This window comes from Zalophus californianus, chromosome 8, assembly GCF_009762305.2.
Source record: "Zalophus californianus isolate mZalCal1 chromosome 8, mZalCal1.pri.v2, whole genome shotgun sequence".
Taxonomy (NCBI): Eukaryota; Metazoa; Chordata; class Mammalia; order Carnivora; family Otariidae; genus Zalophus; species Zalophus californianus.
The window spans coordinates 24,967,195-25,110,864 of NC_045602.1; the positions used below are offsets into that span (position 1 = coordinate 24,967,195).

The 143,670-nt window shown below is 48.2% G+C and overlaps 1 protein-coding gene across 1 annotated transcript; it reads left to right on the forward strand.

Moving 5' to 3' along the window:
- The first annotated feature begins 38,774 nt into the window (after positions 1–38,774).
- On the forward strand, positions 38,775–64,675 carry LBH (LBH regulator of WNT signaling pathway). Its single transcript, XM_027620737.2, has 3 exons — positions 38,775–39,009; positions 41,603–41,705; positions 62,141–64,675. Exons 1-3 carry the CDS (start codon positions 38,984–38,986, stop codon positions 62,327–62,329), a joined length of 318 nt encoding a protein of 105 aa, XP_027476538.1. The 5' UTR covers positions 38,775–38,983; the 3' UTR covers positions 62,330–64,675.
- The last annotated feature ends 78,995 nt before the right edge of the window (positions 64,676–143,670 follow it).

Genomic DNA, 143,670 nt, shown 5'->3' on the forward strand with positions numbered 1-143,670 from the left:
TGTCAATGTCACCCCGAAATGAAAGTGCCTGGATGGTGGCAGAACCCCCTGCTGAGGTGAAAGGGTCAGTAATTCCAGGGCTGTGGGCTGGACGGCAAAAAGGGACCCAGAGATGAGGAAGGGGAAATGTTACAGTGGCCCCTTTCTTGAAGGCGGTGAAACCGGAGGGAAAGAGCGAGGCAGCTGTGGCCGGAGGGGGTTGTCCCCGCTCTTCCCCGCATCTTCCCCGCCTCCTTATCATTGATGGAGCTGTTGTGCTAAGCACTTCACATGCGTTTCTTAATCTTCCACTTAGAGTCTGAAGATGAACCCACTCTTAGGAGCTGTGCGATCCCGAACCTCTGTTCCCAATTGTGAAATGGGGACATTAGCACCTGCCCCAGACCACCTTCCTTCCTTTTTGATTTAATTTTTATTTTATTTTCCATAGAAAGCAGAATAACTTATTCCAAAGGAAGGCAGAGATAAGAAATTCATCCTGGGCGCCTGGGTGGCTCAGATGGTTAAGCGTCTGCCTTCGGCTCAGGTCATGATCCCAGGGTCCTGGGATCGAGTCCCGCATCGGGCTCCCTGCTCCTTGGGAGCCTGCTTCTCCCTCTGCTTCTCTCTCCCTCTGTCTCTCTCATGAATAAATGAATAAAATCTTAAAAAAAAAAAAAAAAGAAATTCATCCTGAAAAAAATACTTTGGCGTAATTCTGTTGGGACAGACCTTCCCTCTGTGAACACGCCCTCCTGTTGACTGGCCCGCTGGAGGCTTAGTGTCTTGTGACAGTTTTTATTTATTTATTTTTAAAGATTTTATTTATTTATTTGACAGAGAGAGACACAGCAAGAGAGGGAACACAAGCAGGGGAGTGTGAGAGGGGAAAAGCAGGTTTCCTGTGGAGCAGGGAGGCCGATGAGGGGCTCTGTCCCAGGACCCTGGGACCATGACCTGAGCTGATTAACAACTGAGCCACCCAGGCGCCCCCTGTGACGGTTTTTAAACACTTCGCCGATTCCCATGTTGGGAGTAGGCAGGAGCCACCTTCAAATCCACAGATTTCAAGGCGAGAGTAACGTTATTTCTCAGAATAACACCTTCTATCTCAGAAGATTGCATACGCTTTTTGTGGAGTTGGCAGAATTTAGGTTAAGTAGGCACATAATTCATCAGAGTGTTAAAAAGGTGGCAGGAAAAAAATACCACACTGTGGACTAAGGTATTCAAATGTGGCGTGAATATTTAAGGCAGCTGGTCCCAGTGACTGAGGGCACTGCCAAGTGCAGGCTCCTCCTGGGGCAGCCCTCTGTGACTCCTGACACTTCTCCTCACCAGCTCCTGTCGCCCCCTTGCGGTCGATCGTACCTCTTGCGTGGCCTTCGGGGGAGAATTTAAAGAACTTAATGAGAACTTAAAGACCCACCATTTTGTATTTCCCTGATGCTGAGTGATGTTGAGCGTTTGTTTCATGTCTCTGTTGGCCCTTTGTAGGTCTTCTTGGGGAAATGTCTGTTCATGTCTTCTGCCACAATGAGAGGCCACCTCACACCAGTCAGAATGACTAAAATTAACAAGTCAGGAAACAACAGATGTTGGCGGGGATGCGGAGAAAGGGGAGCCCTCCTACACTGTTGGTGGGAATGCAAGCTGGTGCAGCCGCTCTAGAAAACGGTATGGAGGTTCCTCAAAAAGTTAAAAATAGAGCTTCCTGCGGCCCAGCAATTGTACTATTAGGTATTTATCCAAAGGATACAAACATAGTGAACCGAAGGGGCACGTGCACCCCAATGTTTATAGCTGCAATGTCTACAATAGCCAAACTGTGGAAAGAGCCCAGATGTCCATCGACAGATGAATGGATAAAGCAAATGTGGTATATGTATGCAATGGAATATTTCCCAGCCATCAAAAAGAATGAAATCTTGCCATTTGCAATGACGTGGATTGAACTAGAGGGTATTATGCTAAGCTAAATAAGTCAATCAGAGAAAGACAAATACCATATGATTTCACATGTATGTGGAATTTAAGAAACAGGGCAGAGAATCATAGGGAAAGAGAGGAAAAAATGAAAGAAGATGAAACCAGAGAGGGAGATAAACCATAAGAGATTCTTAATCTTAGGAAACAGAATGAGGGTTGCTGGAGGGGAGGGAGTTAAGAGGAAGGGATAATTGGGTGATGGGCATTAAGGAGGACAATTCATGTAATGGGCACTGGACACATGCAACTGATAAACAGCTGGACACTTGATGTAAGGGGCACATGCAACTGATGAACCATTAAATCTACCCCTGAAACTAAAACACAAAGACCCACCATCTCAACATCTGCTCTGTGCCTGCCATTACACTAGAGCTCTAACACCTCATCTCACTGAACACACGGCTCCCACCAACTACACATGAGAGATTCAATTTTCCCATTTCACAGACAAGGAAACTGAGGATCAGAGAGTTTAGGTCCCTGAACTAGGACTCAAAGCCAGGCCCGTGGGTGCACTTTTAGGATCAATGGCCACAGTACAACAGGCTCTCAGACCGTTGGTCCCCTGCCCCTAAGCTCACAGGCCTACTCTAAGAACCAATGACTGGGTATTTCTAAACAACAAAATGAAAGCAGGACTTTGTAAATGTAGGCAGCTTAAAAATGTACCTCTATTTTTTAAGTTGATGTTTTAAAACTAAGAAAACATCACAAGTTTTACGTTCTCGTGTATAGTCTTGTTTAGACTAGGATGACAAAAAATGTTCAACAAAACCATTGCTACAATTCCCCCAAATCGTTTATTTACAAGCATCCTCAAATTTGTTTTTATGGTACTGATGCAGTTTTGAATGTCAGATGACAGTCTGCAGAAAATCAAAATAGAGTTTGTTGGGAAGAAAAAAAAACAACTAAACATCAATAGGACATCATTTCACCCACATGGGAGGTATTCAATAAAAAATACAAAGAATGCTTTTCTGGTTCTGGTGGTGGTCACCTGTGGCCTGTGTTCTCCGTCTGCCCTGCGTCCCCCCAGTGCTGCCTCCTCTGTGCACATCTGCACCGGTTCCTGGTTTCATTTCTTCAGTTCCCTCTCCGGTGGGTATTGATGCTGTTCAGTTGTGCCTTCCAGAAGCTGGGGATGAAGGACCCTAGGTTGGAGGAGAGGGCTGCAGGTGAGGTCCCTTGGCCAGGGCCAGCTTCATGCACATGTGAGCCTGCGCCGTCACACAGGCCCCCATGGCTCCTAAGGGAGCCCCTGCTCTGGGATTCGATGCTCTTGCAGTTGCTGCCCTGAAATTCTTAGCCGTTTTGTCTTTTGGACAGTGGAGCTTCATCTCCTTCTCTGAGCCCCGGGGCTCTAGTCCCTACGTGGCCTGCCCCTCCCACCCCTGGCCCCCAGCCACTGCTGTCCTCTGCCCAGGGTGGCTCCTAGGTCACTTGGCATGGACTCGAGGGTCTAAGTACAGGCATGAGGAGGGTCAGGGTGGGGCCACATCTCATGGCACCTCAGGGTGGGGGTCAGCAGCTATCCCCCTTCAGGGCTGGCTTTGGTGGCTTGGCCAGAACCTTCTGCCTCCCCTTGCTGGAGGTACAAGGTACAAGGTACAATACTCTGCATTCTTGTGCAGAGCCCGGAATCCCTGAGTGTCATGCGGCCTCTGATTGGAGATGGGAGCCAGCAGACTGTGGGAAAGGGAGCATGACTTCCCTGACCCAACAGACGCCCTGCAGTTTTATTTGGCATGGAGCCCACAAATGATGTAGCAGGCTTTCCCCCTGGCTACTTCTTCCTGTCCTTCAGTGAGCACCAGGGTCCCCAGGTTGCGTGTCATTCCTTCCCTGCCTCCCGGATGCCCCTCCCACTGTCCTCCTTTGCCACCTCCGGTCTCTTCAGAGCTCTATTTAGATGCCCCTTGGGCCGGCCCCACACTAGCCCCTGCTGGTGCCCCCTTCCTGTCTCTGCCTTCTGCACTGAATGTGCCTGGGCCACCATCTGGCTTTTGAGCTTGTACTCCTGACCTCTCTGGGCCTCAGTTGCTTCTTTATAATGGGGGCAGAAAGGGTTGGCGAGCTCTTTTACCTCCACCTTCCAGTCTCTAGTTGCACATGTGTGCGTCACCCCCCAGAGAGAGGATGGGGCCTGGAGTTCCTCTCATTTGTGCTCAGCGCGTCCATCACCAGCATTTTTTTTTTAAAGATTTTTATTTATTTGACAGAAAGAGAGACAGAGAGAGAGGGAACACAAGCAGAAGGAGTAGGAGAGGGAGAAGCAGGCTTCCCGCTGAGCAGGGAGCCCGATGCGGGGCTCGATCCCAGGACCCTGGGATCATGACCTGAGCCGAAGGCAGACGCTTAACGACTGAGCCACTCAGGCGCCCCATCGCCAGCATTTGATACCCGCGCATGGAATTGGATTGTGGAAGTCTGCAAAACACCCGATTTCTTAGCTCTTTCGCACTCCTGCAGGGGGATCTCTTCAGCTGTGTGGCCCCGTGCAGCCTCGCGCTTTCATATCCATTGTGAGTCTCCCAGTTCTTCCCACTGTTCCCAGTGGACTGAGGCCATCACAGTGGAAAGCCTGGCTCAACCCAGAAGTGGCCTTTCCTGGCCATGTGTCCAGTAGAGGTCATTGCTCTCCCAACATGGGGGCCCCATGTGAGCTCCCCCATGCACTGGGAGCCTCCTACTCAAGTAGGGTGCACATTCGACTTTTCTCCCCAGTGCAAGTCAGCTGCTCTTGCCCTAGGAGGTCAGCTGCAGCCACTTGGCCAGACACTGCAGGGGACGAGAGTATGAAGCCAGGTGGCCAGTCTGGAGGTTCAGCCTTCAGATGTCAGCCCCGTTCCAGGGGGAGCAGCATGGGCCCTGATGCTGGGAAAAAAGTAAGAGATAAGCACCTCCTCCAAAGAGTGTGGATGCCAGAGACAGCTCAGGTTTGAACACATATGGTAGGGAAAGGAAGACCAACTCTACTCCCTTGCGTTTCTCAAACTTTAGAGTGCAGGGGAACCTCTTAGGGAGATTCTTTGTCATCTGCCTCCCCAAACCTCACTCTCCAGCAAGTACAACTCAGCAGATCTGGGGTGGGGCCCTGGAATCTGGATTTGTAACAAGCACCTCTGCTGGCTCTGCTGTCCCCACCCACAGAGAGCGATTCCCCTGATCCCTGAGGAGAAGCCACCAGACTCCAACTGTCCAGGCCACGGCCAGTGATCGGTGGGCCATCCACACACTGACCCGTGAGTGGTGAAGCTTGATCAAGCAACTGAGGCGAAATACCAGACAGAAAAGAAACTTGCCAGTTGGAGTAGGCCCTAAGCTAGTAGGTCATGTGGATCCAGGGCTGGGGGAGCCAGGTTGGGCCATGTTAGGATGTTAAACAGAGGAGGCAAATGGACCAGATGGCGCAAGAGAGGCAAAGACGCTGAGAAAGAGAGAGTGCGGGAGAAGGGGGAAGAGGGGAAAGGGGGAGGAGGGAGAGGGAGCAGGGAGAGAGGGGGAAGGAGGGAGGGAGAGGGAGGAGAGGAATTGAGCCAGGGAGGGAGGGAGGGAGAGTGTTTTCTCTCCACCTCTGGCACTGCCTTCCTCCCCCGCCCCCACCTGCCCCCCTCTGAGACCTGAGGCCTCAGCCACATTTCCATGGGTTTCCGCGCCCTCTGTTCCTGGGGTGACTCAGTTTTGCTGCCAGAGGGCTGTCACGCACAGGGCAGGCACTGACCCACTGCAGGCAGGAGCAGGCCTGACTCCCTGGGAGTGGTGGGGAGCACCTGCCTTCCCCAGCTTGTGGGGGGAGGGCGGAGAGAGGAGGAGAGGGGAGGGGGCCCTGGGCCCTGGTGCCTCCCTGGGAGGTGTAGCAAGGTGCATTCCTAGTCCACATTTCCTCAGGTAGCTATCAGGAAAGGGATTACTGAATCTGAAGGTATGGATTTGTTCCAGGTTTTTGTTTTTTTTTTAAGATTATTTATTTATTTATTTATTTATTTGAGAGAGAGAGTGAGAGAGAGAGAAAGCACATGAGATGGGGGGAGGTCAGGGGGAGAAGCAGACTCCCTGCCAAGCAGGGAGCCCGATGCGGGACTCGATCCAGGGACTCCAGGATCATGACCTGAGCCGAAGGCAGTCGCTTAACCAACTGAGCCACCCAGGCGCCCCGTGTTTCAGGTTTTCTTGCCTGTTGCCCCCCTATTATCCCGAAACCCCGATGGAGCACCTGCTCTGCGGGGAGGCACCAGGCCAGTGAAGGTCCCAGCTGGAGAGACTGCAGGTGATGGGAGTCAAGCAGGTGTGCAAGATACTGGGAATGCCTCTCGGCAGGGCCCAGCTGGCTCTCTGGAGGTTCTGTTTTCTTCAAAGAAAGCAGATCCCAGCTCGAGCTCTAACAATTCCAAGTGTTGTATCAATGCTAGTCAGGGGTTCCAGTTGCCAAGGCAGCTGACCTTTGAACAACATGGGTTTGAACAGCATGGGTCCACTTGCACGTGGATTTTTTTTTCAATAAATACAGTATGGTACCGCAAATGTTATTTTCTCTTCCTTATGATTTTCTTTTCTTTTTTTTTTTAAAGATTTTATTTATTTGTTTGACAGAGAGAGATAAAGCGAAAGAGGGAACACAAACAGGGGCAGATGGAGAGGGAGAAGCAGGCTTCTTGCCGAGCAGGGAATCCGATGCGGGGCTCGATCCCAGGACCCTGGGCTCATGACCTGAGCCGAAGGCAGACTCTTAATGACTGAGCCACCCAGGTGCCCCCTTCCTTATGATTTTCTTAATAGCATTTTCTTAACTGACTGTTCCCAATAAGGCTTCTAGTCAACAGTAGGCTATCAGCAGTTCAGTTTTTAGGGAATCAAAAATTATATGTGGATTTTCAACTGCGCAGGAAGTCAGCAGCCCTAACCCCGTGTTGTTCCAGGGTCAACGGAAATTGAAACGGTTCTTGGTTTTCTGAAACAGGATGAAGATTTATTGGAGGGCGTGGTCAGATGCATAATGGTATTGGAAGATGTCCAGGTCCTATTTCCTGGAGCCAGTGAATATGTCACCTTATGTGGAAAAATGGGCTTTGCAGATGTGAGTAAATTAAGGATCTTGAGATGGGGAGATTATCCTGGATTATCCGGGTGGGTCTGATGTAACCACAAGGGTCCTTCGAGGAGGGAAGCAGGTCAGAGTCAGAGAAAGAGATGTGACGTTGGAAGGGAAGGTCAGAAAGAGATTTGAAGGTGCTCTGCTGCTGGCTTTGAAGATAGATGAAGGGGCCATGAGTCAAGGAATGCAGGAGAAGGCCTTGTCTAGAAGCTGGGAAAGACAAGGAAATGGGTTCTCCCCAGAGCCTCCAGAAGGAACCAGTCTAGCCAACACCCTGAGTTGATCTCTGTTAGACTTTTTTTTTTTTTAAGATTTTATTTATTTATTTGACAGAGAGAGAGACACAGTGAGAGAGGGAACACAAGCAGGGGGAGTGGGAGGGAGAAACAGGCTTCCCGCGGAGCAGGGAGCCCGATGTGGGGCATGGTCCCAGGACCCTGGTACCATGACCTGAGCCGAAGGCAGACGCTTAACGACTGAGCCATCCAGGCACCCCGATCCCTGTTAGACTTGTTTTAGACTTCTGACCTCCAGAGTGTTGTAAGATGGTCAGTTTGTGTTGTTTGAAGTCCCGACATTTGTGGTAAGTGGTTACAAAAGTGATAGGAAACCAACCCAGCAAGGAAGACGGCCACTCAGAGAACAGGAGGGCAGGCCAGGCCCAGCGACTCGGCACTGGCCACTAGCTTTGTGGGCATCACCACCCGGGACACGTCCTGCTGCTGCCACCTCCTACCTCGTTTCACACCTTCGTCTTCCCACCTATGATTCGGGTGGCAGCATTGACCTGGGGGGAGCGACCACCCCCGACTCAGGAGCCCCTTCCCCAGCTGCCAGGGCTGAGTGTGGAGAGTCCGACCTCCCTCAGCGTCCAGTCTCCAAGGTGCAGGGGTCCGTGCCTGCTAGCTATCTCAGGAGCACCCCCCCCCCCCGCCCAGAGGAAAGTGTTCAGATGACAGCTAGCCAGAATGACAAATTACCACCAGAGCGGCTTTGGGCCACTCAGCACACTTCTCTGGGCCTTTGTGTTTTAAGATGGAGAGTTACCATTTCTCTAAGTTCCCTTCCAGTCCTTGCACTGAATAAATATTTATTAATTGGTGAGGCAGGGGGTGGCCAGGGGTGGAATGGAACCTTTTGTTTATTGCCATGAGATTCTGCACGTGGTCCTGGCACAGGGCGCCCGCCTGCTTGCACCGGCCCCAGCCACAGCAGGCATAGAATTCATACACTCCTGGTTTGCACAAACCTGGGTCTTTCCCTGTGTGAACCCAAGCAAAGTTGGATTCCTATGTCAAGACTGGGATGGAGAAAAGGGAGCCTGTAGCTCTCTGTGGACCACAGAAAGTCCTGGATGCTAGTCCCCTCCAGCTTAGCTAAGAGCAGCACATTCGACAGCCATAGAGGCGGCAGGACAAGGGACACACCACACCTGTACTCCTCTGCCCCAGCAGCTTTGGGAAACGTGGGGAAAGGACACCCCGAGCACTGTACCCCTGGCGGAAAGCCATCCTGAGCATCAAGAATGTAGCGTGGGGCGCCTGGGTGGCTCAGTTGGTTAAGTGACTGCCTTCGGCTCAGGTCATGATCCTGGAGTCCCTGGATCGAGTCCCGCATCGGGCTCCTTGCTCAGCAGGGAGTCTGCTTCTTCCTCTGACCCTCTTCCCTCTCATGCTCTCTATCTCTCATTCTCTCTCTCTCAAATAAATAAATAAAATCTTTAAAAAAAAAAAAGAATGTAGCGTGGTTCCCCACTCTGTTCTCGGGCAGGGATGCAGCTGGAGGCCCAAACCCCACCATGTGCCCAAGAACACAGGACTGATTTATTTTTTTTTTAAATATTTATTTATTTGAGAGAGCGCGAGAGAGCACGAGAGGGGGAAGGGCCAGAGGGAGAAGCAGGCTCCCCCATTGAGCAGGGAGCCCCATGTGGGGCTGGATCCCTGGGACTCCTGGATCATGACCTGAGCCAAAGGCAGACGCTTAATGACTGAGCCACCCAGGCGCCCCAGGGCTGATCTAAACATATCCAAAAAAGAGTGAAAGGTAAAAAGAACCTCCGTTATCTGTCACCCAAATTCAACAATCATCAGAAATGTTCCACCCCTGCTTCATTTATCCCTTTTTCCTTTTTTTCTCTTTGCCAAAATATTTTAACACAAATCCCCAGCACTGTGTCATTTTGGAATGTATCTCAAAAATGAGAAATTTTCCTACAGAACTCCGATGTCACTGTCACACCTACCAAAATGAGCTGTAATTCCCTGATGATCCAATATCTAGTGTCTAACTCAGATTTCCCCATTTATCTAAAAGGTATCTCCTCAAAGATGGTTTATTCTAATCAGGATGTAGCCTACACCTTGCACTGGATATTCTTTTTTTTTTCTTTTTAAAGATTTTATTTATTTGAGAAAGAGAGAATGAGAGACAGAGAACACGAGAGGGAAGAGGGTCAGAGGGAGAAGCAGACTCTCTGCTGAGCAGGGAGCCCGATGCGGAACTCGATCCCTGGACTCCAGGATCATGACCTGAGCCGAAGGCAGTCGCTTAACCGACTGAGCCACCCAGGCACCCTGGATATTCTGTCTTTTATTTCTCTTATAACCTAGCAATCCATTCTCCCCTCTTCTTCACTCCTATTTTTTCTCCATGCTATTGACTTTCTGCAGAAATTGGGCCAATATCAATCTATCCCATAGAATAGATAACCCCGGGTGTTGAAGACTGAAAGATGGGGGGGGGGGGCACGCTGTTATAGAAGAAGTTCAGCCTTTGTAGCGTGTCTAGGTATCAACACCTGGACCTGGCATTTGTGTGTCTTTGAGCCCCTCACTATATCCAGTGGGTCTGATCAGAGAGGCAGAACCTCTATGAGTGATATGAAATAAAGGTATTTGGGGGGATTATATCTTGTGCAATTGTGGATGCTGGTTGAGCAGTCTACATAAAGTGGTTATTCCTGCATCAGGTGTTGGGCCTGCAGTCCCTAGGGCTGGCAGGTGGGAAGGGAAGATTGACCTGGAGTGGGGGGAAAACGACAAACCAGAACCCACAGAGACAGGTGGGGACCTTGGAGAGAAACTGGAGCTCGCATTTGCCTTGCTTCCTTTCAGTGACGCAGGTGACATGCAGAATTGGTTGGTGGCCCACTGAGCCGCACACACAGCTGGCTCGGATTTGGAGAAGCAGAAGACAGCCTGGCGGGAGCAGGAGTGTGGGGCCTCAGCTGTGCCCCCCACTGAGGAGGGGAGCCAGGCGCCAGGCAGCCTGCACAGGGGGGACACTGAGAGAGCAAGGAGGGCCTTTTATACAAACAGATTTCCCTCCCGAGAAAACATTTTTAAATTCTGACAAGAAAACGTGAAAAATATAGAAAAGATTACATAAGGAAGCAAGTAAATAAAACCATAATTAAATAATCCATAAATAGGTACTATGCATATTTAGGGTTTGGTCTTTTTTCTCATATATTACACACACACATATATAAGCATCCACATTATATATAGTTTCACAGTTGTTAATTTTTTATACAGTTATGAATCCCACTTTTTTCTATTCACGTGATTCTTGTATATTCCCAGTCATCAAAATTCTTGGGAACATTACCTTTATTGGGTATCATTGTCCCCCCATAAAGCTGAACCATAATTTTTTAACCACATCCTTGCTGTTGAACATTTATGCTACTTTCATTGAACATTTATGCTACTTTGCTGAACATTATGTAATCTTAAGGAGCAATGTCCGGAACATTTGTGTGGCCCTGTGTTCGTATCCCTGAATATGTCCTCAGGAGGATGGAATTCCTGGTTAAAGAGCACCAACATTTAAAGTTTTATCCACAAACAAACCATGACTTGAACATCTAGAAAAAAAAAAAAAAGCCAGAGAAAGAAAACATTTCTTTTCCACTCTCAACCTGCAAGCCAGGAATGCATCCAATTTTGCTTATTTGGCTGGTACTGGGTCAGAAATGAATAGTTGCTCAGTAATACCCAGCTCCGCTTCTTAAGTAATTAAGGCACAACCCCAAGGCAGCGATGAGCACGCAGCTCAGGGCCTCTCCAGACCAAATTGCTCCCAGCACAGCCACTGTTGTAAACCTGGCTCCCCAACACCCTCCCCATAGGAGCCCTCCAGGGGGAATCCATGTTCCTGAGGCCCGTGCATGTGAGGCTTGCTCTTGGCCCAAATCCAGAACAAGGAAAGGGAAACTGCATCTGAGTCAAGGTGAGCCTGTCTGGTGGGAGGTCCCCGGCTATGGGAAGGAAGGGCATGCACAGCCGTGAGCCGAGTGTGGTGCTGAAGGAGAACAAATGTTTGTTCACGGGTACCTTGTCCTATAGAACAGATTACCCTGAGTATCAACAATTAAAAGAGGAGGGGCCCACTGGGAGAGTGTGGGGTGGGGGCCCTGCTGGGGATGCCCGTCTAGCTATGGCTCACAGGGATTTCTGGGAGAGCAACTAATCCCCTCGCTCCTCCAACCCTCCATATCTGGCCCCAGCCCAGTGTGCTGGCTGCTTTGTTACTCTGGAACACTCCGGCTCTTCCCTCAGAGAAACAACTTGACAAGAACACCAGAAAGAAGGCTTGAGATTCTATATCACTTTCTAGATAGACCTGGTCCCCAGACAGAGGAAGGACAAGGCACTGGCTCAGAGCTGGGGACGAGGAGGAGGTAACTGGCCTGTTACCTGTACAGAGTGTCCTATATCCAGGGGCTATGTCATCCACTCCTTCTGGAAGGTCTCCAGTGAGCAGAGGAGCTGCCAGGGACCTGCCCTGCGGGTGCCTGCGCCTTGGCAGATCTGCCCCAAGTTCCCCCTGGGAGCTTGGCTGACCGTTCCCACTGCCCCAGCACGGGCAGCCCTGAGGTTGCCTTTAAAGGCTCTGGATGGAGCCCAGCCACCTCAGATGGGACCACAGAGGACCAGCCATGCACCCGAGAGCTCCTTCCTGGCCCGCCTGGGAAACATCTCATTTTCTATTTGCAGAATCACAGATGTTGACTTTTTATCTCTTCCTCTCTCCCTCTGGGCCTCAGATCAGTGATGATAGCTATTTCCTTTCTTTTTTCTGTTCCCTATAGACAGAAAAACCCAGGAGGGCTCAGAAAGGTTGTTCAAATATTGGAAGAGTTACATACTGGCTACTGGGGCGAGTAAGAAAAGATCAAGCCTCTCCATGTGAGGCCGGGGGCGGTCTTCAGAAGACGGGAAGTGGGCACCCTTCAAGGCAGTGCTTCTTAACCTTTGGTGTGTTTGTCAATCTCCCAGGAATCTTGCGATGATGCAGATTCAGATCAGTAGTTCTAGGGACCAGCAGATGAGGTCCATGCTGCTGGTTCAGGACTATACTTAGAGAAACAGGTGTCAAGGGGCTTCCTGCTCCTACCTTGCTCTAGTCCTGAAGTGCCGTGATCAGCAGATCCTCTCTGCCAACTTCATGCAGCTGGGTGTGCGCAGGTAAGGCGCTGGCCACGCAAGCTGCTCTTAGCAGATACTTCAATATAACCAAAACCCACATTTAGATTTATATCGCTTCTACCCCATTTAAACATAAGGGCATTCAGATATACACAGATTTCCAAGGAAGGTGTCTGTGGACCAGGATCTGCCCCAACAGGTCATACAGAGACTCTTACTGGAAGGTGGGGGTCTTCTTTCTCTTACTCTATTCCATCCCTAGCCTTATTTGTCCCCCTTTAAAAAATACTCAGCTCAAGCACTATATTATATGGCATCTTTTGCCATTCCACGAGTGGGCAAGTCTCTGAATACCCGATGAAAATTACCTTTTTCCCTTTTATATTTCCTAGCTCCTTTTTAAAAATTTTAAGTTCCATATATTTTGTGTACATGGGCTCTACTTTAAGAAAATGCATTACAAGATAACTCAAACATAATACAATGGATAATTATCATGCATTAGAAAGTGATTCTCAGCTTTATAAAAGGATTCACTGCATCCTGCCTTCAGGAAATGAGTTCTCTCTGGGCATTTAAACTTTGAAAATCTTGCTATCAAGATTCCAATTTAATTGGTCCAAGTAGGGACTAGGGCACTAATATTTTTTTTTTAAACCTCCCAAGGTAATTTTAATGCACGTCCAGGTTTGAGGGCTACTAGACTGAATGATATCAGGTTTCTAACTTCAAATGACTCAGATGACTTGCTGGCCATTTAAATGCAACAGGCATTTCTGTGCACCTGCTGTATACCAGGCACTCTGTGAGGCTCCAGAGACATGAGGAAATCAGTCCCAGGTCCTACCCTGAAGGCACCGACTATCTAGCAGGGGAGATAAAACATGCAGAATTGATTTCATCTAGAGGCCCCACAAGTAGCAAAACAGGGAAACGTTGCTGTAAACACCAATAGAAGGAGAGGCAAGAGTGGGGGGACCTGGTCCTCCATGGTCATTCCTTTCCCTCCCCCTTCCTCCCGGAAGGTCTGAACTCAGGTTCCATAAGAACGCGGGGAACTGTGTAGCCTTCCGGACTGGGTGACTTCTTATGGTTCCCATAAGGGGCCAAGGCTGAGAATGAGATGATTTTCAGCATCTCCTCCGCCAGACTGTCGAATGATGGCCGCGCCGTCTTCTCCATTGTCCTCTTACTCGTTTTCTGGACGCTTCTCCAACCTCCAGCTTTGGGTGCTCTTCTTCCCAGATGGCTTCAACTCGTCCCCTCCCTGCTCTCCATCCCTCACCCCATCCAGGCTTGCCTGTCCCCAGATTACCTGTCAGCGATGGCAGTCCCGTGCTGTGGGCGCCAAGGTATGGACTCCACACGGAGCTATGAATGGCCAAGAGACCCACTCAGGAACTCCTGCTTTGTAAGGCAGGAGTCTATTACTCCAAAAGCCACTCCATAGCGGGGAAATCCAGAACCAGATATTTTAATAAAGGCAAAACCAGGTAGCCCCCAATTTAATTCACCAAAGGAGAAAGCAAATGGATTTTTGGCAGAACACCGCACAGGCCCCAGGCCTGCCCTTTGACCTCACTTCTGGGCCTCAGCACGTGTAGTCAAGGATGGGTCCCACAGTACCTGCTCCCAGGCAGAGCTGCTCAAAGAGGAAATGGACTGCTTTGTGAGGGGCGAGTGTTGCTCTGGAAACCTTTTCCCAGGGGATATGAGGTGAGGTTTTGGAACAGGAGTATTTGAGCAATGCTTGGGGTGTTGGCGACTTCTAACGAGCCTTGCAGGGAACCTCTGAAACCTGCTTTGTGGCCTGCCTTTCACTGCCTTCCAATTCTACGGTTCTTTGAATTACTTGACTTGAGTTCAGTGCAAGTACAGGGGCGGCAACAGTTCTGCAGAGCCCGGAGGATGAGCCGATAGAACCTGGGACTTTCCTCGAGCCCCGCTCCAGGACCCTCAGGTATGTCCCACCGCTCAACCCTCACAGCCCCTCCCATGTGTAGACAGCATTCCCACTTTACAATTAAGGAAACTGAGGCTGAAAGATTTGCCCAATACCCCACAGAAGACAAGTGGTTTGAGTCCAGGTTTCCTGACTTTCCATCTGAGGCTCATAGTATGATATCATGATGTGTAATCTGTTCAGACACAGTAAAAACTGAAAAATTCCCCGGAGTATTTACCTTTAAGAAAGAAAATGAGCTCAATGAAGTGGATTTGGTGGAATTTAGCAATGGGTTAGCTGCCAGGGCAATGCTCATGAGTCACCAGGAGGCGGCAGAAGCCTGCCATTCTCGAGGCTTCATTCTTTTAAAGCCCAGGTTGGCCTCAGAAGTAAGTAGAGTAAGACGTTATCATGGGGAGAGAACGCAGAGGAAACGCGGGGCTGCTGGAAAGGCCAGTTCCAGGCAGCGTGCACCTGAGAGCCAGGGGCATGGAAAGAAAAGCCCTCCCCTCTGTGGCCTGCCTCCAGAAGGTGGGAGGGTGCCCCCAGAAGGCCTACAGCAGCACAGGATTTGAATACAAACGATCTAAAACTTGGGTCATCCGTCTGCCATGTCATCTTTCCCGTGCCCTCCCTCCTCTCTCTGCCTGCTCCCACATCAAGGAAAAGTAGATCCTAACAACCTCTTCACAGGACTATTGGAATGGTTGGGTAAAAGCACTTTGCAAACTATAACGTGCCTTGCAAGTTGCACACAGGTTAGTTGAGGTGAGTTCGCAGTCAGCTCCCCTAAAATCGTCTCTCACTAGCATGTGAGCTGGTGACATGGTGACCCTGTGGACGCCTGTGCTGGGGAGCTGGGGGAGGGGGCGCCAGCTGGCCCTGAGGGGATGAGCAGAGGGAGAGGGGGATGCCACTGCCTCCAGTCTCTGGTAGGGGTCGCCCTACCAGAGCTTCGGACACTCCAGCCCAGTGTGGTGTGCCTCCGGTGGGCTCTCTGCCCCCTGGGGTCCTTTGTCCTCAGGGGAAAGCCCTGAACCTCCCTGGGCAGCAGCTGAGAAGCATGAGGGTCAACGATGTGACCCAGCTCCCTCTGCCCCAGGGACCATGGGCAGAGTCCCCTCCAGGCCACACAGCTCAGAACTGAAAGGCAAGAGGGAGACCACAGAGCCCAAAGCCTTCTGGCTGCTCACCGGAACCGGCAGTCATCACAGGAACAACCCTTCATGCTTCTGCCCAGGGGCGCAACTTCAGGTCACATTCATGGTTTTATTTATCAGGCTAACAATCCTGAGAGGCAGGTAGGACAGATTTGCCTTTAACCCCATTTTTTAAGATGAAGAAATGTTGCCAGCTTAACTGATTTGTCCAAAATCATACAGTGGTTAAAAAACAAACTCAGAATCTGGTCTTAGGGCCCTAGAGACACCACCGGGCCCTAATGTTTCCACCAACAGACATCTCGCATCCCTCTCCATCTGATCTTTCTTTCTTTTTAAATTTCTGGTATAGAAATGTCAGGTCATCATTCTCAACTTACGATGTGTCACCATTATCAAGCTGTGCAAAGACCCTCTCTGGCTGGTTTAATTTCTTCCATTTTGTCTTCGCATCGTTCCCAATTTGCATTCCCACTCCTCCACACTCCTTCTTAGCCCCCAAATCGGCACTCCCTCCAATTTGGTTGGTTGGGTGATTAGTTCGTTCGTTCATTCATTCATTCATTCATTCATTTGGAAGCTAGAGCCAGATACATTTCTGACCACTACTATGTTTGTGATGCTTTCAACAAGTGTTTCTTTTTTGGTATTGTTCTTTTCAACCCATGAACCCTAACCTCTGGTCCTTCTTCTGCTATATTCCTAGTGATTTATAAGCGTTCCCCACTCCTGCCATCCTGAAATATATAACTTGTTACTTTACCTATTTCATTTGCTTTATTCTTACTGCTTCTGATTTGTTTTATATTACTCTGGATCTTAATTCTCGCCTTGGAGGTGTTTCCTGGCTCATTTTGTATGATTTGCTTATTTACTGTACATGCTTTTGACTCCTGCGTCCAATGCAGTGATGGTGATGTTCAGAATCAGTCACTTTAGGTCAGTCCTCAGTCATCACCTAAAAGTCCAAGTTAACTCCTTATAACACTGACAGTAAATCATTGACACTCTTGCTTTGGCCCTCTTGTCTTGATCCTCTATACAAGTTTTACATATTCTAATAGTTGAATAATAGACCAGTGATGTCCAATGGAACAATCCATAAAATGGAAATGTTCTGTATTTTTGTGCCGTTCAATATGGTAGCCGCTGGTGACATGTGGCTATTAAGAGTTGCAATGTGGCTTGTGTGACAGAGGAGCTAAATTTTATATTTAATTAATTTAAAATAAAATTGAAATATACTCATGTGGCTAGTGGTTGCCAACTGGACAGTGCAGATCTACTGTATTTCTACCCACGATGTGGTGCCCAGACCAGCAGCATTGCCATCCCTCGGGAGCATGTTAGAAGCATGTGCAGAATACCAGGCACATCTAGTTCTACTGAATTAGATCTGCATTTTAAGAAGCTCTCCAGGTGGGGGCGCCTGGGTGGCTCAGTCGTTAAGCGTCTGCCTTCGGCTCGGGTGGTGATCCCCGGGGTCCTGGGACGGAGCCCCGTATCGGGCTCCCTGCTCAGCAGGAAGCCTGCTTCTCCCTCTCCCGCTCCCCCTGCTTGTGTTCTCTCTCTCGCTGTGTCTCTCTGTCAAATAAATAAAATCTTTAAAAAAAAAAAAAGATCTCCAGGTGATTTCTATGCACACTCAAGTCCCCCCCCACCCAATTTATTGAGATATAATGGACATAATAACATTGTGTAAGTTTAAGTTGTACAGGAGTATTGATTTGATACACTTATATATTGTAAAATGATTACCACCATAGTGTTAGCTAACAGCTCCCTCATATCGCATAATTACCATCTCTTTTTTTTGTGGGGAAAACATTTAAATTTTACTCTCTTAGCAACTTCCAAGTATATAATACAGAATTATTAACTATAATCACCATGCTGCAGATTCCCCGGGACTGACTTACTCATCTTGTGACTGGAAGTTTATACTCTTTTACCAACATTTACCCATTTCCCCCACCCTCCAGCCCCTGGTAAACACCATTAGTCTATTTCCATGAGTTAGCTTTTGTAGATTTTGCATATAAGTGGTATCATACAGTGTTTGTCCTTCTCTCTCTGACTTGTTTCACTTAGCATAAGGTGCTCAAGTTCCATCTGTGTTGTCACAAATGGCAGGATGTCCTTCTTTCTCATTGCTAAATAATATTCCGTGTGTGTGTGTGTGTGTGTGTGTGTGTGTGTGTGTATACATATATATACCACATCTTCTTTATCCAGGTGCCCCCAAATTGTACACTTTAAAAATATTTTCTATTTTAACATACTTTCCGTTGCTGATGTAGTGGAAAGATATCATCTTTATAATATTATCTTTATTCAGCAAACTGGCTGAGCTTTCGTATTACTACTAATAATTTGTTGATTATGTTCTGTTTTCAGTGTGGTCAGTCATAGTTCTCTCTCCTTCCTCTAGCTCTTCTTTCTTCTGATTATATTGCTGTGGCTAAGCCTCCAGTACTGGGCTAGTCCACAGCAGTGAGAGCAGGCACCTGGGCTGGCAGGGATGCATTTAAACTTTCTCCATACACCGTATTTGCTATAGATACTCAATAAATAGTCTTCATCAAGTTGAGAAAATATACATTTACTCTAGTTTTGTGAGATATATTTTTTTAATTCAAAGGTCAGTCCTCAGTCATCAAAAAGAGGTGTTCATCAAATGCTTGAAATGCATGAAATTTTTCTCCTTTAGCTCATTAATGGTAAAAACTACCTTAAATTTTTTTTTATTAAAGATTTTATTTGTTTACTTGACAGAGAGAGAGAGAGAACAAGAGCAGGAACACAAGCAGGTGGAGTGGGAGAGGGAGAAGCAGGCTTCCCGCCGAGCAGGGAGCCCCATGTGGGGCTCGATCCCAGGACCCTGGGCTCATGACAGGAGCCGAAGGCAGACGCCTAACGACTGAGCCACCCGGGCGCCCCTACCTTAATAGTATTTTTTCCTCAAATTAAAGTTTCCCATATTCTAGGATAAACCTTAGTTGGTCATAACTCTTTAAATACATGGTGGGATACAGTTAACGAATATTTTATTTATAATTTTCATATCTAGATTCAAATATGAAATAGCATGATCGTTTTTTTGTTTGTTTTTACAAAACTTATCTGACTTTGTAATAAAGGCTACACCAATCTTATAACAAAGGAGAAACCGATTTCTAGTTTCTAGAACAATTTATATATCTCATGTGATTATCTCCTCCTTAGAAGTGGGTGGAACTTTTCTGTAAAACCATCTGAGCCTAGGGCTTTTCAGGAAGAGGGAGGTCTTTGATTGTGTTGTAATTCTTAACTGGGTCCTTGCAACTCAGTGCGCTATTTATTCTTATTCTAATTTTGGAAATCACATTTTGCCAAAATCATATCAATTTTATTGTCTCCTAATTACAATTCTTCATACTATTGTTAGTCTTAAAACTTTCTGTTGTGTTTGTGGTTTCTTTCAGTGTTTATTACTTGTTTATCTTCTCTTTCTTTCCCCCATTAATTTTGTCATGTATTTGTATATTTTATAATCTTTTCAAAAACACCAGCTAGTTTAATGTCTTGTTGCTCCAGTCTACTTCTCTGATTTTTGACCTTAGCTATATGTTTTCTTCCCTTCCTTCCTTCCTTTTCTCCTCCTCCTCCATCTTCCTCTTTTTCCTGTTCTTCTTCCTCTTCTTCCTTCCCCCGCCCCCCTCCCCCCCCCCCCCCCCCCCCCCCCCCCCCCCCCCCGCCTCCACTTCTCCTCCTCCTCTTCTTCTTCTTCTTCAGGTTTGTTCTGGAGCCTTTATCTAGCTTCCTTCCTGCACTAAAAAATTAGCTCCAAGAATGTTTCAAAAAGGGGTTTTTGGTTAAGCTATCTGAAGCCTCATATACCTGATATTATTTTTATTTCATTCACATTTAAATAGTATTTTAGCTGGATATAAAATTCTAGATTTGAATTATTTTTCCATCAACACTTTAAAATATTACTTCATTGTCTGTGTCCAGTTCTGTTATTGGGGTTTCATGTCATGCTGATTCTTTTTCCTTTTTCCTTATTTCTTTTTACAGATTTATTAATTCACTTGGGGGGGGGTTGGGAGGAGCAGAGGGGTAGGGAGAGAGAGTCCCAAGCAGACTCTGCACAGAGTGCGGAGCCTGACTCGTGGCTCTGTCCCACCACCCTGAGATCACAACCTGAGCCGAAGCCAAGAGTCAGGTGCTTGGGCTCCTGGGTGGCTCAGTTGGTTAAGCGACTGCCTTCAGCTCAGGTCATGATCCTGGAGTCCAGGGATCAAGTCCTGCATTGGGCTCCCTACTCAGCAGGGAGTCTGCTTCTCCCTCTGACCCTCTTCCCTCTCGTGCTCTCTATCTCTCATTCTCTCTCTCTCAAATAAATAAATAAAATCTTTAAAAAAAAAAAAGAGTCGGGTGCTTAACCAACTGAACCACCCAGGTACCCCAATTCTTTTTCTTTTTTAATTGATCTACTTTTTCTTTATAGATGTTTTGAGAATTTTCTCTGTGTCATTAAGGTTCTTAAATTTCACTACAACATATCCAGCTGTGAGTTCCTTTTTTATTTATCTTGTTTAACACTCTGTCCTTTCAATCTGAAGTTTTATATTTTCTTTATTTCTAAGAAAGTCTCAGTCATTATACCTTCAAATATATCCTCTCTCCATAACTTATTTTCCCATTCTGGCTCCAGAGTCTGATCCTAATCACTGCACTACCCTCCCTCTCTGAAGAGTCAACATTTTTTGCCCTTTTCTGTTTAGGTACTGCCTGCCCCCACCACACGGTGGGAGGCAATGATAGGGTCCGATTTTCTGTCTGTAATCCTAGTGCATCAGTGCCCACTGTGTGTTAAATGAATGAATGAACGAATGAATGAATGAACTAAGAGAATGGAGGAGTGGGAGAGGCCGTAGAGCCAGAGCATGAGGTGCCCTGGGGCCAGGGCAGCAATCAAGATTCATGACAATACCGCGTGCCCACACCCAGATGCATGACCTCTAAAGGGGGACAGCCCGTTTGTCAGATCCCTCCCTGTGGGAATGCACTTGGGGCAGCCAGCCTGGCCCAGCCATGCTCTTAGATAACGACTGCCATATCCACAGCCAATTCTGGCCTCGAGCTCTATTCTGACAGTGGTGGGGATCCCGAGGTGAAATTGGCCTGACTTTTTCCTGTCCAGCTTGGGACCTATGGCAAGTTGTCCTGCTCTTTGACCCTCAGTTTTCTCTTCTATAACTTGGAGATAATGACATTGTCTTGTCCAGCTTGTAAGGGTGTGAAGAGCAACAAAAGAGGTGTTTATTTTTTTTATTTTTTTATTTTATTTTTTTTTAAAGATTTTTATTTATTTAATAGAGAGAGAGAGAGACAGAGAGAGAGGGAACACGAGCAGGGGGAGTGGGAGAGGGAGAAGCAGGCCTCCCGCCGAGCAGGGAGCCCGATGCGGGGCTCGATCCCAGGACCCTGGGATCATGACCTGAGCCGAAGGCAGTCGCTTAACCAACTGAGCCACCCAGGCGCCCCTTATTTTTATTTTTTAAAAGAGATGTTTAAATGCTCTGTAAGTATGAAGAGCTGCACATAACAAGGTGACACATCACGATGCACCCAAGAACCTCTAGCCCTTGGGTCTGAGTTGTGAAGGCAGAGTCCCCCTTTGTGATGTGGAGTCCTTGATTTAAATCCTGCTTCCTTAGAGGTGGTCAAGACTCCCCACAGGTCTGTGGCTCTCCAGATCACTGGGAAGAAGCTTCTGGGGGCCAGAGCCAGCTTCCTTTCAGATGGAGCAGCAACTCTAGGCTGGTGGTTCTGCCCACTCTTCGCTCTCCCCTCTCACATGCTCAACCACCACTTTGTACTGTATTTCTCCACTCCATCCCCCACGTCCTCCCCTCCTTTGGTTTCATTGAGTTCCCATTCTGGTCTCCCCTGCTTGTGAGAGAGCCCCATACTCTGAGCATTACCCTTCCCCTCTGCCTAGCAGAACTTCCTTCACTGCGTTTGTACCTTATGACCCTGCTCTCAGCTAGGCCTATGCTGAGGAATTCAGTCTAAGGGTCTCCTAGCTGATATGGGTTTACTCCTCATGAGCTCTCTCTCTCTATATATATATAGAAGAAATATATATATATAGAAAATATACTTTCAATAGGGCACCTAAAGTCTTAACCCAAAGAGGGTAACAGTGGTGGGAAATGTCAGGTCCCCTGGAGCCTGGTGGCAAGGAGGGGGAAGGACATCTTCCAAACCCCTCAAATAGCCCACATAGGCAGTAATGTATAATCTTGACAAATACTCCCTTGGTTTCCAAGGCACAGACATTTTTCTGGCTAGGACTCTCTCTCCTGTACCTAGGCTATCAGCTTTTAGAAAACACCCTTTCACTTTTGGCTTCTCTTAATGGCCACTCTGAGCAAACTTTGAACCTTTATCGATTCATGTGATTTTCTACCATTTCCTCTTTCTTATTTTTTAACTAGGTTTGATATTCTTTCAATATTCCTGCCTTTCTGGTCTTTCATAAAAGTCTTCCTTTTGTATAGCTTTATTTGAAGAGACTTCAAGTATGAGGTGGGAAATTGGATTGGATTATCTTGGGCACCACCCAACCCTAAACTCATTGATTCTGTGAAATTTACGACATAGTTAACACTAAACTAGCACCACCGGAGGGTCACTAATGATTAAAACTTCAATTATGTGGATAGTGTCCATGTGCTTACTGAGAAGATACAATGCTAACCAGCAACTTCTTTGTTCTGTGTTAGGATTAATGAGTTACTCTGACATTGTCTAGTTTGAACATTCAAACTAGTCATACTTCCAATGTGCTCTGGAAATCCTATCTTAGTAATGATAATAACAGATAACACACAGTACACCAGGCACTGTCCCAAGTACTTTCAATACATTAACTTATTTCTCATAATATTACGAGATAATTAATATTTTTACCCCTACATTACAGAAGGGAGAACTGAGGCACAGAGACACTAAGTAATTTGCCCAAGATCTGAGTCAGTAAATGATAGAGCGAGGATTCAAACTTAGCAGTCTGGCCTCTTAACTACTACCCATGCTACCTCCTGAAGCTCAGAAAAGATTATTGTGCACCCCCTCATATGTAATTATGCTGTCGTATCTCCTCCCAGGAGACTAAGAGAGCCCCTCCTCGGGGCACCTGGGTGGCTCAGTCGTTGGGCGTCTGCCTTCGGCTCAGGTCATGATCCGGGAGTCCTGGGATGGAGCCCCGCATCGGGCTCCCTGCTCGGCGGGAAGCCTGCTTCTCCCTCTCCCACTCCCCCTGCTTGTGTTCCCTCTCTCGCTGTATTTCTCTCTGTCAAGTAAATAAATAAAATCTTAAAAAAAAAAAAAAAAGAACCGCTCCTCTACCCTCTTATCATTATAATGTGTGTCTGGGTTTTACCTGTTGCACGCTGAAAAGAAGAATTAGGAGACCTTTGAAAGAGGTGAGTACGGAAGTGATACCGAAGCTACAATAAGAAACAGGAAGTAAGCAATGTTTGAGTCAAGGTCAGAAGGGTTGGAGAGGGGAGCAGAGGAGGAAATGAGGGTCTGTTGAAGGCTGCAAAATCATAAGCACATGCCATACAAAAGAATATGAATGGGAACACTCAAAATCATAAAGTTGTCAAATTCATCAATAGAATTTTATTTGAAGCCTAACAGGGTGTTTTGTTTGGAACTAGACAATCTGATTTGGAAGAAATTGATTTCTCAAAATGGATTTGGAAGAGCAAAGGGCCAAGAATAACTGAGAAGCAATTTTGAAAAAGTAGAACGTGGAAGAACTTGCCCTACCAGATCAAGATTTATTATCAAAATATTTCGCAATGAAGACAACAGAGTTTGGGCAAAAGGATAAACCTTGGAACAGAACAGAAAGCCTAACCACGGGCCCACCCGTGTTTGGAAATAATACCAAGCAGAGATGATATTACAAATGCATGGGGAGAGGGTGGTCTATTTAATAAATGAGTCCTAGGAATGACTTTTATCCATATGGAAAATACAAAATTAGATTTCTCCCTTAGATCAACCCTCTGTAGATTAAAGAACTAAAAACAAAAAGCAAAACTTTAAAGCACAGAGTGAAAATACAGAAAAATTCTTCATGACCTTAAGATCATGAACAATTTCTCTTTAACAAAGCAAACAAACAAAAAAGAAAACATAAAAAATCGATAATTTTGACTTCATAAAAATTAACTTCTTCATAACAAAAGGCCATTATAACAAAGTGAAAAACAAGCCGTCGCCTGAGAGAAGGCACTTGCAATGAGTGTAACAAGTAAAGAAATCTCTTAAATTAATTAGAAAAAAGATAAACAGCACTTGGGAAGAAATGGGCAAAGAATATAAACTATCAATTTGTAGAGGAGGAACCCCAGAAGGTAGGTAGAAATTCAAAAAGATGCTTGCTTCCCCTATTAAGCAAAGAAATACAAATCAAAACAGCAGTAAAATAATCATTCACATCTACCAGATCAGCAAAAATTTAAGTCAGCCAATGCCAAGTGTTGACAGAGCTGTTTCACGGAAATTCACTCCCTCCTAGTGGGACCGTAAAATTGGCAATAACAAGTAAAGTCGTAGGTGGTCATGTCCAGAAGTTCTACTCCTAGGCATCTAGTCTTGTATGTGGCACAAGAAGACATGTATTAAGATGTTTGCTGTAGCTTGGACACCACCTAAATGTCCATCAAGAAAATGGATAACTAAATAGGATTATAGTTACACAATGGAGTACACAGTACAGCATGGGCCCGCATAGATAAAAATCTCACAATTGTAATGCTAAGGGAGAAATGAACAGTGCAGAAGATTCTGATACTGTATATATACACGTATGTAGCTTAAAAGCTGGCAGGGCGTAATAAGTAATACTTTATAATGCTTATGGATACATACAAAATGCAATAAAAATAGTAACAAAATACAAAAACATGCATGAGGATGACTGACATCGAATTCAAAACGGTGCTTAGCCCTGGGAAGTGAAGGAGGAGATGGGCTGGAGAGGAGTACAGAGGGGAACTCCACTGTATCTCTCGTATTTATTTTCTTTGCAGTAGAAAGACCTGAAGCAAATAAGGCAATATGCTAATATTTGCTAAAGCTGATGTGGCCATCATTAAGGCTGACCACCGAATATATCTGGCTCTCTGCCTTCCAGGCCCATGGTAGGATTGCCTTTCCCATTCACTCTGAAGTTAGGGGTGGCCTAGAGAATTACTGTGGCCAGTGAACTGGAGTGGAAGTAACTTCTGTTTCTGGCCTCATGAACCAGTGCACAAAAGTTTTGGCCAACATGGCCGCGCAGAGTCAAACCTTCTCTCTTCTCCAGTCCCTGAGCAGATGCCATGTCTCCAGGCAGCCCGTGGAGGACAGGTGATTGGGTAAGCTTTATTGCTCTCAGCCTTTGAGATTTGGGGATGTTTGTTAGCACAGCACAACCAAGTCTTTCCTGACGGATACAGCTGGGAAGTTGGTCCACAGGGGTTCCCTGTATCATTAGTCTCTGATTTTATCTACATATTGAAAAATTACAAATAAAATTTTAAAAGTTCTTAATTTGGACTGGATTAATCCTATTAATCACATTATCTTTACTGGTCTGTGCAAGGTCCTGCTCTTTTATTAATTCTTATTTTATTTATTCTTATTTTCTTAATTCTTATTTTATTAATTTTTTTTTCTTAATGAGACGGAAGCAACGTTGATCTGCAGGAGATCTTGCTGAGGGGAATGAGTGATGGGCTCGCCCTCCCAGCCCGAGTCCAGCTTCCCTCCAGTGCTGTATGCTAGCCTGCAGCATCTCTCAGTGCCTTGCGGGCACCAGAAACCCACTTAGAAAGTCTCAGCTCTTCTCCAGAGAAGTGTAAACAAGAACTGATGAATGCAGCGGCGCCCCCAACTGTTGCTGACCCTTTGTATGGCTTTTAGAAAACTGGTTTGCTCTTTGTTCCCAGTTCTCTGATGTGTCTGAAAGCAGCAGACTTGCCCCCAGGGGGTCCCTTTCCTGGCTCCTTCCACCTCTGCAAGAAATGCTAGGGAGAACTCTCTCACCCACCTCTTGGCTTCCAGGTTCCTTTCCAGGGCTGCCTGCAAAACCTGCAGGGAGTAAAAACCCCAGAGAGAGGTGAGGGGAGGGGGCAGAGTGCTGGGGAGAAGGAAGAGAGAGACGCGTGCTCCTGGCCAGTTCTGTCCCTCGCTGCGCAAGCGGTGCCTGGAAGTCACCTGAAATGCAATGCCTTTGAGAAGTTCCGTGGAAAGAATGATATCATGGCCAACCACTCCCTGCCCCCTCCCCAACCTTTTTTCCAGTGGGAGTGAGAAGTAAATAGACTGACACATTTTCCAGTCAGGGAGCAGTTCTGGAGAGCAAGTTTATCTTGGCACGGGCGCTCAGGTGGGGCTGTGAGAAACCTTATCTGTGCTTGCCCAGTAAACAAGGAGCCCTCATGTCCCCGGAGCCTTGGCCACCACACAGCTGACCACAGGAGGCAGGTGAGCGGGACGAGCAGCATGCTGGCCAGAGCCACTGCAGAGCCAGACTGGCCCCGGGTCGGGGGGGAGGGAGGAAGGGGGGGCAGACCGTGGTAGGTAAATATTGCCTCGATTTGATTGACGGACTCATTACTGACTCTGTCGGCTGCCAAGAGAAATGCCATCAAATCCACCAGATTCAAAGGAAGAACTGATGTCCCCGAATTTGACGATTCTCAACTGTAATGCGCATTTGGTGACCTGGGGATCTCCTTAGAAATTGCATTTCCATCAAGCTGCGGGGGGCCTGCCCTTAGTGCTGGCCCACAGTCCACACTTAGTTCACAAAGTCTTCATGTTCAGATGACTGTGTGCCTTTTGCACACAGTCGAAATAGTAACCATTTAAGGAGCTCTGTCTTGACTCTGTGACAGGTGCTGTACAGGTGTTTTCTGTCATCTACCTCTTATTCTCTACCCCAGCTCTGCAAGGTGGGGGTTATTATTCCTGCCCCCTCCTTGATGGGCAAGGAAATAGAGGCTAAGAGAGGTTAATTCATGCAATGTACGTGTCATTGCCAAGAGATTTCATTACTACCTTCCCTCCCATTCCCAGTGATCTGAAATAACCCAAAGACAGAGGATAATAAACACCCTGCATTCGGGCGGGGTGACTCTGCTTGTGGCGATTCTCCCTCTTGATCTCTGAGAATAATTCCTTTTGTACAGAATCATCAGGGCCAAGCAGAGGAATTCAGGAACGCTAGAATGAATATGGGGCCCAGTAAGTCCTGGCCTTGATGGAGACAGCTCTTCAGAAAGGTCTCGTTTTCGATCCCTCTGGCGCTGATGTGTTCACCCACAGGACATGCCATTTGAGAATCTTCATACCTGGAGCACATGCTTTGATGCGTCAGCTTGGAAAGAATGCCTCTTAGGGCCATTCAGAAGAAAAAAATGCCCCAGCTTTTGGAAACACCAAAGTGCAGGCAATTATAACTGGACTGACTGACCTGGAGATATTTAAATACTTCGAAGAACTGTGATGTGCTCTTGCAAAACCCAGACTGCCTCCAGCTATGAACTTGCATCATGTCCGGATCTTAAGGAGCAAGGCAGCCCCCCCCCACAGGGCGCAGCGGGAGCAATGAGAGACCCCCTGCGGACCCGTGGAAGACCGGAGTTTGGGTGGCCCCTCAACAAGTCGGGCTCCCCACGGGACACCATCAGCATTTGAACCTCACCCAGAGTGGTTCAGAGATGGAACCGAGATTTGCACTGCAGGGTGGGGAAGGCCAGGTTCAGGCCCTCCTGGAGAGCTATCCCAGCTCCACCCTGCAAAGTTCTTACCCAGAAGAAAACACTCAGAGCAGCAAGTCCCAAGACACAGTGGAGGCCTCCAAAGAAGTCATAATTAATATTGTTGTTTACATATAACATCATTCTAGGAAGCACTTGAGGGAATTTACAGACACCATGTAAAATAGAGCAAAGTTAAAAAAAAAATACAAGAGAATGTGAGGGAAAGGGAAATCAAGGTTTGAAAAGAGGATGAAGCCTAATGGGGGTAATACTTTCTCATATACCATAAGGTCCCGTATGCTTGGGCTAAGCTATCTTCAAATCAAGCCCTGACTCCACTAACCTAAACCCACCCAGCACTCACGATGTACAAAAAAGAAGCGATAGCTTCAGAGATGCACATCCAGTCCATTCCTGGCGCTGAGGCTCCCCATGGGGGAGAATCAGAAGACACAGTGGAAAGTCATGAAGATCGTCCTCAACACTATTTCTACGGGCACTGCTCTGGGGACCTGAAGGGCTGATTTCTAAGGCCCTCTGGGCCCCTCCTCTCTGGAAATCTGAGCGCAGTCTTTTCCCCAGGCCTGGTGTCGTCTTCACTCAGTGCTTTGGGGAGTGAGCCCCTCGTGCTCCCAGCAAACCTGCAGACATTGATGGACAAGTTGGGGTCACAACATGCAGCCCATCCACAGGCTGGGAGCAATGGTCTTCCTGCCGAGAGCCACTGGGCACAAAGCAGTCTCCTTTCTTGGGACAAGCACAGGCCAAGGAGCCAGAGGACCAAACCAAGTGCTGGTCCTGAGTTCACCACTCACTGACCGTCGGAGCTGAGGAAAGGCAACTCCCCTCTCAGCACCTTAGTTCTGTCAGCTGCAAAATGGAGGACATGGGCTAGCATCCCATCTGTCCCCTCCCTGAGGATTCTCCGAGCTGCAACCCTCTGCAATGCATGGCAGAGCGAAGAGAGGCCATAAAGCCGAGTCGCAAGCTTTGGGGTCTGTGGTAGAGATAGAAATGCGCCACCCGGATCCCCTGTCAGAGGAGGACCCGCTGCCCAGCTGTGGAAGTGGGGTCAGCAGATGGCCTCCAGCTGTCAGCTGCTTTACGGTTGGCACCAGCCAGAGAGCCACCTCTCCCAAGACCATGTCCTTCCCCAGGACAGCCCACACTGCAGACTGAGCAGTGCAGGGGAAGGCAGACCCCGGAATTTTGTCCCAACACAGGCCACTCCCACAGGTAACGTTTCCTCCACGGCTCCCCGTAGAACTGGCCAAGATTTGTGGAGGCTGCCTCTCCGTGAGACTTCCTTCTGGGCCCCCTCCTGCTTCTTCTCCTGCTTTCCCTGGGTGTTGGTCCCAAACCCTGTCTCCACATGTGCCCCTGAAGAACCCATCTTGCAACAGCATCCAGGCACCCAGGGCACCCAGAATGGCCAGACACCTGAACTTCGGAACAGAAGCCTTGGCCACCGCGTACCCAAGAGTGAAAGAAGCAACCGGTGTGGTCGCTAGGACAGCACGTGTAGCCATAGCTACAGGTCGGGGCGTCCTCCAGTGGGAGCCCCGCCCCCTAAAAGGCAGGACCCGCTTCCCCCCAGACCAGCCCCTTCTGCACTTTGCAGGTGGTGCCAGTTTTGCAGTCCCTCAGGCTCAAGAAATCCAAGGCTTCGCCAGTTCCCTTTCTCTTCTGCTCCCACATCCAAGCAAGGACTGAGTTCAGCAGGCTCGACCTCTGCACCGCCTCCCGCCACCTGCCCCTCCCCTGAGCGCCGCCTCCCGCTTGGGCCACGGAAGCAGCCCCCTGCAGACCTCCCTCTGCAGTTCACCCCTCCTTCCCGACTGCCAGATGGCCATTCCGGGTGCAGGCTCCTTTCCCTGTGATGCGCCCCTCTGCTCACCGTCATTGCTCTGTAGGAGGAAGAGATGCCGGAATCACACCAGTCCCTCACACCTGTTTCCCCCTAAGTCACAGGGAGGTGTTCGTTGCTGCTTGTGACAAATCCCCAAACACAAACAAAGGTGGCAAAACAATGTGAATTGGATGAGAAGTTTCTGTTTCTACATGGGTTCAGATCAGCATTATTTCCTTACCTTGGACCCGGAAGGCAGAGCCCTCGTTCAGCGGCTGAGATGCGCGTGTGCTTGTGCGGACCCGTAGAGCCCCAAGAACAGAAGAGCTGGGTGATTTGCTGGCACTCGGTACCAGGGTCTTGAGAAATACTCTGTAATACAAATAGCTTTAAAATACCCACATCCTGGCGTGTGGACGGACAGGCTGTGCGTGTAGGAGACTGCATGTGCCCGCGAAGTCAGGTGTAACCTCCCCGGGCTGCCACGGGAAAGCGTGGCTCGCACACCTGTGTGCTTCTAGCGAGGATGTCGGCAGGTGCGAGGGCCAGTGCAAATACTCCAAGAAAGTGCTGGAAAGAGGGAGAGACAGGATATCAACTATTAGATGTGGCATCCTTCTCTTCTAAGAGAACTGGGTTGGCCTTGCTTTCTCAGAAACCCAAGAGAAGGTTGCTGCCCTTGCTATGTTTTCCTATTAACAAGCAACAAAACGTTGCTTGTAATCAAACGTGTAATTAAACGTGCCTAGTAATCAACGCAAGTTTCACTTTCTCTTCTTTTTACTATTCATTTTCAAGCAGATCCGATGGAGGATGATTTAATACCTCACTTTTCTGCCAAGGCAGCTGAGTGCTTGCCACTCTTGCATCCTTCCTGTGCAGTGAGCTGAGGCTGGGGAACATCAAGCCCATTTTACAGATGAGTAGAGTGAGGCCAAGTAAAAAGACCTGTTCATTCTCTTTTTGAGAATCTCAGACAACATCATAATCTGGAGTGTAATTCATTGGTCTTTATATTTTCTTCTTTTTGATCAACTGAGCCACCCAGGTGCCCCTTGTATTTTCTTCTTTTTAAATTGAGAAATTCGTAAGCGTTGTGGAAGATTACGTCCTGCAGAAGATGGCGATAAAATGAGAATGACCCTGGGGAGTGTGTGTGAAGGGGACCCTGTCTGGGGTGGGAGCTCTCATTGGTGCACTCTCCAACCACTCCAAAATTCAAAAGAGCAGGTGGCTAGAGCAAGGAACGCCCCCCAACCTCCAGAAAGACTCAAGCGCACATAATGCTAGCTTTTTTCATTAGTAACATCAGGGGCATTAAAGCATAAAGCTAGACAGCAGCCTCAGGAGAATCTCCTTCCACCTTTCTGGTTTTTGTTTCCTAAGAGGAGGCCTGGAGGAAGAGGTAGGAGATGTAGACAGGGGCCCACTCAGAGGGCAGGTGGGGAGTGCAGGGCAAGGTTCTGCGGTGCTGCAGGCTTCAGAAGCACCCAGCTGCCCCAGGACGGTGCTCCCGCCTGAAGCCATACTGTACCACTCCTTGGGCTCACTAGGCTTAGAAGCCCTCCGTGGGGGCCTTGGCTGCCCTGAGGGCCTCATTAAGCACATGAAAAGGCATATGGCCTTTCTTGCTATCATGGCTTGTCATCGGCTTCTCTTAGACTGGTGCAGGACCTCTCTCCTGGGGCACACCTGGGCTTGGGGGCCTGGCCTGGGCCTGGGCAGGTGCACCGGGTGCCTGGGGCCCATTCCGAGGATTCCCCTTCAGTCCGAAGCTCTGTACCTTCTTAGTGAAAAGGGTCTGCCAAGACCCTTTCCCCCGCTCCCATTGACCAGTGGATTTAATAATCCACTCGAGTGCTGTTGCCAGATTACAGCTGGGGGCCAGGATTCCAATCAGATCCCTCCAGAAGGCAAGCCCACTGGTTGCAGCCACCCCCACCCTTCCAAGGGGTTCACTTCTTGCTCTGTCTTACCATGGCATGGTTTCCCCTCAGACTTCTGCCACCAACCATCATCAGTCTCTGTGACCACAGAGCTCTCTCTTCTCACCCACTTACCCTGCCTGAAATGCCTATTGTTGGACGGAGCCCGCGGATGTACCGCGAGCATGTCTTTCTCACCACAGTGTGAATTTCTGCATCAAATCAAGTGTGCCTGCCTAGCAGCTGCCTGGGGATTAGGGAGCTGAAGGATGGACACTCGCAGGGAAATGAAAAGCATGGTTTTGGAGCTTGCAAGGCTGTGATGAAGGGAGCATGGGTTTCTTGAGATCAGTGGGCAGGTCAGAGAGAGGTGTGAAACGAGAGAGAGTGGAAAGGGGAAGTCTCAGAAGACACAGTTCACATCAACTCAATTTGACCTACTTAACACTTCTGCTTGGGTGCCACCTAACTGGAAAAGAAATGCTGATATTCACTCAAATGATGTAGAAGTGAGGGAAACTGGATGGGTTTGGCCAATAGAAGTGACTGCCTTTTTTCTCCTGCTAGAAATTCTGTGCACAATCCATTCTGTGGAGTACAAGGACCTTTACTAACAAATAGGCATTCCATCCAGCTTGCAAACTTGGAGTTGCGGGGGGCTCCAGTGCTCCCTCCCAAGATACAGATTCTTCTGCTCACTCCTCGTTTCCAGCACACCCCTGGCACTTTCTCAGCCCTGAGCCTTTACTTTTGCTGTTCTTGTAGTAAGGATTGCCCTTCTCTGGCTTCTACCCATCCTTCGAGGCCAGCTTAATGGCATCCTTTCTCTTTAGCTTTTCTTGATACATTCATTCGTTCATTCATTCCTTCAACAAATGTTTTTTGAGTGCCTACTATGTGCAAGCACTCTTCTAGGTGATGAAGTCCAGCAGTAAACAAAACAGACTCTGTCCTTACCTTTATGGAGCATATATTCTGGTAGTCAGCACCCCTCTCCCCAAGACAAGAGTAATCACACCACCCCCCATGGTCACATGTCTTTACTGCAGTGGTCATCATATGGTCTTAGAAGGGACTGGTGTCTGGTCCTCCCAATCTCCTTAGTGAAGGACCCCATGCCAAGCCCCAGAGGCAGCCCTTGATTTCTTTATACAAGGAACTCAGGAGAGCAAATCTGGTAGGAAAGGCAGAGGCGAGGGGTCTTTTTTCTTTCTTTTTTTTTTTTTTTAACATATTTTAGTTATTTACTTGTCAGAGAGCATAAGCAGGGGGAGCAGCAGGCAGAGGGAGAAGCAGACTCCCCGCTGAGCAAGGAGCCAGATGTGGGGCTCTGTCCCAGGACCCTGGGATCATGACCTGAGCCGAAGGCAGATGCTTAACTGACGGAGCCACCCGGGAGTCCCAGAGGCGAGGGGGTCTCATATGCAAACTCATATGCAAAACTTGTATGCATAGCATGTGTGCTATTTTTACTCAGCCTTAGGATTGTGTAAGGGATCACTAAAGCAATTTAGGGAATTTATCCTAAAGTTTTGTTGGCCCGGTAGACACACTGTTATCTCTTGGAGTATGTTTATTTGGGATGGCTTTGGGGGGTGATGGATTTAGGAGAGCTAAAGTTCCCCTCAAGCGATTCCTTGGAGCCACCCCAATCTGGCCCATAGTTGGTGCCTAGGACCTGGTGGAATTGTTGCTGAAAGGGCAGGAAAGTGTAATATGGACCCAGCCATCTGATCCCAAGGCTGGGCACTGTGTGGGTGTGAAGGACACTTGGGACTCCAGTGAGCTGGTGTGAGCTCGGATTACGGTTGGCAGAGGCCGTCTGAAGGAGCTGCTCCCTGGTGCATAATTCACTGCTCACTCCTCCTCCGAGGAGTCCTGGGGATGAAGCCAGGAGGGACGCAGCTGCCCCTGGAGGAAGCAGGGTGACATCCTATATACTTGAAAAGAAAACTGAAAGTGCCTTTCTTTACAAGAAACTATTGTGTTTTCCTCTTTTTTCATAACCCACAGGTATGACAGAGTTCCTCTGGTCCAGAGCTGTGGGTGAAATAGGGGGGAGTGGGGGGAGGCGGGGGCCGAGAGGTATGAAGGGAATTTGGATTGTTCCGTGGTGCGTGTTCTTTGTCTAATTCAGGGAAGGTGTCAGCCTGCTGGAGCCCACCCCGAGGAGCCCCGTGCTATATGATACGAGTCCTGGTGATAGGAACCTCTCTTCTGGCTGTTAAAGTGCATTCCTGTGTAGATGTGGAAAGAGAGAAAGCATGCTGGAGCCGAGCTAGGATAGGAATGTGAGTATTTCCTTAATTGGACACGAGAGCCTTGAACTGGTTCCAGTTTTGGTGTTTTCTTTCAAGAGCCTGGATCCTAAGGATTCCATAGAGTTTTCGTTCTCTAAAAATCCCTTTGGTTCAAAGGCCCCTTGGTAGAAATAAAGAAAAAGCCAGGGCTGAATCTCTTTGATATTTGGGAAGGCAAGGGTTTGTGGGCTGCCAGGTCCCAGGCTTCTTTTGGGGGTGAGTGGGTTCTGGGTGTGAAGAAGGAGGCCCCTCCTAAGATGGCACAGGGCAAGAGTACCCACAGGCTTTATGTCGGGCCTCAGAGCCTGGATGATAGGATGCAAAGTGCTTTCCCCTTGAGCATTTATAGAAGCAATTTCTCTTAGCCTTATTAGAGTTCCGAGAGCTCAAAAGATTCCTATTGCCCGCTTTACTGCTTTAGGAGTCTGGGACACAGAGAAGCCATGCCTGAGAACTTACAGCAAAGTAAGTCAAAGGCTAGAGGATTTTGTCTGGTGGGTTTGGTGGTTTCATGTGAGGACTAGTCCCCTGACAGCTGACGTGGGAAAGCATGCCCACACTCAGGTCGGGCGTTCATCGTGTGTCCAGCACCCAGCTGGACACTTGCTGAGAGGCACCAAAGACTGGAGGAACTTGTAGGGGGTGAGGGGTGATGGGGGGATGCTGGAACCACAGCAGGACCCACTGGGCAGAGCTTCACTACTTGCCTCTCATGACTGCTCCCCCCCTCCCCCCAGTGCTGGAAACTTCAGTCAAGGGACTCCAGGGGAAAATGGGGCAGTCCTTGCCTGAAATGAGTGAAAAACCAAAGCAGATGCAAGCAACTCTGCTGAACCCCATCTTTTCCCCCAAAACACCTTAAAAACAAGCCCTGCGTCTGCTCAGTGCTTTCCAGCTTACCAAGTGTTTTCATAACACGATCTCATTTCATCCTCACATCAACCCACACACATTCTTGCCTTTCAGATTTTTTATGTACTCAAATGAGTTTCACTGAAAAACTTGGCTAAAAACTCCCCTTCTTCTACTCAGTTTTTTTTTTTAAACCCCAAGCCTTTGACTGATATCTTTAAGAAGCTCCCAGATTCCCAGGATGGGAAATTTATTTATTCTGCCAGCCCTACCCCACCAGATGGACTCTAGTAGTCCTGATCTTTGCTATTAGAACTAACATTTTTTTATAGATTTTTTAAAAATGTTTTATTTATTTATTCATGAGAGTCAGAGAGAGAGAGAGAGAGGCAGAGGCAGAGGGAGAAGAAGGCTCCCCGCCTAGCAGGGAGCCCGATGCGGGACTCGATCCCAGGACCCTGGGATCATGACGCGAGCTGAGGCAGACGCTCAACCATCTGAGCCACCCAGGTGCCCCTGGAACTAACATTTTTAAAAAAGATTTATTTATTTGAGAGAGAGAGAGAGTGAGCAGGGAGAGGGGAGGAGGGAGAGGGAGAGAAGCAGACTCCCTGCTGAGCATGGAGCCCGGTAGTGGTGATGATGATGATGATGACAACGAGGACGGTGACAACACGGGGGTGGGGTGGGGTGGGGTGGGGTGGGGGGGTCTGGGGTGGAGTGGGGGGTGGGGCTCAATCTCACAACCCTGAGATCATGACTTGAGCCGAATCAAGAGTTGGGTGCTTAACCGACTGAGCCACCCAGGTGCTCCCGGAACTAACATTTTATATTCAATTTGTAGCTTATCTGTTAAAACAAATAAAGCCACAAAGGCCAGAATAAGTGTAGTATCATGGGGAAAACATAGACTTTAGAACCAACAAGGCCCAGAGTCAAATTCTGGTTCAGCCAGAACTGTGTGGCCATGGCCCAGTTACTTGACCTGTCAGAGCCTCTCTTTCTTCATCTGACAAATGGGATAATAGTGCCTATGTCTTAAAGTTGTCGTGAGGCGTAAACATGCTAGCAGACACAAGTGCACCTTAGCCAACATCTACTTTGTGAAGTCCCTTAGAGCTGAACAAAGCACCAGCTTCATCACTACGAGGCAGATTAAAAGCAATACTGTCTTTGCAAGGCAGGAGGGAGATAAATCATGGAAATACATTGCTAAAGGAATTTAGATGGAGACTTTTTTACTCAATGAGTAATTAGCTACATGGCCTGCATACCTGCACAATGATGCCATGGGTAAGTCAGTACCTTTATTCTTTTTTTAATTCTTATTTTTAGGTGCGAGGGAGAAGGAGCTGGGAAACTGGATTTAGGCAATGTTGGAAAGCAAGGCAGTTCCGATTACACTTTGATTTTTATTGAAGCAGAATTGCAAATGGACTCTTGAGTCCCTGAAGACAAAGGTGGCAGAGGGAGGGAGTGCAGAGGCCTGTTTAGTTCACTGAGCGGCACATAGTAGATGCTCAGGAAATGCCAGTGGTGGGCTGACAGGGTTGGGAGAGTCCAGATCGTGTGTTTGACTTCTGCTGCTGACTTCTTGGCAGAGGCATAGTGTTGTAGTGGAAAGAACATTTGCCCAGTGGTCTGAAGGCCTGCGTTCAGGTTCCATCTACACCATTTAATAGCCTTGGACATGCCATTTAATCTCTTAGGTGTCTTCTCACCTGTAAACTGAGGAGCCTGGACTCGGTGATTTGGAAGGTCTCTTTCAGCCCTAAGATTCTGGGCCTCCATGTTAACTTTATTCACTGGTGTTTCTGTTTCTTTATTTGAAGGCAGTAGGGATAGAAACCTATCTTATAGGATATTGGTAAGCCGTGGTCAGTCTGCATGTTCAGATACCCTGTGTCTTTACAGATATGATCAGAGCAATGTAGCAGAGTAGCTGTGTGATCTTCGGCAAGTGCCCTAATTTCAGACTCGGTTTGCACACTCTAGACTAGGGACTGTATATTGTGCTATGGTAATCTTATTACGTTCTTTTGAAAGCTGAGATCATGAAAATGCTTTAAAAAATGGCAGGGCACTACATAAAGTATTATGATTGAGAAATGGTGTAGTTGTTATAGTGACACCAAAGTTTAGCCCCATGCCTCCCATATTTTCATATGAATGAATGTGTCACCATGGTTTCCGAGGGGAAACAGAAAGTGTAGATTTGGAGTTCTAACCCAACGCTTGCTTTCCACTCCAACTGACTGACAAGAGGTAAGTTTCACTTAAAATGGGCATTAATATGAAGTTTCCTCAAGAACAGGCATCAGGGAGTTACCTCAAGGTTCTCCAATGGGGGAGATTTTTCAGGAGGCCGGACATCTGCTGGTGGAGACCTTCCATCCCACCCTCTTCAAAATGAGGCCATTTTGACACTTGAAGGGTGTGTGTGTTGCAGGGGGCCGGGGGTAGCTTTCTGAGTCTAAAAGGTTTCACAAGCGATAATCACAAATATGTAATGCTGGGCTGTTGGTATGTAAAAATGGTGAGTCAGTCTTTCATCCCAGGCCTTGCCAGGGATTGCTACTGGGGAGAAATGGCAGAGGACATGAGTCCTGCTCTCCCAGGGCCGACCTCAGTCGCAGGATGGAAATCAGCTCTCCAAACACTGGCTTCTCCTTTGACTATGTAGATGACAACATGTCCCACCCAGTCTTTGAGAAGCTTCTCCACCCTATGCAAAAGGCACAAACAGCCCCCTCTGTTAGCAGTAATCCCATACTGGAGCATCTCCCCTTAGGACCTATCCACAGAAGCATCGACCTCCATCAGTGCACTATCTCCAGAGGAGGAGCATGGAGGTGGTACTTGGCAGCATGAATCAATTTCTGATTTATCTTATGGGGTGGGGTGGGGGTGAGCAGAAGCTCCTGAATTTCTCAGGTTGGAAGGAACAACTGGGAGGGGGAGGCAGGGAGTGAGGGGTTGTCTTGAAGCTGTGTTTTCATAGGAAGTACACTATTACTCAGGTCGTATATATGAATGACCCAAAATAGCAAAGTTGTTTTTACTTAATTCCCATGGTTATTTTTATTTGGGTTAGCTTGGGAGGGCTGATGAAAATTATGAGGTCCTCCTCATGGTCCTGCCACTGTTAAGCCCTCACCATTAATCCTATTATCTTTCACCTGAGATAAGCTTATGTATTTCCACTTCTAAATGTATATATGGATTCAATACATTCACTACCGTGGAAAGAGCTGACTGACTTCAAAGCACATTTAATTTTGCCAAGTTTTTGAAAGCTCCCCCTTCCTCTTCTGCACACACACACTTCCTCAATCCGCAGTACACATATAGATCAGGGTTATAAAGCCATTTTACAGGAGTTTGTGAAGCAGAGGTGTGAAGCAACGCGCTCCAGCCACAGAGGGGCAGACTCCCGTCCTGGCTCTGGGGGCTGAGAAGCCTGACCACCTGGGCAGACCCCTGGAGTTGTAATTCCTGGGCAGTGTGGGAGGGGTTTGGCCGAAGCTCTTTGTTTCTTCCCGTTGCAGCAGATCCGGAGCCAAGGCTAGTGTGGTGTGCTTGTGCGGTGCCCACCCGCACCCCCTGCCCCGCGCCGCCGTTGTGTAGGTGTCCAGTGGAAAAACCCTACGACGACACCACATCCTTTCTCACACAAATAAAATCCTCCACGGATCTGCGGGCTGCAGACCAGCCCCTTGCAAGCTAACGCGAATCCCCATGGGCACTGGGTCTCCCCAGCTTCGCGCCCCCTCCCTGCTTTCCACCGCCTCTTTTTTTTAGTGATGCTCCCATTTCCACGCAGCTTGCCGGAGATGGAAGGGACGCGCCTCGGGCGCAGCGATCGAGGTGTCACGGGCGAGGCCTAGTTTGGGGGATGAACGCTGAGAGGAGTCCCGAGTTATGGGGTTGGGAACTGCGAGAAGGTGCAGAGGAGGGCGCCGGCGCCAGGCATCCAGGGTCGAGCGATGGCGCCCTCCTACCGCGCAGCACGGCAGCCGAGCGGTCACGTCCGGAGCGGGTCCAGCGCCCTCCTCAAGCCCACGATCCCCCGCCCCGAGTGCCCAGGGGTGTGTGCAAGAAGGGGGCCGCGGACACGGGCGGGTTTGTTGTCAGGAAGAGGCGTTGACATTGAACTGGTGCGTGCGTGTGTGCGCGCGCGCGCGTGTCCACGCGCGTGTCTGCGTGTGTGAGTCTTCGGGAGGAAGCCCGGCTGGAAGCAAACCACAGCCTTCGGGGAGCTGAGCCGAGCGCGCCCCCGAGCCGCCGCCCGCAGGAGCTGCGAGCGCTGAAGCCATTCATGATTTTGGTGACGTTATTCCAGGAGTGGGCGAGAGGGGGGCGGGGCCTCCCGCGGACGAGCCCCGCCCCCGCCCCTATAAATACAGCTTCCCGGGCTCTTTGTGGGGCCGCGGGCTCGGTGGGGAACCGAGAGCTCCGTGTGCTCTGCCGACGCAGCTGGCAGCGGGGCTGTCTCCGGAAGGCGGACCGGCGAACGCCTAGTGCCCGCACTCCGCCGCCTGCCGCGCCAGTCTGCGCCCCTGACATCCTTATTCGGGACGCGGTGGCCGTTTTTAAATCACAAGGGCGTGGGTCAGCCTCCCCTCGGACTTCATGTCTGTGTATTTCCCCATTCACTGGTGAGTATCCTGCGCCCTCGGCGGGCAACCGTATCGCGGCCATGGCTGCGGGGCCCGGGCGCCCGCTCCTGCGGGCTCGGGTGCGAGGGCAGCAGGCTGCGCGGGCGCCGACACTCACCCGCCGCCCCAGCCCGTGCCGGAGTCAACGTCAAGGTTGCAAAGGTGGGGGTGGGGGCTGGTGGTGCCGAGAGCATCCAGACAAAGGGAGTGAACTCGAAGCCCTCACTTAAGTGACGGCTGGGAGGGTGTGTATGTGCTGGTGGTGGGGTGGGGGGAGAACCAGGGATCAAGCCTGAATCCCGCTAATAGAACCCCCAATGCGGAGGGCTGCAGGAGGCACGCGCCCCGGCTGGCGCAGGGGGCTCCTGCTCTGCCCCGGCCCCTCCCCTTTTTCTTTTTGTTTGCATGCAAGTCTCGGCGTCGAGGCCGGCGGCAGCGGGGCTGAGCTGGTGCAGCGGCAGCTTTTGCAGAGCTTCGAGGGGTGGGGAAAAACGCTCTCCCCACACGGAACCCGATGAAAGCCACAAGCAGCAGCACAAACACACGCTGCGCCCTCTCGATCTCATTCCTCCTCAAAACCCGATGCGCCTTTGTGGGGGCCCGGGCTGGGGCCGGGGAGCCGCTCTCACCCGCGGGGCTGGAAGAAGCCGGGGCCGGGCCGGGGGGCGGAGGACGTTCGCACGGACCCGGGACCTGGGCCGGGAGGGATGCGCCGCGGGCGCCGCGCTGGTTGCGGAGCGAGGCCCCCGGCTGCGCCGGCTGCCGCTTCCTTCCTGCGCCCGGGAAGAGGAGGAGCGGCCGCGGGGGAGCATTGACGGCGCGGGAGGGCGCCCTCAGGTGCGGGCGCGGCGGGCCGGACCCGCGGGTTCCAACTGCGCGCTGTCTTGCTCAGCCCACGAACCGGGAAGTTCCTGCTTCTCGCTTCAACTTTTGAGGCCCGCGCCGCAGCCCGGAGCGAGGAGCGAGCGCCCCTACACCAGGCGAAGAGCCTGGCGAGAGCCCCGTGGGCCCGTTTCTTTGGGGGTCGGCGGCAGCCTTTACAGGACCCGGGATGAATCCTCCTTTGGAGTCCCCTCCCCCCTCCCTTCCTGACCCTAACTCTTGCCCGGAAGCCCAGCATCTTCTGTCTCTCCTCCCCCACCCAGGCTCTGTTTAGAGAAATGAACTCTCAGAACAAAGTAAAAATTCCCCCACCCGTGAGGCTTGCGTACCACCTCCTTAGGGGCGCCGCTCGCCTCCCACCTCCCTGGTGTGTGAGCAGCCAGGTGCCATGTGGGTGAGACTTCGAAGGTTGCTGGAGGCTTTGTGCCCCTGGCCACTCAAAACTTGCCAAGGTGGGTGTTAGGGCCCATCAGGGTTATTATCCCCTGAGAAATTAAGGGAAATAAAATAATTGGGAATTATTTTATAGTTGATTAGCAGGTCATAGCTTGCAACGGTTTTTCCACCCCAGAGATGAGCCATTTAGCGTTAAGTGTGGTATATGCATTATTAGCATCATGGTAAGAAACAGGGCACCTGTGGCTCAGAGAGGTTATATTACTTGTTCCAGATCACACAGCTCTTGAGTGGCAGAGCCTGGACCAGACCTAATGCTTCTGTTTCCAAATCCAATGCTGTTTCTACTCTGTGTAGTAATGATGAAATGAAGAAGAATCTAAGGAAACCCCTGTTTCCTTAGATGTAGTCCCTTTAAAGCCTTGCCGACATTTCTTTCTTTCTTTTGTAACTGTGTAAAGGCATGATGATGAAAATATTGGGTGTTGTGTAGGGAGTGCACTGACTGGTATGTACTATTTGGCATTATGCACTCGGGACCCTGTATGTGCCCGTGGTTTGAGTGAGGATAATGGAACGTTTGTATCCTGCTTACAGAGTACAAAGCACTTTCACATGTCAGCCATTGGTGGGCCAGCTTGGCCCCTCTGGAAATTTCCTTTGCAATCAGAGTCCGGGCATCCTTAAGGCTTTTAATCCAGGGGATGTTTTTCAAGCTGTGAGCTTGCAGCTGCTGTGTAGAGAAGGGGGTTGGATGGCAGATGTGAAGCCTGCAGAAAGCTGGCCCCTTGGGGCTTTAAGTGGGACATTTTGCAAAAAGGAACACCAGAGAGAGAGGAAGAGAGAGAGGAATTTGGGAAGGCGGCATTATTGGACTTGGTTTCCCTGAGGTTGACTCGTTATCATTATGTAATAATAATATGCAGTTCCCCTAGAGATGGGTTGAATTGGTTTTAATATAGGCAGATGGACTCAGCTACCTACTGTTTGGGTTTTTTTCTAGTTCTGTCACTATCACAAAGAAAATCCAGAGTGCTCTGTGCCAGTGGGGACTTGTACAGGAGAGGAGGAAAGAGAGGTTTGCCAGAGCGGTTTTCAGGCATTTTCAGGGCTTTGTTGGCTGAGGCTGAGGGCCCTGATGCCCTGGGCTTATAAGGCACTTCCTCAGGGTGTGAGCTTGTTTTTCTATGAGTTCTGTTTTGAACACCTCTCATCCTGCCTCCAGACAGTCCCCTGATCTAAAAGCAGAAAGCACCAAGGATAGGAATGTGAAAGTGCGTGTGTTTGTTGACTTTTGGTCTGGGTTTCTTGGCAGCCCCGACTATTTGCGATCTGCCGAGATGACTGAAGTGATGATGAACACCCCATCCATGGAGGAGATTGGCCTCAACCCCCGAAAGGATGGCCTGTCCTATCAGGTGAGTTCCGTCCTGGGTTCCTTCTGGCTCTTCGGAGCCTAGTGACTTTTTTTGGGGTTGGAGGCAGATGTGGTTCTGCATCCCAGTGCCACTTGGAACAGCTATGTGACCTTGGGAAAGTCCCCTCATGCCAGTAAGCCTCAGTTTCTTCATCTGTAAAATGGGGCAACAATAGTCCTTACCTCAGAGGATTGTGGTAAAGATTCAACTTGATGAGATGCTGGGTAGAAGGCATTCATGGTGCCCGGGACACAGTAAGGGTTCAGTAGGCATGAGCCGATGTCATTCCTTAGTCATCCCGGCTGCTGTGGACTTGCACATTCGCAGCAACAAGGGGGAGATGTGATTTGTGCCGTCAGTTCAGACCAGCACTTGCCTTCATGGCCGTGCCTTGGCTGGAGAAACATCACCGTGAAGGGTAGCTTATGGGGAAAGGTGATCTGGTGGAGGAACATCTGTGTCAAATGCTGCCTTCTTCCTCAGGTGGATGGTCGACCCACTGAGGCCACCAGAGTTAATGTTCAAAGTACTTAGAATTGAGGAGACCTTTCCCCAAAGGCAAGCTATCAGATTTCTGGCGTCTAGATTAGAGATCATCCTGCATGATGGATGCTAAATACATGAAGACCTCAAGTGTGACCTTCAGATTCCTAACACAGTGCTCTGCACTCTGCTATGCACTCACCTGCTGCCCCCATCGGGCTACACAGCAGCTTGATATCTCTGGGGGTGTGAACTGGAGAGTTCCGAGGTTATTACTGTGGGAGAGGAAGGAGTCTATTTTTCAGGGAAGACCTTGGAGCTGGGGAAATTGTGTACAAACGGTGTGTGGCCTGGGGAAGACGAATGGGGTGTGGTGGGCCCATTCAGCAGATACGAACTGAATGTCTGCTGTGAGCCATGCGCTTTACAAATGTTACTCATTTACTCTTGACCATAGCTCTGAGGTGGGAGTTCTTGCTCTGTTTCACAGACAAAGAAACAGGCTCAGACTGTAGTAGACCCAAATTCCAAAGCCTTGCTCTTCTGATATGTCATGGGTCTGTACCTGGAGCGGGTTCTTGCTTAGAATCTAGACTTGCTCTGGCTAGTCATTCTGTAGAATCATTCCAGGGCATTTATTTTGTAAAGGAAGAAACAAATAGGGAGCTGCGGGCATGTGATGGGGAAGGGGTTGATCAAAGAGCCGAGATGAAAGCTGAGTTCATGTAAGGTAACTTGGTAGGTGACAGCAGAGTCACCTCAGACTGGGAGGCTCAAGAAGGCCCCTCTGTTCGGTGTCAGGGTCTGGCCAAGCCCCTTTAGCTGGCTGGAAAGAAGTATTCATGTAGCCTAAGGAGATGAAGGAAATGAGGGGGATACCCTTTCCTGGTTGGTTTTCTACGCTCCACCCCCAGAGTGGGTCTGAGAGAGACCATCGAAGGCCCCACAGCCTGTGGGAGGGTAGAAGTTTCCTGGCCCCACAGCAAGGGTGTTTTTGGATACCAGTTTCCAAGCCACTGAATCAGACTGAATCTCTTTGTGGTTACAGGTGAGATTTTCTCTCAGTTCTGGGGCGTTCCATCACAGAACCCTTCCAAACACAGTTGTTAGTGCATCTTGTGTGTGCTTTTTACATTCTTTTGAACATGTCCCAGGATCAAGGGGCCACATCCTATAGGGCTGTTTTCTCCATCTTCGGGCCACCCTGCCCGAGTGAGGGCCAGGACAGGTGAAGGGGGCGGAAGGGGCTGCAGCGTGGGGGGAGGAAGGCTGACTTGGGGTTGCAGTGGCCGGTGGAAAATCAGATCGCCTCTGGGCTCCCAAGATGTCATGATGCCGCCTGATGAAAGAGCCCTAACTTTCTCCTAGTAGTGCTGGCCTGGGAGCCCAGTTTCCACGGCCCCTCAGGAAATCTGTTCCTGCTGCTCGGGTGGGGGCTACTGTCCACTTCCAAAATATCTTACCTAGAACTTCAAAGCACTCTTGTCACCAGATTTCAGAAAGGTCCTCTGGTTGCCTGACGAAGAGAAAGGGGAGAGCATCATTTTTCCTGGGCACTTGGCTGTGTGCACTTGCTGCGGTGGGCACTCTGCAGAGGGCCCAGGGCTCCCATGGGAAAGCAACATGGGCATAATACCTGGAATACAGGCAGTCTGGGGCAGCGACACAAAGCCATGGTCAGTCCAGGTACGGATGGCCACAAGAAGGCTTGGCCGGTCAGACTGGGGCTGGGCCCTGAGAGAATATTAGGACTGGGAGAGAGCACCTCCATCTCTAATCTAATTTTGTTACACACCCAGATACCCCCCTGGCTTGCCCCCATTTATACCAGCTGCTGGGCTCTGCAGCCAGCTGATCTGACAATTGTCATATGACCAATATCCTCTGGGCCCACTCAGAGCTAGTGTCATGCAATTAAACACATTCCCACCAGAGCTCTGGGGACTGGCCGGGACGGCACTGGCCGAAGCCCATCCGCTGTGCATGCTCGGGCTGGGCTCAAATCTGGGGTGGGACATCTCAGAACTCGGTTCTTGGCATCCTTCCTGAGGGTAATAATAGTACATGGCTTTTACCAGGCCCTGCTTTTCCAAGGAACTGAAAGTGGGAAGGAGACATCAATCCCGACTTGGCAGATGAAATAGAATCTCAGTCTTGTGATTTGACCTTGAGACAAGGTCGTAAAATAGATAGGCACGCTGAACTTAGTCAATCATTCCCCCACCTTCCAGACCTACCCAAGAATGAAGCTTTCCTAATTTCTCTGCCCCAGATGTGACCTTTCTTCTTTCAACACCTGTGCATTTGTGCTCTGAAGTGATGCTGCCCTGCGCTTTGAGGATATGGGTCCTGCCCAAGTCTCTGAGGGCAGAGGATGCCTTCTTTCCCTCTTTGTGCCCATCAGCCTCCCCAGCCCAAGATGCATGCTGGCTCTAGGCCTTTCCAGAACAGGTGCCAAGTGAATGGTGATTGTTTCGGTGAGGTTGAGTCTCCTGATCCAAAAGCTGGCCATCTTCACTTCTACTTTAGGGTTTTTGAAGGGTCTCCTCTGCTCAGGCCTACCAAGGCTTTGGATAAATATCTTTATCCCCTGGAAAATTCAGGTAAGCCCTACCTTTCATGCTTAGGAGTTAGTGTCGTTTTGTGAGCATCTATAAAAATCAACAGAGCCAGTGCCTTGTTTCATCTTAACATTTATTCAGAGAGTCAGCTCGATATGGGAACTCCTTGTTTGCACACGCACTTGGCATGAATTATGGCACCTTGCTGGGTGGGTGAGTAAACGGTTACCCGAAAGTCTGAATACATTCTGGGCAGGCTGCGGGGAACGGCCGGTTCACTGGGGCTGAGTGAGCCATGAGGATATTTAGGTCCCTGATGACTTCGGCTGCCTCCCCTTACTGCATTCGTGGGCCTCCCACGGTGCCCCCACCTGTGGCACTGGACAGCTGCCACCTACACCTTCTTACTTCAACTCAAGGAAGCAGGTCGGCAGCCGCCTTGCGGGGCCCTTCATTGGCTGCAGGGGCTCTAAGTATGTAGCATTTTGGAATGCCTCTCTGATGGGGTCTTCTTTCATGCTGCAGCTGACCCGGCCTGGGTCCTGCATGGGGAAGGGTCCTTCGCCTTTGTCTGTAGACACTGGCCTTGCCCTGACCCAAGGGCTCTTGGCATTCTGGCCTTGCTACCTGCCTTGCCCCCAGCACGGCCTGGGGAGCCTTCTGCAATCTTACCACCCTCGCTAAGTTCTAGATAGAGGTATGGCTCCTTGGTTTTCATTCAAAATTGCCCCTTCTCAAGCATCGGGACCAAGATCTGATAGCTCTGTCCTCCCCAAGTCTCTTTAAATTCCTCTCTGATCAGCTTGCGTGTCTCTGACTGGCTGCCCCTTGAATTCCCTATGCTGTGCTTGGTCACAGACTCCTACCACCTGACATCCATCCCCAGTCCGACAGGCAGCGTGCTCCCCTCAGGGAAGCCAGGGAGGATGCACTATAAACCAGAAGGAGCTCACTCTTCACACACCACAGTCTTCTGTGTCCTGTGCCTTCCCTTTGATCCACAGAGCTCAGGACTTCCCTGCATCCTCCCCTTCGTTTCCTAATACCGGAGGGAGGGAGAGCCTGGCTTTTGCACCCTAGGGAGGAGGGAGAGTTGAGGAGGGGGTGCTGACCTCTTGCCACAGTTCTGTCATTTGCTTCTTGTAGTCTGAAAGCCTGAGTGGTAGCTCGGCATTCAGGACGGAGGTAAAGCACTAGGCTGGCTGAGAGCTCGCTCGCCTCTCCCTGGACGGGGATCTCTCAGGCTCCTCTGTCTACCAGGCCCAACAGCAGCAGACTCTCTCCACCCGCCTCCTGCTGCTTCCCTTTATCAGAAGCAGCAAATCCTGTCTCAGTGAACAGGCTCAGGTTAATCTCTAAGTCAGGCAGCGGTTCAGAAACCCTCTGTGTGGAGCCTTTCTTTAGGAAGACCCCCTGAGCCTGGCTCCGCTGTGTGTTCCCACCTGTCCAAATGCACGTATTGAAGTAAATACCTGATGGGTGGAGCTTCCCCTGGTTCAAGCTCCTCATCATCCCTGCCTCCATCCCCCACAAGCCTTGCTCAGGGGGCCGTTACAGGTGGAACCCATCCACCGCCTCTGTCTCTTCCTCCTCGTGGTAACCCCCAGTTGTGGTACCCCACATGTTCTCAAGAGTTTTGGAGGCCCTGCTGCATGGCCTCACGGAAGTCCCATGGTCCCTAGGAAATCATCTTTCACAACACCAGACTTAAAAAGCCTCAGTTGTCCCTGGAGGGAAATAAAGCTAAAATTGCAGAGCATTTGGCAGGACACGTCCAGCTATGGACACGACATGTTACTGGAATCACAGCAAGTTTTCTTTCCCCTCTCCCCACCCCCTCCACTCCGCTCCCTCCTTGGTACAACTCATGATAATGTGAGGCAAAACAGGCAGTTCGGGCCGCCTGGGGCCAAGGCCCAAGCAGCACCTCGTTTCTGGGTGGGTTTGTGTGACACACACTGCCTCTTTTTGAATCAGTGCCTACCTTGTTCAGATCAGCTCTACTTTGTATGAGGGAGCTGGCACCTTCCTTCTTAGGCCCAAAGCCTTGACACAAACATCGTGTTCACTGTTTTGGAATGCCCCCGGGGGTGAGGGCCTGCAGAAGGCTGGAATCATCCCCCCGGGTCCCCCCTCCCCTCCCCCCAGCACACACACTGTGGTCACAGCAGTGAGTCTGTCACACGGCCAGGGAGAAAACAAGCTTTCTTCACTCTCCTGGCCACCGTGTTGCACGCTAGAACCGAGCAGCCCAGCCTTCTCTCAAAGGGCCTGTGTGAGGCCTGACGCCTCTCCACGGGTGGTGTGTTCCTCACTGCCCTGAGCCAGGGGCTGTGTCTTAGGCTGCTCTCTGTCCCTGCGGTGCAGGCCCCCGCGGCCTGCACAGAGCGGCGCAAGGAGCCTGGGGTGATCCATTGGCCCCTTCCCCTCTCCCTTTCCTGCACGGAGAACTATCCCTCTGCCGTGGCCATCCCACAGCAGAGATTTTTATAGGATCAGCATCTTCTTGACATCAGCCCAGTCTTCCAAGTTGAATAGAAAGGAGGATTGTACCATTGGGGAAAGGGTTGAGTTTGGGTGGTGAATCTTGTGACTGGAGCCAAGAGCTATTCCTGGGTGTCTAGTGAATGTCCTGAAATGATCTTTCAGGTCCAAGTCCTGAAATAATCCTCGGAGGATATGAAAACAGACCCTCATTCACATGGGGCTCAGAGTTGTCAGGCCTTCACTCCTTTCCAGTCCAGAGGTGCTGGACCACCTCTGCTACCTCTGGCCTCACCACCTGCCCTTCTCTTGTCCCTGAGCCCACCTCAGGAGGATTCTTGATCAGATCCTGTGTCTGCTGCTTCATTTGTCGGCTGGGGGAGGCCCCTTATTGCACAGACCTGTCTTAGAAAAAAATTAAAATTTGCCAGAAGTTTCTCCAGACTATGGTGCAGCTAGCATTTTGAATTGAAGGGAAGTTTAGGAGCTCCTTTGGCCCCCTGACTGCTAGAATTAGCTGCCCTGCACTGTCAGAAGCTCCTTTTTGAGGTAAACTGTAGAGAAGAGGTACCCAAGCATTTAGCTGAGGCAGCATTGACTACTTGCTTCTCAGCCACACATTTTACTGGAGCCAGTGGGAAGGAAGGTTCTGGATCTCTCACCCGAAGTAGAATTGGCCTGAGTGCAAAGGGCCTTCACAAATCTCAGTTCAGAGGTGGTTGGCTTCTAGGTCTGACCTTATCCTAACTTGAATCTGAAGGTGGTTCCCAGACAGAATTAATAGTACACCTTGAACTTACCTCCTGCCTTTACTTTGTAGAACACTCGTCCACCCTGGATCTGAGAAGCATCCTTGGCTTTCTCTCCAATTCCTGAATGTGTTTTTCCAGACACAGCCCTGTGTACAAGCTCTAATGTAGTAGGTCACTATTAGCCCAAGGCGTGTGGGCAGCACTGAGCTCAGCCACTGATCTCTGTGGACAGAGCCCGAGGTGCCTGCTAAGACTCATATACACACACACACTTGCAGACACTCCCATGAACACCCACACACGCATGCACGTGCACACACGTACACACACACACTCACTTATGACCAAAGGGCAGCCGGTGGAATGTTAATAAGGGTTGTCTTAGATTGAGTGTTGAGATGATAGGAAACTTTTCTCTTCCTTTCCGCCCCCTCCAGTAATTTCATTTTTTCGCTGATAAAGTATGTATTTTATTGTTCTCATGCTTACTTCTCAAATTTTAAACGTAACCTCTGCCCATGATGGAATTTTAATTTTCTTTAACCTTTCTGTTTTCTAAATCACCATGATCTCGCCATGCCCACGTCACAGCTGTTCACGTTTTAGCATCTTTTCCTTTCTTTTCCAGCGTGCTTAATGTTTTCACATAGCCAAAATCACAGAGCTGTGTTCTGCTTCTTTTTACTTACCAGTGTGTAAAGTCATCGGCATCGCATCATGACAACTTACTTTAAAAATGCTTCAAAGCCAGCATTTTTAATAAGTGTACAATGTTAGATCCTAAAGTGATGACATGATTCTTTTTACCGTTCCCCAGTTGTTGAAAACTTTTAGATGATTATCCATTTTTCCTCTTCTAAATAATGTGATAATTTATATGTCAATCTTTATATATAATATATATAATCTTTTTATATCAATCTTTGTCCATAGTTGATACAATTTCCTCAGAGTCGAATCGTAGGACAGAGTTTCTAAGTCAAAAGTTAAGTGTGTGAGTTTGTGTGTCTGTGTGTGTGGGGGGCGTGGGTGGGTGTTATAACGATAAAGGTAATACTTATTCCTTTTAGAAATTTAGAATAATTTAAAACAAAAAAACCCCACCCATATTTCTGTCACTGAAACATTTTGGTTTGTTTACTTCTAGTATTTTTGTATGCATTTATGTTTAAAAAAATAAAATTGGGATAAATATGTGTATGCTCTAGTGAATTTTTTTTCGCTGACTATAATTTTGTGACTATGTCCATTTGTTTTTCTTTGTAAAAAGGCATTTCATTTTGTTACATGCCACTTATTACTGCTGAATGTTTAGGTTGTGGCATATTTTGTTCCTGCAAAGAACACTGCTCTGAACATCATTTTATATAAATATCTGCACAGACCTGATTTCTTTCCTTGGAATAAGTTCTTGGAAGTACAATTACTAATTCAAAGAGATTCAACATCATTAAGCCTCTTGATTATATATTACCTTAAAGACAGAAAACAAATAGAAAAGTTTAGCAAAATAGAAGCTCCTGGCATGGAGAGCTCTAGCACACAGAGTTTCAGGGGTGTAAAAGCTATCGACATGAGATCATGAAAGAGCTCTGTGGCTAGAGTCAGGAAGGTGTTTGGTTTATTTCAGAGTGTTTAGGAGATGTTGTACATCTTCTAGTTTGTTAATTGCTTATTTTGAGCAGAGATGATAACAACTAATGATGTTTAGGCAGCATTTAGCCAGCATTGCAAAATAGCTGGTGATCATGTTTTTGTCCCTTCGTGGGTATAATGACACACTCTGGATTACAGATGCATATCGGTCGGCGATTGCCCTACTTGTCTCCTTTATTCTATTAATGACATTGGAACACCATGTGACCTTGAGGAAGACCAGTGAAGTCACCTCCGCCTGGAGACCCATGAAGTTTGATGTAGTGCCCTAAGCCATCTTGCTCTCCGAGGTTCCAGATCTGGCTCGTGGACTGGTCATGGTTTAGAAATATGGCTTCCCTGGAATTCAGGATGGACTGGGCTCTTAGAAGTAGATCTGAGCATAATAGAAGTTTTGGGCCCAGAACTCAGGGGCCTTTTACCCAACAACTGTGCAAGCCTCAGTTTCTTTGCAACAAACAATCACTCCAAGCTAATGTTCCAGTAGGGTCCACAGACTCCTGGTGGTTTACAAAGTCAGTAATACTAGTTTTCCATCTCTGTAGTGACATAGAGTTTCATTTTTATATGTTTTAAACAAATGAATAAAGGAAAAAGATAATTGAGCCATACTATGGATGTGGACATGAAGGCGTAATTGCCATGGTATCCAACTTCCTGAGGTTGGCATCACTATTGTTATCATGAAGGAATTTCTTTTCTTCAACTCTGGTATCCTCTTAGATGAGAGCATTCTTAAAGATCAGCTAACACTAAGTCATGATTTCCATATTTCTTTGGTCATTTGCCCCTCACATGTGGCAGTTGCCCCTCATGCCCCTCACATGAAGCATGAGGATCCTTCCTGGCTGTTTTCCTTGGCAGCCTAAGATTAGAGGTTCTCATGCCAAATTACTTCTTAATGATGCTCCATGTATATACTACTTAATGTTTTAACAGAGTGTTAAAACCAGAGGACAGCTGCCCCTGGGGTTCCCAGAAACTTTCCAAGGGATGTGACAGCAGCGAGCATTTTCGGGAAACCTAGTTCCACAATTTCGGCCTCCTTGTGTTGCTTTGCTAAAATCCCATTTCCTGAAGCTGGGCTTCCCCAGTTTCTTTGCCTACCTTCCTGTCAACCTTGCTTCTTGCCCTGCTGAGTCTTTTAAGGTGACTTCCTCAGGGTGTAGAAACCATAGGGGCACCAAACAAATGGGCCATTCAAAATGTTACTGCCTAGGAAGCTCCATAAATCCTGCCTATCTATCACATGGAGAAACCAATAAAAAAGATTACCTTTGTGTGTAACAATTACTTGTGGTATGTTGATTGATCAGTTACCTACATAGCTGCCAGGAGCCAATCCAGATTTGTTGTTGTTGGTAACAGGCCTTAGGGTCATTTGACATAAAAATACTAACTATCCATTTATATACATAAATATGTCTCTTTATTGCAGAGAAGTATGAAAAAAGCTAGTAACTAAAAACTTTAAAATTCTAATGAGCAGTAGGATGGAGATACAGTTTCAAGCAGAGAAAAGAATAAGATTTTAGAGCTTGTGTATGAGTTTATTTTTTATTTTTTTAAAGATTTTATTTATTAGAGAGAGAGCGAGCATGAGCGGGGGGCGGGGGGTGGGGGGGAAAGGCAGAGGCAGAGGGAGAAGCAGACTCCCCTTGGAGCAGGGAGCCAGACATGGGACTCCATCCCAGGACCCTGGGATCATGCCTGAACCAAAGGCAGATGCTTAACCAACTGAGCCACCCAGGCGCCCTGTGTGTGAGTTTTTTCATGGGTGATGGTTGATACCAAGTTGCTTTGGTATTTATAAGGCATTGGGTGCGTTTAAAAGAGTGGTATAAAAGTTCTATTTTAGAATGTTAATGTTTGTAATATATCAGAAGTTTTAGATGTCAATTTAAAAACATGTGGAAGGACACAGGGTTTTTCCAGATTCTTTTAGAGAGTAGACAAACGGGTGGACTCAAACTGGCACTAGGGCATCTCAGATGTGGGAGTGCACGTGACAGCGGGGTGGCATTGGGTCACTTAGGTGTTCTTTGGACATAATCAGGGACGTGAATTTCAGAACCGCTCAGCACATTGGGCTTATGGGCTACAAATCTGGATAACAACTGGTTTCTAATCTTGGCTTTGCTCCTACCTCTGTCACCTCAGGAAATTCACATCCCTTCTTTTTGGCCTCGATTTCCCCATCTATACGGGAGAGAGTGGATTCTATCATTTTTGTTAGAATGTTGTATAATGAGGTGAAATCCTCTATCCTGATCCTAGATCCACCCACTGGAGTTAAAAAAATCTGCTCTCTTTTCTTCATGTCAGCCTTCTAGCTGTTGAAGGCAACTTTATATTCCCCTCAGATCTTTCCCGGTCTTAAAACACACCTTCCGTCAACCTTGACTTAATGTGGTCATCCTCTGGAGGGTGTTTTTTTTCTCTAGGGCAGCAGTTCTGAAATGTTTTGATCTCAGCCCCTTTCACATTCTTTAAAAATTATTTGGGACCCCCAGAGATACTTGTTTATGTGGGTTATGTCTTTTGATATTAAAACGGAGTGTTTAAAATTTTCATGTTTTAATCCCCTTAAAATAACAGTAAAACCATTACATGTTAATACAAATAAGTTTTATTTTTTTAATTTATTTTTTATTTTTTTTAAAGATTTTATTTATTTATTTGACAGAGAGACACAGCGAGAGCAGGAACACAAGCAGGGGGAGTGGGAGAGGGAGAAGCAGGCTTCCCGCTGAGCAGGGAGCCCGATGAGGGGCTCGATCCCAGGACCCTGGGATCATGACCTGAACTGAAGGCGGGTGCTTAACGACTGAGCCACCCAGGCGCCCCTGAATAACAGTTTTTAATAAAGATAAGTATGTTTTCAAAACCAAACCCAAACCAAAGTTTAGTGAGAAGAAGAGCATTGTTTCACATTTTTTTTTGCAAATTTGTTTAGCTTAACAGAAAATGGCTAGACTCTCATATCTGCTTCTGCATTCAATTTGTTGCCATACATGTTGGTTGAAGTAAATGAAGACAATCTGGCCCATGCAAGATCTGTTAGAAAAGTTAAGAAAAGGAAGAAATATCTTCATAGCCTTATTCAGATATTTTTCTTTGCTATTTCACCAAAACTCAACAAGTGGTAGTTTCTTAAAGGTTAGCAGCAACGTGGAATCTGAGACCTTATCAATGAGGTTTTTGTGCTCTTCCATTCAAATCCAGCAGTCTGTCTGGCACTCCGAATATGTCTTTTGCCTATGTTTGGTTTTATAATGTGGTGCGTTGATCATTTGGAAAATACATGTTCACTGAGTAAGACATCTTCCAAATATGGACACATTGCATCATAAAACATCAGAAAGTCACATTTATTCATGTCTTTACCAGTCTCATTAGAAAGCCTTCAAGTGGGGCACCTGGGTGGCTCAGTCGATTAAACGTCTGCCTTCGGCTCAGGTCATGATCCCAGGGTCCTGGGATCGAGCCCCGCTCTGTGGGGAGCCTGCTTCTCCCTCTCCCTCTGCAGCTCCCCCGGCTTGTGTGTGCACTCTCTCTCTCTCTCTCTCTCTCTCTCTCTCTCTGTGTGTGTGTCAAATAAATAAAATCTTTTTTTTTAAAGATTTTATTTATTCATTTGCGAGAGAGACAGAGAGAGAACAAGCAGGGGGAGAGGCAGAGGGAGAGGGAGAAGCAGACTCCCTGCTGAGCAAGGAGCCCGATGCGGGACTCGATCCCAGGACCCTGGGATCATGACCTGAGCCGAAGGCAGACACTTAGCCATCTGAGCCACCCAGGCTCCCCTAAATAAATAAAATCTTAAAAAAAAAAAAAAAAAAAGAAAGCCTTCAAGTATTAGAGAGCGGACAAGTTTATGGTGGCTGATACGATTTATGCTTGAAAGTTTGATTTTTATCATTGGGAACAAATATTGTTAGTCATTTTCCACGAAGTGACGTGCTTGTTTTGTTCACTTTTGAGGACATGTCCCCCAAACACCCAAGTCAAAACAACCATGGTTTGTTGGGCAGTCACGTTTTCAAGTAAAAACGGTGTCCCACGGGAAAAGTGGCTAGTTCAGCTGACGACTCCCGTCACATGAGTGCTTTTTCTCGAGATGACCATGGGACTAAGAGATGCAGCAGAGTGCTGTCTGCTGGCTTTCTGCTTTATCACATACAACACTAAAACAACATGTAATTAAGAGTCAGTATTTAACAAAAATTCATTTTGACTACTTTATCAAGGATATTAGGTCCTTTTTTTTTTCTTTTTTTAATTGCGTGAGTCGGTAAAGAACGTAATGACCACAAGTAGAGTTTGCTGCTGCGGCATTCATTAATTCTTGCCAAGGGGCCAGCAATTTCCCCCACCAGTGCTGTGTGTGCCACAGTGCAAGTGTCAACACAGGGAGAAAGGCAAATGACATCTTTGTATTATTAAGAAAGTATTTTATCTCTGTGGGCACTTCTTCCGTGAGAGGAGCTTGGGATCTGAGCTTTGAGAAGCGCTGCTCTAGACCGAACAGGAAGACTATGTCTGATGAGAGGACAGCAGGGCCATCGCCTCCCTGTTAGTGTAGACAGCTTCTAGGAATACAGCCCTGTTCGTTTCAGTGTTGTAGCATCAATACTGTAGTTGTGACCAACTGAATTCTCCAGGCCTCTCTTCTAGCACCTACTATCAAGCAAGGATTCCTATTTGGGAGAGGGAAACAATGTTTTTAACTTAAAGAAAGGTGGGTCTATTAGCTGATGACCCCACTTTGGGACAAGGTGAGTTGGAGATGGCGGATGTCATCCATCATGGGAGGTGGGAAGGGGGAAGTGCCACTGTAGATTGGGGAATCCTCCGCCTGTGATGGACGGGTGAAGCCAGGAAGCTGAGTCTGAAGAGAAGCCTAGGATGACGCCTCGTCTAGGGAGGGCCCAGGGAAGATGAAGGTAGATGGGTCAGGTGAGCCAGGGCAGGGGCATAAGAATCAGGAGAGACCATGAAGCCTGAAGCAGGCCGGATGGCCTGGTGGGATGATGCAGAAGTGGTGATGAGTGAGAGCCGAGCAAAGGCCATGGGGCAGGGCTGTAAGGGAGTCCTCAGAGACTTGAAAGAGTTGTTTCCATGCAGGGATGTGTTTGGAGGCCCCATGGAAGGGGTCAGGAAGGGGATTCCAGACAAGGATGGGAAGCCTGTGGGACAAGGCCAAACATTCAAGATTTTTCTCTCCAAAACAAAGAACGAGAGAATGGTTGGGAATGGCAGCCGTGCCCTTCTGGGCTTTCTGAGAGGAGGTATGGCTGTGGGACATTTGGTGAGTTCCAGTGGAGGAGGAAGGAGAAAAGGGTCTGTCATCCCCAGTGGCCCAGAGGGGACTGGGAGGCATGTCTTCTTTCTAAAGGGCAATGGTAATATAGTCAATAGGATGTGGGTATTTGAAATCATCTATGCCAGATAACTGCAGTGCTTCTCTCACTGCCCTGGAGAGCTTTAAGAAATGTTCTTTAACCTTCAAAAAGCCCCACCAGCTCCCTGGGCCCAGAGTTATCAGTAGCAATTAGTGCTAATTAATTGGAATTTGGAACTCTTGACCTGCAGGATGGGTGTGTGTTTGAGAGATGTTTATGAAGGATGGTGTTTATCTAGAGGATTTCCTTTTCTTTTAAGTTTCAGGGCTGGAGGCTTAAGCATCTTTAATCCAAAGGAAGGAGATCCAACAGTTGTTACAAAGCCTTAAATCTCTCCTCAAGTCTCCTGTAGGATTAGAGACACCAGAGAGGGCTAGGGGGGATGAGGTGGATATTCCAGAGCCCCAGGCCAGGGGGGACTTGAGCACAGTGAGAGCGTCGGGGACGGAGAGTGAGGTGACTGGCATCCGACTGGAGATGAGACTGTTCTTCCTCCCTGAATCCAGTTAGGAGCTACTCTGCCGTTTGCTCTAATTCTTTCTGTTCTTACTAACCACATTTCACTTTGAAAAGTCAGTAAAATGCAAGTAGCTATGATGATGATGATGAAATAGCAGGAGGCAAGTATTTCAAAGAACATATCCATTCCTTGCCTTCACATGTTGTTAGGGGACAAAAAGCAGGGTGACTTTTCATTTGGATTAGCTGCTGCTCATTCCTTCAGCCCTTGGCAGAGCAGGATGCTGGTAGAGATCTGCCCATTGTTAGAAACCAGCCCCTCCTAGGAAGGAATAAACACACAAGGCCAATCCATTGTTGTTCTGCAGGAAAAATAAGAAACCCAGACGTTGGGAAGCAGAGGGGCAGGAGGTGTCTGATGGCCTGGGCAGCAGGCCCCTGGAGTGGGCTGGGGGGTGGGGGCGTGGAGGTGCATAATGGGAAGATCGCTAGCTGCAGGGGCTTGCACTGAAAGACCAGGATCTGGACGAGACAGTGGCTTTTGTTCTGCCTGGCCTAACCCATGCCCTGGAAAAACAGAAACACCGGGAGAGAAGTGATGAAGTCAAACCCATTTCTCCAAAGAACCTGGTCTAGAATTGTTGAGTGCAAGCCCAGGAGTGCTGCTCACTTGCTCCTGACCCAAGCCGTTGGGACTATTGACTTTTCAGTCCCTCACTCTAAACGCTCCTTGGGGACCCCAGTTTTACCTAATAAGAATCATCATTAGGAATTTAAGGTTTACAGAACATGTTCACACGTACCCGTGTTTGATTCTCTCCAAAGCCCGATGAGATGGGGATTAATATTAATCCCAATCTATAGATGAAGACAGGAGGGAAATGGGTCACCATGGCTTCGTGGCCCTTGGGTACTATGTTGGCACTCAACATGCAGGAGCATGTAGTCCTTCCAACAATACTATAAAGTAGAAGAAATCCCTTCCTTGTTTCACCCAGGAGGCAACTGAAGCTCAGAGAAGTTAAAACGACTTGATCAAGGTCACAGAGATAATAAGACATGGGGATAAAGTAAAAGCCCAATTTTTCAAGACTCCTGGGCTACCACCAGTGGGAGTGGGAGTTTCCATTGCAGGTTTGAGGTTGATTATTCCCCCTCTGGAACCAGAGAGGGGCGAGGCTCACTGCATGATTTTGTGTGCAGAGGCAGATCCCTCTCAGTGCCTTGGGGACTGCCTGGTGATTCACCTCAGGCCCTCTGCCCTACCTCCCCTCTCCACCCCACCCCAGCACACCTCATCCTTCTGTTAGAGCCCAGCAAAGAGGAGCAAGATGCCCACGCTCCGGAGGTCTCAGCTTGCAGAGCTGGTAATGAGCCCTTTGTGTGTCCAGTTCGCCACCTTTCATCTCCTGCTCCCGCTGGTGTCTACTTTCCCTATTAGCATCTCTCAGCTCTTTGCTGAGCCCTCGGCCCTCTATGTGGCCAGCTCGAGTTGTTTGTCAGGAATGATGGCTGAGGGATGCGTGCACTCAGGGGAGGGCTGCTTCACCCAGAATTGCTCACATTTTCCATCCCAGGTGCCAGACATCTCTCCTCTCCCCACCGCAGAGGCAGCAAGGTTTAGGTCACCTGGCTTAGAGGCAGACAGTTGATAGCTAGGCCCCCAAACTTCAGGCCTTTGGAGATCTGATATTACCTTTCAGTCCCCCCTCCGTGGGTGAAATGGGAGCTGACTGACCAGCAGCTCTTATACTTAAGCAAAAAGCCTTCTGACTAATTCCTCACCCCCCAACCCCAGACTTCTCTGCTGTGAGGCTGCCCACGTTGGTCCATCAACCAAACCTCCTGAGCTGTTTCCCTGGACAACCCTGCTTTCATGGTCCTCATATTTAACTACTAATGTTGCACTGCCCACTGCACCAGCCACTAGCCACATGCAACTGTTTACATTTAAATTTATATTATATTTACATATATCAGATAAATTTACATTACTAAAAGTTAGAGAAAATTTAACAATTTAACCTCATTTCGAGTGCTCAATAGCCATATGTGGCCACTGGCTACTGCTTGTGCAGCTAGAGAACATTTCCACTGTCATAGACAGTTCCAGTGGACAGCTCTAGTCCACACAGCCAGGATTGCCAGTATATTGGCATCCACGGTTCATCTCACAGAACATTTCTTCCTCAGAGAAGGTCCTAAAGCTCCTGACCTTTCAAGTGAACCCATGTGAGTTCCCAAAATGTCAGGGCCTGTTGGGATTAGAGGCCACCTGGCAAAGGAGGCCTCTGAAGAAGTGTCCTCTGTGAGATTCACGAGCGCCAAGTTTGCACGCCTGCCGTTCCTACACAGTGGGACATGCAGGACCCAGCCGGGACTGTGTGTGTGATCTTCAAGACCTTACTCCATTTGCAAAGGAAGGAGCTGGGTGTCTATGAGCTTCATCCAAGCCATCAGTCGTGGCAGCCGAGTGTGACAGCTGGGTACCATCAGCCGTGGCAGCCGAGTGTGACAGCTGGGCAGCTGGATGTGACGTCCAGTGTTGGCAGAGGGAGGGCAGGGCAGGGCAGGGCAGGGCTGACGGAATCACAGCTGGGGATGGATGCTTCTAGATCTGCCCTGCCCTCTGTGGGGCTTAGGGTGGGAAATGCTTCTCAGAGCCTCCCATTTTCCATTCTGGACCTCTTGGAAAGGAGTCTTTGCTGCAGAGGGAAGAGAAAAGGATTTCCACCCCCCCTTCCCCAGTCCAGAGAGAAAGGTGCACATTGGAGTAAGAGGTTTAACCAGAAGCAGTTTCTCTTTGGAGCAGGGGTGGTTTTTATTCCCTGCCAACTCCTGCAGGCAAACAGCATGCCAAGCTGGCCTGCCGCCCCAGCCCTACCTGTCATGTGCTTGGCAAGTCTGACTGGAGTCCTTTTTTCCATTCCCTACCCCGTCACACTGCAGTTGCAACCTCTCATTTTTCTGCTGCCTAGATGATTAAAAAGCATGACTTAGTGGAAAAATCTCAACCTCCTTAGGGTCAGCCTCTTAAGCAGCTGTTGGAGATAAGATTGTGCTGGCAGAATACTCAGCAACACTGTGCAAGGCTTTCTGTCTGCATGTGAGGAAATGAGATCGGTTCTGAGTGCATGTTGTTTGTCTTTGGAGAGAGCTACAATTTTCAGAGGCATAAATTGGCATTATTTGATAAAAAAATAAAATCTTTGCTTGGAAAGGTGAGATTATTATAGTGATTTTTTTTTTTTTAAGTGCCGTAAGCAGGCTTTGTAAAGGAAAAAAAAATTTTTTTTAATGGCACCTGCTTTGAGCAATTCAGGGAGCAAAGTTCTCTGGCAACTGAGCAATATCAGAAGTTCAATGCTCAGACTTCCCCCAACAACTTAAAAGACTTAATTGTGCAGCTCCTGGTATGCCAGGCATTGTTTGGAGTTATTTTAGTTACCATGTGAGTATTACCACCTCTTGCTTGGAGATTGAATACTTACTGTTGTCTTGTTGAAACAGCTCCAAAAAGGACATTCCAATTTTATTTTATTTTTTTTAAAGATTTTATTTATTTGACAGAGAGACAGCGAGAGCAGGGACACAAACAGGGGGAGTGGGAGAGGGAGAAGCAAGCTTCCCGCAGAGCGGGGAGGGGAGCCCCATGTGGGACTCGATCCCAGGACTCTGGGATCATGACCTGAGCCGAAGGCAGGTGCTTAACGACTGAGCCACCCAGGCGCCCAGGACTTTCCAATTTTAATTCAGCATATGTCCTCACCTTTGTGTTTGCCAAGAACTTGTACCCATCTAGTGAGACACAAAGGTCACTTTGCTTTTCAAAAGGAGAAACTGAGTCACAGGCAGTTGGGAGGACTTGATCGGGCTTACGGAAGTGACATCAAAGACACAGAATCTGGGGTCTGTGGCTCTACACAATGTGTTATAAAATGAACAGCTTATTTGAAGTCCTACAGGTCTGAGTTCAGGTCCCCATGCAACCACTTCCTAGCTGTGTTACCTTGAGTAAGTCACTTGCTTTCTCTGTGCTTCAGTTTCCCCCTCTCTAGAATAGGGCTCACACTACTACATACTTAATAGGATTATTGTGAAGGTTGAGATTCTACCCAGCAAATGTACCTGACTTCTCTTCCGTCACCACCATCATCATTTTAACATCTTCCCCCCCTAATTTTAGTTAAAGGCCTATTCCCAGCCTGAAATGAAATTACACGCTCTCCACTCCCACTCTGCTCCTCCCCCTTGTCTTGCACCTGGCCTCGCTGTGTCTTGTCCCTTTCGCTCTTCCTTGGCTCGGGTGATCATAATTAGAATCTAGTTGCTAGGACGTCACAGGTAGGTCAGAGGGTAGAGGCAGGGGCCCAGGTCTACACCGAGCCAGGTGTCCGTCTCCTTTTGATGTTTCATAGCTCTGTCTCAGGTCCTGTAGGTTTAGAAGAACTGTCTAGACTGGGAAGCTCATCTTCTAGACCGAGAGCTGCCCAGAGGTCATCCTGGCACCTAAGCTGGATGGGCAGTTGAAGCCCAGAGTCTTGCCCACCCTCCCTGGTCAGTTTGCAATCTGTAAAATGGGCATTCATTCACTTTTGAAAAGGCACAGGCACTGAAAACAACAGATCTAGGTTTGAATCCTGGCTCTTACATGTGTCCGTCAGAGCCGAGGATCTCACTGCTCCTTGGGTGTGGTCAGGCCTACATGAGGTGACATCTGAAAGAGCTTTGCAAACTGTAGTGTGCTTGCCACTTGCTGGATTTCCCCTTGCTCACTCGCAAAGCCCGTGCATGGGAGGCACCTGTGTTTCACTCCATGCAGGGGCTCCAGCTCCAGGTGAGGGGCAGTGAGGAGGGGCCCAAAGCCACCACTTGCCCTGCTCGGCACATCAGCTATGTGTGCACAGCATGGTCCCAGTGTGGAACCGTGGGGTCGGTTGCATCAGGAAGAGAAAGGCTGGAGTGGGGATCCCTCTCCCCATGGCTCCTTTCTCCCCAACTCGTCTGGCCCCTCCTCTGGCTTGTTTTCCTCCTGGCTGCCATTACCATACTTTTTATGAGCCTGTTAAGTCTTTAATGATGCCTGGTTGTGCAGCTGGCTTAAGGCTTAATCCCCAGCAATAGGGCTTTATTGGATAAATGGTTAATAATCACTTGTCTGCAGGGATTGGGGAGGTTTTGTTGAGGCCCCGTGATTCCCGGAAGCCCCACGTGGCCTGTGACGTGGCCTGTGACCGAGCCAGCACTGCTTGGGGCTGGGGTGCCGTGAGATTGGGCACCACAGGAGCTGGGAAGCCCTGAGTTTGTAGGAGAGCATTTCTTCTCCCTCCTGAGAATACAGGACACTTGCCTGTTGCTGGGGGACTGTTTTGATCTGTGCCTGACTCAGGCAATGCCCAGGCCCTCTGCAAATGTGTGTCTCCACCCACTCCCAATTTTTGCTTTCCTTTCTCTTGCCATTAACAAGCTGTGTGACCTTGAGCAAGTCCCTTGTTCCCTCTGGCCCTTGGTTTCCTCATCTACCAAATGGAGAGATTGGAAGAGATAGCCTTGAGGACGCCATGTGGCTCTCAACGTCTGTGTTCTGTGAGCCTCAGTGTCCCAGACAGAGGCTCTTCTCTCCGGCTCTTGGATGTGTCACCAAGGGCTGCGGATGGCAAGGGACCAGCAGCCCATCGGATTAAGTACTTAAGCTGCTGGGCCAAGAATTGGGTCAGCTGCAGCCACAGGGCATGATGTGCACAGGGAATCCACAGAGCCCCTCATGGCCTGGTGCGGGGTTTCTCCCAGTGCTGGGCGGGACACACAGTAGACATTAAAAAAAGAAGCCTCATTGACGGGACTCTGAAAAGACTTCCAGGTGTAGAACCGTCAAGGAGCCAAGAGCTGCTTACGGGTGAAAAAGGAGCCTAGAATTCTGTTCTGTGACTGGGGCCACGCCAGCAAATGTCCCTGATCAACCCTGATTTGGCCTTGACTTTATAGTCGCAGCGAGATCAGGACCCATCCATGTGAGGGGCCGGGTGTTACTGGGGCATGGGCACGGGGCTCAAACGGACCTGGGTTTGAATCTCATTTCTCTACCACTCATTTCCAGGCTGTCTGGTTGGGGCCACCTCCTTCTTCAAACCTGGGAGTCTTTAAGATAGTATTAGCAACAGGTGTTTTTGGCATGACAGTATTGGTTCAAAGGGTATGTGTAAAGCACCTGGGACTAGGCGCTGGTGGTTACCCTGGGAGGCAGTCAGTGCTAAGGTACCTGTGGCATGCTTTAGGCTGCTGGGGTGGCATGCTGCCTGTAGGCGGGTGTGGCTTACTATGGATCCCGATTTTAAATTCTTTTATCTGAAAATAAAGACAAGAAAAGGTATGAACAGAGCAACACCACAAATTTAGGGGCACTGCCCTGAAAACTTGCAGCTTCAGGATTAAAGTCTGCCAAGGGTCGGTTTCCTGGGTGGCCCCAGAATGGGCTCCCTGGCTCCCACCTTAGGGCTCCCTCCCAGTGTCCTGAGAGCCTGGCAGGGGTGCTGACACTCAGCGGGGGCTCAGTTCTCCACGTGTATGTGCAGCAGAGGAATGGGCTTTCTCTTTTCCTGTACTCTAGGTGACCGGGACTCGCTCTGCTTTTCTTTCAGATCTTCCCCGACCCGTCAGACTTTGACCGCTGCTGCAAGCTCAAAGACCGTCTGCCCTCCATCGTGGTGGAGCCCACGGAGGGCGAGGTGGAGAGCGGGGAGCTCCGGTGGCCCCCCGAGGAGTTCTTGGTCCAGGAGGATGAGCAGGACAACTGTGAAGAGACAGAGAAAGACAACAAGGAGCAATAGAGTCCCTGTCGACTCCCTCGGGGGCTACACCAAACGGCATCTGTCCCTGAACTGTGTTCTTTCCCATTGTGATGGAAGAAGGGAGTGAGCCACAATAGTTCTGAAAATGTCAAATGATGGCTTCCGTTTTGCACCTGCAAATCACCGAGCTGGTTTTCTTTTCTTTTCTTTTCTTTTTTTTGAAATGTGCTGGGCAGTGGAGCCCTCTGCGACAATTTGCAAGGCCTTCTGAGAAAGGAAGCTGCTTAGAGCAGGGGTGGGGGGTGCGGGGAAGTGGTGCATCTTCGAGACTGGTATCTGAACCTGCGCAGGCTAGAGGCAGCCGTGGGATTCCAGTGGGCTCTGGGGGGGTGGGGGGAAGGGGGACGTGCCTCGCGAGCAAGGAACATTCAGGGTAAGAGAACAAATGGGAGACACGGGAAGAGAAAATACATGTTTGAAAGGAAGCAGCGCGCAGAGGAGTGCAGCCAGGAAGTTGCCTGCCCGCGGGCATCTGAAAACAACACGTTCCTCTCTCTCTCCAGCTCTGCCCACCACCAGCCTTTGTTTTTATTTCAGCTGTGTTGGTCTGTTCACGGGAGGCTGGCAAAGAAGAGTAGTAGAAACTGGCCGCCTGCGAAGTTGGCTGGAGGCAGGCGTGGGAAAGAAGGACTCCCTGCCCCTCCCCCCCTCCGCTCCAGCTGTGGCGGGTTCTGGAGGTTTCTTAAGAGGCAGCACTCTTGAGCTTCTCTCTCCTGATTTATCCTTTTGCCCTCCCCTGGCCCTTTGGGAGTGGCGGGAGCACTTCCCATCCTTGTGGGAGGACCAGGACGGACGCTTGGACACGAAGCTCCCTCCCCCCTGCTCCCCCAGGCTTGCTCTGTTCTGAGCAGAGGCACAGAGCTCTGGCTCTACCAGGCCGCCTTCTCCCTGGCATCACCTCTGCAGCCCCTGGGCGGAGCAGTCAGGCAGGGGCGGTTCCCAGCCTGACCAGCAGCCTCACCCACTCCCATGTGGGCTCCTGGCCCGTTTTTCTGGTGGGAGCTGAGTGGAGAGGAGACTCTCTGTTTCTTGTTGGGGAGGTGAGCTTTAATGGCAGTCCCAAATCTGGGAATTATCAGATGGGGCTAACAGGGCTCTCATGTAGCAGCCTGGGGATCAAGTTTGAAATTGAAGGTGTCATGCCATCGCCTGGCTTCTCCTTGCGCTCCAGACGCGGGTGGGTGGATGGCACGGTGAGGGAGCACTGAGCATGGGTCCTCATCTCTCCCCACCTCTCACCTGTCCCCTGTAAGGGCACAGTTGCACAAGAAAGCTAGCCTTAGGACTTAGAGCTTCTTATAGTTAAGAACCATCTGGAGCAGCAGTTTGCAAGACACACTCTTCAAACCTTCTCTAGCTCACAGCGCGAGTGTGCAGCCAAGAGGTGAGCTCAAGATCCTCCTGGAGGCTGACCTGGGCCGACAGAGGCACCCTAGCCGCTCCCCAGTGGGTCTGGGTTGACCCCAGTTTGGGGCTTGTGCATGGAGCTGTATTTAATACCTCAAGGTTAGTGTGGTTCCAGGGAGCTGGGGCAGGATGAGGGTGTGCAGTTGACATCTCAGCAGGATTTGGTTCTGGGAAGCTGACGCTCACCCCTCCTCCCCCCGCTCCCTCCCCCTGTGTTGTCCGCTTGTGTTACACACACCGATGGCAATAACTTCTTCCAGCTCCTTGGCAGTGGGAGAGGCCCGCAGCCTGTACCGCCGGGGCGTCTCTTTCGTGCTCCCGCCGGTTCTGTTCAGGCTGCAGAGAGTCCTCCCTCCTTCCTCATTCCCTCACAGCAGCATGTCTCATCCCGCACCTGCCTCCCTTCGTGGATGGGGTCTTGCCTTTTAAAATCCCGTGTCTCTGTGTCCCTCTCATCTGTCCTGGTCTTGCTGTGTGATGGGAACGTGCTTGTAAACTGCATAACAAATCTACTTTGTGTATATGTGTGTTTATGGGGGTGACTTATTATTTTGCTGGTCGCTAGACACTTTTGTATGACCCTTTGGAGTCTGAGCAGGCCAGGGGCTGACAACTCGAGTCAGGACCTGCAGCAGCGAGCCTGTGGGAGGGACCCAGCCACTCTTGGACAAGTGGCTGAGCTCCTGTCTGGCCTCCTGTTTTTTTTTTTTTTTTTAAGTAACTTGTGTGTATTTCTAACTGATCGTATTAAAAAAAACAAAAACAACCCTAGTACTTCAGTAAAAATGCCTGTTGTAAGATGAACCTCCTGTAACTTCTGTTCTTTTTTGAGGCTCAGGGAGAAACTAGCATTTTTTTTTTTTCGAACTACTTTTTGTCACTGTGACAGTTGTAAATAAAGTTTGAAAATGCTTTCCACTCTGGTCTGGTTTCCTTCTTTTCTTCCACCTCCGCGGGAACTGGACGAACACAGCACTGAGATGCAACTTGCATGGGAGGCAGAGTCAGGAGGCAATCCAAGTGAGGTTCTGTATATATCTTGCCTGTTGGCCCTTCCAGGTTGAGCCCCATCCATGGGTTTTTGTCACCTGGCTGAATGAAAACAGCCTTCCCTTCTGTGTTGGTGGTTCTCAACCCTGGATGCATATCGGAATCACCAGGAAAGCTTTTTAAAAGTACAACTACCTGGATTCTACCCCTAGAGACTTAGATTTCAATGGGCTAGGACGAGGGACAAGCGTTCATTTTTTTTTTTTTTTTTTTTTAGAATCATGGGGAGCTTTCAACACACAGCCACAGTTTTAAGCCACCTTTCTAAGGGAAGAGAAACACCCAAGATATCTTACAAGGTCATTCACAAAGACTGGAGGGGAGTGGATGGGCATGTATACAGCTAAAAAGAGCTCCGGTAGTCACTCAGAACATTCACTGAGTGCCTATGATTTGTCAGGCATTGTTAGGAGATTGGGATAAACACCATAGCAGTGGTCCCAGCCCTCACTGCACTGCTTTAGTGTGAAATTAAATGACAAATATGGTGAGTGTAACAGGGAAAATAGGATGCCCTGAGAGTATCTGTTGGAAGGGACATCCAAAGAAGGGAATGAGGTGCATGGAGAGAAGGCTGGAAATGACTTTAACTAGTGGGGAGTGGGGGGCAGGCTAATAGTGCCATGAGGGTTGCTAATGCCTGGGTGAAGAGTTTGGATTTTATTCTATGTGCAGGGCATAGAATGGGATCATTTGTGTTTTTTTTTATTATTTTTTTTTTATGCAGTCAGACTATGGAGATGGGATTGGAGGGGACAAGAGGGAAAGCCCAGAGATCAATAAGGAGGCCTCATGGAGGTGGGAGTGAGAGAAGGTGGTGCTTTGTGGAAAGGGTTTTTCTGACATTTTTCCAACCTAAGGCTGGATATTTTTGCTTTCACTCAGCTCACATCTGGGTTCATAACTGTGTTGAGTATGGATAATCAAATGATCTGTGCTGAGGATGTCTCCCAGTATTGATAGACTATGAGTCCATTTTAACATTAGCCTAAATAAAACCATTAGATTTATGGACCTGCTGTCCTGAGAATAACTTGCAGCCCTCAATCATCCTCATCTTGGATTGTCCCTCTATTTCCTTCCAACAGCTTGTGAATGGAGTTTATTAGAACACAGCTTTCTTAGAGATAGCCCCTCATAAAATGGTCTTTATTCACAGATAACATCATCTATATAGAAAAATAAATCCACCAAAAAAATCCACCAAAAAAAACTCACACAAAAAAACCCCCACCAAAAATCCACCAACCACCCCCACTGCAAAAAACAAAACAAAACAAAACCTACCAGAACTGACATGTGAGTTCAGCATGGTTGCGGGATCTAAGATCAATATGCAAAACTCAACTACATTTCTATATACTTGCAACAGACAATTAGAAATTGAAATTTAAAATACTACTATGTGAGCATAAAAAATATAAAGTATAAGGATAAATCTGACAAAAGATGTGCAAATCCTGTTCAATGAAAACTACAAAACACTGTTGAGAAAAATTAGGCTTACATAAACAGGTATACCATGTTCATGGATCTGAGGATTCGATGTTGTTAAGATGGCAGTTGTCTCCAAATTTATAAATTAAGCCAAAATCTGGCAAGCTTTTTTTGTAGAAATTGACAATCTGATTCTGAAATTCATACAGAAATACAAAAGGCCTAGAATAGCCAAAAAACTTTGAAAAAGAACGAAGTTAGAGGACCCAAATCTTAACTTCAAACTTATTACAAAGCTACAGTAATCAAAACAGGTTGGTATTGGCATCAAGGTAGACAGAGATCCATGGAACAGACTAGACAGTCCAGAAATAGACACAAATACAGTCCATTGATTTTGACAAAAGTGTCAAGGCAGCTCAATGGAGAAAGGAGTCTGTTCTACATATGGTGCTAAAACAGTTGTGTATCCATGTGTAAATATCTCCTGGGGCTAGAAACAAAGACTTCACTTCTATTTCCCATTGTTTCCATGTGAGTTTCTAAATAGAATAATTACTCATTTAGAGAAAAAAATTTTTTTTCTATGGCGAATTGCTTCAATACTGTCCCTGCTTTATCCCAGTTCACCTCTTCTCTCCATAAAGGAAGAGGAACTTTGCTGTGTTATTCAGGCTGACTTGTATTCAAGGCCTACTCAGCCCCTCCATATGTAATTTGGACCAATTTCTTAATGTCCAGCATCTGCAGCATTCTTTTCCTAGTACCTCTTGTACATGGATGTGAAGATTGAGTATTCAGTAGGTGCTCCATAAGTCAAGATTTTTTCTCTCTTCCCCTTAAAGATCTGGCAGTTAAGAAACCTTCTGTCCCCTGCTTTTTGCTCAGGGTCATTTGTACACACAGTGTCGAGGGAAACCTCAAGGTGAAGACACCTCCCTACCTGCAAATGCAACTCCCTTAATCTGCCCCTTTTGTTCAACACAATGGGGAGGGGGAAAGCAGGGAAATGAAGAGAATGTTAATGGTTTCTTTCCACCAAAGTATTGGAAAGGGAAGAGGGAGACACCTCCCACCAAGGTGGGCCTGATGCCTCGCTCTTTTTTAAAGAGGTGATCCTTGGTCAGAGACCCGTTTGAAGTGATGGTTGAGTTTTGTGTATACTGGGGAGAGATTCCAGGTGGGGGTGACAGCAAGTGCAAAGGCCCTGTGGTAGAAATTGACTTGATTTTTTTGAGGCATGTCTGTGAAGCCAGCATGGCTGGAATAGAGGGAAAGAGAAGGAGCTGAGGTCAGATACCACAGAGCAGAGTTTAGAATCACTGTTGCCCATTGCGAGAAGCCCGCTGGGGAAGGAAGCAGACTTACTGGGTATTCTAGCCCCTGGAAATCCACTGGTCAGCCCATCCAAAGTTGTCTGATCAGTGGCAAATTACAGTCAGTATTAATTGACCTGAGGCACTGTCACATCCTGTAGGGGCTTCTGGATCATCAAATGAGGATTAAACTAAGTAGAATTCTATTTGTACATCTGTGCTTCAGTTACTAAAGTGTGGTTATGGCTTAAGAGAATGGGCTTGGAGACTAGATTTATGAATCTGTAGCTCAGCCCTGCATCTTACTAGCTGTGTGAACTTGGGCAATTTGCTTTCCCTCTCTGGGCCTCACTTTCTTCCTCTATTAAATGGATTTCTACTTCACAGAGTTGTGGTGAGATTTACACATCTTTATAAGTAACATGCTTAGAACTGTACCAGGTACATAGGAAGTGCTCAAAACGTGTTAACCATTGTGGTAGGCAGAATAAAGATGCTCATGTCCTAATCTTAGAAATCTGCGAATGTGCTGTGTTCCGTGGTAAAAGTGGCAATTAAGGTTGCAGGTGGAATTAAGGCTGTTAATCAGCTTACTGGCTTGGGAGACCCTGGATTATCCAGGTGAGCCCAATCTAATCACGAGGGTCCTTATCACGAGACAGGGAAGCAGAAGAGTGAGTGCCAGAGTCAGAGAGAGGTTCGAAGGTGAAGTGTTGCTGGCTTTGAGGAAGAAGGAAGGTCTACTAACCAAGAAATACAGGCACCCCTAGAAAACAGGAAAGATCAGGAAAAGATTCTCCCTGAAGCCTCCAGAAGGCACACAGCCCTGCCAACACCTTGATTTTAGCCCAGTGACACCCATTCCGGACTTCTAACTCGGTAAGATAATAAGTTTGTGTTAAGTCATAAAATTTGTGGTAGTTGGTGACAGCCACCGTGGGAAACGAATACAGCCATTATTATTATAAATATGGTGAGGGTGAGGGTGTAGACTCCTGTGTGGCCTCAGAGAGCAGGGTGGTAACAAATGGGAGGAAGTTCCAGCCAGGCTCAAGCTGCTGTCTGGCCCTGGAGCCCACCCAGTCCTAGGCTCAGAATCTCCTCGGGGGGTCACCAGGCGGAGGAATCCATCAGATGGGGGGGCACCACAGGACTGGATAAATTTTAAACTGTAAAGCCCTTATTCTAGAATTTTGAAAATTAGTGATTAATGTAGGATATGTTTGTCAGTATAGTCTATGAATCAGAATATTTATCAAAGTACTCCCCTCTCTCTTCTGCCTGCACAGAAGGTCCTGCTTTGAAATGCAATCCATTTGCAATACTTCCTTTGCAATTTCCAATTAGAAAAACACGAATTCCCTCTTGTCTGGCCCTGGCTACCATTTACACGGCTCACGACTGGGCTACAGACTGCCTTCCTTTCTTCTAATTCTCAACAGTTCTGCAAAGTGTGGCCTTTTTGTCTGTACAAACTCCATTTAGCAGTGATGGAAATTACACAAGACAGTGGAGTTTGGCACCTCATTTCAAATCCCATCACAGAGGCAAATAATTATTTGCATTTTTATTTCCTTCCAGTCATTGTCCCTCACCAGAATGTCCTCAGTGAATATAATTTTTCCCCACAAAGTGAGCATTTTTAATGTTATTTACAGATGAGGAAGCTGAGGTCAGAAGGCTGCGAGATATACCGACTATGGAACCAGAAAGAGCAGGGTGGGGAGCAATGGTGCACCAGTAAGTGTGTTAAGAGCTGGCTTTCCGAGGGCAGGGGGAAAGCCCTGATTTGCAGCATTTCAATGTCCCCCCACCCCCCAACCCCATGGCTGATTCATGGGCAAGCTACTCAACCTCAGGGCGTCTCAGCTTCATTTTTTGCCAAATGAAGAGAACTCCAAACCAGGCCGGTGCCTAGTTCAGAGGACCTCTAGAAACCCCCGTGCCCTTCATTCAGAAAAGAGAACCAGCTCCAGAAAGAGGTATCCGGTACCGTATTTTCCAGACTGAATTACGAATCCTTATTGGGCTGTGAAATAGATTTATTTGTGGGTTGCAACCAGAAATCTTCAAACAGGAAAACTAGAATAGAACAGGGGGGAAAAAATCAGAGTGCAGCAGACATGGGAAGATTGTTCTTCCCTGAAACCTTTCATTCGTACAGAGGTATGGATGTGTGTCCCGGGTTATGACAAAGATCTTTTTCTTGCTGTCAGTCACAGCCTGAACAGTTGGAAAGCCCCTGACCTGGTGAAGCTGGCTTGCTAGAAAGCAGGGCTTTTATCTCCTAGAGCCTTGGGGTACGGGAGAGGCACCTAGAAGAACTAGCTTTACTTCTCCCCCCACCGCCCCAGTTCTCTGCCCAAGGAGAGGGGCTGGGGCACCCTCGTGGGTTGAGGGGCACGAGCCAGGGAAGGCAGGCTCCAGGAGCCCTCGGGGAGGCCTGCCCGTGAGCCCTGGTGGCGGGAGGGAAGCTCGAGAGAGGGAGGGGAGGAAGCCGAGCAGGAAACGAACCGTCCCTGCGAGCTCATGGCTGCTGGAACCCTCCGCAGCAGCTACTCAACGACCAACAATAGCACCATTAGATAAAAATAACCCGTGGGGTCTGCAGCCCTGCTGTGCAGGGCAGGGGCATGCTGTCTGGAGGGTGGAAATGTCACCAGGCCGCGGCTGGGGTCCTGCTGCTTGGCGCCGTGCTAGGCCTTGATTTCCTGATTGCTAATTAGAGGGCAGTATTCCAGCTAGAGGTCACTGGGGCTGGTGCCAGTAACAGGGCTCCTTGCCCCCAGGGTCTCTGGTCCCCTGCACTCGTGCACAGGGTGATATATATTAAACAACAACAACAACAACAACAACAACAAAAACACTCCTGCTAAGACCTTGAGGTCTGAATGTACCACCTCTCCCAGCTGGGGTCTCACCTTAAAAGAGGGAGGCTTACCTGAAGCTGGTCTTCCATGGGGACTGTTCAGGGAAGCCTCAGGGACGAGGCCTGCCCAGCAGCCCTCCAAGCCTCTCGCTTGGCCAGGCGGGGGGCTGACCAGGGGATGACCCCTAAGCACCTCCCCTGTTCCCCAAAGGCCTCTCTCCAGGCTGCCCTCAGGGCCCACACTCTGCCAGCCGTCTGTCCTCCCACACAGGGGAATGGAGGGAGGAGGCCAGGGTCACGCCAAATGTTATTTTTACTACCACAAAGCCTATTGAGAACCGCCAGCCAGCTCGGAGATACAGAGGCTGGGCTCCCCTGTTTGCTTCTGGCCTCATGGTTTGCCTGCTAGTAATCCGGTTTGAGCCCGCTTCTCAACCTCCTCTGCCCATCCTAGAAGCACCCAGGTCCCTCCAGGGCTAACCACACTCCCAGGGCACTGCCCTCTACAGTTTACACCTGACTTTCCTTCACTTACGCAGTGCTTTTTCACCTGAAGTACATGGGTAGAATTCAGGGGTACGGGTGACCTTGGACGGGACAGAAATTACCCCCATATTTTCATTACTCAGTGAAACTTAGCATCCTGCTGTAGGAATGGGGGCTGCCCACCACGGCAGGCTCGCCTGCACCTGTGATGGTCACCGGCAGAAATCCCAGGCAGTCCCATCTGGGCCGTGCTGTCGCTGTGGGTGACACGAACGGCCAATCGTCATTGTCCTGGCTCCTCAGCACCCCACCTGCTGCTGGATTTTGGTAGGTAAAGCATTCTCGAAGGAGGACGTTTAGGACTCGATCACACATGCACGAACAATAATCTTTTGCTAGCAGTCCCTCCGCGTAATAGATGTTCTTTGTGACCCTCCCCATCTGATTTTGTGCATGGAAAGCATTCTTTTGAGACGAGCATCAAAACCTCTTCAAGTGGCCAGGAGGCTCTGTGGCACAGAAAGATCAAGAACCCCCCCACCCCCGGCCCCCAGGCACTGGTGCAGGGGCGCTGAGCAGAGCTAGAATAGTGTGCAAAGGCAAGGAAGCCTTTCCCATACCCCCCAGGGGCTCCGAGCCAGGAAAATACCAATAAGCAAATAAACAACTGCAAACTAACCTGCTGGGCACTGTGAAGGAGGAGGCTGTTTGGACAGAAGGTGGTTGGAGAAACGGGAGGGGCTCCAAGGAGGTGGCCGCTACCTCCTCTCAGACTCCTGGGGGCTTCCCAGCCACCTCTGGCAGGAGAGGAGAGAGCCCATCTACCCAGCCCAGCCTGGGCTCCTCCTGAATGCCTCGGGGGCTCTGGGTGCAGGTGGCTTCTCCCTGGGCCTGCTCCATTCCCTGCCCACCAGCCTGGCACCAGGCCTTGGGAGCAGGGTGCTGAGCTGTCCTCACTGCCTTGGCCCGAGACATTTCCCAGAATACAGAACTTTCGGTGCCCAAAGTGGGAGTCCTGGGCAAACCGGTCACCTTACGTGGGGGCCAAACCCCACCCTTTTCTCCTAGGACTAATTCAACTGCCTGGAATTCGGGTCAACTTCTTCCCATAAGCACCTTCTCTGTCCACCTTGATCTGTGTCTGTCTATCTGGGTCTCTGGCTCTCCTCTCCCCCTCTCCCCACTTTCTGCTTTAGCTCTCAAGCTAGCTGATGTCCCCAGCTCCCAATGGTCAAGTGATTTGAACTTTTCATTCCCTGGGGCCTGCTATGAGCACTACTGGCTCTTTGTTTTTAATTGGGGTATAATTTACATAAAGGGCTCAATTCCCAGGTGAATAGCTCAATGAAATATACACCCATAAAACCACCACCCAGGTCTAGATCTAGAGTGCTCTCACACCCCAGAAGGCTTCTGAATATCCCTTCACTGTCCCTTACTCCAAAGAGTAACCACTTTTGCCGCCTTCATGGCAAGGGAATCATGCACTCTGTACCCATTAGGGGCACACCTGCCCTACTGAGTCTGCTCATGGCGCCAGTGCTGGGAGAGGCCCCCCTCAGCAGGACCACGAAGCAGGGGGCAGGGTTGTACAGAGCATGTAGGGAAAACACCAGGCCTTATGGCTAGAGGGAATAAGTAGCCTTGTTTTCCAGTAAGGACACCAGGAGTCCAAGAGGGATGGCTCACTTAGTCCTTCATTTGACCGGCAGTGACCAGGTTCAGGAATACAGTCTGTGGAGGGGAGGCAGAATTGGGGTAAGAACCCAGAATCCCAGGGCAACTTCCTTCCTGTAAGCCCTGTGGCCGCCTTTGGGGAAAGGCCAGGACTGGCTCCCGCTCGCTGAGTGTGCCTCCTTTGTTTCTTCTGTTTCTCCCCCTGCCCAGACACCCATCCCTCCTGAATGCCTCAGTGCTCACTGCATATTAGAATCACCAGGGGAGCTTTAAAAAACAAACAAATAAAAAACCTCTCGATGCCCAGGCCTCACCCCAGACCAATGAACTCAATATTGCTGGGAATGACACCCAGGTGCCAGTATTTTTAGAAATTCCTCAGGCAATTCTAATATTCTCAGGCAAGTTTGTGAGGAAGAAGCTATTCTCAGACTTTAACAGTGTGTATGAATTTTCCGGGGCCCTTGTTAAAATGCAGATTCTAATTCGGGAGGGTTGGGGTGGCCTGAGGTTCTGTATTTCTTTTTCTTTTTTTCTTTTTTTAAGACTTTATTTATTTGAGAGAGAGAGTGCAGGAGCAGAGGGAGAGGGAGAAGCAGACTCCCTGCTGAGCAGGGAGCCCGATGCAGGGCTGGATCCCAGGACCCTGGGATCATGACCTGAGCTGAAGGCAGATGCTTAACCGACTGCGCCACCCAGGTGCCCCGAGGTTCTGTATTTCTAACAAGCTGCTGAGTGAGGCCAAGGCTACCAGTCCAGGAAAATGGCCTTGAGTCACAAAGATGTAGAAGGCCATTCTGCATCCCAATTCTTCTTCATATAAATCTATTTTGCAGTGATGCATTTTTTTTAATTTTTTAAAGATTTTTATTATTTGAGAGAGAGAGAATGAGAGAGAGCACGAGAGGGAAGAGGGTCAGAGGGAGAAGCAGACTCCCTGCTGAGCAGGGAGCCCAATGTGGGACTCGATCCCAGGACTCCAGGATCATGACCTGAGCCGAAGGCAGTCGCTTAACCAACTGAGCCACCCAGGCGCCCTGCAGTGATGCATTTTTCAGTTTGTCTTTTAAATAGAAGGCTCGCTTCCCCACCCCCCTGCCAAGTAACCATGTTTACCCACCTTTACCAGGAAAGGGTACGATGATTTCTCATGTGCCAAACATCATCCTCAACAACTTTGGGGATAAAGAGGTGAAAAATATGAAAACGTTGAGTAGAGACAGAGCAGAGATGGAATATCTAGTATGCATCCAGTTGGGGCTTTGGAAGCAGATGGGGGAAAATGAGAGGGATAAAGTAGTCAACAAGGAAATGGATGAGAATTTGTCATAACTGATTAGCTACAACATTCCATGGATTTGGGAAGGCCACTGAACTCCCCCACCAAAAGATGGAGATATACACCTAGATGCAACAAATTAACATCTAGGACAACTGAGACAAAAAGGAAATCCTAAAAGCAGTCAGAAAAATATTAACTTCAGGGGGTTTAATATTATTTTTTAAAGATTTTATATATTTGAGAGGGAGAATGAGAGAGAGAGAAAGCACATGAGGGGGGGGGTGGTCAGAGGGAGAAGCAGACTTCCCACCGAGCAGGGCGCCCGATGCGGGACTCGATCCCGGGACTCCAGGATCATGACCTGAGCTGAAGGCCGTCGCCCCAGGAGGTTTAATATTAAAGTGACTCCTGAACTCCCTCCCCGCACCCAAAACAAAACCAACTCTGAGGAGTGATAGCCGCCATTTTAATGAGAAAGTAGCTCTGAGTCCCATAGTGTTAGTGGCCTTTTTAATTCCAAGGCACTAAGGCTCTTTGGGGTAAAGCATCTATCCCTCTCTTCCCCACTTCCTTTTAAAATTGTGACTAAGCTTTTGGGTCTGAAGAAAATTGACCTTGGGGGGTACAAACCTAACCCAGTGTCTAGTACAAACTGAACTAGAAAAAGGTCCATTTTGAAAATCTGACCTCCTCTTTTTTTTTTAAATTTTTTATTATGTTAATCACCATACATTACATCATTAGTTTGTGATGTAGTGTTCCATGATTCACTGTTTGTGCATAACACCCAGTGCTCCACGCAGAACGTGCCCCCTTGAATACCCATCACCAGGCAAACCCATCCCCCCACCCCCTCCCCTCTAGAACCCTCAGTTTGTTTTTCAGAGTCCATCGTCTCTCGTGGTTCGTCTCCCCCTCCGACTTACTCCCCTTCATTCTTCCCCTCCTGCTATCTTTTTTTTTTCTTAACATATATTGCATTATTTGTTTCGGAGGTACAGATCCGTGATTCAACAGTCTTGCATGATTCACAGCGCTCACCACAGCACATACCCTCCCCAACACCTCCTATCTCGTATTCACATCCGAGGCCTTGGATTCCTTGCCCTGCGCAGTCAGACCTTCACCAGGACTTCCTTCCCAAACACCCCTTCATTCTCTCACCAGTCACTACCCCACCCTAGCCTGGCCCCACCACCACAGCCCCGGACTATTGTGGGGCTTCTCACCAAAAGTGAGAAGGGCAGCCCGGCTACAATGTTTTTTATTTTATTTTTTTAGATTTTATTTATTTATTTATTTGAGAGAGAGAAACAGCATGAGGGGGGAGAGGGTCAGAGGGAGAAGCAGGCTTCCCGCCGAGCCAGGAGCCCGATGTGACACTCCATCCCAGGACCCTGGGATCATGACCTGAGCCAAAGGCAGTCACTTAACCAACTGAGCCACGCAGGTGCCCCTACAATGTCTTTCAAGAGCCCACAAAAGAACTGCCCAGTCCTGCCTTGTCTCTCTGTCCTTTACCCAATACCACTAGCTAGGTTTAGGCTCCGGGGCCCTGGGTGGGGCTTAGGGGGAGGTCCCGCAACAGTCCTGCCACCAAAGAATGTCTCCCCACAGAGGTGAGGGCTATGCCCCAGTGCAATGCCAATCTAAGGGTCTGTCCTGTCCCCTCAACTTGTCCTTCCCTGGCAGGTCTGTTAGTTAGGAACCAGCTGTTGAGTAAAGCAGGTTCTATTTGGGAGCTTGTGTCTCTAGAGTTGGCGAGGGGGAAACCGGGAGCCGCTACCTGTGAAATCCACAGAAAGCTCTGCTCCATGGCCACAGTGGGGCATGCAGGTCTGTCGTGGCCCAGTAGGGCCAGCTCTCTGATGGGAGGCAGCCTGCTGTGGTGGCAAGAGACTGGATTTAGAGTTACACCGGGTTCAGTACCCCTCTCCTCCCACCACTCCCTAGCTGACCATGTGAGTGAATTCTCTGGGCTTCGGTTTCCTCCTTGGTGAAGTGGAGAGAGACCATAACAGACCGGAGTAATTGCTATAAAGGTGGGGTATGTGCAGACGCTGACATTGAGTGTGCATTCAGGCTCAAACAGTCCTAACTGTTGTGAGGGCTACAGGAAATGATACATGTGGAAAGAAGGGCATAGTTAGCTTGGCTCCTGGCCCCTAGACGGTGCTCGCCAAATGTTATGTGTCTTACCCATTCTTGATGACCACCTCTCTGATGCACAACGAGCCATTTCTCTGCTCTTCCTTCATGCCAGAGAACAGAGGATTGGGGGGGTGCAACGGGCGGTGGTCGGGCCTGAGCTCCCAGGCTTCCCACCCCTCCGTGGGACCACCCTTCCCGGACAACCTCCTGTGACCATTTGCAGCCTGCACCTTTGCTACGATTCCTGGGACCGAGAAACCTCTGACCTTGGCCTTGGGGTGGTTATCTTAGGTGTCGGGGGGTGGGAGAGAAAAACGTTGGCATCTGGAGTTGTTCCCCATGGCCCTAGCTCACAAGCTGCCACAATCACCATCTATCAACTCATTGGAAAAAATGACTACAATTACATTTCACACATCAACAAATAGGAAAAATAAAAGCCCCATTGGAATGTCTGAGTCACTCTTCAGAGCCTTTAAATTACCCATGCATTATGACCCTTCTCCTTACTGCCTCCCATGCAGGGAAGCACGGGGCCAGGCCAGCTGCATTTGCCTGATGCTGGCCAGCCTGGCCCAAAGTCCCTGCAGATCGCCTAGGACTCAGGTTTAAAATAGACTCGAATCAGTTGGGCTTGGGGGGGTGGTCATTCTTTTACGGGCTCGGTGCTCTGGGCTCACTGGTGACTTGGGTGTGTCATTGACACACACACAAGCTGGGGGGAAGGAGGAGAGAGAATGGTGAACAGCGTTCGTGCCCAGATGTAAAGCTTGCTTGTTAAGAAACCAGTTGCTTCACTTAAGAAGGTAGGGGGATTGAGCAGCGACCCTTCCTGAAGCATCGTATCTTTCTCGCCAGATACGTGCAACCCAATACACAATTGGAAGCCATCTGTACACTTGCTGGAAACGATGTAGGTCAAATACTGGTCCCTAAATTCACAGGAACAGTGTTTTTTATTTTTTTTTATTTTTATTTTTTAAAGATTTTATTTATTTATTTGACACACACAGAGAGAGAGCGAGAGAGAGAGAGAGAGAGAGAGGGATGGAGCACAAGCCAGGGGAGCGGCAGGCAGAGGGAGAAGCAGGCTTCCGGCATGAGCAGGGAGCCCGATGTGGGGTTCGATCCCAGGACCCTGGGATCATGACCTGAGCTGAAGGCAGCGGTTTAACCAACTGAGCCGCCCAGACGCCCCAGGAACAGTGTTTTTTAAAGCATTTTTGGGGGGGTGGTGTCATGCACTCCTTTGAGAATCCGATGAGACCTATAAACTTTTCCCCACAAATACCAGCATATTGCTTGCCAATTCCAGGGAATTCACAGGCTCCCCTAAGAGGCACGGTGTCCCTGGATCCAAAATTGCACAGGATAGACTTTTTTTTCATTTAAGATTTTATTTGTTAGAAGGAACACAAGCAGGGTGAGTGGGAGAGGGAGAAGCAGGCTTCCTGCCGAGCAGGGAGCCCGATGCGGGGCTCGATCCCAGGACCCTGGGACCATGACCTGAGCTGAAGGCAGACGGTTAACCGACGGAGCCACCCAGGCGCCCCTGGATAGACTTGTTATTGGAAGGAACCATGTGCGGAATTTGTGAAGTGTCCTTCTGTCTTTGGGCTCCCTCATCCCACCTCACCCCCTTTTGTGAGTTTTGGAAGATTCATCTTGGCAAATGGGGTTTGCTCATGGAAGGAGAAGTAGCTTCTGTGCTGAGGCCCGTGGGCTCCTCTCCCAGGTCACAGTGCCCCCAGAGCTCTCCTTTCAGCTCAGATACCAAGACCCTCTTTCCAAACCAGGAGACAGAATTGGGCCAAGCTCAGCACAAAGTGCCCACTGTCCGGGCCCGGTAGATAACCTGACCTCTCATGGTTCACTCCTCACGCCACCAACAGCAAGACGGTCTTAGCCCTCTCAGCCCACCCAGCCCATGTCCCCGGCCCCCCAACGGAAATGCTATTGGAAGGCAGGGAATGGTGGGTCTCGAGGGTGAAAGTGCATGCTCTGCGATACCCAAGGCTTCTAGAATCTTGGCTACTGTCCATGCATTCTTCGACTCGGGCATTACATTTGTGGCTACAGTGGGTGCTGAGCAACAGGTCTGGGCTGGAGAAGCTTGTGTTTACAAAGCAGCTTTATGCCTGCCTGTCTGTCTGCGAACTTTGGAACGCACCTCTACCGTAGCACTACAGTAATTATCAATAACGATAATATAACAATGTCTTACTTTGTATGACATTTTACCCTGTGTAAAGAGCTTATGTATATATTCTTGTAGTGGGGAAAATAGACTTAAAATGTGCCATCTTCACTATTTTTAAGTGTCTCAGTCAGTGGCTCTCTGTACATTCACAGTATTGTGCAACCATCACGACTACCCATTTCCAGGACTTTTTCATCATCCCAGACAGGAACTCTGAATCACTTTTGGTCTCTACCGATTTGCCTCTTCTGGGTACTTCATATAAGTGGGATCCTACAGTATTTGTCCTTTTGTGTCTGGCTTATTTCACTTAGCCTGATGTTTTCAGGCTCATCCCCGTAGCCTGTGTCAGCATTTCCCTCCATTTTCTGGCTGAATAATATTCTGGGGTGTGTGTGTATCACATTCTGTGTCTCCCTCTGTCAGCGGACATTTACATGGTTTCCACCAGTGACGCTGTGAACATGGGCGAATGAGTATATGTTTGAATCGCGGCTTTCCGTTCTTGTGGGTATTACCTAGGAGTGGAATTGCTAAGTTGCATGGTGATTTTACTAGATTCTCCTATTTATATTGCAATAAACAACTCTTACTTGATTATAGCTGTTTGAGACATGAGGGTACTGAAGCTCAGAGAAGGGAAGGGAAAGAGAGAAAATCACTTGAAAGAGGTTTTAACTTTAGGATTGTAAATACTCCTGTGCCTGGGGCAGGGACTAAGGGGAGGCAAATGATGCATCTAAGGTGCAGCATTCAGGAGGACTCAGTCTCAAGCATGCACAGCCCCTTGCCATGGGCAGCTTTGCCACCAAGCACAGTGCCTAGGGCCCAGGACAATTTTAGGGGCCATTAAAATGTTTTATTTTAAAATCAGAAGAGAGCGCCTGGGTGGCTCAGTCGATAAGCATCTGCCTTCAGCTCTGGTCATGATCCAAGTGTCCTGGGTTGGAGCCCCGCATCAGGCTCCTCGCTCTTTGCAGAGTCTGCTTCTCCCTCTGCCCCTCCTCCCACTTGTTCTCTCAATCTCTCTCTCTCTCTCTAATAAATAAATAAAAATATTTAAAATCAGAAGAAAAATGTGAATATAATCCAGCTTGGATTACATTAATCTTTTTAACACAGTTTGAAAATATAATTTTTAATATATATTTTTTAAGAAGGAAGGGGTCCACAAAGGCAAAAGTGCCCAGGGCCCTGAAAGCCATCATGGTTCCCATCCAGAGAGCTAGTATCCTATTAAGAGCACAGGATTTAAGGAGGCTCTCATCTTTAAGATCCTTCAAGGACCAACTCTGCACTGTCACTAACCCCAGAGTGTGTGCTTCCTTAAATTTTGTGCTAAGCACCTGGCTTGCCTCACCAGAAGCCTTGCCCCACCTGGGTCTTGACCAAGCTGGATGGTACCTCCTGGCCCTCTGGGCAACAGTGTCTCTGGCCAAGGGCTCCTCCCTTGGTAGCACACTTTGTGTTACTTAGGGCAGGAACAAGGCCAAGGGAAGCCAGGCTTAGTCATTTAAAGGCTAGGTGTCTGCCCAGGGGGCGCTACTCGAGGGACCGTGGTGAACCCCACAACATGGCAGCCTTCACTAACATTTACACTTAACTCCATTTCATAGAGTTCATCACATCTGTAGTTATTCTACCTAGAAAGTCTCTATTTGTGTTCATTCCCAAACCATTAGCTCATTCTGTCAACCTGTAAGAATAGGGAAGGAAAGATTTTCTTTGTAAAGGTTTACCTCTGGGTTCATGATCTTGTTTTCTTGTCCATTCAAGGGAGCTCACCCCCACTTCACAAGACCAGTGTTTCACGTTCACTGATGTGAGCAAAGGGCATGTGGGGAGACAAGATATACTTCACTGATTAACGAGTACATTCGGCAAATCTTCATTGAGCACTCACCCTCTGCTTCAGCCCGGGAGACAGGAAAGTGAATAAGACAGTAAAAACTCCCTGCCCCTGTGGTGCTTACATTGTAGGAGGAGGATAGAGACCACAAAAAATAAGTGACAAACCTATAGTGGGCCTGATGGTGGTGTATAATGGAGGGAAATGAAGCTGGGAGTAAGGAATGTGGGAAGAGGCTGGGAGCGCGGTGGTAGATCAGGTGGTCAGGAGAGGGCTCATGGACAAGTTCCATGTTAGCAAAGACCCGGGCAGCATGAGGGACCAAACCATATGGATATCTGGGAAGTGTGTTCCAAGGAGTGAAAACTGCAAGTGCAAAGGCCCTGGGGCTGGAGCATGCCTGGCTGAGGGCAGTCACTGTTGTGGCCCCAGGGGTTCTTTCTTTGGTACAGCATCAAACTAGAGTCCCTGCTGAGGACCTCAGTGCTCAGGTCCCAGCTCACAGGGACCCACTTTTCTTTTTTTTTTTTTTTAAGGTTTTATTTATTTATTTGACAGACAATGAGAGAGAACATAAGCAGGGGGAGTGGGAGAGGGACAAGCAGCCCTCCTGCCAAGCAGGGAGCGGATATGGGGCTCGATCCCAGGACCCTGAGATCATGACCCGAGCTGAAGGCAGTCCCTTAACCGACTGAGCCACCCAGGCGCCCCAGGGACCCACTTTTCTAAGGCACCAGACTGGCCGTATCAGATCCTGTGTTCCAGGAGGTTCTGTTAGTGGTCTGGTCTGTTCTCAGGTGGAGCTGTGCCATGGCCTCAAGAACCATGGGGTGGGCCCATTTGCACTCTCCTCCCTCAGCACCACATGCATGCACAGAAGCGGAGGAAACAGTTGGTGACAAGACCGTAAAGCAGAGGTACAGGCAGAAGGGAAGAGGAAGGCCCAGAGACGGGTGCGCACAGGCAGAGGCAGAGACCAGGGAGATGGACACAAAGATAGAACGTGGGAAGCCGGAGATGGGGAGAGAGGGAGAGAGGCCGCCCTTAGGGGTCCTAACAGCTGCCGGTTCCTGATTCCCATACTTCCCGGAGAGGCCCCCAGAGTCCACCCTTGGAATCCACCTGGATCTCTGTCATTACTCCCACCTCTTCCTCCGTTTCTCCTAAGTGAGCCCCAGAGCCCGAACTCTGGGATTCTTCATGTGGCTCTGTTGCCCTGCCTCTGGCCATCTGAATCCCTGAAGGAGGGGCACCTTCTGTGTGGGCCCCCTGATGACTACAGGCGCTGTGAGGCAGAGAGCTCTGGGCCTGGACTCAGCGGCCCGGGTTCACTCTCCAGCTCGGCCGTGTACCAGCCACATGACCTTGAACAAATCCACCGTCGGCCCCCAGGCTCGCTCTCTCCACCTCTCCTGTGGAGACTATCCACCCTGCCCTGCCTGCCTCTCTGCACTGTTGTGAAAGTACAGTGGAACCCACGTGGAAGGGGCCCGCGAGCTGTCAAAGGGCACGGAAGGGCATGTGGTTATGACCCTGCCTCGGGAGGCAAGTCCCGCTGTGCTGCAGGCTTTCCTGGCCCGGTGCCATCACTCGGCTCAGGGGCGGAGCCCCCACCTCTGTCCGCCCAGCCTGGGTTCCACGCAGCGGTGCTCCTTTCTGTTTCCTCCTCCTCTTAACCCTGTGCGTTTTCCTACCGAGTTGGTGACTCTGAATCAGCCCACTCTCCACTAGCTTCTCAAAAATCTGCATTTTTCCTAAAGCTTCTTTGCTTTATGAAAGTCCCCACCTTCCCTGAACGACGTGGCTCATTCACAGCCCCACCTACCCTCTTGGAGGCTACCCCAACCCTGTGCCTGTTTGTGTCACCAAGATGAAAACAGCTTCGTGCTGGGAGGATTCCACACTGTCCTTCCAACATTTAAGGAACCCCTTGCCTCCTCATCAGGGGTGGACCCTTGGGCCACAACCAGTCGGGCTGGCTGAGAACCATGTAATATTGCTCAGCTGTCCTTGGAATCCATTTTTTCCTCCCCATAAGCGCTCTCAGACTCCAATTTAAGTCCCCATCCTCTCAAGAGATGATTGCCACCGGCTTCTGAACTTCTTCTATCATCCCCTTGTCCTCAGAGTAAGCCTCTGAAAACTCCCCTAACCCCCTTCTGCCTCAGAATTGTCCATGACTCCCAATAGTCTGTGGGATGAAACTCTGATCGCTTAGTTTGGCATCCGTGGCCCTACACGACTTGACCAAATCCCTTCCCCAGCCTCGTCTCCTATTCGCCATGCTCCGTGCAATGTGGTAGGCAGCCTCTGAGGTGGCCCCACTCATCCCCATCTCCTGACTCGTGTGTAATCCCCTCCTCCTGAGAGTTGCTGGCCGTGGTGATTTGTTTCTGCCTTATGAGTAAGGCAGAAACAATGAGATTAAGTCACAAGAGATAATGGCTTCTATCCTGCACACCCTCCCTCACTCTCACTCGCCCTGAGGTAGGCCAGGGGCCATGTTGTGAGCTGCTCTCCAGAGAAGCCCACAAGGTAAAGACCTGAAGGAGGCTGCAGGCCAAGTGCCAGGGAGAAGCTGAGGCCTTCAGCCCAATAGCCTGTGGGAAACCGGGATCCCACCAAAACCTACACAAGTGAGCTTGAAAGTTGATTTTTCCCTCGTGGAGCCTTCAGAGGAGACCCTAGCCCCAGGCTGCACTCTGACTGCGGTCATGTGAGATGCTTTGAAGTAGAGTCACCCAGCTAAGCTGTGCTCAAATTCCTAACCCAAAACTGAGGTAATAAAGTTCGGTTGTTTTAACAAGTTTTGTGATAACTTGTTAAACAGTAATAAATAGTTAATATAATAGAATCTCCCTAGGTCCCAGAAAACCACTCTAGAACTTAATACTACTATAAATTCCTGAGCAGAATTTTTCACAAATCTGTCCTGCAGCCCCACATTCTGCTGTTTCTCTGGCCACCTCAACCTTCATCTCTCCACAATAAATACTGCTGTCATCCTAACTCTCTTCAGATTTCTAGGCCTCCTAGCACCCACCCTTGAAGGGTCCTTCCCGATACGCACACCCCTTGCTCCCAGTAGATGGCCTCAGGGAGAATATGAGAGCTATCAGATGGGACAGTCTCTCCCCTTTCCGCCCTAAAGGGTCAAAGCTGTGCACTTCAGCGCCCAACCATTCATTCCTCAGTCTTCTTACAAGAGGGTGACTCCTTATCACTGATCCCAATCCCTCTTCCAGGGCTCTGGGGCTCATCCCACCCTCTACATTTGCAACGATCCTATCTTTCTCCTGTGTCTGCAACCCCTCCCTCTCCTTCCTGATAACATTTCAGGTCACTCAGGTCACACTGTTCTCTCCCATCTTAGCAAACATTGCCTTGATCCCACAACCCCCTCCAGCGACCACCACCCTCTCCTTTCTCCTTCTACGACCAAACTCTTGTGGTGTCCTCTACATTTCCTTGCTTCCCATTCTCTCCAGTCTGGCTTTTGCCCTAATTGCTCCATCAAAACATCTCTCTCCAAAGTCATCAGTGACCTAGAGGTTGCCAAACCCAATCAACATTTTTCAGACCTTACTGTTTTTGACCTTCAGGAACACTGAAATGTTGACTTCTCTGGGCTTCAAAACTCTCTCCAGCCTCTTATTTGTAGATTCTGTTGCCACTCCTCAACCTCCAGCTGAGCAGTCCCTCAGCCTTAGTCCCCAGGTCCTCTTCTCTCCTCCCACCCCACACATTTTCCTTTTGCTAGGCAATCCCAGCCGCGTCTCAAATACCGCTTCTACATCCATGACACTCAAATTTGCACCCCAGCCCAGACTTCTCTGAGATCCAGCTCTATGTAGTCAACTGCCTTCCATCCACTCAGATGAATGTACCTCTTACGCTCAACACATCCAAACTTGAATTCATGTCATGACCCCACAATTGGCACTTCCCCAGTGTTTTGGTTCTCAGTGAATTGCCCAAACCCAAACTCTGGTAGGTCATACTTCTCGGTTACTATTCTCTATTCTGCCTCCTAAAAGTACCCATCGGGGGCACCTGGGTGGCTCAGTTGGTTAAGTGACTGCCTTCGGCTCAGGTCATGATCCTGGAGTCCTGGGATCGAGTCCCGCATCGGGCTCCCTGCTCGGCAGGGAGTCTGCTTCTCCCTCTGACCCTCTTCCCTCTCGTGCTCTCTATCTCTCATTCTCTCTCTCAAATAAATAAATCTTTAAAAAAATAAAAAATAAAAGTACCCATTGTTTGCCTTCCATCACCATTAGGCCAAACCACCATCTTCCGTCACTTGAGGTAGAGTGATAATGTCCTCCTCCTCCTCTTCTTCAAAGAGAAATCCTCATACTAGATAATCCCCTAGATATGCCTGTAGTACTTTAAAAATTTAAAAATTCACTCACGCCAAAACCTCATCTCAGTCCAATTAAAAAAAAAAAAAAAATCCCTGGTAGTGGGCTCCATACCATCCTTATAAAAAATTTCCCAGTTAACTCTAAACTATAGCTGTGATTGAGACTCACTGGTTTAACTGGTCTCCCCACATCCATTACTGTTCCACTCCATTTTCCATGGGGTTGGTCAGGGGCAGACAAATCTCATTATGTCACCCCCTTGCTTTTAGGATAAAGAAGGAAGCCTTCTGGTCCTGTGTCATCTCACTCTGCCTACATCCCATAAGCCAGGGTCCTCTGCTGCCCAGTCTCCCATTCGGTGCTACTTTCAGATATTCTGGAACCTATGCTTTTTCTACTCCAGAACTGTCATGCGTGCTGTTCCCTTTTCCTGGAATGTTTGGCCGGACTAATCAGCTCAACTTGTCTTCTGCAGGGCAGCCTTTCCTGATTCCCAGATCAACTGGGCCCCTCTCACCCCATTCATGCTCCTGTAGCTCCTCTTCCCCTTCACAGACTTGGCACAGGAGTATTCTTATCTGTGTGAATTTTGTTTATTTAATTTCTGGTTTTTCAACTAGAAAGAGAGAAGGATCATTGCTGCCTTGTTATTTTCTGTCCTCCTGACACTGAACCCAATTACCTGGAACCTAGCATGTTTTAGTTAAAAATTCACAGAATGATAATAAATACATGTTTCTTCATATCCCCGTAGTTTAGTACAGTTTTCCGACTCCTTGGAATGCACCAATCCTGTCCAGAGCCTCCTCACTTTTCCTCCTGGCAGACTCCTACTTTTCCTTCCCGACGGTTTAAAAAAATCCTTCTTGACAATTCCTTACTGGTTCCCTAAGGCAGAGTTAGGTTCTCCTTCTCTGTAAGCTAAATAGCCTTTTCTTTCCCTCTGTCATAATTTCATTAACTTGCTTGTGGACCTTCTTCCTGCTGCAGCTGGACTTCACGATCATGTCTCTTGTTCTCATGCTAATAACTCATTTGCTGGATGAATATGAACAAATAAGCTAATGAGATCACATCACTTAATTGTAACTCTGAGGAACATACATATGAATTGTCCCCCACCACATGTGCTAAACTCTTGGGTCATGTGTCAAGTTCTTGTGCTGCATCCCTCTCGTGAAGCTTTCTGGATGTTCCTCTTGTGCCTCGCCAGCCGGGTCCAGAGGAGTTCTTTGATGCAGGCTACTGGGTGATTTTCCTATCATGGGGAGGGCCATGGGACTCTGCTTCTGGGGGATGGGGAGGGGAGATACAGTCCCAGCTCTGGCCCCTCTCTCCATTACTGGTGAGCTGTTTTCCTGGGGGAGCCCGACTCTGCTTCTTGGTGCCACGAGGAACCGCTGAATTGCTCAAAGCCAACAGGCCTTAGGTCTAGACTAAGAGTGGTAAGGAGAGACCATGACCAGGATGTAGTGAGGAGAGGGTCTGCATCAGGATGAGGGAATGAGGAAGAGATGCTTCATGGCCAGGCTCTCACCACCTTCAGATGGGAGTTCCTGGTATTTTCCAGCAGCTGCGGCCTCCTTCCCAAGGCACTCAGCCTAGGAAAGAGCCTCTGCACCTGCAGAACTGCCCCAATACATCCGTGGGTGCTGGCCCTGGGCAACTGGGTAGGAGGCCGGCTGTGTTGGTTCATGTCTGCTGACCAAGTGGAGAGAAGCAGAAGCAGGGCTGGGCAGGGCCAGGGGAAGTCATCTGGGGAAATGCAGTTGAGGGACCCCTCCCAGCACAGCCCCACCCTGCCTGCCCTCATGCCCACTTTCTCTTCTCTTGCCCAGCTCTGCTGGCTGCCAGAATGACCTAAGTGAAGTGGGGGGATGGCCTTTGGGAAAGGCCCACCTGCCACGAATTAGGAACACTGCCAATGGGGTGGGCAAAGAAATACCTTTTCCGGGGCAGAGAGATGGAGCAGGGTTGATATCACGGATGATGATAGTAATAATAGTAGCTAATGTTTACTGAGCATTTCCAAAGCACCAGGCCAACCAAGCACTTGACACAAACTGTTATAGTTGTTATATCGAAGCACCTACTCTTCTTCAACTGTTCGAGAACCCTCTGCATGTGGTGGCTACAGGACTCACGTGTCCATGAGACACCCTTCTAAACCACCTTGGCGCTCTTGGCCTCACCATTTCTGGGGCTCCTGGCTACTGCTTGTGCTCTAGCTGCTTCTGTGCAACCAGCTCAGCATCAGCTCCAGCCAACTTCCAGGGGGCACCATCTTGCCAGCCCCTCAGTTCATCCCCACACTGTGCACCTCTTTTCCTACCTCTGGTCTTCCATGTTGCCTCTGAGGTATGAGGTGCCACTAATGGGCCTCATACCCACAACCCCAAAGAATGAGGTTGGGCAGATCTTTGGCCAATGGAGACAGTGGACACATTCTTCCCCCTTCCTTCACCCTGGTTGGGCTGTCCTGAGACTCAAGAGCTTCATATAGCCTCTTAGAAGATGGCCCCATGATACCAAACAATCGGTTTATTTCATATGAGAGCCAGCTCAGTAGCACACGGCATGTTGGCTCCCCTGGCTTCCTGCCTCACCCTCTCTTCATCTGTTCTTGTTTCCCAAGAACTGCACACCCTAATAAAGCAGTAGCATATCTACTTGTGCCACGAGCTCTGCTTTCTGGGGGTACCCAGGCTAAGGCAAGCTAGTGGGGAAACAGACATTAATGCACATCATTTATGCTAAGGAAGAAATAAAGATTGTGGAGAATTCCAGGCTGGAGGATGTGGATTTTGTTCTGTGATAAAAGGGAGCTGTGATTTGCAGGAAGATAACTCTTGCAGCCAGGTGGAGGGGGGAGTTGAAAAAAATGCAGGCTCAGGCATAGTCTGGGTGGTGGCTGAGGCACAGGTCTGAGAGGTGCTGAGCTGAGCTTGGGGGCAACTTTGGTGTGCTTACTTGTCTGGTGGCCTGTAGGTGACCACTCTTTCTTTGGAAGAAACAGTGGGCGAGGGAAAGAGATGAGGCCCCTGCTGTGGAGCCTCACTTATCCTTTGGGAGAGTGTCTCTGATCCTGTTGAGCCCCACTATCAGTCATCTGCATGGAGATTTCCGTGCTTTGTCGAGTGCAGGGCATTATAGACAGGTGTCTCTGATTTACGACCCTGAAATCCAATTCTGGGAAAACATTGCCTAAAATGTTTAAACACTTCAGAAGTGTTGCTCTGAGACCTGAGCTCTTTGCCCCCAGGACAGAACAGTCTTGGCCCTTTGTTCCTCCCCAAAGGAAGGACTTTCCCATGGGACCACCTATTAGTCTAAGCCTGGTAGAGCTTCCTTGGTTCAACCCTGTATAGCACTCGAAGTCCATAGCGCTTTCAGTTCTTAAAAGAAATTGCTCAACTGTCCTCTCGATGGCATTGCCTCCAACAATGGGTCTGCTGTCATTCTTCTCTTTGTTCTTCATGGCTGTTCTCTGGCTGCTTTCAAGATTTCTCTATTACTTCTTAAGCAATTTGATTATATGTACTGGTGTCATTTTCTTCATGTTTCTTGGGCTTGGGGTCCATTGAGCTTCTTGGTTCCTTTTATCAAAATAGGAAAATTTTTCAGCTCTTTCTTTTCTTTATCTCTCTACTCTCCTTTTGGGGCTACAATTATTCCTCTATTATGTGCTTGAAGTTGTCCTATAGCTCATTATCCTACATGCTCTGTTTTTATCCTTCAGTCAGTGTCTAATCTATGGTTAATCCCAACCAGTATGTTTTCTGTCTTAGACATTTAGTTTTCCTATCCCTAGAAATTTGATTTGGGTCTTTTAAAAAAATATATCTTTCATGTTTTTCCCAACATGCTCATGCTTTCCTCTATCTTCTTGAACATGTGGAGTATATTTATAATAACTTTTTAAAAAATGTTCTTGTCTATTATTTCTATCATCAGTGTCATTTCTGTACCTGTTTCTATCAATTGATTTTTTTCCCATTATGGATTTTATTTTCCTGGTTCTTTGATGCCTGATAATTTTTAACCAAATAACCTTGTGAATAATGTGAATTTTACCTTGTTGAATGCCGGATTTTTTTTTTTAATTTAAATATTTTTGAGCTTCATTCTGAGACTCAGTTAAGTTACCTGGAAGCAATTTGATCTTTTGAGACTTGCTTTCAAGCTTCTTAGGTGGGACCCAAGTAACCTTTAGTTAAGGGCTCAGTTTTCCCATTATTGGAGCAGGCAGTGATTTGTAAGCAAGAGAGGGTCACGATAGATTTTGCAATTAAGGAAACCACTCTGGCAGAATGAAGAAGTTAGAAGGGAAAGGACGGGACAGCAGAGAGACCCAACGCAGAGCCTACTGCTTATCCAGACAAGGGAATGGAGAAGACTGTTGTTCAGGTAGCAAACCTATTGTAGAAATAGTGTTGAAGTCAGTGGTGCTTCGTGTGGGCCGAGTAAGAGGGAGAAGGGTGAGTCTGAAATGATCCACGGTTTCTCATTTGGGCTTCTGGTAGATTCAAAGGAAATGAGATCCATGTGACGCCATTAGTGGGGTTTCCAGGGGCCAGGAATTTCCAGTCACTCCTTGCTGAATTTCTCTGTCACAAGCAGAAAGCCAGTTCCAAGAATGAGGCAGAGTTAGGACCCAAGCAACCTAGCACCCGCTCTGGGTATCTGCTGGGCCTTTTCCTCTGGTGGCTCCAAAGAACATCAGTATCCAAATCAAGATCCTAAGCATTGACAATTTCTCTGCCCATAACCTCACAGACTTTCTCCTGTTTAAAGAAAAGATTTCTTTGTGTAAGTGTACCATCTGGTGCCCAGTAGAGCTTGGAAATTAGAGATTTTTATAGCACTGCATTTTTATAATGTGATATTAAAATTACATTAATATCTCTGGTGCTGCAATTATATTAGCCAAGGAGTAAGTCTGCCTCTTTCTAATGAAAAAATGTTAATGAAGACTTTCATTCATAAAATGTTGAAATGGCCTCCCCATTTCTCACTGAACTATTCAGAGAAATTTCCTTAAGGCCCACAGAGTCTATGTTTAGTCCCAATCTGTGATCCATCTTCTATGCCTATTTTCAGAAAATGTTCCTCCATAAGCTACGTACCACATGTATAATTTCCCCCTTTCTTTGATGCAGCAACATGTTTTCTGGCAAGACATCTGAGAACATTAATCAAGTGTACTGTTGGAACCATGACTTTGGAGATTAAAAATGTACTTTGTCTACACCAGGGCAAAGGAAGACTTCAGGTTAAAAAAAAGTTAAGAAGTGAGACCCATTTACTTCCTCTCTCTCCTTCCTCCCTGGCTGTAAATTTGACCAAGAGTAAATGAAGTGTCTCTAATTATCTTGTCCAAGTAACAAAGTACCTCCCACCCTGCTAGGGGCCCAGAAAAGCCGTGAACTTGGGCTGCCTGCAAAGGCTCTTGTTTCATTGTTTGGGGCCCAAACCTGACAGCTAAAGAAAACGGAAATTATAAACATAAGTATCACAGTTCATACACTTTGCAAATTGTTGGGGCATTTTCTCATTTCCTCCATCTCCTGTGTTTCACACATACGTGCACACCCAAATAAGCCAACTAAATATATTGGCAAAGTCACATTCAGGGTTTGTTGTAGTTCTTGATTAAAGTCATTAAAAACAAACAAACAAACAAAAAACCCCCAAAATGTTAATTGAAGCCATCAAAAAAGCAAAAACATTAACTAAAGCTACCAGAAATCACGCTCAATATTATACCCCTTCTATTGTAAAGTGAAAAAAAAAAATCTGAAATGAAGGGTTAAATTATTTGCATAGTTAGTGTCCTACAAATTATCTGAAAAGATGCAGGCCCCAACTCTGCCTTCCAAAGCTAGGAAAATGCTAACTACGATGTCTGTCTCCTGGCACCAAAATAGGTAGCTCTTAAATGATCCCAAATACCAAAACATGCCCAGGCTGTGTTTCTAAAGCACTGAAGCTGAAATTTCCAACATAACAAACCCCCAAAACATTTGGTTTCCAGCAGTGCCTGGATATGTTCAAGACTGATTCTGTACAAGTCCAGGGTAAAAGAATAAAAAGACTCTAGAAGGAGGAATACATGGGGTGGGGTAGGGAGGAGGTGAGGGGGTAATTGGTAAGGATAGGAGAGCCCCGAAGTGAAACCAAATTCAAATAATAGGATAAAAATAGAAACAGTCTCCTAAAAGGTTAGGAAGAGACAATGTGTTATTAAAAGGTAATTTTCACAAAAAGGCAAAATCATGACTCGCACACAGATTTAAAAATGTACATGTTCAGGTGTTTATTTTCCTCATGATATGAGGGAAGCAGGCAGATGTTCAAAGGAAAAATCAAATAGGCAATTGTATATTGAGTAAATAATGTTAAGATGAATTGGAGATAAATGGAGATGAAACTGGGTTGAGGAATTCAATTAAATCTCCAACAGGACAGAATTTACATACCCATCAGTTATAATTTACATATCTATCAGTTATAATTTAAAGAGCCTTGCAAAATAGCTCAAAGACAGTAGAACAGTAGAATCTGATAACCAGGAAGGGTGTGTTCTAGACATGCATAGTTTTCCACTGAAACAAAACATTGTTCCTACAATATTCATAAAAGTTTGCTAAGGGGAAGTTGGGTTCTTGGGGGGAACACCCCTTCCCAGAGAGGACGATGTCACAGAGTGGTCAAACCCATACAGAGGGCAGGGCAGGGTGTTGGTAGGAACTTCTCCAGCAAGGGTTGAGTCAGAAAACAGTAGACACAGACTAGTAATTTTATTGTTTATTACATTTGTTCACTACACACACACACACACACACACACACACACACACACACACACACTAGAACTAGTGTGGAATCAGAATATGAAGACTAGGAGAGGCCTTCTTGATCTTATCATCTAGGCTCCACATTTCGCAGATGAGAAGCCTGAGACCCTAGGCTAGGATTTGATTGAGGTCGCTCAGCTTCTCAGTGGCCATGAGCTTGGTTCTTAAAGTTTGTGAGCCTAGTGATCCTAACTAGGTGGCTGGGGAAGATCCAAGACATGCCCCCCACTCCCACCAGGCATGCAAAATTTAGATGTATAATCAAAGTGTATTTTTCTGGGGATGAGTTTAGAATGTTCATCCCTGGCTTTACATTCTACCCAGCGGTACACCAAATATACGTCTAAACCTAGTTGTAATAAACGTAATTGAAATGTGGCTACCTTCATCAAACTTTCAAAAGGCTTTTTTTTTTTTTTTTAAGATTTTATTTATTTATTTGAGAGAGAGAGAGAATGAGACAGAGAACACAAGAGTGGGGAGGGTCGGAGGGAGAGGGAGCCCAATGTGGGACTCGATCCCGGGACTCCAGGATCATGACCTGAGCCGAAGGCAGTCGCTTAACCAACTGAGCCACCCAGGCGCCCCAAAAGGCTTTTTATTTTAGAGGAAACCTTTTAATAGCCCACATCTCTTAAATTAAAAAAAAAAAAAGGCTAAGAAATGTGAACAATGCGTTCCTTTTCCCTGTAATAAGTGGAAACATTCCAAATCACTCCGTTGTTCCTTCTAAAGTTAACTGTTTCAACATCTGCGAGTCTCAAGGCTGACAGAAGTCTTCAGCTGTGGGAATGTGAAGAGCAGAAGATGGCTTAAGCCCTCAGTTACTGGTGTGCTTTCTCTCTTTCTCCCCGCCCCCTCCCCCCAGCACTGGGGGCCTCTACGGTAGGAGGGAAGAGAGGGGGAGGGATGTGAGAAGAAAGGTCCCCTTCCCTTGAGCACACCAGCAGGGGACTTCAACAGGATCAAATGGACAGCAGACCAAAAGCTGTTGTTTAGGATTCCAGCTATCCACATCCCCTCTGCCTCCCCACTTTTTGTTCCCTCCCCGAATCCAGGGCTGGTGTTGGAGATCCGAAACTAAGTCAGTGGGTAGAAGGAATTGACAAGGAGTAAAATGAGAATGAATTGCAGGCCCCGTGGTCAAGAAGCAAGGCTTGTAGTATTATACTACACTGTACCTGATCTGAATCTCAGATCATCCCCAAATGTGTGTGAGGTGATTCCTCTAGCTTGGTATTTAAGAGAAGGGTAAATCTACACACCACACAGAGTTCCCCTCAGAAAGAAACAAGTCAGGGCCCAGGCAACTGGGAATAGGCCAGAGGGGAGTGGACATTCCTGGGGCAATCTTTGGCAGCTGCCAAAGATGTCCTGAATGCTCTTTGCAGAGTGTCCCTTACTTTAGGGCCACTGGCAGCTTTCAGAGTGAATTTTGCGTTAGAATGTGCACCTTGGGTCCTCTCTGAGCCTCTGGCTTGGGTGCTCCATGGTTGCTATCACCAACTTAGACTGTAGAGACAAGAGACAGAGCAAACTCATGGGGGAAGAGGATATTGAGAGGAGGTTTGGACATGGTGAATCTGGGTAGTGTGGGAGACTCCCAGGTAGACATGTCTCCTAAACCAGCAGACAGAAGAGTCTGGAATTCAGGGGAGAAATCAGGCTGCCAATTTGAAATGGGAGTCATTCATTTATAAACCCATTGAGTGCCAAACATGGGTCAGAGTTTCCTTTCCAGCGAATTAGTAGTTGGGCTGACCCTAGACCCTGCCTCCAGTGATGTTCATAAGCATTTAATGCAGGGCAACTGACTGCAATTAGGACTGGGGGATACAAAGACCTCCCTGCCCACCACAGAAGGGCTTGCCGCTGTTGATCCTTCCTTCTCATGGAACATTGTGTTCAGTGTGGGTGAGTGGGATGCTCTGATTCATCCCGGGAAGGATTGCAGTGTGTGCTGATGCTGTAGTCCAGTAGCTGGATTTTCTGTCCATATTAGGCTGGAAGTAGGGGTGTCCTCCGGTGCTGTGCAAACCATCAGTGGGTGATCCATTTGCACCTGTCACATCATTCACTGATGACTCCAGTTACAGCAGCCAAGAGAAAAGAGGGAATGTGTGGACAAGACATTGAGTCACCTTGTGTTATCTGCCCTCTGAAGACACAAAATGCCCATTCCAGGCACCCTGAGTAACTCCATGCCAGGTTCCCCGACAAACATCCTCCTGAAGCCTCCTGTTCCCTCTTCCTTTCTCCCGTACTCAGCCCCACCCACTGTCAGCTAGTTATGTGTGCACTCTCAGCCTTAAGGGTCCAATCATCCACTGTCCAGGGCTCAGAGTTTAAAGAAAGGGGACCAGGCTCCTGGAAGCAGCGAGACCTAATTTGTTATGAGCCCTAACTCTGAGCCAGAAAACCTGGGTTCAGATCCTAGCTTGGGTTGTGATTAGCTGCATGGTGTCCCTCATTTCTCTGACCATGTGTTTCCCCATCTGTAAAATTAACATGTTGGAAATGCTATTAACTTCTAAAGATCTGTTGAAACTAAAGGAGAGGATATATTTTAAAAGAGTCCAGCATACACTGAGAGCTGACATTTTGAGTGTTTACATTTTATCAGGCAGTCTTCTAAATACTTTACTTATTTACTAACTCATTAATCTTTTTTTTTTAAAGATTTTATTTTATTTATTTGAGAGAAAGAGAGTGAGAGAGAGAGCACGAGAGGGGGTAGGGTCAGAGGGAGGAGCAGACTCCCCGCTGAGCAGGGAGCCCGTTGTGGGACTCGATCCCAGGACTCTGGGATCATGACCTGAGCCGAAGGCAGTCGCCTAACCAACTGAGCCACCCAGGTGCCCTAACTCATTAATCTTTACAGTACCCTGCAACAATCCTAAGATATGATTCTCCTTATTTCATAGGTGAAGAACTGACATACAGTTAACTGTTCAAAGTCCAGAGCTAGAAAGTGGTGAAACCAGAATTGCCCACCACTCAAAATTGTGTGGCTCAAGAGCACATGAGCTCAGTGTTTATATCAATGATTCTCAAAGTGTGATCTCCAGGCCAACCGCCCCAGCAACATCTGGGAACTTGTTAGAAATGCAAATTCTCAGAACCCACCCCAGAGCTACAGACTCAGAAATTCCAGGGGTGGGAAGCGGCAAACTGGTTTGACAAGCCCCCACCACGTGATTCTCTGACACTCAGTCAAGTTTGAGAAGCACTAGTCTACACTCTTTATTCCACCAAAGCACAGGCTGTGGAATCCCAAAGAGGAATTAAAAGCCTGGTCCAGTTGTTTCCTAGTCGTAGGACTCAGGCAGGTCACTTAATCTCCCCAGGGCTCATTTATGTCACCTCTACGGAGGAGAGAAGTACCTGCTTTATAAGATTGTTGAGGACTCAAAGAATGGCATGTGAACAGTGACTAGAGTGTCACCTGGCATGACTTACTGTTGCTGACCCACCCACTGCTCTTGCTCATTCACCTACTCTCTCTTGCTCGTACATTCCTCCCCCTCAACCCACCCCTACCCATATTTGAGTTGATTTTAATCACAAGAGAAAAGGGGGAATTCACAGCAGAAGTGGAGTGAACCAGAGAAGGTGGGCCATATCAGCAGGGTGTGTCTTTTCTCTGTTGGAAAAGTTGGGCCAAATGCTGCCCCTATAGTGGGCAGCCTTGGCCATCTGAGTCCCAGGTACATGGAAACGTTGCTTTTTTGTCAGGCTTCCTGCTGCCTGGTGCAGCCTCCCAGGGCCCCGGGGTTGCCCTCACAAAGACCATAGCAACTTGTCCTAGGAGAGGTGACTTTTCCCCAGGGAAAGCAGAATTGAGATAGAAGTTTACAGGATCACAGACAAGGCCCTCTTCAGAACTGTCTACTGGAATGGGGGCTCTCTGAGGTCAAGACTTTGCCTCATGCCTGTACCTAGAACAGGGCCCATAGCAATGGCCCGTAAATATTTCTTAAAGAATCTATTCCTTCTTTGAAAGTGCTCATGGATCCACGACTGCGTTGTTAAGAGACTCAGATGAGTTAATGATACAGAAGTGCCTTGTCACTTTTGCTTTTTGTATTTTTAATTTACATACAGTAGATGTCTCTTTGTATCTTTAATTTACATACAGTTGCCTGAGCTTTAACACAGGCACCACTGACAAGATAAAGAACAATTCCAACACTATAAAGAATTCCCTCATGCTACCCCTTTGCACTCAGCACCCTTCCTCCACCCCAGACTCCTGGCAACCTCTGCTCTATTCTCTGTCCCTGTAGTTTTGCCTTTTCCAGAATGTCATATAATGAAATTATACAGCATAAAATGAAGTGTATGCCACCCCAAAATATGCCTCTTTGGCATGAGAATCGTTTTGAGCTGATTATTTTAAGAAACAGTAGACACAGAAAAAGTTCTAAAAACAGAGTAGAAGTTACCCTTTTGTAAGGGATATTTACATTCAAAAAGAAAGTCTTCATTTACGAAGATAATCTCCTTCTTTGTACCAGGAAGAGAAGGGAGACTCTAAATCTCCAGAAACAGTTATCAGGGGAGAAGACACAGACTTAAATTTGCATAACAAACCTTACCCTGTTTACCACACTTTTCCTGGTAATTTCCCACAGCTTGCCTCCCCCCACCCAAGCTCCAAAATTCTTTCTTTTGTTTTTAGCTGAAGATGGTATTTAAGCTGGTGACTTGGACCACCTCAGAGAGTTACTCAGTTTTTCTGGGCATCTCTCATACATATATGAGGTATACATTAATAAACTTCTGTTCATTTTTCTCTTGTTAATCTGTGTTTTATTACAGGGGGTCTCAGCTAAGAACTCAGGAGGGTGGAGGGAAAATTATTTTTCCTTCCCTACAGTAACCTTTGAGACTGACTTCTTTCACCTAGCTTCATGCATGTGAGATTCAGCTAAGTTGTATGCATTGATGTTTGTTGTTCTTATTACCCAGTAGTATTATAACCCATTGTGTGGAGGTACCACAGTCTGTTTATCCATTCACCCAATGAGGGACATTTAAGTTGTTTCTAGATTTTGGCAACTGTAAATAATGCTGTTATACACATTCAAGCACAGGTTTTTGTATGAACATAAGTTTTCATTTACCTAGAAGTGGGATTGCCAAGTCATATGGTAAATATATGTTTAGCTTCAGAAGAAACAGCCAAACTGTTTTCCAGAGTGGTTGTGCCATTTTGCATTATCAGCAATGTATAATAAGAGTTCCAGTTGTTTCATTTGATATTGTCAATATTTTTAGTCATTCTCATAGGCATGTGATGGTATCTCGCTCTGGTTTTAATTTGCACTTCCATAATGACTAATGATGCTGGACATCTTTTCATGTATTTATTTGTCACCTGTCTATCTTATTTGGTGAGGCACCTTTTCAAATCTTTGCCACTCAAAAAATTTGGTTGTGTCTTCCTGAATTTCAAGTTTTTTTCGTATATTCTGGGTATAAGTCTGCTGTCTGATCTGTGATTTGCAAATATTTTCTCCCAATCTGTCGGGTTTTTACTCAGTCTTTCAAGTGTCTTTCATAAGAGTAAATGTGCTTAATTTTGATCAAATCTAATTATTTTTTTCCTTTATAGATCATATATTTGTTATTGTATCTAAGAACTCTCTGCCTAATTCACGAAGAATTTCTGTGTTTTCTTCTAAGAGTTTTATAGTTTTACATTTTTACATTTAGGTCTATGACCTATTCTTAGTTCATCTTTGTATGAGATATGAAGTATAGGTCAGAGTTTATTGTTTTGTGTGGGTTGTCTACTTGTTGTGGCACCATATGTTGAAAGGACTCTCCTCTCTCCATTGAATTGCCTTTCCATCTTTTCCAGAAATCAAGTGCCCATGCTTGTGTGGGCCTATTTCTGGGTTTGTCCTCTCACCAAAACCACACTGTCTTGATTACTGTCGCTTTCTAGTATGTCTGAATGCCAGGTAGTGTGAGTCTCCAACTTTGTTCTTCTTTTTGCAAAATTTGTTTTGGCTTACCTTCTCGTATAAATTTTAGAGTCTACTTGTCCATACCTCCAAAGACTCCTGCTGTGGTTTTGATTGGGAAGGTATTAAATCTATAGGTCAATTTGTAGAGAATTGGCATACTAACTATGGTGAGTATTCCAATCCATTGACATGCTCCAGTGGGGAGGCTGGAGGATGTTAAGGCCCAGCCTGGTTATAGGAGCCTCCTGGCTCCTGACCCAAGTCTGCCAAGTTGGGTGATCTTGAGAAAGTCACTGCCCCTCTCTGGCCCTAAATTTCCTCAGCCATAAAATGGAAAGGTTGGATTAGATAAACTGAAGGTCCCCTTTTCAGCTCAGACATTCTGTGATTCCCAGGGCAACCTTGAGCTGACCTGCCAGGAACATAAGCCATGTGTTATTGGGTCTCCCCTCAGGGCTATCTGATGAGATGATCCAACGGCCCCTGTACCCAAAGGCCAGCTCCAAAGCAAAGAGTTGAATGTGGGAGCTCTGCTGATTCGAGATCCCAGAGCTGAGTACCCTTTCTCATTCCTGGAACACCAGAGGCCAGGTAAGACGTCCCCCAATGACAGCCCAAGACCCTGGCCTGTCTGGAACAGAGCAGCAGACATGGGCCTCTGTCACCCCTACTCTTGGGAAGTAGTATGAAGAGTAGGCCTTTCCAGGAATGCACAAGAGAAGAGGTTCCCATCCCCATTCTACCCCCTTCTCATGTCCAGGCGATGCGGAGAAAAACCAGGTGACCTAGCAGCACTATTTATAGTGTTCAAACATTGGAGGCAACCCAATTGCCCAGCCATCAGGGAATGCTTAAAGTATGGGACGTTGGGACCCTGGAATCCAGTGTAGCCATTAACAATGACAAGTATGTGGATTATGAATTGAAGTGTGCAATAGATAAAATAATGTCAAATAAAAAATGTTGGGAATCAAATAGTATTTGCATACCATTACAGTAATGCTAACATGTTTAGAAATTACATGGACAGGATTTGGAAAGAAATTACTGGTAATGCAAACAGTCTGTGATTGATAATATGAGGATAATTGAGCAGCTGTTCAGCTGAGGCACTGTGGTAAGTGCTCTGGGAGATTCAGAGAGGCTTGCGGCCTGAGGCTTGCCCCCAGGAGGACCTCACAGCAGAGCTGGGAATCCATCACCAAACATAAGACTGTGAGTGAATTCTGACTGGAGACTGCTTCCACAGTTATACCACGTCAAGATTCCAAGTTGGAGCATCAAGAGTCTGGTATGAGAGGGCTTTTACAGAACAGTTCTCCCAGGCATCCTGTGGATGCTGGCAGCACATGATAAAACAAAGCTGTGGGTTAGCTGGAACCCCACTGAGCTCAGGCCCCAGCCTGGGTTCAATGGGCTTTGGGCCTCCAAGTCTTCCAGGGCCATGTGATAGGCTGAACCCTCTTCAGGTGTGCCTTCTGGAGTTTCCCCAGACTCCTGTTGGGGGCTCGTTGTCTTCTGGAGCTCCTGGCCCACCATCTTTGGAAGCTGTAGAAGGAGTGGAGACTCCAACCCCTCCAGTGGGTTAGCTGCCCTGAGAGCACCAGCAAGCCAGAGGCTCCCTCTTCAGAGAGCTGCCTCAGGCAAGGCTGGCTGGGTGCAGGGCCCCAGATTCGGACCCAGGTGCCACTTGCCTACTAGTGGTCCCAGGCAAGAGACTTAATGCCCCTGGCCCCAGTTTGTCCCTCCATACAAGGGGGGATGGCATAGTGCACTTTTACATTCACTAACATACAATCTTTTGTTATGTCTGTTGACTGATGAGGGACAGAAGCTCAGGGAGCCTCAGTGACAAACCCTGGGCCACAGCAGTGGGCACTTCCTAAGGGCACACAGTGGCTGGTGGCTAAGCAGTTTGTCAAGAGTCCAGTGTTCACCATCAGGGCAGCCCCAGCCCCAGCTTGGCCTCTGGAACCTTGAACCCTGGCTGAGTGACCAGCACTGGGGCCTGAGGACATCCTATTTAACTTAGGCCAGCACCTTTGGATTGGGGGGGTTGGCCCAGGGGGTTCTCTGGGTGAGAAGCCAAGGAGCCAGGCTTTCTGTGTCTTAACTACATAACCCCTTGTTGTAGTTAATTAGTTAATTATGGTGGAGAGGCAGAACCAGAGCAGAAATGCCAACTCTAGGTCAGAAGCGGCACTTAAACCATGAGTAACTCTCATTAACTCTGATAACAGGTCTACTCTGCTGGGAACAGTGCGGGAGGGAGCTGGCCTTCCAGGAGGTCTTTGGTTCAGGGCAACTGAGCACTGGCCAGTTTCTAGGGTGAGGAGGCAGGAGAATAGGCCTGAGTGTCCCCCCGCAGAGTCAGTCCCCACCCCACACCAGCTGGGAACTGGGGGTTTGGGTGGTGCCTAACTAGGTTAGGTGGTTTTAGACACCTTGCCTTCCCTAACCTGAGCAGAAGGAAGAAGCTGATTGCTTCCCTCTTCTCTCCAGAAGGAAGTGCTCCTTGGTTCTCCTCTGGTGGCACTGGGGCACTTCCTCACTGACCCTTGAGAGGCAAGCCATTCCATCCTCGAACTTCTTTAGGTGACCAAAGGAACCTGTGAGACTGAGTAAGAACTCATTCATTTCTTCTGGTATTTAAGAAATGGTTACCTTAGGGGCGCCTGGGTCATTCAGTTGGTTAAGCATCCAACTCTTGGTGTCGGCTCAGGTCATGATCTCAGGGTCCTGAGATTGAGCCCAAGGGGGGTCTCTGCACTTAGCAGGGGAGTCTGCTTGAGATTCTCTCCCTCTGCCCCTCCCCTTCCCCCCTCTCTCTCTCAAATAAATAAATAAATCTTGAAAAAGAAATAGTTACCTTAAAAGAGGAAATGTCCCTGTTAATGTTTTGAGCCATGTCAGTCTGTGCCCACACTCCCCCACATCATAGAAAGAAGCTGAACGTCTTCTGTCCCCACACCTTCCCAGTCATTGCTCCCTGCTACCTTCCCACCACCCTAAGGATAGGTGACCATGTCAGTTATCCTGCAACCCAGGCAGCTTTGAAGAGGGAAAGGAAGTGGTGCTATTCATGACTCTTCCGAGGCAAGAGGCATAAGCCATGACTGTCCTTGGCAAAGCTGGTCATTCTCCCAAGGACTTAGTCCAAACTGCTTTCCATGGTGCATGGGATCACTCAGGACAGGCCCCTGCTGACATTGTGGTCTCATGTCTGGACACATAGCCCCTGCCTTCCACCCTTCTGGCCCCACATTTCTTTTCCGGGCCACTCTCTCCCCTCTGCACCTTCGCATATGCTGTTCCCTCTGCCAGGAACTTCTTCAGTCCACCCCACCCCTTCACAGCTTATTCCCAACTCATCCTCCAGCTATCAGCTTCAACAGCATTTCTTCCCCAGAGTATTTCACAACCCCCACTCCCATCCCCAAGTCTGGTTGAGCTGCACCTGCCTGGTGCATCCATGTTCCCCTGACCACCCCTGTCACTGCATTTACCCCTAAGGTCTCCACTGGACAGTGCTCTGTGAGCACAGGAGACACGCTTGTCTTGACCACCATTGTCTTCCTGGATAGAATATCTTCCCAACACAGAGTAGATGCTTGTGGAATGGATCACCTCAATGGAACTTTTGCCCAAGATTATAAATTCTTCTCACTGAGGCAGAGTATTTACATTCAACACATGACAAAACCCCATTTAGCTTAACCTAAAATGATGACGTTCTGATTATAGATTTCAAATGTCAGCAGCCGGCTTGGAAATCACCCCATGTAAGTGGTAGCAAATTTCACTGAGAATTGACCCTGGTCTTGTTGGAAGTTCATGGCTAGAAAATTGCCCTAATATTTTTGACATGGATGCACTTGAGTGCACTTGTCACTATATGAAAACTCTAGTTCTTGGAAATTCTAAGATAACTAATATCACACTTGGAACATTTTATTTTTTTAAGTATTGACCTTTTATCTCAAAAATAATAAAAATGTTTTGGAGCAATTTAGAGTTTGAAAAATTTTTCATGTATATTAACTTACTTGTCTCAAAACAACCAGCAAGAAAGCAAGGCAAAACCTTTTGCAGATGACGAGCCCAAGACCCAGAGAGGTTAAGGCACTTGCTTGAGGCTTCTCAGTCAGCACATGGCCGAGACTGGAACCCATCTGGGTAGGCTGAGTCCAAACCCGGAGCTGTCTCCACCACACATCCTTGTCAGCACAGATGATGGAAACAGAGGCCACATTCTTCCCAACAGCAAAGGGATTGGCGGGCTGGATATTGACCATGGCTTTTAGATAAATATTGTTGACTGAGCACGATGTTTTCTTTTTTCTACTTGATTATAACTCCTTGAGGATAGGGTACACATTCTTTTCACGTTTGTATATTTCATATCCTTATAGTTTCACATGCTGCTAGAATGTAAGCCTGAAGAGGTCAAGGACTTGCCTCTTGTTCACAGCCACATTCTCTGCACATGGTAAGTGATTACAAATCAATAATGAAGGAAACTATTTTTATGTTGCAGAGGGCCTGCTGTAGAGCTTGGGGCATAGCAGGTGCTCAGTCAATGCTTAAGAATCATACAGAGGTAAACACTGGCTCCTTCTTTAGAAGGGTGATTCAGTGAGGCAGAGGTCGGCTACCGAGAAGGTTGGCTACCAAGACCAATTAAGGAGTATCGATATTTGGGAGATAGCTGTGCCTTCATCTATATGTCCTTTCTATTGAGAGAGGTGGTATTTATAACAGCAAATGGCAGGAACACAAAGGAAGCAAAGCCCAGGGCTCAGGCTCAGAAGCATTTCAGATGCCACCTTCCAGCGTGGAACAATTCATTTCACACCAAGATCTCAGCTCAAAATCCTCCTGCTATGAAAGTCTTCTATGGAAGAGATGGCATGTCTTTTTGTACTTGGAGCTGGGTAGGAGAGGGCAAATGGTGACCGTGAATAAGGGATAAAAGACAGGTGTGCTGCCTGGAGAGCCTAAGGGCAGGGGGTTCTTATCTGGGCCAGGCCCACTGTAAGCTGGATCATCTGAGATATGATACTTACCCTCTGCAAGTCTCGAGATTCTAGGGTCATGTCATCTTGGCTCCATCAGGAGAGAGTGCTGAGCTGCTAGGTTAGCATGGACACTGTTTCCTACATGTGGCTGGTTTGGGCAAGAAGGAACGACTGGAGCCACAAACATGCCTGAAATGTTTTTCTGTAGAGAAAGTGCCCACAGCGCCTATTCATGGGGCGCTGCACTTCAATAGTCGACCCTGGGCCGATGACAGAGAAGAAGCATGAGTCTGGTGGCAGCCGGCAAAGCCTCCCTCGTGTGGCCTGTGATCGTCTCTTGGCAAGGAAGGAAGTCTTGGCCCTCAGGACAGGGAAGCTGCCAGCTCACTCAAGTGGCTCTGAGCTTGGGCCAGGCGCTGGGAATCCTGGATTTCCTCTGCTTCCACTGGTGATGCAGGGCCGGATCTGTCAGTTGGACCCCAGATGTGGATGAAGTAGACATTGAAAGCCATTCAGGGTCATAAGTCGGTGGATTATGACCCAGAAGGGAACCAGGGGCCTGAGTACACCTAGTGAGGGGGGGGGCCTGTCAGTGGAATAAGGTAGGTTTACCAGGGGTGAGGCCTAGGATAGGGGGAAAAAGAGAGGGTGAACTTACTAGAAAGTTCAGGGCAATGCTACCCCTTACCCCTTCCCCTTCTATTCTGACACCATGCTGGAAAGTTGGGCTCAGCTCATACAGTACCTAAAGTTAAAGGGACCCCAAAGAGCATCTAATCCTACCCTTTCTTCTACAAAAGGTGGGAAATGAGGCCCCCTAAAAGGTGACTTATCCAAGGACTTGCTTCCAGGCCCACGAGAAGAAGTGGCTCCCCAGACTGGTCTCAGGCCTCTACCTTTACCCACTCAGACCTGACAGGATGTTGTGTAGCCAGTGCTGAATGGAGCTGGAGGATGGCCAAGTCTATAAGGACAAGAAAAAGCATGTCAGAGGGTATCACAAACACAGACGTCAGCATCCTGGAGGATAACAAGAGATGTGGCAAGAGACAGGGATTGGACAAGGAAGGGCAAACTCTCAGGAGTTTGTTCACACGAAGGGCAAGATGAGTAAGTTGCTTGGGCACCTTTTGTAATACTCACAGTGGTACAGTCATGAGTATTTGCCTCTACAGGTGTTTCACTAGCCAGTGAGTTCCTTGGGGGCAGGAGTTATATATTATTTATCTGTAGATCCCTGGTACAGTCCCTGACTCTGGAAATGGCTGGTAAAGGAATGAATGAATGTCAGCAGACCCTACAGGGCCTTTGGAGTTCCATCCTCCGCTCTGCCACTTACTCCAAACCCAGAGCAGGGAACTGAAGAACAGGAGTACCAACAGTACTCACTTCATAGGGTTATGTGAGGATTGAATGAGATAAGGCCTCTGAAGTGCTCAATAAATATTAGCTATTTTTATGATGACTATTTTCAGGAAGCAGGACCAAGGGGGAAGTTAAATTCGATGAGCCTGGAGCATGGCGGATAGCTCAGTGAGAAATGTAGGCTTCGGTACATTGTGTGTCTCCATTTCCCTTGGCCTCCCCCTATCATGGCTGGAATTCACCTGCCCTTTTTTTGAATCCACCTGATCTTATTTAGGAAGATCTTTATTTGAGGATCAGGGCAACCTTGCCTGTTTCTAGCCTATGCTGTCATACAAATCCTTGCTTTACAGGACAACACAGACAATAAGCACCCCCACTTTAATGGTTCTGCAAATGATGGTATTCCAGACTCCATGGCACCTGGAAGGAGCAGGTCATTCCAGACTCCATGGCCTTCTTGAATCAAGTCACAGAATGATGGTGGGCAGCCATGCCATGCACCTCTTCCTAAGGCCATCTTGAACAGGGTGATAGGATAGGCCAGTGAAGGTCATTCTCACCATTCTGACCACCTCTCCTCCTAAGCTCTGGAGAACCCTAGCTAATTCACAGGGGAACACATATATCTCCTTTTGGCCAGGCATAATGATATGAAAGCCAATCACCATGCAGAAAATAAGAAAGATACATTGGAACTAAATCCTGGAGGGCCTTATCTACTAGGCTATAGGCTTTTAGGCTTTTGCCAGCATCTGATGGGGAGTTGTTGAACATTTCAGAGAAGGAATGTAACCTGATCCAAACTCTGTTTCTGAGAGGTGATCTGACAGACACACAGGGAGAGAATTAGCATGGAGGGATAGGGGTGGGAGGGGATTAAGAGCAGCAAGAAGAGCCTTCAGTGGCAGAGGAGGACTGAGAAGTGGGAGGGAATCATTCCTCCCCTGCTACCTGATTGGCCAGAACCGGGTCACATGGCCATGCCTGGCTGCAAAGGAGGCTGGGAAAGTAAACAGCTGGATTTCCTGTCTTTATCATGATAAGAGGGGTCTGCTGGTGGGGAAGGGGTTGCTGGTGAAGGGCTGTGGGTGAGGCAGTCAGCAGTGAGTACTGCTTGGTTACAAATAGACCAAGTACAGGCCTCCAAAGATGAAGGCCAGGGCCATGGAGGGGAGGAGGGAGAAAAGGAAGAGAGTGAAAGAGGTACTATGGAGGTAGAATTGGCAGGACTTGGTAACTGATGAGGGATTAGGGAAAGAGAGGGGCTGCAGAGCATCCTGAGGGGCTTTGAGCCAGGGCAACTAAGAGAGTGTGATGTGTAAGCAGAAATGGGAGAAGGCGGCCACAGGGGACAAACAAGTGATGAACTCTGGGGTCATGTGGAGTTTGAGGTGCCTGTGGAACATTCAGATGGAGACTTTCAGGTTGGAAACATGGAGCTTGGAGGGACTCAGGAGAAAGTCCCTATGTCATAATCCATCTGCTTAAGTGCTGAAGGCTCCAAAGAGAAGACTGGATGGGCCACAGGAGGGGCTTCCTGCAAGAGGTGGGCTGGAGAGAGAGTTTTCAAAAAGGAAATGCCATGGAGAGAACAAGGGGGGTCACATGGAATAGGAAATGTATGTGCAAAGCCCAGAGAGGGACAGAGACAGACTCACAGCTGCCAGGGAGAATAGTAATAGGTTGCCATTACAGAGAAGAAGACAAACTTACGGATGGGGCTCGGCCAAGGTCAGGGTGGAGACAATGCTGGTAAAGGGCATTGTAGAGGTAGAGGATGACAAAGTGATATCTGAGAAAATCTTGTGAGTACTTCCAGAGCCTATTGCCTAATATAAGACGTTCCTCACTTGGAAGAAATAGAATCTTCTCCCATTATGTTAATCTTCAGAGTTTTAAAAAAACTTCTCATCTCTGCCACTATCCCCCTTTGGAGGAGGGTTAGAAAGAGTCATCCCCATTGCAGACAAGGAAACTGAGACCCAGAGAAGTTAAAAATAACTTCCTTGATGTATGAATGGCCAGATCAGCACAGGAAAGGATGCTCAACATCATTAGTCATTATGGAAATTCAACTGATCACCACAGTGAGCTACCACGACACCCCACTAAAATGGCTAAAATTTATTTATTTATTTATTTATTTATATTTTTAAAAAGATTTTATTTATTTATTTGATGGAGACAGAGAGACAGAGAGAGGGAACACAAGCAAGGGGAGTGGGAGAGGGAGGAGCAGGCTCCCCGCTCAGCAGGGAGTCTGATGCGGGGCCAGATCCCAGGACCCTGGGACCATGACCTGAGCCGAAGGCAGATGCTCAACCGACTGAGCCACCCAGGTGCCCCTAAAATGGCTAAAATTTAAAAGACTGACAACACCAAGTGCTGATGAGGATGTTTAACCACTGGAATGCTCATATAGTAATGGTGAAGTATGACACAGTACCATCACTTTGGAGAAGCTGGGCAGGTTTTTATTGTTTGGGCTTTTTAGATATAAAGTCAAACAGATTCTTACCAAGTGAGTCAGGAATTCTGCTCCGAGATATTTACCTGCAAGAAATGAAAAATATATGTCCATACAAAAACAAATGCACATATATCCATCACAGCTTTATTTATTATAGCCCCATGGTAGGAAAAGAAACAAATGTCCATCAGTGAGTGAGTAGATAAAAATTCGGTGGCACAGGCATACGATGACATACAACTCGGCGGTAAAAATGCATGAACTATGGATATAGGCAATAACACAGATCAACCTGAAAAGCATGCTGAGAGAAAGAAGCCAGACCCAAAAAGGAACATGCCGTTTGACTCCTTTTATATCAAATTCTAGAACAGGCAAAATTAAAAAGTGGATCAGTGGTTTCCTGGGAGTTGGTGGGGGAAGGGCCTCGGGGGATAGAAATGCTCTACTGAGGGCGTGGCATTTGCAGTGGTGTGTATATATTTGTGAGAACTCATTGCACTGAACACTTAAAATGGGTGCAATTTTTTGTACATAAGTTCTATCACGATGAAGCTGATTTCAAAAGAGAAGGAAAGGTGACTTGCTTGCAGTCACCCAAGTGGGGAGTGTAAGAGTGAGGAGTAAAGTCCCACCAGCGCTGTCCCGGGCTGGCAGGGTGGGCTTTGAGCAGGGGTGAGTGGGGTGCAGAAACCAGGGTGCATCAGTGCAGGTGGACCGACTGGGATAAGGGAAAAGATGGGTGGGCCCTAAGCAAGGACCTCAGGGGCCCAATGGGCCACAGAAGAGCCAAAAGAGCAATCAGGCGGAGAGTAACAGCCCAAGCAAGTGGCTGCAGAAGGGAGCAGGGGAGAGAGGGAGGTGGGAGGTTGAGGGGCATGTGGGTGATGAGTGGAGGTCTCTAGCAAAGAGCTCCACAGGGGGTTTGACTTCAGAGAGTACCCCAACTGAGGTAGTAGCTCGTCTTTTCCAGAGGCTAGATCGAAAATGCTGCCCAGTTTCCTCTAAGACCGAAGACCAAGGTCATTGTGAATTGGATCTTTCTAATAAGCTCAAGGGAAGGAGAAGCATGATTTTCACCCAGGGAGGTGGGGTGAGTCAGAGGTGCCCCCTTTCTGGTCAGCCTATGCATATGTGATTGATTTCCTTGGGTTCTGGGAGGGCAGCTAGTATTGGGGTGTCTTCGTATGTCCCCCCCATAAAAGGGACCTCTACTGGAGGACATCATCCTAAAAGTTAAGCTGATTCAGTTTTGTAAAAAAGTAAAACTATACAGCTTTGCACTCCTTTGTGTTTCTCAGTGTCATAATCATTACAGAAGCATCAATGTGTCCTTCCTTAGTTAAAACACAGATCTTTTTCTGCTGAAATGGACTTGAATGATCCCAACCTTATTAACTTCTCTACATGATTAGAGTTGGATTCTAGGAATGGAGGAACGCAAGACACCCTTGTTCCCTTGTATTCCTCACACTGCCTGCAGTTAGACAACTGTGCAAAAAGATTGGTCCCCTCAATTTTTTCACTGGGCACGGTGGTCTGCATTCATTGGAGTAGAATGCTAATGATCTAGAGCTACAGACTTTATGTTGTTGGAGCCACACACAGAGAGAAAAAAATACATATTTTGAATCATTTAGCACAGTCTCTCACCACGTAGCCAAAATCCATAAAAAGCTCTTTTCAGTGTCTCTGTTCTTTCCCCCCACAGTCCTTGGCTTATTCTCATTGTTATCCCCAGAAATTCAGCTCTGGCCCTCAGCTTACTAACCCAACTCAACTGTGGAGTTAGCCAGCCCTGCCCATCTTTGCAAGCAGGTGAGTGATGATTACACACCGAAGGCGCCATGCCCTGGAAGTTTCACACCTACACACACCCACAGAGTAGTCACCCCACAAAGCACATTTCTTTCTAGGCGGGATGTGGCAAACATTGTTGGTGGCCAACATTCCCCAGACTTCCTGGCCAAAAGAAATATCCCTGGGGCCTAGGCAATGAGTTGTAATTGGTCCAGGTCAGGGGTTCCTCTTTTGTTTGTTTGTTTTTTAAGACTATATTTTTAGAGCAGTCTTAGGTTCAAAGCGACATTGAGGGGAAAACAGAGAGCTCCCCGACATTCCCCTGCTCCTACACGTGTACAGTCCCCCGCCCATTATCTCCATCCCCCACCAGAATGGTACCTATGTGACCAAGGATGAACTTGCACTGACTCATCATTATCACCCAGAGTCCAGAGTTTACATCAGGGTTTGCTCTTGGTGGTGTCCATTCTACTGATTTGGATGAATATATAATGACAGGTTTCCAGGATTATAATATCATATGGCATTATGATATATCATATATATATCATATAAGATATATAATTTCACTGATCTAAAAATCCTCTGTGCTCTGACTATTCAGCCCTCCCTCCCTCCCCACTAACTGCTGGCAACCACTGATCTTTTTACTGTCTTATAGTTTTACCTTTTCCAGAATGTCATATAGTTGGAATCCTACAGAGTGTAGCATTGTCAGATTGGCTTCTTTCCTTTGGTAATATGCATTTAAGTTTCCTCCATGTCTTTTCATGGCTTGGTTAGCTCATCTCTTTTTAACACTGAATGAAATTCCATTGTCTGGATGGACCATGGTTTATCTATCCATTCACCTATGGAGGGATATAGTGGTTGCTTCCCAGTTTTGGCAATTATGAATAAAACTGCCATAAATATCCCTGTGTGGGCACTTGTGCTGATCAACCTTTTTTTAAGATTATTATTTTTATCACCCTATGGAATCTTTTTAGACTTTCTTCCCCCTAATTGCCTCCCATGAAATTTCAACACCGTATATATACTGTATATGTTTATATACTGCATGTGTATCTCTGCTTTATACATAAAAAGAGTAAGAATTTTTTGCTCCCCCAAACCAATTTTCACCCCCTTGAGGGTGATATCACCCCCTTTGAAAATGCATGGTCTTAGTCAACAAAGAATTACTTTTGCCAACGACTGGTCTGGAGTGGACATCTGATGAAACATGAAGGAATCCAGTTTGGGAAAGGCTTTCCTCCATGATTAAAGAGACATGTGAAGAGAATTGGCCTTTAGCCACTATCCACTTCCAATTATGGTCTCCCATGTGAGGACTTGCCACTTGGAACTAGGGCTGCCATTTTGTATCCATGACAGCGGTAGAGAGAAAGGACAGAAAAAACCTGGGCCCTGCTGAAATCATTGGGCCATTAACGGTCATACCAGATATCTTAGTAAATACAATAGTGGGTGTCTCCTAACCGATAAATAAGGTTTCTGTTGCTAAGAAAAAAGTTCTTTCTCCCCATGGCACATTTTATGGAGGCAGGCTTGAGCAAGGGCAGAAGGGTGGTTAGTGTGGTGGGCTCGCGAACATTTGGACGTGAATAAGGGATGTGGTCCAGGCATCTGAGAAGGGCACCAGGGAAAGCCGTTCTGAAGAGTCACCACTGGGTGTTATACACACCTAATGAATCGTTGAACACACTACATCAAAAACTAATGATGGGGGCACCTGTGTGGCTCCGTTAAGTGTCTGCCTTGGGCTCAGGTCATGGTCCCAGGGTCCTGGGATCGAGCCCCGCATCGGGCTCCCTGCTCAGCGGAGAGCCGGCTTCTCCCTCTCCCACTCCCCCTGCTTGTGTTCCCTCTCTCGCTGTGTCTCTCTGTGTCAAGTAAATAAAAAAAAAAATCTTAAAAAAAAAAAAGACAAACTATTGATGTACTATATGTTGGCTAATTGAACATAAAAAAAAAAAAAAAGCCACTGTAGCCACACAGTGAGGTCTCCTTCAGGCCGGTGGTCCACAGGAAAGTGCTAGAATTTCCAACCCTTGTTTCATATAAAACAAATGAAGGACAATGATAATTGTTTTCAATTTCAGACTTTTCTTCTGAGAGTGCTTTCCCCCAAGTAAAAGTGCTTTAGTTCTCGCTCCCTGGGTGTCTTACGTGGTGAGTCAGGCCCTGAGGCTGTATGTTTCCGAGGCAGAAAACCCCGCGTGGGGCTCCCCTGACCCTGCCTCTCCCTGGCCCACCAGCTGTCCCGGGCAGGGAGGGGACCGCACCCCCCAGGAGTGGGAGGTGTGAGGTGTGAGGACAGGCTATGCTGCGTGTCTGCCACCACGGCCCTGGTCCCGGCCCTGAAGGCGGGTAGCAGGTATGCCGAGACCCACAGAACAGGAGGGTGATGCCAACCTAGAGAATGAGCACCCAGTCCCACCATATTTATAGAACGAAGAGACCAGAGGGGTGAACACGGGGAGTTAGAGGTCCAGGCCAACCACTCACTTCCCAAGAGGTCAAAGATGACTCTGGTAACAGCAAAATGTTGGTATTGCTGGGAGCAGAGCCCTCTTCTCCTGACCGCCCCCCCCCCCCCAGTGGCCTTTCCCAGCACCCTGGGGCTATGGTTTATTGCTCCTCACCCTGAGCTGGCCTGGGCTGTCTCAAACTTTCATTTGCATCTGCTGTCATCAAACTATTCACCTGTTCATACCTTATCTTCCCACCTAAATTGCAAGCTTCTCAAAAGCTGGGATCCTGACATACCTGTGTTGGATTCTGTTATGCACCCCGGACCCCTAACAACCAGCCAACTTGATTTCTGAGCAGCTGATGTTATAAAGAGCCTGGAAAGAATGTCATGGGCTGGTGAGATATTTGGGAAACTTTTGCACCTGGTTCTGTATTGTCTTATGTAATGGTCAGTCAGGTGCTGCCACAAGATGAGACAAAGGCCCAGGAGAAAACAACATTTATTGTACTCACAGGTGCTACAGACAGAAGTCATGGCACTCCATGCAGAGTCACGTGGAAAGACCCCAGGGTGGTCAGGAGGCTAAAGAGAGGAGCAAGGAGAAAGTTTAAGTCACAGTCTTTATTGGGGTTTCTGGGGGAAAGGCAAGGCAGAGCAGGGTCAGCACTGAGCATTGACTAGTTTGAATAATTTCAATAGGCTTTGGGCTGTAGGGATGGTCTCTAGGGCCTTGTACCCTGTGTGATTAAAGCAGAGGGATAGTGCCTTCTGGAGTGGATAGGCCAATACAGGAGGTGTGGCTCTAGATTTGTTAGTTTGTACTGCAAAGGCATGTGCTTGGTTGGTCCTCTGCTCTGCCTAATAATTGGCTAGCCTTGGGAGGAGCATTCTCTCCCCAGCCAGAAAGGTTTTTTAAGACGTCAAAACATAAATAATATACAGAGAAAAACCACAAATAATATACACATAATACATATATACATACATATATATGTACACACACACACACACACACACACATCTCCTTCTAGAAGGGCTACTCCTAAATCACCCAGATCAATAGATGGAAATGTTCATAATACCCCCAGAACCTGGGTTCCGTACCGCTTATTCACTGGCTGGAAATGGTGCTGAGTATTTATATAAATAAGTATCGGAATCATTGATTCCAGAGCTAGAAAGTGCTCCCTATATTCTGACTTACTCAAACCTCCTCTTGTAAATACCGCATTTGAAGCAGTCACCTGTTTAGGCAAAATAGACATTGAGGATGAGGGGGCGTCCCAAGGTGTCACCTTGAATCTGACTGCCTGGGACCGCCCCGCGCCACCCACCACTGGAGTCTCTTCTGAGCAGCTCCTCAGGCTTCTGTCTGCATGGCAGCTGTGATGGGCATGGAGCCAAGCAAGCAAGCTACGTGTATGGCTTCTGTTCTCTGGACACGAACGAGGCGAGACAGGCACGAAAGTGACAGTGACATGGAATTAAGGGACCCATTTGTAAACATGCAATACCTTTGTGCAAGCATTTGGTGGGCTGCAGAGAGGGGAGGGGGTGGGCACGCAATGGCAGTGTAGGGAGGGCATGGACCCATGCTCTGGCTCTGCCCTTAACTGGGCAACTGCAAGAAAACCTCTTCCACCACATTTTCTCATTTTCAAATTATGCAATGGAACAAAGAGGTCTCAGGGTCTGTTTTTTAGTTCTTGTATGCTAAGATGGTCTGAATGCGGGGAAAGGGATGGAGCACAACGAGGCAATAGCACTCCTGGGGCAGAGTAGCAGTTACAATGGACAACGTATATTGAGTTCTGTGAACACGGGCCCTGTTCTATATCTTTACATGTTTATCTAATCGCCCAGTGACACTAAGACGCACGTAATGTTATCTGTCCCCATTTTACAGATGAGGAAGCTGAGACCCAGAAAAAATACAGCCCTTAAAGTTACACATCTAGCAAGTGCTACAGCCTGAATTTGAGCCCAGACAGTCCAAATGTGCCACTGGGAAAGGCAGAGTTGTGTTCCAGCTATGGGGGGGCCAGGGTGCTGTTCCAGCCAGCAGTCTCCCTGGGGAGCGGAGGCCCAGCTCCCGGGTTCCCAAGGCTGGGGAGCAGCTCCAAGGCTGGCAACAGCAGAAAGAGGTGGGAAGAGGAAGGAGGAGGAGGCTGGCCGGCTACTCTTCTGTTTGGGGCACACACATACCTTGCTGATTAGCAACGATGGGAAAGGAAACACACACTGAGGGCCCTTGACAGCTTCATAGGGTTTTAGAAAAATACACATCTATATTTTTAAACTTTCTTTTTTTCCATTCGAACATTTTTAGCTTCAAGTTCTGGACTGAAATAGCAACTGTCTTAGATAACTCTTCCTCCTTAGGCTCCCACGTTTGCAAAAGGTCTTGGCCCAGCCTGGGCAAGAGAATGAGAGATTAACAAGGAGAGACTGAGAGGAGGGCAGGGGGAGAGCAGGCTTTGTACAACATCTGGCACAAAGATAGGACACACGTCTTTGATACCAGATGGATGGGTGGATGGGTGGATGGATGGATGGATGGATGGGAGAAAGAAGGAATTTGACAGGAAAAAGAAAGCCTGTTTATCCGTGAGGTTCTCCTGAGAATTAAGAGTAGACCCTTTTGGAAAGATATATTCACCTGCCTGCCAGTGACCAAACCCCAGGTCACAACTAAAGGACTGAAGTCCCCTGGGGTCTGGACTCTTCCAAGTAGTTATAGCCCAGCCTGGTGGGAAAGGACACTCACAATCCAGCTCCGTGTACCAGCCCCCTCTCCAGTCACTTCGCTTTCTGACTAATCTGGACCACCCACAATTTTGCTAACCACACGGCGGCAGATTCCATAGTTTGGCTTGATCAGCCTTTCCGTTCTGATACCCTTCTGCCTTGCCTTCCTATAGATAGTACAGTGGGTGGAAAGAGAAATACTCAAATCCCAGCCTGTCTTGCCGGGAAGGTACCAGGTGGATCACACCGTTCTAGCTGGCCCAAGGTAGGCAGAAGTCCTGGAGAATGGCTTCCCACCAACATAAATGAGCAAAGATTCGTCCATTATTTCCCCCTTCATCCTTCCTGGAACTCGGACACATTTGGTGGTGTGGCAGCCACTTTGGGGGGAAGAGGACAGAAGCTTTGAGTTGAGGATGTCAGAGCAGGAGGACAGAAGAAGTTGGGTCCCAAGGGCCTCACTGAACTGCCGCACCAGCCCTGGGCTGTCTCCCTCTGGTCTTCCAGTTACATGAGAAAGATGAACCCCTTATTATTTAAGCCACGAGGTTAGGGTTTTTGCTACTCTCTGCCAAACACAATCGTAACTGGTACACAGTTCATGCATTGTAGACCTCTACATATTGTCCTTTTGACTTCCCCTGCCTTAAATGCCTTTCTCTGTCTTTTCTTCTAGTGAGCTCTTATTTTCCGTTCGTTTCCAATTTCTGCAGACTTCCCCGAGCCCCCGCCTTCCCCTCTAGGATGTTCTCTTCATAAGCCCACAATACCTGTAGAAGCCATTTGTCTTAAATGCCATTCCCCATCCCCCCACATCCCATCCAGGATCTTGCGTTTCTTCTAAATCTTGGTGTTCCATCCACTTTGTCTAAAGGAGTGCTCAGATCTCCCCAATCTTGAACAAACTTTGGTTTGCTCTTGCCTCCCCTCTGAGCTACCAATTGTCTCTACCCTTGCACTCTGACCACCTGTACTTCGTTTTCTTCCTACAGGGAATATGGTGAAAGGTAATGGCGGGGGGCGGGGCGTGTCAAACAGGCTGGGATCCCATCTGATCTCTATTACTTACTACCTGGGGGCCTTTGGGTACCCGTCTCTGAGCTGCTGGACCTTCATCTGTAACATGAGAATGACTGAATAATTGAGAGCGGTGATGTATTCAAAGTACAAGACACAGAGAAGGTGCTGGATAAATATTAGTTCCCTTGCCATTCTGATGGCCTGCCCCCCTTCCTCCTTCCCTCTGTCCTTTCTTAAGCACATTCTAGGCACAAGAATTATTTAAGAAACACTAAGGTGGCTTAAGCATGACTTTTCCCTCCTTTCTTCACGCCTTCATTTCACCTCAAAGTGACCTCCTACCCCTGGCTTTAATCCTTATTCACATTTGCACTTTCACTATTCTGTTTCTTAAAGATCTCATCCACATCCACAACTTCAAGCTTCAACTAATAGTGAATCATTTACTCCCACATCTGCAAATCAAGGGTGGACTTTTTTCCTAAATGTCCATGCCCCAGCCCCAAGTTCCTGGAGCTACCCTCCGCGCCCCGCTCCCCCCCTCCCCCGAGGTCCTGCAGCCAGCTGCACTGCTCTTTCTTCCAAAGTGTGATTATCTGTCCAATATCTCTGGAAGGTAGTAAGGAACAGGTATGATGAATAGCGCCACTCTCATCAAATAATGACAGTTATTATGGCACAAGACGCTCTCTCTTTCTTAACAAAATTCACCTAAATTGGGACGGTGTTGGGTTGTGATGCTGAGTATGAAATTTCTTGTCAGTGCAATGGAGGCTCTTGTCAATATTGCAAACCTTGGCTCCCAGCAAGGAGGAAGGTGGAAACAAGTTGATGAGCTTGTATTTGTGGCCTTAGCACCTATTCAGGGAATTCTGGGCTGCAAATTCTGGAGAACTCAGTCCTTGTGCGCAGAGGGAACACATTTATCCCTTCCCTTGGGGTGAGCCTATCCCTTCCTCAGAAGCACCTCCCCCACATCTCCACTTGGATTTTTTTTCTAAATGCCTAGTTTGCTCCAATCACTGGCATTCTCTGCAGCAGTAACCCTGGAGTCCCCACAAAGACCTTGGTGGAGATTTTCTATGGAAGGCCTCACCCCCCACCCCCATAGCCTTTCTTTCTTCTTGGAGGACTGGCCCCAGTGCCACCAGTCAGACCCCTTGCTCAGCTCCCCCCGCTGACCTACTGCAGAAGGGTGGAGGGCAGGGGGCAGAGGACAGAAAATAACTCATGAGAACCAAACACAAAACCCTACTGGAACCACAAATGGAACTGGCTTAGGGAAAAAGGATTCTGGGATGCTGGGGCTATTAATAAAGTCATGTATATGCCTCAGTGCTCTTATCCCAGGAAGCAGGCCAGGCCAGCTCATGGCCAAGTGTGTTCATTCTTGGGAAGGCCCCAATTTACCAGATAAAATGTGCCCCAGACCCTGTTCATTTTGCAAGCTCCTCCCAACACACACACATGCACACACACAGGCACACAGAGTTACACACACGTGCACACAAGCAATATTTTGTCTATCAAGTCTTGTAGGCACTGACTTCCCTTTAACTCCTTGTTGGCCCCAGTAAGGGAAGAAGGCATAAGAACAAATGGTCATGTATATGGTCTTAGAGACTCCTGAGGCCTTGGTCAGAGGTAACCATGTTTTTGCATTTATCCTCTATGTCCCCTTGAAGATTAAACCACCAGGACTTGTATGTAATCCCATCAGGGACAAACAGGTACATACACTTGCTTACAGGTTGGTGGGGAAAAATCCCTAGAATTTTTATCCTTGAAGTCATCTGCTATCTTCAGCCTGTATAATTTTGTAGCCAATGAATTTATCATTTCTACTCCTTGATCGAATTTTCCTGCACTTCTCTCCTCTTCACCACCCCTCCCCAATGTCCTGCCCCAGGATCACAGAGAGCCCTAGGGAATACTCTGGAATGGGCTGCGCCAAAAGAGCTAGCCCTTCCCAGCTCACATCTTGGAAAACAGCATGTGAACCAATTAGCACCTCTCAGGCGTGAAGAAGCTCTGAGTCACAGACTCATAATTGAGGTTCAGAGAATGAGATGGGACTAGAAAGGGCCTTCCCACCCAGCCCCCTGCTTTCGGGTAGAGAAGGCATCAAGCCCGTTGCCTTGATGAGCCTACTGATACAGCAGAAGCCTCCATCTGGGGCAAAGCTAAGTTGGTCTGCACATCTGCTGGATCCACTTGCTTCCTGAGAGCGTCATCGTCTTGGGCTTTGTCCTGACCCCTCACCTTCTAACACCCACTGATCCAACCTTGTGCGGAGAATAGAGGCACAGCATTCTAACTATTACAACAACATTTATCTTGGTCAGGAACCCCAGAGTAGGTTACTGTCATTTTGATTCAGGAATAGCATGTTTTTATTAGCATAGGCAAGAGAATATGTTCCATCCAAACTACCCCATACAGCGTGGAGAGGCGGTGCGGCATAGTAGAAATAGCGCTCTACCGACCTGGGTAGCAATTTTGGCTCTGCTCCTTGAAAGTGGGACGGTGGACCTTGGGCCACATATACAACCTCTTGGAGGCTTAGTTTCCTAATCTATATAAGGGGAGGGATAATGGCTCCTCAGAGGTTTGTTGTGTGAATTTCTTGAAAACTCCCAAGTGCCATGCAGATATTATCATTAAGCTCTGTATGCCTCTGACCGCCGAATAGAAACAGTAGGTAGCAAATGACAATGGTAACAACCGCTCTGATTCGCACGTGGCAAGTGTCTGTTTCTCTCATTCCTGGATCTCTAGGAATCTAGAGCATCTAGATTCATCTAAAACAGATACATCTAGAACAGCTCCAAGCACGCAGTTGGCATAGAGAATTATTTTGAGTTCATATCATCCTATTATTTCAATAGCCAAATGCCTTCAACATAGCCCCTTTTCATTTTAAAGCTGATGCTTTGGGGGTGTCTGGGTGGCAGAGTCAGTAAGCATCTGACTTTTGGTTTTAGCTCAGGTTGTGATCTCAGGGTTGTGAGATCAAGCCCCATGTCAGGCTCTGAGCTCAGTGTGGAGTTGGCTTGAGATCCTCTCCCTCTGCCCCTCCCGCTGGTGCTCTCTCTGTCTCCCTAAAATAAGTAAATAAGTCTTAAAAAAAAAAAACTGCATTAAAAGAAAAAAAAAAGCTGACGATTTATCTTAGTGTTGGTTGGGCTTCCATGGCCTGGAGCATAACATTTTAGCTTTGGTCAGGGCTGGCTATTTAAATCAGCAACATCAGACTAGGCTGCTTGGTATTAGGGTGAGCTCAAAGCGCCTGGGATGTGGCACCACTATGTGTCAGTGGGGCACCTCACATCCCATCACAGCAGACAACAGAAGACAACAGAAATATGTTGGCCCGGTAAGGATCGAATCCCTGGTGGTGGGCAGGGCCACAGTATGGTAGCAATGCCTATTTAATAGGTGCCAGGATCACTGCGTCCCTTGTCTTCATCAGTGTGCACAAATACCCTGTCAGGTGGATGATTTTGATCCTCCTATTATAGGTGAGGTCACTGAGCCTCAGATAGGTTAAGTCACTTGCAGAAGGTCACCAGCTTTCAAGTGGAGGGGCAGGATTCAGAGTCCAGACTGACTTTAAAGCCTGTCCCTTTAACTGCTGTGCCTACTCTGAGCCGTCCTGCGGAACCGAAGAGCCAGGCAGAGTCACAGATTGCTAGTGCTGGATGGACCTAGCCCAAATGCCTCATTTTACACACGAGACCCAGAGCCATTCCCAGATTATTGGCCACAAAGGACTTACAACCCAGGCTCCCATCTTCAAAGTCCGCTCTCTCCCCAGCCTCCCAGCTCTTCTCCCTTCCTGCTGCCTGTAGCTAGGTTCCCGCTGGCTCAAGGTCCTTCCCAAGGCAAGAAAAGTAATTTAGAAGGGACTGAAATTCAATGTGGTCCCGAGCACACCATCATTTCTCCTGGAGACCGAACAGATGATTCCCTCACACCACAGGGACTCACAACATTAATAATTCAATAACTGGTTTGCATGGAGGATAGTAAAAACTCTTTATCTGGAAAGCTTTAAAATTTCGATAGGTTTGCATCCATCAGGGACAGCTGAGACCAAAGCTGAGGGGATGAACGAGCTCCAGGGTCCTTCACCTCATCAGACTCCGTGGCCCCCTTTTGTAACAAGTGTAACACCCACTATATTATCCTGAAATGAAATTCCTAAAAGTGTAAACCACCCACACAATTTTAAAATTTAATTTAAATTCAATTTCATGCCTTAATAATAACACAAAAGAAGTAAAAGAATAGACAGACACACACATACCTACATTCAATTACCTATTCATTACGGAAATGCCCGGCCCCCCATTACACTGAAAGGCTCAATGAGAAATGTTTGAGTCACCACCGGGATTCACCAGGACAGCCACAGCTACCCATGCAAACTGATATCCACGTGCTGTCTTCTTGGTTACTCTACTACCGAGAGCGGAGCCACCATCGGTGAGGTGATTTTCCAAAGCAGCAAACAATGCTTCGTAAAGTGCTGGCTAAAATCAAGTGCAATTTTCCCTCAATGCTCAGACAAATGGAATGTCTGGAATATTCAATACATGTTAAAAACCACACAGAAGTACTTTGTGTTTCTAGGTAATATGGAGTTAGAGTTTCCAGGCTCAGAAAACAATAACCAGGGTTTTCAGTACGTGAATGTCCGGAGAAACATTGGAGAGACAGTGTCCTATCTGAGGCTCAGCGTCCTCACTTACAGTAGGAGGATCAAGGGGATGGAGGACAATGCATTATACAGGACTGTCCCATGCACTGCAGGACATGTAGCAGCTGCGGGCCCCTCCCCCCCCAGCAAACAAAAGTGCTCCACAAGTTTTCAAAACACTTCTCTGGGGAGGTGGTATTACCCCTTTGAGAACCACTGGGTTAGATAACCCTTCAGGCCCCGCCCCCTTCCAGTCCCAGCATATCAAACACATATGGAGGATTATGGATCGCAAGGGGGGATTTGGAGAAAGGTGAAACCCTGTCTCTGTCCCGCAGGGTGGTGGCAGTACAGTGAGGAAATGAAGCGTGGAGGTCCCCCCGACTCTGAGCATGCGTGAGCACTGGACCTGTGAGTTTTACTCACCTTTTCAACCTCGCACTGGCCCTGGAACTGGGGGGGCCGGGGCGGGGAGGCGTGGAGAGGCAGGTCCTGACTGCACGCTGAATGAGGGAGAGGCAGTAAATTGGAGGCTGCGTAAACTGTGGTTCTGTTTGTATTATGTCACAGAACTGACTGAAATGAAAGGAGGGGAAACACTCTTTCAGGGCCAACTATTGACCAAGAACACACTACAGCCTACATGCCAAGAATGAAAGAGGGGCCAGAAATCTCCCCCATGACTGGAAGAGCCGGCGGGTCAAGGAGACCAGGAAGGGGCTCTAAGATGCCCCCCTCAACACACACACACACACACACATACACGCACGCGCGCGTGCTCCTTCACCTCCCAAGGGACACTCTCCTCAATTCACACAAGGCTGTCTTCCAGGGCAACAAGCCTCCTGCCATTTATAGGCAGGTTCTACTGGATTGGCAACTGTCCTCCTGCCATTTACAGACCTGGGCCAAAGTCAATCCCCTTCCAGCCAAGAAGCACCTTCCATGCCTCCCAAGGGGGCAGCAACCCATCCCAGGCTTGACCAACCTTGAACTTCTCAGGCAGAGGCCATTCTGGCCCGAGGGAGGAGAAAGCAATGCTTGGATTATCTGTTAGGCAGAGCAATGCATGCTTAGGGCACCGGCCGAGCAGGGGAGAAAAATGTATGTTGGGAAAGATTATTTTTTTAAAGCACTAAAGTAGCCATTAGGGAAAACAATCAGAACTCTGCTGTACCGTCTCACATTCTTTTATGGTGGAGTCCTAGTTTTATTTTGAACAACACATGTGAGTGGGGGTTGGGAGGGGCTACAAGCCTTTCAGGGCTCCAAGCGAACTTTCTGGCCAGGGTTCATGGTTCAGCCGTTGGGGACAGACTGGCTGCCTCTTACTAGCTGCATGACCTTGGGCAAGCTGCCACTTCTTTGTGACTCAGTTTCCCCATCTGTAAAATGGAATGATGATTATAGTACTTACCTCTTTGAAAGATTGTTAAGAGGATTAAAAAGAGTTACTATACAAAAAGCATATAGAACAGTACTAAGCATGTTGTAAGTACTACATGAGTCTTCGCTAGCAGCAGTACTGGTAGTAGGAGTACTGTCACTAAAGGTCTTATTCTGGCCAGAGGAGAGAAGATGGGACAAGGGCATGGCTGTATGCTCCCAGTCCTGCAGAGGAGTCAGCAGCTCTTGAGGTTCTGAACTCTGTGTTAGGAACATTGAGAAGAGAAAGCAAGAGGGTTCATGGGCAGGAGGAGCTAAAGAATGCTGGGTTTTCCAGGCCCACTTTCCCTCTTTCAGGAGGGCCTGGATCTCGAACACTGAAGGTATAGAAGTGGATTGTAGGCTAAGAAAAGCGACTGGAGGAATCACATGCCTGGGAAAGTAGGTTAAAGTTGGTGAGGAGTTGCCCGGGTTGTAAGGAAGGTGCTGGGTGCCAGACGCTGGGCTGCCTGAGGCCAGCATCCTGTGCGTCTGTGCGTGCGTGTGTGTGTGTGTGTGTGTGTGTGTGTGTGTGTTCATGTGCGTGCATGTGTGAGTGTGTGCGTGCGTTGTGCGTGCGTGCATGTGTGTGTGCCTGCGTGTGCGTGTGTGTGCGTACACCGTGGGCCTCCCGCGGGGTTCCTGGGGTGACGGACTTCAGGGCAGGTTATCTCTCTGGTTTTAAGGAGCGACCATTAATCTGGGGCCCTCCCAGACTGTGATGACCTTGTTCTTCCTAATTTCCTGGTTCTGTTCAGGAAATCTTTGGAGAACTGGATCCTTTATTCAACAGGTCAGAAGACCCAAGCTTGTGCCAGGCACCACCCAGAGGAATTAAGATGTTGACATGTATTGAGATCCTTGTGTCAGGCCCCATTTTGAACATGTTGTATTTATAATTCATTTAATCTTTTTCTCTTAAGATTTATTTATTTGATTTATTTGATCTATTTATTTGAGAGAGAGAGAGAATTGGGGAGAGGGGCAGGAGAAGGAAAGAGAGTCTTTTTTAAAATTTATTTTTTAAACTATTTTAATTAAATGAATTAACATATAACGTATTATTGGTTTCAGAGGTACAGGTCTGTGATTCATCAACTTACATAATACCCAGTGCTCATTAAATCACATGCCCTCCTTAATGTCCATCACCCAGTTACCTCCTCCCCTGCCCCCTTCCCCCCCAACAACCCTCAGTTTGTTTCCTATGATTAAGAGTCTCTTATGGTTTGTCCCCCCTCTCTGGTTTCATCTTTATTTTTTTTCCTTTTTTCCCTGATGATTCTGTTTCGTTTCTTAAATTCCACATATCAGTGAGATCAGATGATAATTGTCATTCTCTGATTTATTTCACTTCGCATAATATCCTCTAGTTCCATCCATGTCATTGCAAATGGCAAGTTTCATTTTTTGATGGCTGCATAATATTCCATTATGTGTGTGTGTGTGTGTGTGTGTGTGTGTGTGTGTGTGTGTGTATACACACACCACATCTTCTGTGGATATCTGGATCCTTTCCATAGTTTAGCTATTGTGGACATACTGCTATGAACATTGGGGTACAGGTGCCCCTTTGGATCACTACATTTGTATCTTTGGGGTAAATACCCAGGAGTGCAATTGCTGGGTCATACAGTAGCTCTGTTTTCAACTTTCTGAGGAACCTCCCTACTGTTTTCCAGAGGGGCTGCACCGGCTTGCATTCCCACCAACAGTGTAGGAGGGTTCCCCTTTTTCTGCATCCTCGCCAACATCTGTCTTTCCTGACTTGTTAATATTAGCCATTCTGATTACTGTGAGGTGGTATCTCATTGTGGTTTTGATTTGGATTTCCCTGATGCTGAGTGATATTGAGCACTTTTTCATGTGTCTGTTGGCCATTTGGATGTCTTTGCAGAAATGTCTGTTCATGTCTTCTGCCCATTTCTTGATTGGATTATTTGTTCTTTGAGTGTTGAATTTGATAAATTCTTTATAGATTTTGGGTACTAGCCCTTTATCTGATATGTCATTTGCAAATATCTTCTCCCATTCTGTTCTTGTCTTTTGGTTTTGTTGACTGTTTCCTTTGTGGTGCAAAAGCTTTTTATCTTGATGAAGTCTCAATAGTTCATGTTTGCCTTTGTTTCCCCTGCCTTTGGAGAGTGTCTAGCAAGAAGTTGTTGAGACTGAGGTTGAAGAGGTTGCTCCCTGTGTTCTCCTCAAGGATTTTGATAGATTCCTGTCTCACATTTAGGTCTTTCATCCATTTTGAGTCTATTTTTGTGTGTGTTGTAAGGAAATGGCCCAGTTTCATTCTTCTGCATGTGGCTGTCCAATTTGAGGGAAAGAGTCTTAAGTAGATTCTGTGCTGAGCATGGAGCCTGACCCAGGGCTCAATCTCATGACCTTGAGATCATAACCTGAGCCAAAACCTACAGTCAGACACCCAACCAACTGAGCCCCCCAGGTGCCCCCACTCATTTAATCGTCAGAGTAATCTTATGAGGTAGCTCTCGCTATTTTTATCATTCTGAGGGAGGAAACTGAGGCTTATTAAGTGACTATAGTCACTTAATAACTTGCCCAAATATACACAGCTTGGGACAGAGCTGGAATTTGGACACAGGAAATGTGGATCCAGAGTCCAGAGTTCATGATCTCCACCCCCAGTCTCTGCCATATGGCTTCCACCCTCCAGGCACTTGGGAGGTGGGGGCAGGGGTAGGGGTGGAGAAGGGGTGAACAATTAACTAGGAACTTCCAAGAGCCATCCCCAAGTCCAATAGTGAAGCAGAAGGCCTCCCAGGAAAGCAAGCAGCCTCACAGCCAGGTTCCTTCCCTTTGCTGCTCTTGTTTCTCCTATAGCTTCTAGGAGGTTCCTGCCCCATCAGAGTTTTTACCTTTGGCCATTCCCTGCTAGAGGAAAAGGGGGAGGGTATAATAGTCACCTCTGCTGCCAAGGGGACTCTCCCTACCCACAGATTCCATGGCAACAACACTGGCCCTTCTTTTGCTGTGTCTTCGTGGATCAGGGAGGAGGAAAAGACCCAGGTATTGGCGTGGTTGCTTTTTTAAATTCAAACAAGCACTGTTTTGGGGCGCCTGGGTGGTTCAGTTGTTGAGCATCTGCCTTCTGCTCAGGTCATGATCCCAGGGTCCTGGGATCAAGCCCTGCATCGGGCTCCCTGCTCAGCGGGAAGCCTGCTGCTCCCTCTCCCACTCCCCCTGCTTGTGTTCCCTCTCTCACTGTGTCTCTCTCTGTCAAATAAATAAATAAAATCTTAAAAAACAACAACAACAAAAAACCCCAAAAAAACCCCAAACAAGCACTGTTTTGTAGAACTGGCAGTGTCAAGCGTGGAGTCACCCAGCCGTTTGACCCCATGTGGCAAAGAAAGGGGCACCACGGGTGGTGAGCACTGCCCCTGTGGGAAGGAATTCCCAGTCTTCAACAAGATCACTAGCATGGTCACCATCAAGGAAAATTGCCTTGGTGGCCCCTGAGTCCTGTTGGCTTTTGATTCCAAACTGCCTTGTCCAAGTGCGCCGAGACTTCAAACCACCCCACTTGCTTTCTGGTTTTCCATCCCACCTAGATTCCCCACTCCAACTGTATTAGTGAGAGTTTGGGTTGCAAGCAAGGGAAACTAACTCTGGTCAACTTAGTAGGGAAAACTATTGGAAGGGTACTGAGTTACTCAGAATCAACAGGAAGGCTGAAGAACAGGGCAGAGGCAGGAACCAAGGGTGGCAAAGGCTCAGCCAAGCCCGTTACTGGAACAGTGAGCCTGGGATGCTGTCCAAGCCATCACTACCAGTGACCTGCTGCTGCCCTGCTGGCACCCATCAACCCTGGACACCTAGCAACCCCCTAACCCTCAGCCTCAGCACCATTCTCACAAATTATCCCCGATGGCCCCTTGAGCCTCTGTGTGGCCTGTTTAGATTCTAAGTCCCAGGCAGGCACCTGCAATTGGCTGCACCTAAGCCTTTGCTAATAATCTAGATGTCACAGGTGAGAAAAGCAGCTCGTTCTCTGCCATTCGGCTTCCATAGTTGGAAGAGCCTTGCTGCTCATCTGTTTCATTATTTCCCCCCAGATGGAAAGGGACTGGGGGAGGCAAACATACAGAAAAACCTGCCCTCCTACAGATTCCCTTGAAGGGGAGATCTTTGTTGGATGGAGAAATGTAGCCCAAGCCTCTCCCATGGTTTCTCTGTCACATAAACACATAGATTTCCATTTTAGCTAAGCTACTTTAAGTATTGTCTTTGTCACCTGCAGCCCAAAGCACCCCGATTGTTATTTCTGCTTCCCTACCTGTGGTTCTTGACCAGGGATGGCGTTGCCCCCTAGGGAATGTTTGGAAATGTGTGGAGTGTTTGTCATTTAGTGAATGTTGACTAAGGACACTGAGCATCCTGAAAGGCACAGCACAGTTAAACACGGTGAGGACTGTCCTCAGCTGAATGCCGACAGCACCACTTTGGGAGACATGGCACCTGCATCAACCTTACCGAGATCACTGATCCACCTCTGCAACTCCGTCTTCCCGTGGAAGTTGGCTGTGGCTTTATTATTTTGACACAGTGCAGAGCTGTGACCAGCTCATCACAGTTGGCAAAAGCACACGTTTGCCATTCCTGATGGTAGACCAGCTCCGTTTTTACAGCTAAGGAAACTGAAACAAGGAGAGAAAGCATAATTTAGCCCAGGCCACACAGCTCAGTCTAGAATCCATTCTCTGGCCCCAGCTAAGGGCTCTTTCCACGACACTCTGCTGCCCTTGCTCTTTTCACTGAAGCAGGCTGGGAGAGTCTGGACTTGCTTTGAAGTGTTTCCAAGGAACCTCCCTTAGAGCTTCCTGGTGATGGCTCACCGGCTCAAGGCAGGGCCCTGGGCACCAGGGTGCCACCTGCAGACACTGAGGTGAGAGAGAGAGAGAGATTGAGAGAGGCTGTCTGCGGAAGGGGCTGAACTTTGTGGGCAGAGCTAGCACCCAGCAAAAGGAATAAACACAGAGCTGAAGTCTCACCCAGGGGAGGGGGAGGGCTGAGGATGATTTGCAGAGACTTGGAGCAGTTGCTTCAACCAGATAATCACACAGGAACTAATTAGCACCTTCCTTCCGAGCACAGCCCTCTCGGGGCAGGAGGATGCTCAGTGAAGAAGAGAAACCCATTAATTATTTTATCAGGATACACTGATAAGCACCCAAAAAATGTATTGCTCTAAGGCTCCCAGTTAATTAAAAAGGGCAAGAAGGGATGTGTGTCTCACCTTGGAGAACAGAGCACTTGCTTTGATCCTGAGCCTGGGCTCACAGCCGCAGACCAAGGGCAACTACAGACTTCTGGCCCCTGAGGGACACCCCGCCCTTGCAGCTTAGCACCCCCAAACCCGGGGTCTTTGGGAATCACGGAGTCTGCTGGCTGTAGCACCACAGCTCTGCCTACTAGGGGTGCGAGGGGTCCGGAGGGAGGCGCTCTGGTCTATTGCCCAAGACTCCACACAAACAGCACCACTTGGATCTGATACAGTATATACATCTTCTCCCTGGGTTTATTCTCATGCCCATTTTTGTGGAGGAGGAAGATGAGGCTCAGAAAACATAAAGTGTCTAATCAGGAACCTCTCGGATAAGGAGAGGCAGAAGCCCAACTTGAACCCAGATCCCCAGATGGAAATCCCGTGTTATTTGCACACTCTTATTATTCTGCAGGATCTGGAGACTTTGGCAGACCTGGGTTCTGGGCCTGGGCTCCTTCCTTCCTTAGCTTTCTTTGAGCCTTGGTTTCCTTGCCAGTGAAATGGGGCTACCACCACCTACTGAAATGGTTATAAGGAGTATATGTCACAAGATGACATGTGTAGATCACCTAGAACAGAGCCTGGTACCCATAATTTTAGGTCTCTAATACAATGGTTTTCAAACTGGTTTTTAGCTGCAAAAATTTTAGTTCAAATGCAATCTTACAAAGATGTGCAGACAGCTAAAGCAACACATCTCTGGAGGGAGGTTTGTGGGTGTCTGGGCCCCTCTCCCACCAAAACACCTGCTGAACACCCAGAATTCCCTAGAGCACAGATGGACAGCCAGGATTCAGAGAAGGAAAACACTGTGAGGTCTCAGGGGCCTCTGAATAAATGTCCCATATTACAACAAATGGTGTCCTTTATCCCACAGAGGGAGTTAATGACCCACCACCAACAGCCCGTGCATTGAGGCTTTTCTCCCAGAAGGACTAACAGATTTACACAAGCCCCTCTAACCTTGTTCCCAGATGGTTACCTGGCTAGGGAAGGGGGTGGAGCAGGGGGTGGGGGGGGGGTGGAGAGCATAATCTGCATAAAAGGGACCAAACCCAAAACCTTGCACCCATTTCTATACTCTAACCCCCCAGGCTAGGCAGTCAGGCATCCATTTAGACAATAGTAACATTTTGTGTAGACATATTTGTTTCAGGCCTTCCGGGAAAGCAGAGAATCACACTCATAATAGCATTGTTCCGCTGGATACTCATAAAATGGCCTGGAGAGGGTGGAGTGCCTTTCTTAAGAACAGTTCCAAAGGCCAAGAGCAAGGTGGGAAAATACCGAAGCCCTCCCAGAAAGTCAAATGTGAGGAGAACACACCCTGACTGGTCAGAGGCCCTGCGGAGGAGAGACCATCATCTCCTCAGCTCCCGGACAGGAAGTTTTGCCCTAGCAGGAGTTAAAAGCATTTGCATTTCTTTTGTTAATCAACGTGGCCCAGAATCACTAGCCATGTGGGCCTTCTGGGAGATGGGGATTGGGGGATGGGAAAGGGGCCTTTGTTGTGGATTCTTCCTCCTGCAAATGTATTCGAATTGTCGAGGCTGTTATAAGCCATGTGAGAGTTGAACTCCAGCCGCTGTCCTCTCCTCTGCCAGGTTGGGCTGCTCAGAATTCTACGAGCATCGATGGAACGCCCACACGTCTGCTCCGTGTCTCTATTGAATCCCCAAAACTGCCCAGCAACTCAGAGACTCTTGTCCCAATTTATGGACGTGGAACCAAGGCTCAAAGAGGTTTGGGGCCTTCGCTGTGGTATCACAGCTACTGGGTGGTCAGGATTCCGGCCCAGGGCCATCTGAGGTTAAGTCCAGTGCTCTTGCAAGCCTTCCTCACGAAAGCTTTCCAGAGAAATCCTACCTGTGTCCAGCCATTTTAGATACTCCCCAGTAAGACAGCCTGGCAGCACCAGACAACCTAGCAGATTCAGCCCAGAGGGACATATTAAGAGAACGGGGAGACCTGAGTTCTACTTGGTTCTAATTTTAGCTAGCTCCCTTCTCTAGATCTCGGTGTTCTGGTGTGTAAAGTAGAGGGAGTGGCCCTCCGAACCACTTCCTGCCCTGCCCCCTCCACCCCATGACTGCCTGTGCATATCCGAAGCCAGCTGTGCGGGGTTCTGGGTCTCAGTCTGGTGCGTTGATGTGTCCACGGCTCTTCCTGCCCATGCTCAGCCTGTCCCTGAGGAGGGACGCCAGGCCTGCTTCCTCCATCCCCCTGACCTGTTGCTGCTTGCCTGCATCCCCGGCTCAGAGGCGCCTGTCCCACCTGTCTGGGGCAGTGAGGACAGAATCCGGATGCTGGAAGGTGGCACAGCCCCCTGGTGGCTGTGGAGGAGGCAACCGCCCGTGCCTCTGCTGAGGCTGGTGACTTCCTCCAGCAGCCCTCTGTGAGTAGGTATCCACCAACAAAGGAACTCTCGGGCTGTCTTAATGAAAAGGCAAATGCACACTGCCCTGTGCTCATTTTTAATTTTCTGATGTGCATGGAACAGCGTGGAAATTGTAGAGTTGTTAAAAAAAGAAATCACACAGTGAGGTGGTATTACAGCTCCCCAGATGGGTGAGAATTGTCAGGAATTCCAACACCATTGCTCAGACTCCACGCTCAACTGTTCTCTAGAAGCATTGTCCACCCCTGAGCTGCTCTCAGCAGTAGTAGAATTGCTGGGTCAGTGCCGACGAGCGAGGTGGTGGTGGAGGGGGGCACCACTCCACAGGGGCCATCCAGTCCAGTAGTTTATTAGCAAAAGTAGGCACTTGGAGGTGTGAGGGGTACAGTACGAACAAAACAGCCATGGCCTTGGCCTGCGTGGAGCTTAGCATCAGAAGGGAAGGAAAGGAACAATAAGCAAGTAAAGTGATAAATATGTAATCTCAACTTGGGAAAGAACTAGAAAGGCAAAAAGCAGAGTGGGGTAATGGAGAATAAAGGGGTATGTGGGGGGTGGGGTTCATGGAGAAGCTTCTAGTAAAAGCAAGATTGTCAAGGAAGCTTTATTTAAAAGGCAATGAACCAGCTGGGCAAAAACCTGGGGAAAGAGCCTGAGGCAAGGTCCAAGGCCTTAAAACAGGGGTCAGCAGGCTTTTTCTGTAAAGGGTCAGATCATACACATGTAAGGCTTCGCTGTCCATAAATCTCTGCATTGTTGATGTTCTGATAAAACTTTATTTACAAAATAGAAGTGGGCCGTATTCTGCCAATTTGTGCCCTAAAACAAGAAGACACTGGGCGCATGTCAGGAAAGAATGAAGCTGGCCACGAAGGAGCCAGGAGGGAAGTGTTTCCGGGTAAGGAGTTGACCAAACAGGGCTCGGGTTTGGAGGGCTTATAGATCAAGAAAAGGAATTTAGGCTGGATTCTAAACACACTGGGAAGCCAGGCAAGGTTTTAAAGCAGCCAGCAGACGTGATTGGATTTAACACTTTTACAAGATTCCTCTAGCTGCTGTGTGGAGAAAGAATTGGAGAGAGGAAAGACAGGAAGCAGGAAGACCCACTTTCCATGTACTGCAATCGTCGCGGGAGAGGTCTGGGTGGCCTGGCCTCCGGGTAGCGGTGAGGACACACGGATGACTTTGAGATGTGATTTGGAGGTAGAATCAACAGGATTTGCCGAGGGAGGCATGTGGGGCGGGGGAGCTGAAAGACCTCAAGTATAGTGCCCAAGTTTCAGGCTGGAGCAAGTGGGTGAAGCTACTGAGCCGTAGAAGATGGGGAATGGAGGGTCTGGGGTCAGGGGATCGATCCAAGGATGGAGATCAAGAGTTTAATCTCAAATGTGCAAACTTGAGATGCCTGTGAGGCTTCCCAGGTGAGAAGACCAATAGTAGGTATGTCAGGATCTCAGAGGACAGGTTCCCTGGGTCGAGACAACACGCCCCCCCCCCCCCCCCCGTTCCATTTGGTCCCCTCTACCCTGGGCTTTGGTTCTTGCCCTGACTCCTAGCTGGCCCAGCCCCAACCACAGGATGACCTCGCCACCATCATCAAGCTTCGCTGCCACTGCTGTGCCTCATCTGACCCTCCAGGGATAAGGGTCAAGCTCCATCAAGACTTACTTCCATGACACCTGCCATGCCAGGGACTTCAGTGGCTCCAGAGTTAGGTGCAGCCCACCTAGACCCCTGGAGCTGCCTGGAGGGGCCCAGTGACATAACTAGAGAGGGCAAAGGACTTCATACCACAGGGGGCAAACTTTGACCGATGTGAAACAGGAGCTGGGAAGGAACTGGCAGATACACTTGTTTACCTTCCCCTGCTGACATTTCTGAGATGTGGCCAGCTCCACAATACAAGATACCACCTTGCACTTCCTTCCTTCCCTGCTTCATTCCCCATTTCCCTCAGTCCACCTTCCCTGGGATTATATCCTCCAGTAAAACATTAGCCCCTGAACTTGAACTTTGCCTCAAATTCTGTTTTGTAGAACGCTGGGCTAATATAAGGGGTTTAGATGCTGAATATGGTAAGCATCACTTATTTATTTCATGGACATTTACAAAGCACTTGTTATATGCCAGGTATTGTTCTGTGTATCTTACAGATACTAACTCATTTTATCCTCATAACAATCCTATGAGGAAGGTATTATCATTATCCCCATTTCACAGATGACAAAACCTTGACAGAGTTTAAGTAGCTGTATTGATTAGAGCTTTCCAGGAGAAATGTAATGCAGGTCACATATGTAGCTCTAAATTTTCTTGCAACCACATTAAAAAAGTAAGACGAAACAGGTGAAATTAACTTTAATAATATTTTTATTAATTAATATAGCTTAATATATATCAAGTATTATCAATTTTAACATGTAATCCATATTAAAAATTTTCATGGGATATTTTACATTCTTGTTTTCATATTAAGTCCCTGATGTCCAATGCGTACCTTATGCTGACAGCATGTCTCAAATCTGCCCTAGCCACATTTCAAGTGCTTACTAGCCACTTGTGGCCAATGACTACTTTATTGGACATTGGAGAAATAGGTGGTATGTTGCCTTGGGAGCAAATGAGAGTATAAAGAAGAGGGTCCCCTCAAAACTTGGCTGGCATTCCTCAAGCTGAACAAAAATATTGAATAAAGACTGTCTTTTCTCAGTAAGAGGACAGAACCTAGTAAGTGGTGGTCATTTCCTCATTTGTCTCAGTTCTCTGATAATTGCCGTGATACCTCTGTCAACAAGAGCTGATCAAAAATATAGTGAATACGTAGCAAACAAATGTTATAGAAAATAACTCACAAATAGGTGTTCATAACTAGTTTGTATCTTGCACATACATATTAACGCTTAAGGGTTTTATATTGCACACAAACAAAATGTGGATATTTTCTACGGCTAAAATCGTTCCCCTCATTTGTGTGGTTGAAATAAATTTTCAGTCGAATTCAGTTTCAGTTCAGGTGGTGACTTGCTGAATCCATGCCAGGCACAGGCCGAGTGCTGGGACCATAGCAGTAGACAAAATGGATGAGGTCTCCTCTTTCAGGGAGCCTGCAGGGTGGTTGAAGAGCAAGACCAGCAGTTCCTATGCAATGACCAATCAGTAATGATGGGAAGGGTGGGGCACTGGGAGAGCAGGTAGGAGGGACACCTGACCTGGAATTGAAGGTTAGGGAAGGCAGCAGGGAAGAAGTGATGCCGAACTAGGACCCAAACCACAAATAAGAGTTAACTAAGTGACAAGGCAGGTGGGGGCGAACAATGGAGCCCAGGCATGATGCAGGCAGAAGCAAAGCCTATGCAAAGGCCAGATGAAGAGGGCATGGCCCGTTTCACTTCTATGTGGTATTAGAAAAACAGAGTGAACAGACACACAAAGCAGCAACAGACCCATAAATACAGGGAACAAACTGGTGGTTGCTAGAAAGGGGGGAAGGGGGGAAGGGCAAAATGGGGAAGGGGGAGGTGTAGGCTTCCGGTTATGGAATGAGGAAGTCACGGGATGAGAGGTACAGCCTAGGGAATATAGTCAACGGGATTGTAATAGCGCGTGGTGACAGACCGTAGCGGCTACACTTGTGGTGAGCATGGCATACGGTATAGAGCTGTCGAATCACAGTTGCATGCCTGAAATTAATCTCACGTGGGGTGTCAACTGAACCTCAGTAAAAAAGAAAAATAGCGGTGCATCATCTAAAGAGAGAGAGAGAGACTGAGAGAGAGCGGGGCACATTCAAAGACCTGAAATCAATTCAGGGCAATTGGATCAGAATACAAGATGGGGCGCAGCGAGAGGTGAGGCCAAGGAGTTAAACAAGAGACAGGGGAGAGGACAGAAGCTTCCACTGACTTCGGTGGCATTTCTCAAAGTGTGGTTCCACTGAGCACATCAAATGTGCTGGAGATGCTTCTTCAAAATGGGAGTTTCTGGGCTCTTTCTAGGGTTGGGTGGGGTTTGGGAAGCACGACGCTATTTACTTCTGTATTTGTTTGAAACCTTCCATTATATGGTTTTGTTCAGATGAATTTCTATGACATTCATTCATTCACTCATTCATTCATTCGACAACATTTGCTGAGCACCTACTATGTGACTGAAGAGGATGTCCCATGCTAAGGATCTCAGAGTGGGGCCACAAAGGCAGGGACAAGGGGATCTTTGGAGGTAACTTACAGTCACCTGTCACAGAGGTCAGTGTTAAAATCTCTTTTTGGTCGACTTGGTTTCTTTTCTTTTCTTTTTTTTTTTTACAGATTTTTTTATTTTTAAGTAATCTCTACACCGAACGTGGGCCTCGAAGTTACAACCCCGAGATCAAGAGTCGCATTCTCCACTGACCGAGCCGGCCAGGCGCCCTGTCTTTGTTTCTTTTAACGGATCAGGAGGGCACAGTGATGTCTCCAACTCTGAGGAGGCCAATAGCTCCTCTGGACAATGATCTGTCAAACCGATCAAGGAAAATTACAGAAAATGTGCACAAAGCTGTGGAGGGAGAAACGGACGTCAGATGAAGTTCAGTGTCTTCACGGTTAGGACCGGTGGCCCTAAAGAAAAGAGACCCACACAACTTCCGAGCTGATGAGCTCTGAGTCACAGTGACAGCCCGGGCAAGGCTCCAGCAGGCGTCCCACACTGTTGCTGCAGAATTGGCTCCAGAGCCTGTAAAGCCCGATTGGAACGGTAGCAGGTAACGCCTGAGCAACCCACAAGAAACCAGACTGAGAACAAAAGGGAAGGTTGCAAACTGCCCCAGACCTTTAATTCTGAGTGGCCATCAATTGCAAGACAGACCATTAATTTAATAACAGAGTTGGGGGAAACCCTAGCCCATCAAATGTACACCTGATTATAACATACATTCTAATTTCATCGACACTAAATGGTAAAAAAAAAAAAAAAAAAAAAAAAGGTGTCCCCTGAAAACCCATGTTATTTATTGAGACCCTACTTTGTCGCCTAATTTCATTTAACCTCATTTTAATTGAACAGTTCTCTGGGGAAACACAGGATTGAGAACTAGCCCAGGGTTCCCTGACCCTAGTAAGGGAACAAAGCTGAGTTTCAAATTCAAACTTAGCTGTCCACTAACTGTGATCCACAGGACATTCCAGAGTGTCATTAGGCAAAAATAGTAATCAGGAAACCACTTTCCAGACCCTCGGCCTCCACAGGCCCGCTTGCCTAAAATGGAGTTGCTTGCGAACAAGAGAATTCACACACGAGGGCTCCCCCCGACACTTTACAAAAGAAGGGGGACCCAACCTGGGGAAGAGTTGCCTGGAGAATTCCATACCCGCAGGGTCTGCTGCCCTCTCCTGTACTGGTGGTGGGAGGAATAACAATTTTCATTTAACAACTTTGTTCTTCTTTCCTCCTACTTTCATCAAAGAATGCACACTCTTGAGGGAGAGTCCTGTGAGGGCAAAGAGAAAAAGTATTCAGTGCTAAAATGGCTTTCTCCACTTATTTAAATGTAATCAAGAAAATACTTTGAAGCGTTACAAATATATTGGGGCAGAAGTGGAGGAAGTAGGAAGAGTAACCCACATTTAAGGAGATAAAAGGATATAAAGGTTCTAAATGATAAATGAGATTTTTTTTTCAGACATTTTTAAATGGATCATAGCGGATATGAAATCATAGATGTTATAGTCATTGGATGTTATATTTCATTGGATAAATTTAAAAGTGTGATGTAACAGTTAGTCTTAAATCTCCATATTTACAATAAGCCAGAAATCACGTTCTTTGCGGCTATTTAAACCTAGATAAACAATTTTTAGGTTTCATTTTTAAAACGTGCTGGAGGCAGGGAGTGGATGGTTTTAGGAAATTATGTTAGGGGTACATAAATGAGCAAGCAAAGTTGAAGGCTGCGGCCCCTGCCAGTCTGATGAAATTTTGTGCTTTTTTTCACTTCTCTAAACTGGCCCCTAGGACCTTCTCAATACTTGGGTAATAATTACATCAAAAGGCAATGAAGATGGGGAGGGGTGGAGAGACATCAGTAAATTTTTCAGTTATGAGTAAGTCCTGGGGATCTAATGTACAGCATGGTGACTGTAGTTAATGACACAGAATACTTGAAATTTGCTAAAAGAGAGCTTAGATATTCTCACTAGCAGAAGAAAAAGGTAAAAAAAGAAAAAAGACAATGTAGGGGCGCCTGGGTGGCTCAGTCAGTTAAGCGACTGCCTTTGGCTCAGGTTATGATCCTGGAGTCCTGGGATGGAGCCCTGCATCGGGCTCCCTGCTCCCTGCTAAGCAGGGAGTCTGCTTCTCCCTTTCCCTCTGCCCCTCCCCCCCACTCATGCTCTTTTTCTCTCTCTCAAACAAATAAATAAAATCTTAAAAAAAAAAAAAAAGACAATGAAGAAGTAACTTATTTCCCCCTAAACTCCAGGAAGTAGGTAAGAGACTAATCTATATTGATTGAATACCTACAAAATGCCTGGCCCTGTTAGGGGCTTCGCGTTCATCAGTCCTGAGTGCTCATGATGGGCACTATTATCTCCATTTTACTGATGAGGAATTGGAGGCTCAGAGTGGTAAAGAAGTTGCTAATGCAATTCAGAGCTGCTTTATGCCTTACCGCTGGTAAGCGCTAGCACCAGGATTATTCAGCTCTCCCTTAACCCAGATTCCTCCAGGAATCAGAGAAGAATCTGGGTCCACATTGGTTGTTTCCTTTCTCTGCTACACGACCCTGCCCAACTCTTTCCACCAGCCCCCCAGGCCAGGGGCATGGCCACCCTCCAGCATTGGGGCAGAAGGCTGGAGCGTCAGTTGGCCAGCTCCCAAGTGAGCTTGGCCAGGCCCTTCTCCCCTCCTCCCACTCCCCTCTCTGTCCCGGCTCCACGGTGAGCCCCAGACTTACTCCTCTGGAGCCACAGTGATCAAAGGAAGCGAGAAAACAGTGGCAAGCCAGAACCCCTCAGACTTGCCGCTGAATGGGGATTTTGGTCGGATGTTGAGTTTACCTGGAATGCCCCGGTGCTATTTTGGGAAGGCAGACATCCTATGGAAACAATGAAGTGGAAAAGAAAACAGCTAAAGCAAACTCCAGAAGCCCAGTTGTTGCCAAACCAGCCCTACACAGCCTGGGCAGGCCCTGGAAGCCCAGGTCAGTCCTGCAAAGGGCTGAGGAAGCAGGTGTCCAGTTGACCAGCAGGAAATGTGAGCCAGAGGAAAGGGTCCCTTTGACGTTCCCAACAAGTTGATGATAAGATGGAGAGATCCTGGGAACAGCCTTCCGGTAGAGAGGAGCACGACCTAGCCTGAGCTGGAGGTTCCGCTCCACCATTCATTAGCTGGGTGCCCATAGTCCAATAGCCTCATCCAGGAGATGGACAGACTCATAATGGTTGCCCCAGGGTTTCTATAAGGAGGCAAATGAAATGACGGAACCATAAGAGGTTGTGTGATACTGGCTATTTCTGCATGATCTCTGAGGGTACTAGTTGGTAGTGTATAACCAGTGATTGTCCTTCTTCAAGTTTCTTAAAGGATCAGGAACAGACCCACCTCATGCATGTAGCTTCTCTAGGAACCCAGAGAAGAAGTATGCTCCATATTATTCTGTTTCCCAGCAAGACTGGGGGAAACTCCTTCCTGAAGTAGGTCTGGGTCTGTGCATGGCTGGAGCAAACAGGATTCACTGTCCTGTAAATGAAAGTTTAGATAATGTTGACATTGATTTCAGGGGAGTAATTTTAAACTCCTGGCTTGTGTGACAATCCTTTGGTTAAAAGGCCAGAGAGGAAGAGTAAACAAGAGGAAAGCAACTTTTAAAGGAGATTTGGAGCTAAAATGGAAAAGCCAGACAAGTGTTGGCAAAGATGTGGAGCTATTAGAACTGTCCTCTGCTGTTGGCGGAAATGTAAACTGGTACAGCCACTTGAGCAAACGGTCTGGAAGCTTCTCGAAATGTGACACATGGGGTTATTATCTGACCCAGCAATTCCACTCCAGGCACCTACCCACAAGAAATGAAAACGTGTGCTCACATGAAAACTTTTCTGGGATTGTCTGTAGCAGCATTATTCCTCGTGGTTAATAAGTGGTAACAACCTCATGTCCATCAACTCATGAATGGATAAACAGAAGTGGTACATCGGTACAATGGACTATTATTACTCATTCAACAAAAAAAAAGGAAGTACTAGTGTATGCTACAACTTGGATGGTTTGATTTATGTCAAATGTCCCAAATAAGCAAATCCATAGAGACGGAAAGTAGGTTAGTGGTTTCTAGGGACTCAGGGGACCGGAGATGGGGAGTGACTGCTGATGGGTGTGGGCTTTTCCTTTGAGGCCAATGAAAGCACTTTGGATTTATATAGCGGTGATGGTTGCACAGTTCTACATCATCTGAAAACGACTGAAGTGTACACTTTAAAAGGCTGAATTTTGTGGTAGGTAAATCATATCTCAACAAAGCTGTTGAGAGGGGAAGGGAGCGAGAGAGAAATCTCAAGTCCAGGATGTGGAAAGTAATAGAATTTGCTGTAAAGGAACAGAAGAAATCAAAGATGGCTTGCTTGATGAGAATTCTAGAGTGTAGGGAAAAAACATCGGGGGGCCGGGGTGGGGGGAGAAAGTTTACAGATTGAGTCACTGGGGAGAATTTGTTTAGGGGAGGAGAAAAAGAAAGAAATTCCACAGAGCCAGGAGGGACGGACGGAGGGCCACATCCCTGTAAGATCCCTGTGTATAGTTTAATTTTGCTTTGTAGCCTGGGAGCTCCCCATGCATATTATACAGCATTCTGGTTCTGAATGGACGCTGCAAGACATGTTTGTGAGGGGTTGATTGAGAATCTGTTGTGTGCTACACGCTTGCTATCTCTGTAGGGGGGAGAGGAGCTGAGTCAGTCAACCAAGAGTGGCTCAACTTTCCCTTCAATGACCCTCGCATCCCACTGGCAGTCAGAATTCCAGGCCCTCCTCCATCCTCTCTGCTCAATCCCTGGGAATTCTGCAGTTACACCTCCCAATCCAGTTTGTTTCCAGGGAATTCTTGACCCTCATAGGTCCGTCCCCGGTAGCCACCACCTGCTCTCCATGGGGCTTCACCCCCAACAGGGCACGTCCCTTGCCCTGCATTGCCCAAGGAAGCACAAGACTGCTGGCGTAACTGACGTTTACAGTTTGGTAGAAGTAGAGGGGGGTGATGGCCGAGCAGAGGAAAAGAACAAGCTTAAAATGGAGGAGGGGCCCCCACGGTGCCAAGTTTCCTTGGCCAATCCTGCTTCGTGGACCTTCCCACCAGCCAGCCCTTTGGGTCCTCGTGGCTCCACCCACTGTGGCTATTTTGCCAGAGAACTCTCTGCTCCCTCTCCCTTCTTCTCCCCTCTTCCAGACTCTGCCAGCTCTCCAGAGGAAAGGCCAAGCCTCTTTCCTTTGGAGCTTCCAAGGAGCCTTCACACATTTCTGTGACAGTATTATATGGAGTCGTTGAACTCACTTTTCCTTCAGTCCTCTCCTACCCAGCCAAGGGACAGGCCGTACCTGGTTTGGGCAGGGGGCAGGGGGAGTGAAGGGGGAGAGACAGCTGCTTTCTGAACAGACCCTTGTTTTCCAGGGCAGTTCTGACTGTGGTAGCTGGTTCAAGCACCACTTCCCAGCCATTGACCCCAGTCCCTGTCCTTAGACATGCAGGAGCCGGACACATACACCCGGGCAGCTGACTGTGGGCTTAAGCATGGCCATTTCTGTCACAGAGGATGAGCACTGCTCTACAGGTCCCTCCCAGTGAACCGAACGATGACAGAAAGTCTTGCCCCCTGGTATGTTCGTTTCCTAGGGCTACCATAACAAATTGCCACAAACTGGCTGGCTTCAAAACAACAAAACTGTATTCTCTACAGCTCTAGAGGCTAGAAGTTCAAAATCAAGGCATCCCACAGGGCTATGTGTCCTCCAAAGTCTCTAGAGAAGAATCCTTCCTCACCTCCTCCAGCTTCGGCTGGCTCCAGGCATTTCTTGGCTTGTGGTGGCGTATCTCTAGTTCCTGTCTCCCTGCCTTCATAGGTGTGACACATTCTTTCTCTTCCTCTCTGCGTGTCTCTGTGTCTCAAGTCTTCCTCTCCTTTCCTCCATAAGGACACAGTTATTGGACTTAGGGCCCACCCTTGAGATCCGTAACTTAAATCTGCCAAGACCTGGGGCACCTGGGTGGCTCAGTCGGTTGGGCGTCTGCCTTTGGCTCAGATCGTGATCCCAGGGTCCTGGGATCGAGCCCCACATCCTTGCTCAGCGGGGAGTCTGCTTCTCCCTCTCCCTCTGTCACTTCCCCTACTTGTGCACGTGCTCTCTCTCTCTCTCTCTCTCTGTCAAATAAATAAATAAAATCTTTTAAAAAATAAATCTGCAAAGACCTTATTTCCAAGTAAAATCATGTTTATAGGTACCAGGACTTAGGACATGCACCTATCTTTTGAGGGGATTCAATTCAACCTACTATACTTGGCCTGGGGCTACTTTAAAATTCTGGTTTGTCGGCTTTGCAGCTTTCAACATGCTAGAGAGGAAGGTCAAAGAGAAAGTAAGGGGGCAGGCTTGCAGACCCCAGGGCCAGGGCAGTGGAAAAACAATGAACAGCAGAAGGCAGGAAAGCCTTCTGTCTGGAGTCCCTCGCTCCCACCCTGCCCCATGTCTCACCCCTTCCCTCTTTGCAGTACCCCAGACTCTTGTGTTCTGGATGAAGACAGAAAGAGCCATCTCTTTGCTAAAACAACCAGTGGAGCTGGCTAGAGAACATGCAGGAACCTGTAGGCCCAGGAGCTTGGCCACCCCGTCCTGGAAACAGACATCTGTCTGTGCCTCGTCTCCTGAGCCCCTGAACCTCAACCCTCACTGCGCTGGGGAGAGTCCGGCACCTTGACCCTGAACAGCCCTCCTATTATTCAACAACAGGTGTGTGCAGGGATGGAGTAGGTCGAAGTTATAAACCAGAAGCTTGGGGTGTTTGAGGTGTTTTCCCAATACCTGTTTCCAGGTCCACAGTACTGAGCATATACCTGATTCCAAGCTGAAGTGTCGGCTCGGGAGCCTGACTCCCTGGGCTCTAATGCCAGCACTGTCTTCTTGCCTCCGTGCAATCTCAGGCAGGAGGCGGTGGGGTGCTTATCCTCTGGGAGCCTCAGTTCCCTGCTCTGTAAAATGGGGGTGGCAAATGTACCGCCTCACTCAGCTGCAAGGCTTCACGGAGGCGACGTGTGTGAAACACGGTGCCTGGCCCAGGGTAGGCGCTCAGTGAGCCCTGATTGCTCTCGTGAAAGGAAAACCCAATCAGATCGGTGGTGATTTACAAAAGTAGTGAAAGACCCCAGCTGCCTTGGTCAAGAAGGCACTCCCAGAGGCAAAGTTTAAGAGTTTGAGAAGAGGTCGGAATCTTGCATCACGCCAGTTCTGCGGCCCACAGAAGTGCCGGCCAGGCACCAGGCCCTCTCTCCTTCTTGGTTTGCAGGAGCACATTCCTCTCCCGTTTGAGGGCTGGCGTTCCAGCCCAGAGGTAAACAGAGTGGACGCAGAGGAGGACATTGCTCTCCACGAGGCCTGGCCCCAGACCAGCTGGGGTGAGCATTTCCCTTCCAGATTTCCAAGAGGCGACAGTCCAGAGAGATAATTAAAAATCAGCTGGCAGTGGCTACCGAAAAAAAGGTGCTGAGCTTCCTGAGTGTGGAGCCGACAGGGCATTCCGGGTTATTAATTAAGCACACTCACATCCGCTCGGTGTCGAGGACAGTTGTCAAGTTGGTAGCTGTCAGCTTTGAATGGTGTTTGTGCATCTCCACGACTTGTTGGCAATGGGGGTCAGAGAGGCTCTCTGGAGTCAATTTTCTGGGGTCTGGAGGAGGGGTTGACAAACAACTTGCACTTCACCTGGTTCTACCCTGCAACTCCAGAGAGATTCCAGAAAGTCTTGGTTTCACTGGTTTCTCACCTGAGCCCGTGACACGGGTCATATGCTCACTCCCGCTTCCATCACTGGACAAATTGAGGGGCAGAGAAACAAAGCATGAGGCACAGTGTGGCAGGGAGCCAGAGGTCCAGAACCTCCCAGATGTGTGCAACTGTGTGTGGTCAGCCCGGCACATCTCTCCACACACCAGGCTCTGTGACCAGGTGGAAGTGTGACTTAGGGGTGGGTCAGAGGTCAGGAATGAGGATGTGATTTACTTCCACCCCTGGGGCCCTCCGGGGACAAGGCTGCTGCAGGGGGAGTAGCTGGCCGTGCTGGCCCGCCCCAGGGTCAGACGATGACCATGGTGCCTGGATCCGCTCAAGGTGAGATTTCCCTTCTCATCTGCCTTTTAAATGCCAGTTACTGCCCCTAAGAAGGGGTATTTCATAGATTGGCCCCCTTCAGTGGACCCTGCTTAGCACCCTGTTCTAGGCATGGATTAACCCTCTCTCCTCTGCCCCTACTCCTGCCCACATAGAGCAGAAGCTGCCATGTTTGCACAGTGTGACACTGTCCCAATGGTGACATCGGTCCAGATATAGAACTTGACCTCAGACAGGGATCATATTGAGAGAGGATTTATTTTCTTTCCAGATGTTCCAATAACAGGTAAAACGTGGAAGCTGTGGGCGGTCATCCTCAGCCATGAAGACTGGGAGCAGAGGAAGCAAAGTGAGAATAAAGCTAAATCATCCTGAACTGTAATCCCAGCTCCACTACTTACTGGCTGTGTGTCTTTGGGCAAATTACTTAGCCTCTCTGAGCCTGATCAGAATACTGATGCCGACCATACGGGATTGCTGCAAGGCTTAAATGAGGATGTACGTCAGGAGCCAAACACTGAAAGGCGATCAATAAATGGTGATCCTCCTTGCCTCTTCCTTCCTTAGCTTCCAAGATGGGGCAAGATCTGGGCAGACAGGGTGATGGGGTCCTAATCCACTGTCCACACACAAGAAAGGAGTTGAATAGAGCCCAAACGTAGGCCTTGCTAGCGCACGAGAACACATTTATGGCAAGGTTTTAATGTGATTGGGTTGCAAAAGCACTTATCAAGGGCCACGGAGGTGGGTATGATGAGGGTTATACTCTCACAGTGGTTCCATGTGACACACAAATTCCAGACAGTCAGCAGGGCCGGGGCCAGGCGCAGGATTGTGGGAAGGGACAATGCTTCCCCCAGCATTGAGGACCCCTTTGGACAGGGTCATGGAAAACGTGTTGCCCTGCTTCTGCTGGAGTGGGTTGTGCTATTCCTTAGTGGGCTGTTGGTACAGTTTGCCTGTAATCCCCAGAGGAGAATGGCTGTCTTTCAGCTCCTCTGATGCCCTGCAAGCAAGAGAAGTTACTAGAATGTGCTAGAGAAGAGAAGTCATGTAAAGGCCCATAAACAGAGATAGCAGTGCCATCATGCTTGGAGGAAAGAGATCTGGGGGCAGCAGTTAGCCGCGCAAGCGAAGGTGGTAGCAGCCTATGGGTCAGGACAGGCTCGTAGACTTTTTTTTTAAAGATTTATTTATTTATTTTAAGGGGGGGTGCGGAGAGAGAGAGAGAGAGAGAGGGAGGGAGTCTTAAGCAGACTCTGCGCTGAGCACAGAGCCAGACACGGGGCTCGATCTCACGACCCTGAGATCACGACCAGGGAGGAAACCAAGAGTCAGACGCCCAACTGACTGCGCCAACCAGGCGCCCCTCGTAGACTCTATTGAATTACTGACAGGCAGTATATAGTTTGTTCCTATCACGGGTTAGGTCTGGCACCACATGTTTTGTTTGAACAGTCTTATTTAATCTTCAAATAATCCTAGGAAGCAGGTACTATTTATATAGAAACTTCACAGATGAGAAAACTAATGCTCAGTTTGGTAGAGAGCCCTGTTCAAGGTCACATTGCTGCAAAGTCATGGGGCTAGGACCCTAACTAACCCAGGTCTCTAGGAGTCCAGGGTCCCTGAGTCACCATTTCTCTACTGCTTCCAATATTGAAGCTGAAAAATCCTTGGGAATCTGCCCTCAGGGTGTATCACCTGGGAGCTTGCTCGCTTAAAGCCTCACCAGACCCATTGAGTTACAATCTGCATTTCAACCCGAGCCCCTGGGGTTTTGTCCGTACCTCCCAGTTTGAGAAACCCAGCTGGCTCCGGATGAGACCATCATTTCTCACGTGGTTTTCTCCAATCACTAATGCTCCATGATGTTAACAGGAATGAAAAAGTTTCATGGTCAAAGGAGTTTAGGAAAAGCCAAAACTGGCCTCTTTGTTACTGCTTCTCTCGGCGCCTTTAACAGGTTCATGTGTGTATAATGATGTGCTAATTGGGAAGTAGAGTTTACAGTATTCCTCAAACTTATTTGACCTTTGGGACTTTTTTTTTTTTTTTTTTGGAGAGGCAGCTTGAAAAACTAGTGTACCAACTAATTCACTTTGGGAATGACTGATTTAAACCAACTGCCTTCTAGCTCAGCTGTGTAAATGAGGTCAGGAGACTGTTGATTTGCCCGAGGTGGCAGTCAGCTGGCGGCTGGGCTGGGCCCGCGGTCAGGCTTGCAGACTCTGGGTGCCCTGCTATTTCCAAGGTCCTGGGCTGGGAGGGCCACAGATGAAACTCCAGCCGTGATCCATTTGCCTCCTCAGCTCTTTTTCCCAGTCGTGAGGCAGTCACCATGCTCCCTGATCAAGCAGGATAGGAGGATGGAGTCAGACAGGCTAACGTGTGTTCAGACCCCTCTTGAGAGGCAAAACCACAGGCCTGAGAGCACAGAGCTGACAAGGGGTGAAGCAAAGGAGGGAACGCAGGTGTGTCTGGCTTCGGCGCTTGGGACTCCCTCCCCCTCTGGAGGCGGAGCTCCTACACCAGGCAAAGCCGAGTCCAGAGATTTTTCGAAGGGTGATTCCTAAAGAAGGAGGCAGGCCGCCCCCCAGACAAACCTTGGAAAACTCAACCACAGGGTCACAAAAAACAGTGAGTCACAACCCAAGCCTTGGGAGAAAAAAAGGGCAGTGTGTGGAGGTGAGAGGGTGACCAGGGGGGCTTTTCTGGGCGGCAGACATCGAGGAGCTGCCTGCCACCAGGCGGAAGAGCTCAGATGCTAAGGGTCTTCTTTGGATCTTGAAGAGGCGACTCCTCCAGCTTCTGCCAAAGACTGGGTGGCCGGGCAGGGCAAGCCCATTTCCTTGTTACAAAGCAAGCCCTGCGTCTGGGCATGGCAGGGAAAGGTCCCCGGAGGATGAGTAAGGTCACAGAAGCAACCTCCCAAGCAGCCAAAGAATGGGTTCATCTCCCTCGAGGACTTCTGCCTGCCTTCCCTCTGGACCTTCTCCTACGTTCCCTTCATTGGGACATTCAGGACTCTTCGGTGTGATCCTTCGAACTCAGACCTTATAGTTACAGAGAGAATGGAGAGAATGGGGTTCATTCTGTTGAGCTGCAGTGCCGGGCCTATCATCCCATTCTCCCGAAGAGTCCTGTGAGGCAAGCACTATTTTCCTTCTCATTTTACAGGTTAGGAAACGAGTCAGAGAGAGGTTAACAGTCTGCCTGAGGTCACTAAGGGAGAGAACGGAGACATGAACCCACAGCTTTTGGACTCTAACGCCGTCTTAGGCAGGAGCATTTTGAGTCTGGGGAATCAGAACCAGGGGGAGAAAATAAAGT

Excerpts from the sequence above, each read along its gene's own strand:
- LBH (XM_027620737.2), top strand. The coding sequence starts at position 38,984 with ATGTCTGTGTATTTCCCCATTCACTG. Across the intron at positions 39,010-41,602 it reads GTGTATTTCCCCATTCACTG|CCCCGACTATTTGCGATCTG; the intron begins GTGAGTATCCTG and ends GTTTCTTGGCAG. Across the intron at positions 41,706-62,140 it reads AGGATGGCCTGTCCTATCAG|ATCTTCCCCGACCCGTCAGA; the intron begins GTGAGTTCCGTC and ends CTTTTCTTTCAG.